The sequence below is a fragment of the Argiope bruennichi genome, chromosome 9 (assembly GCF_947563725.1).
Source record: "Argiope bruennichi chromosome 9, qqArgBrue1.1, whole genome shotgun sequence".
Classification (NCBI taxonomy): domain Eukaryota; kingdom Metazoa; phylum Arthropoda; class Arachnida; order Araneae; family Araneidae; genus Argiope; species Argiope bruennichi.
Genome location: NC_079159.1, coordinates 61,803,528 through 61,920,823, shown reverse-complemented (window position 1 = coordinate 61,920,823; position 117,296 = coordinate 61,803,528). Strand labels below are relative to the sequence as shown.

At 27.8% G+C, this 117,296-nt stretch overlaps 3 protein-coding genes across 8 annotated transcripts; 1 reads left to right on the top strand and 2 right to left on the bottom strand.

Annotated features, from left to right (window-relative positions):
- Positions 1 to 6,341: 6,341 nt before the first annotated feature.
- On the bottom strand, positions 6,342 to 20,102 carry LOC129984496 (beta-ureidopropionase-like). Its single transcript, XM_056094388.1, has 12 exons — positions 19,565 to 20,102; positions 18,077 to 18,336; positions 15,988 to 16,082; positions 14,791 to 14,952; positions 14,648 to 14,702; positions 13,384 to 13,498; positions 12,935 to 13,016; positions 12,312 to 12,354; positions 12,196 to 12,222; positions 10,583 to 10,623; positions 10,404 to 10,490; positions 6,342 to 7,029 (listed from the first exon to the last, which is right to left on the bottom strand). Exons 1-12 carry the CDS (start codon positions 19,663 to 19,665, stop codon positions 6,913 to 6,915), a joined length of 1,185 nt encoding a protein of 394 aa, XP_055950363.1. The 5' UTR covers positions 19,666 to 20,102; the 3' UTR covers positions 6,342 to 6,912.
- Positions 20,103 to 20,664: 562 nt separating this feature from the next.
- LOC129983849 (DENN domain-containing protein 5A-like) lies at positions 20,665 to 59,649 on the top strand. Of its 6 annotated transcripts, XM_056093509.1 has the most exons (30): positions 20,665 to 20,878; positions 22,665 to 22,774; positions 22,884 to 23,054; positions 24,211 to 24,482; positions 28,274 to 28,380; positions 29,924 to 30,049; positions 30,538 to 30,722; positions 31,659 to 31,998; positions 32,189 to 32,385; positions 32,919 to 33,104; positions 35,643 to 35,739; positions 37,009 to 37,168; positions 37,291 to 37,384; positions 38,903 to 38,938; positions 40,447 to 40,572; positions 41,482 to 41,634; positions 41,885 to 41,981; positions 43,130 to 43,165; positions 43,625 to 43,711; positions 44,568 to 44,703; positions 46,912 to 47,040; positions 47,132 to 47,253; positions 49,001 to 49,146; positions 49,378 to 49,496; positions 50,121 to 50,218; positions 51,234 to 51,305; positions 51,389 to 51,471; positions 52,134 to 52,257; positions 55,172 to 55,361; positions 56,392 to 59,649. In XM_056093509.1, the coding sequence occupies exons 1-30, from the start codon at positions 20,776 to 20,778 to the stop codon at positions 56,573 to 56,575; spliced, it is 4,086 nt and encodes a 1,361-aa protein (XP_055949484.1). In that variant the 5' UTR covers positions 20,665 to 20,775; the 3' UTR covers positions 56,576 to 59,649. The 6 variants fall into 6 exon arrangements, with proteins under 6 accessions (XP_055949484.1, XP_055949485.1, XP_055949486.1 ...); XM_056093510.1 differs by lacking the exon at positions 38,903 to 38,938; XM_056093511.1 differs by lacking the exon at positions 43,130 to 43,165.
- A 2,573-nt stretch (positions 59,650 to 62,222) lies between these two features.
- On the bottom strand, positions 62,223 to 87,215 carry LOC129984244 (meteorin-like protein). Its single transcript, XM_056094078.1, has 4 exons — positions 86,872 to 87,215; positions 71,750 to 72,126; positions 70,599 to 70,655; positions 62,223 to 65,038 (listed from the first exon to the last, which is right to left on the bottom strand). The coding sequence occupies exons 1-4, from the start codon at positions 87,012 to 87,014 to the stop codon at positions 64,713 to 64,715; spliced, it is 903 nt and encodes a 300-aa protein (XP_055950053.1). The 5' UTR covers positions 87,015 to 87,215; the 3' UTR covers positions 62,223 to 64,712.
- Positions 87,216 to 117,296: the final 30,081 nt, after the last annotated feature.

Below are 117,296 nucleotides of genomic sequence, written 5' to 3'. Positions count from 1 at the left end.
GGTCGCTTTTCCCCTCTCTAACGTCCTACACCGGATTTTTTAAAAATATAGAATTTAATTTTCTATATAAGCAGTTTTATGTAGTATATTCTGAAAAACTAACAAAATATTTAATTATGCATCCTTTTCGACAGAACGAATTTCTGTATTTCGGAAGGGGGGGAATTCAAATTAAAAAGTAATTTTAAATAAAATAGATAAAAAAAAACTTTTGATCATAATCTAAGTATTATTAAATCATAAAATCAAACACTTCATTAAATTGTAAAACATATTTTCGTTAAATTGTAAAACAATAAAAGGCTTGTAAAAGATAATTATTAGGAAAATTATTAATATCTAAACGGTACTTGATTTTAATTTGAATCAATTTGAGTGTATGGGTTTATAAGTTAACCTTTGCCCTCGAAAGGTGATTCTCACTTCCCACATGATTTAATGCAGCAACTCGAGAGACGGCTCTCGCTCACCACTTTGTTTGGTGAGGAAATTCGACGTGCGGCGATAACTACTGTTGTAGCAGTTGCACTACTCTTATCTTCTCTTTTGGATACTAGATGGCGATGCCTGTTTAGGCCATCCCATAGTGCATTGCGATTGTAATTAGAATGAGATGTGATGCTAAACTGTGAAGCCGCGCTCGTGAATGTCTTGTCTTTGTTTAGTGTGTGAATGTGATTATTAAAATAAATGTTCCTAAAAACATTCGTCCTGTTGCTTCCTGCACGGATCATAATAATCTACATTCCACCACATTGGCGCCCAACGTAGGACCCCAACGGAAAAGAATTTGTGAGGAAACGAAATTGACGTCGTCCCGACCATAACAAGAAAAGTTTCCCGCTACCACATTGGTGCCCAACGAAAAAGAATTTCTGAAAAAACGGAAATGAAGTCGTCCCGACGATGAATTTTTGATGAAAACGGTGAAACGTGTCGTCCTGACACAGAATAATTTTTCCCATGCTGGGAATGGTTCATCATTTTGTTCCAGTGAAATGATGAAATGAAAATGAAGTCGTCCCGACGATCACAAGAAAATTTTCCCGCCACCACACTGTTTATTTTTTAAAAAACTCAGTAACATTTGTAATATCACGTGTAGGTTTAAAGATTAAAAAAGTGCTTGAAATGTTTTAATACGCTAACTTGTGCAAGTAATCATTTTAAGTTAGAGGTAAGAAATTCAAAGTGCTACAAAACGTCTCGAGTTGCCGGTTCGTCCGCGCGAAAATGGCTTTGAGCGCAAAGGGTTAAACATAACCATAAAATTAATATAGTTAGAAATTAGTAGTAGAATTATAGTTATAAATTATAGTTAGAAATTAATATAGAAATTAGAAATATAGTTAGAATGTATCGAATTTCGGGGCCCTTTAATGCTGCGGAGCTCTTAAGCTTTTGCCCATTTGATTAGCCGTCCTGTATACAAGAAGATCAGCCCTTATATACAATCTATCCATTGTTGGTTAACCCTTTAAAGGGCCATTTTTTTTCTAGTCATATTATGTTAAAATACAGGGTATTCATTAATTATTGTCGGGGTTTCGTACCTCATAACTTTCGAATAAAAAATATTACGCAAAAACCGATTACGTATTCGTAAATTACAACTCAAAGAATTTTATTAATGATATTAAAGTGTAAAACAAATGCGCTAAGATCGCATTGTTGCCAAGTAGAATTCTTTGAGTTGTAATTTACGAATACATAATCGCCTTCAGCTGAATGCCTACAAAGTGCAAATTGTGCAAGCTTTACACTTTAATATCATTAATAAAAATCTTTGAGTTGTAATTTACGAATACGTAATCGGTTTTTGCGTAATATTTTTTATTCGAAAGTTATGAGGTACGGAAACCCCGACAATAATTAATGAACACCCTGTATTTTTAGGCTTGAAATTAGAATAAGAAAAGGGATTCATTTAGTTTATTAGATAAATTTAATTTGATGAATTAATTAATTTGGTTAATTTATAATTAAGTAACAAATCAAGACACATAATTTTGTCTGAGATAAAGAACTGAAGCATCTAAGTTTCTGACTTATTAAAATAATTTGTCAGAACTTATGCCAACCTACATAATTTCATACAAAGATTGATAAATTTGGTGAGAAGCATACTTCCCACGGCCCTAGAAAGGGTTAAACTAAATCTACCATTGATACCTAAGTTATGATATTATACTTCATATTAGACATTAGAATTAAGTTTTTATGACATTATATTTTAGATTTCAAAATCAGGATTCGTCAAAACTACTTATTTAAACTTGTGAAAGGCATAAATGTTTTTTTGTGCGTGTGTGCTTGAAGAATGAAAGGGATTGAAATTCCATAGATAAGCATTCAAGAAGATAACATTTTAACAAAATTATTCCATTATTGAAAAAATTATATATATTTCATTCCAGCTCTTTATATTTTGTTAAGTACCGCATTCGCTTGCTCCCAGACATATACTTTTGTGAATGGATTTCATTGTATGCTGATTCCTTATCCTCCTGATGCCTACTATACCCCCTCTGAAATTTTCGGTCGAATTCGGCAACACCCTGTATAAATGAGGATGTACATGGAAGCTTTTGTGAAAAAAAGAAAAATCGGCTTCAAAATTGAAGACCTTTTCTAAAACTTTTAATGTGTTGCAACATTTTTTCATAAATGTTCTTACACATCATAATAATTAATATTCATACGCATTTAAGGGATTACTACTTTAAATTTCTTTTTGATTTCTGAAATTTTAAGTTATGTTTAAGACCTTTTTAGTTTCAATAGTTTTATATATAAAATGAGTTAAAATTCTAGATACGTACTTAACCCTTTAAAGGGCCATTTTTTTTCTAGTCATATTATGTTAAAATACAGGGTATTCATTAATTATTGTCGGGGTTTCGTACCTCATAACTTTCGAATAAAAAATATTACGCAAAAACCGATTACGTATTCGTAAATTACAACTCAAAGAATTTTATTAATGATATTAAAGTGTAAAACAAATGCGCTAAGATCGCATTGTTGCCAAGTAGAATTCTTTGAGTTGTAATTTACGAATACATAATCGCCTTCAGCTGAATGCCTACAAAGTGCAAATTGTGCAAGCTTTACACTTTAATATCATTAATAAAATTTTTTGAGTTGTAATTTACGAATACGTAATCGGTTTTTGCGTAATATTTTTTATTCGAAAGTTATGAGGTACGAAACCCCGACAATAATTAATGAATACCCTGTATTTTTAGGCTTGAAATTAGAATAAAAAAAGGGATTCATTTAGTTTATTAGATAAATTTAATATGATAAATTAATTAATTTGGTTAATTAATAATTAAGTAACAAATCAAGATACATCATTTTGTCTGAGATAAAGAACTGAAGCACCTAAGTTTTAGACTTACTAAAAAAATTTGTCAGAACTTATGCCAACCTACATAATTTCATACAAAGATTGATAAATTTGGTGGGAAGCATACTTCCCACGGCCTAGAAAGGGTTAAACCAACTTCAGGAAACGGGTTGCACCCTACACCAAAAAGTACTTTTAACTTTCTGGCATACTTTAGACTCTCCGTATGAAAGCCATATTCTCTGAATTGCAATGCGAGAGTTAGGATGGAGAAGGGGATGGCCAATCCTGCAAGACTAAGTATGATTCAAAAATGTGTGACCCCCTCCCCTTCCATGTGTTGTGACACAATATATATCGTGTTTTGTATTCTGCAGTAAAACAAAGACGAAGAATTTTGAATGTCTTCGATTCCAATGATTCCAATGCAGAATTCTGGTCACAAAATGGCATACCAAATTTCATTTATCAAAATCACTGCATTTTTGAGTTTATAGACTCGAAAATATATAGCGAAAGAAGATCATATCTTTGTTTTATGTATGGGCGGACACAGTTGTAGTGATGATAATTACATATCTGTAACTATCCATCTGTATTTTATCCAGTTAGCTCAAAGTTTTCTGGAGATATGCTGTTCCATACACAGGACAGAACAAACATCCCTTTTATCGCAAATCCGAGAAGAATCGACAAATTTGGAATTAAGACGATATACCAAATTTCATCCTCCTAATTCAATGCTTTTTGAATTACTTTTTTTTCGACAGTGCGTTCACAGGCAAGTATTTTCCTAAAAATCTCTTTTTCAAGCTAAAGAAGCTCTCAAATGTGATAATTCATCAAAATGCTAATCTCAATTACAATATTTTTTTTTTTAAAAAAAAGCGAGCATCTTGAGGGAGGATTTCTGTCTAAGGATCTGCCTAAAGGCAATTGCGCTGAGGAAGGGATCATAATTGGGCATAAAAAAAAGCTATTAGACTATTTGACAAGGGAAAAAAACTTATTATATTAATTACAATATAGTAAGACTAAAATATATGTTCATATTGAATTATAATAATTATTAAATAGATTAAAGTATACTTACTTATTATTCATTTTTCTAATCAAGCTATATTCAACTTGGCAGGGCTTGCAAAATAATAGCTTTTGATGCTGTAATGTTAGAAATTTATTATTACCTTAAAATTAATCATAATAATCAAAAGCTCTCGTTTGGTAGTAAGGAAGTGATTAAATAATAATTATGGCTAATTTTTAAAGAATTTTATTAGTTATTCTTTTTCATACACATTTTTAAAAAATACATAAAAGTTTTTTTTAATCTTAAAAATTTCGTAAAATTATAATTTTTTGCAAAAATTTATATGTATTAACATATCAATAATTTATCAAAAAGTTAAAAAATCATTTAAAAGTTAACATTTTGCTGAAATGTAGAGTTAAAAGTGCCAGTTAAAAAAAAAAAATATTTTATATATGAGCTCTTTGAGTTCAGGAAAAACCTAAATCCATCATCGGATGAAATACTTAATTGCAGTCAACGAAAATCTAACAAACAAATAGGTTTACAGTTAGAAATACACACCTCAATTTTTGAAAAGATTCTGAACTGCTGAACGATAAACCATATCATTTTCAGTTCGTTCAAATTAATTGTTAATTAAAATCGAAGAGAATGAAAATTATCTTCGAAAATGGTCCTTCAATGATGAATTTGGTTTTCAGGTATTCGAGAAGGTGAAAAAAATACAAGTGTCACACGTGGGGCTTAGAGAATTCAGGTTTTCAATCTTAGAAAGTTAATGTTTGGCGTGTTCTGTCGTATGCAAAAGTTACGCGCCATTTTTTTTTTTTTTTTTTTGCTATTTTGAAAGTAGTAAATTTTGCAAATTACTTGGAAAGAATAAATTAAGAGATAAGTAAAAAACATTATATAATTTTACAGCAGATTTGTGCATCATAAAATGTAGAGAACTTATATACATTAGAGTAGATAAATTATATACATTAGAGTAAATAAAGTAGATAGTTCCGCACCGTAAGAAAGAGGATTGGATTATATGGAACATGCGCCATCAAACAAACTGTGCAAGTTCAAAAATGTTACTAATTTATAACCACGAATATTGAGGATGACAAGCTGTTCATTTTTAAAGTTCACAATAAATTGCCGAAAAAATGCAAAGCTTCGTAAATTTAAGTAATATGAAAACCTTCAAGTAAACGCGAGAATACAATCATCTTGGTATCTTATGGTTCAACTAGCTTGGTCATCTCGGAAATCGTCAAATAAATCCTTTTTTGGCGTAATCATCTGGAATTCGCCAAGTAATCTCGAGAACGCTACCATCTCTGTATCTAATCTATATTAAAGTTGGCATGATCTAAAAATCGCCAATAAAAATCTTTATTGTTGCATAATCTGAAAATTGACAGCCAGGAAGACTTAAAAATAAACCAGTACTTTTGTTTTCTTAATTCTCTCCTTATATATAAGCAAAGTAAAAGTATGTATTTACTTATAAAAACAAAAACCTTTGGTATATTTATCTTTTCTATAATATAGGACTGTTTATTGCACTGCATAAGAACTAGCCACAGTTTTTTCGTCACATCATACGAATTCATAGTAAATTTTCTTGTTATATTTTTGTGCTCAGCGATAAATAAATGATAAAATTATCTTTTTTAAAATTCATATAGAAATTTTAATAAAGCACATAAAAATATTATTTTCATTTTTCTAAAGATGATCAATACATTTATCCAATAATCATTAAGAATTCTTATATTATGGTGAACTTTGTGAAATGACAGATTTGTTGCTAAGCGCTTTGGTAAGATTTTTTTAATTGTTCTTTAATTCTTTTCATCTTTATCAAATATATTCACTTTCGTGATTGTGAAGTGTAATTGGTATGTTTTATCATTCATAAAACTTTGAAAATACAGAATAATTTACATCATATAAAGAAACAGATTCCACAGAATTTGCATTTATTTATGCAGTTACAAAGTCTCCATTTTACAACAGAAGAGATACAACTGTCATTGAAAACTTATTTGGCCCATATCAAATTTCTCAGTTAAAAACTAAGAATAGTTCAGTATTTTAACAACTTACATCATAACAATTATGGCTTACGATTATAAATAATTATTTTGACATATGTAACATAATGAATTTCATTCATGATAAATTTATATCAATAAAACATGCAGATTAAAATTGATATTCATATAAATGATAAATTTTTCAGTGAGCTCATGCATGATTATTAATACATGGATAATACCCATCATAAAAATTTGAGTATAAAATATATAATTCAACTTTTAAACTTTTGTAGAATCCAACATTACGCTGAAAATAGAATATTTTAGAAATATTAATATACAAAAAGAATTAATAAAAAAGATTTTCTACTATCAACATTATCTTGATAAAATCCAATACATATTCAATGTAAATATTTGCTTTAAGCAATAAAATTTTGCAAGATTAATTACATTAATCAAATGCTTTAAAACATCAGCTCATGTGATCAGATTTATTGAGATGCAGGTTTGGCAGTATTTTGAGAATACTCATAATATATTGGTGGTGCAAAATCTGGTTGAGCAGCCCAGTAAAAAGTATCAGCATACAAACTCAGTCTCTGAGTCATCTATAAGAAAGAATAGATTAAAAAATAATTAAGTCAACTTTAGTTAGGTGATTAAGTTAAATAAATACACAACAGATTAAATCAATACAAATGCAGTGGTATAACTAGATAATAAATGCAATGGTAAATGTTTGGGCTGAGTCCAGTTTTTCAGAAGAGTAGCTATGTATGCACCCATATAATTGTATTACTTTAACTGCCTTAAGCATAAACCGCAGGCATTATCAAGCCTGCCTCTCTTATAGTGCTCTACTAATAAGCTTTTCACAAGAACAATCACATGTTTTTTACTAAAAATGTACCGTTATCCAATATATTCATATGTATTTTTTTTTCTATAATTTTAAGCTTTAGTTAAAATCTCAAAAAGGGAAAGCAAGAAAGTATTAATATTCAATCCGTTTAAGGTTATTTGGAATTTCAGACATTGAACATTTAAAAGATTTATACATATTGATTTTAGAATCTTCAGGCATTCTAAAATTAATAATCAAAAGCTATTAAGCTACTAATATAAATCATCCGCAGTCAGGCAGTTTTAATCAGTAGTTCCCCAAGCTTTCTTCCTCTCACACTTGTTTAATATTTGTTATACTTTAAGTATTCCTTATAATAAAACACTGCGACTATTCCTTCAAGTAATAAAGTTTTACAAAATAATGTTAAAATGTTATATTAGCTTAAGAATAAAATGATGCAAGTTAACATTTGTGAGATTTATTTTTTCTTTTACTTTTTTCAATTATTAGCTTAATTCCCTAATAAATGACAATAACATAGAAATTTTAAATTCAATATGATGTAAAGTACTTAGCATGTTAGTCAATTATTTAAACATAAGATAATTTCAATGTAATTCTTATTTTCAAGGAATATAAAATTAAATTCAATGTATGGAGCAGCATCAAGCTTATTGCGATATATATTTGTTCTTAATCTATACTTATATAAAGTTCAATGTGTGTGTGTTGGCGCTCTACAGGCCTACTTTGACCTACAGCTACCAAATTTGGTACATGTATACCTTGGAGGTCGGGAATGCGCCCCTGGGGTCTTTTTTTAAATTTTTAATTAGAATCTTAATTATTAATTAAAAACTAACTTTCCCGCCAAAAAAATCTTCTCATTTTTACCACCGCCAAATCAGTAAGGCTTCAGTTTTTTCCCCACACTAATGAGGCTAGGCTTAACATTTTTCGGTCGATTATTTCAAACGATTCTGTTTATTTTCTTAATGTTTGACGCATTTAAAATTAAACACTGCTAAGTAATTCAGATTCCTTCTGAAGCACTTTTGAATTAAAATAAAACAGAATAAAGGAAATTAAAAATTTTTAATCTGCATAGCGTTACCCCAACTGACGTAGAAAAATTCACGCATTTGCATTACCGTAATTGGCGATGAAAATTCCCGCATGCGCATTGTGTTCTGATTGTTGACAAATATTATCAACGGATGCGGACAACTTAATTTAAATTATTTTTAGGTTAGTTGCATGCTTTTGTAATTAAATTGTATTTATGTTAGTTATATATTTTTTGTATATGCTCATAGTTTTAATTACATCGTTTTTTAAGTAGTTTTTTTAACTGTTTTCAACCGATTATTTTAAACAATTCGTTTTATTTTCTTAGTGTTTAATGCATTTAAAATGAAACATTGTTAATTAATCGATCTGCTCATGATGAATCTGAGAAAATTTTGTTGACACATTCTTGAGATATTACATAAATTAAGAAAGATATTCTTTAGTGCCATAAAGTTTAAATGCTCAGTGACTCTGTTTTCAGTAATCATATTATAAAAAAATGCTTTGTTTCAGTAAAAAATATTATTATATTAATTCATCCTTTCATTCATATTCAGATTCATCCTTTCCATTTTAATTTAAGGAATAAATTCTATGGGAACTAACAGAAATTTAGAGAGATACATGTTATGTTATGGCTGAAGGCCTTTATAATATTATGAGTGAATTATACGATTATCAAAATTTGAAGTTTTAAAATATTTTCATGAAGAAGCAATTAAAGTAGGAAGCTATTAAAGCATAAAATATTTAATTATTAAAATTTTAACGAATATTAAGATTGGCGAACCGGCTGGTCGCCAAAGGGGGCTAGTATATGCATAAAATAAGTATAAAATCTACATTTATGAGAGATATTAAATATCTTTTGGCTTGAATTGGACTCGCATAATTTTTCTTTTCATGCAAAACTGGAGAAGCAAAACTTTAAGTCCTTTTACTACTTTTAATTCTTTATATTTTTTTATTTTCCTCCATTCCATCATTACTTTCATATATCTGTAACTAATCTGTAGGGTGGACATCCAATCCATTGTCTAAGGAAAATGTGCACTAAAGGTAGGATATCTTTGTATTGCATGAATATAAAAGGAATTCAGTTAGATTTAAAAAAAAAAACATTAAAAATATTACAAAAGATCTTGCATATAATACAGTGGTGTAAGAAGGCAGGTGGGATGGGAAAGACCTGAACCATATACCTATTTCCAGAAGATGAACAAAAAAACTATCAGTTTTTTATTAATGTGTCCTTTCATTATATAAATTAACATGTTAAATAATTTAAAAAGGTCTTTACAATCTCTAAATGTAGTAAATTGTGAGTGAAGGATGTGATGTCATGAGGATTTAGTATTATTATATGGTGAGTGGAGAGAAGATGCTTGTTCCCTGTCTTGTTTAAGCATTAAGATTTTTCTTAACATTATGTGTTTCTATTGCATCATGTGAAAGGAGTTTTTTAAAACTCAAAATAAATAAGATCCACTATGAACAATGCATGACAGTCTAGTTCAGCAATCATTCTATTTATCAACTGAAAATAGTGTAGCTGAAACTAATGATTTTGATGGTACAATTTCAAAATCTGCAGTACAAAATGTTAAAAAGAAGAGATTGAGTATTATTTTAAAAATAAAATTTGTTAGATTAGAGACTAGTGAATAAAACTAGTAAACAAATAAGTTTTAAATAATTGTATTGTAATAATAAAGTATGCACTAAATACTATAACTATGGGAAAGATCTGTAACATTTTACATTAAACTGGCTTATTAATAAAAAGGCATTTTACTTACACAAAACAGTACTCATAAAGTACTATTATATCCTTGTAAAAAACTGAATAAAAATTGGTTTTTCAATAAATTTTATTTTATATTTGGTGGATTTAATATGAAGATAAAGAGTTAAAACTCTGCTCAGGGTGTCAACAGAGCATGCTATATCACTATAGAAACTTACTTACAAATTTCATGTTAATAAAAATATAAATACATAAATGTTGTTTTGTATAAAAAGATAAAGTAACACAATATTTCGGAGAAAAGTATGTAATCTTACTCTAAATCCCCATTTGTCCTTCATTTGTCTACATAAATTTAAATCCATTTCAGCTACCATCAGACCATCCTTCAATCGTGATAAGCCCTGAAATAAGTAAATGCACAAAATATAACATTTGGATACTTGAAACTACATAAAATCCAAATATAAAATTTGTAATTAGTATTTATGCTTACTGGTGTTCTGCTGCCATCTGGAGCTGCTACATAACTTGAGCCTTGGGAAATTATGAAAAATTGTTGAGCATAAAAATTAACCTTAGAAAAGATAAATATCTACAAATATTTTTAATAGAATAAGATCACTAGTATTAAACTATATTTTATGAAAATACTGATTACAGAAAAAAAAATTACAAAATATTGTATATCACTGCTAAATGTACTAAAAATTCCATAACTCCATGTTCATAATAATATAGATAAAAATATTCAAACAATAACTCTTTTTTTTTTAACAGTCAAATTATTTACAGTACTTAAAAATCTATAAAATGGAAGTTTCTTAAATTCCAACATATAATATAGATAATATAAATATAGGTGTAAATTATATAATAAATAAAACAATATAAATATAATTTAAATAGAAAATATAAAAATTGTGAGTAATTGCAATGTTAGGAGATGCAAATGAGGATATGAAATATTATCATTACATCTCAAACCAATCACAAAATTTGTTTTATACAAATGAATATTATAAGTGAACATATAAAATAAAAGGATTTTTTTCTTTTAAAAAGTTAGAAATGGGACGAGGCAACTAGTTTTTGACAAAATATGTATAAATGTGTTTTTCTTTTTAAACATGTAGGGAAAATAAAATAAATAAATAAAAAAAACACTTGCAGAACAATATTGCATTACATCTCTAAAAACTATATTACTGACACATTATGGTGATTTCAATGCCTTTCCTCAAAGGATGATATGTTTGAAAGAACAAGAGTTTGGCAGATGCAGAAGAACAGAAAATAAAATTCGGAAGCCCATTTTAATGGCATGTTGTACTGAATTTAATTCACTGATTCAACATTGTCTAGGAAACATAGTTGTGAAATAAAAATATATTTAAAAAATCAACCTTTCTGAATAAAAGATAAGGTATATTATATATATATACAAACAAATTAAGAAAAAAATGACTTTCAGGATTGTATTAGAAATGGTAATTTCTACATAAATGAATTTGAGCATTTAAAAAATGAAGTGTAAGAGCAGTAGTAATTTATAAGTTATGAAACAAAAAAGAAATTTTGAGATAAAAAATAATTTAGGTCAGTAAATTAGAAAATTGTGTACAACAATACATATGAAAAAATCAGAAAAAAAAGTTGAATTACAGTGTTTCAGATTATATTTATACATTGATAGATATCCTTTTCTCAATGAAATTAGAAATCGAAACTGATCATCCTTTAGAGTTAAATAAATCTGTAATATATCATAAAACACATGATAAATTTTTACTAAAACTGTGCTTTACAAAGGAAACAAATAACGCAAAAATAAAAATATAAAAGTGACTTAAAAAAATAGTTTTAAAACTAAAACAAAAATATGGCAACATTAAAACCAAATATATATATATATATATATATATATATATATAATTTATGTGAGCAATTTATTTAATAACTCTAAATATATAATATTTGATTATAATTCTTAAAATAAACTACGTAAAAAATTAGTAACCTAAAAAATTTATAATGTTAGTACAATGCAAAAGATAGTAGTTGCGAGAGTTGAACGAATTATTCTTCTCATAAAACATGAACACTTACCATAAAAATGTCCGAAATCTTTGTGTGCTACAATAAATAAATAAAATAAGAATTGAATAAATATAAATATAATATTTCTTGAAAAATTAATTTAGATATTATGAAAAAATAATTACCAGGCTTTTTATCAGCAGAAGTAAATTCATTAGGAAAAATTTCCTATTTGAAAACAAACAAGATCGATTTATAAAAGGAATATCCATACCAATCTTTATTTTATACAGACAGCTCATTAAAAATGATGAGCAAAAATAATATGCAAAAGGTAAATCTTATAACTAACTTTGAAAGTAAATAACATATTATACAAAAGTAAACAAATAAAACAAACTAAAATGGAGCAATTAAAATTACTGTAAATAATTTAGATATTTTCCTGAAATTATACTCAATCATTTCAAAAATTTCAGCACAAAGCATTTTATTAGCAAGTTTAAGAGTGAAGAGTGGTCAATTAAATAAATAAAATTTTATTTTAAAAAAATAGTTTATTCATTTAGATATATTGTACCGAGTATGAAAAATGAATTGAACTTTAAATAACACAGCATTAAAATATTCAAATTGAGAAACATATATTGCTTAAACTTCAAAATATAAACTTTCAATAACGGTTAGAAAATGAATGAATAAATAAATTATAATACAAAATTAAGAAATGTAACATTAATTCCTTTAGAATATAAGTATATACTGCTGTCAGTTAAATATTCTAACGTGTATCAAGATAAAAACTTACTGTTCCAACTCTATTTATGGCACAAGTAAAATAGTTGTTAGCTATAGCTGCAGATCTTGCTTCTATTGGCCACATTGGTTCACTAAAAAGTCATTATGGCCAAAATTAGAAATCCAGATTATGAAGTATATCAATGCATTTTTTTTCACACAATATGTATCTACAGCATATAATACATATAAAAACCTATTATTTTAAATAAAAGCTATGTCTACTCATTAAAACTGTTATAAAAAATGCATCAACATATTAGAATCTTCCAATTTCTTCAAAAGCCAACTGAAAATTTGCTATAATTTCTAGCATTTAGCAGTATTTAGAGATGTTATTTTTTTTTTTCAATTTACAATTATTGCTATTTAGAAATGTATTTTTCTTCTAAAATAAACAGTATTAATAAAAATGATTAATAGTATTAATGAAAAAAACTTTTGGTATATAATAATTACCTCAAATCTCCAACAGTAGCTGAAGGGTTAAAAACTATTTCAGCACCATTTAGTCCATATGCCATCCAGTTTTGAGGATGATGTCTTCCATAGCAAATATTCACAGCAATTTTACCTTAAAGGAGGATGGATATTTAATAATGATAATCTTAACAAAAAGAAATAGAACTTTCCATTTTTATATCCTGGAGGCATCAATTTCACTAAATATTTCACAGTAACAAGAATTCATTACATGCAATTCACTAAATAGATTACATGTAAAAAAAAAGTTATAGAATATTACATAATATGAAATATCACATGAAAATATTGGAAAATCAATTCAAAGCAATAATTAGTTAAACTGCACATTTTATTACAAAAAGCAGCTACTGAACCAAATAAGTTTCCTGGCAATTTTATTATTTATGATGGGGAATAACTACTGCCCAATCTACTTAAGTGTAAAATTTGATTTGTTCAAATAAGCTTCTGTTACAAGGTAGTAATAATAAATAATAAACTTTTTCTTAATTTTTAAAAAATCATAATAAACCAAAGTTGTTTCTTCATTATTTAAGCATCATGTTTGATGGAAGCACAGATTTATAAGTCTTTGTGAGAGACTCTCTGAAATATAACAATGAGATTTTGAATCCATGTTCGCTTATCAGAGATAAAATTGTCTCAAAAGCATTTTTATGAATGACAGTGGTCTTATCTGGTTAATGAATTTCAGAAAAATGAAGATATTAAACAGATAAATAAACTCTACAGAATCTTTTTGAGGAAATCCTTTGTAAAACAACATTTCTTTTCAAGAAGAATGCAATACTTGACAGTTGATTCTTTAGAAGGAATCAACAATTACAGGAAAACAAAATGCCTCATTTTTATATAAATTCATGTTGCAAGAAATATTTTATCTGATAGTAGGAACCATATATCTAATTAATTCATTTTTGAATGATTTTGTTATCTTTATTTTACACTTTTCTGATATTTACATGCAATCATATGTGTACACTAAACCTGTTTTGGTAAATTTTATTTTTATGCATTATATCAATATCAGGAGAAAACTAAATTTCATTTTTATAAGTCCAATAACATTGGTAAAATCAACCAAAAACGAAAATTTGTTAAATTTCGAAGAATAAAGTATGTGCGCAATGTTCAATGATGGTGCCTGGAGTGACAATGCATAATCATATGCACTCAGTGTGCCAATATATTCCATGATAAATAAAATATTGTAAGAAAACAGTTTACAAACACTCACCCCAGCGTGTTTGAAAAACAGGATGGCCCAGATCACTTTCCATATAGTAAGTAGACTAAAGAAAGAAAATTAAAATTTAGTACTTTACAATTATTTCAAATTTAAAATGACTGTTAAATTATTATTATTATTATTTTGATCACCTCATTAAAGTCTCCAACACGAGGAATGTGATTCTTGCGTGTTTTTCCCATTACTAAACCAGTATCAGATATTACAACAGCAGTGTTCCACAGTACATCTCCATGAGTCTCATCCCTTTCCAATATAGGGGAAATAATGGCCATGTTATATTTGGCAGCAAGCTAAATGAGATTTAAATCAGAGAATCATGAATGATAAGTTTATTAAAAGTAGCTATATAAAGTAAAAAAAAAAAACAATTTCATTTAAAATTATTTGTAGATTACTAAAAACATTATATATATATATATATATATATATATATAACATTTGTATAATAATGAATTGAATAAAACCTATATATGCAACAAATAAATGAAAAAATACAGATTTAAAATACAACTTGAAAATTAACAAGTCAATTGTGAATCACCTAAATGTAAGTATTTATATAATCCAATAATGTTGGTTATAAGCCTGTTTCTTTCATTATATCTAGCCAATAAAAAAAAGAAGTGTACCATCTTTTCTTAGCTAAAGTGGCCCTTCAAGGAGCACCTAATCATATTTGAGGTAGTAACCTGACTTTCAACACATGGAATTAGAAATCTTCACTAGAGAGCATTTAGGGAAATGTGGCACACATTTGTGTTTTGCTAAGGAGAGAGGAAACTTTCGGTAAGTCAACCCAACCACAAAGAGCAATTCATTACTCAAGTTATACCAATCTATTGGTGTGTGAATAAGTGGTTATGAACACAGTCTAAGGATAGAAACAAACTTTCTTTCTCCTATATTATATTTCATGTTAATAGATCACTGCAAGGGAGTATATTAGTGCAACAAACATTTAAAGTAATCATGTAAAGAATACAGTGGACACTATCTTTAGTTCATCTCCTTTCATATAATGGCAAAATAACCAAATAAAAACAACATATAGGAAGTGAAATGAGAATTGTTTTCATCAGTTTGCAAAATATTTGATTATTGCCTCAATAACAGAAAAATAACATTTCATGGACAATTTATGCTTGGTAATAGATGCTGTCAAGTTGAAGAAAGAGTGACATTTCTTTTTAAAAAACTAATAATGTATTTTCAGATTGAATACAAATCCAAAAACATGTCAAGTCTCAAATAATACATTATACTGTTTAAAAATGTAAGTGTTTTTTTTTAAATTTTTTTTTATGGATCTTGTAATAAGAACTTACCTCACTGCAAAGTAATGTTGTAGGACCTGTTTCAGCATTCTCAGCAAATTCACACCATGGGTGTTTTTCTCTTGTGCAGAATGCAAATGGCATAGCTAAAAAAATGTAAAAAATATAGCTTAGATTTATAAAATATAAGTTTCATACAATTCTTTAAAAAAATGTAAAGCATAGATTTACAATAAAATATTGAAAATAAAATAGAGGACATGAAATTTTTTTATCATTTTGGAGATATATAAATTCTTTTTTTAGTGAAAAGAATTATTATACAAAATGGATGTATTATTTTTCATCAATAAAAACTAATCTGAGTATCAAAGTTTTACTATCCATCCAATTCTATTTGGCCCCTTTTCAGCTAAAAATATGGTTTTCATTTATTTTCATTATTTTGTGCCAGAAAATGAACAAGGAATGCACAAATTTTGGAATCTCACTTAATTCCATGAACCTAATAGTTTTTTTCATCAAAGACATCTTTTACATTTACAGAGCTGTTCCAGTTTTTATTTTAACATTGTTGAAAAGCAATAACTCACATACAGAGTTTTCTTAAAATGTACCTGTAATGCACCAGCAACTGCATCAAATTAAGCCCTCTAGGGACATTCAGAAAATGATACTTTTGCTTCCCCTTTCTCCTTCCCAACTTCCAAAACAAGATATGTACTTTAAATTTTAATATAAAAATATTTTAACCACAAATATTTTGACAAACTGAATTAACAAAGCATTTATTAGTCAATTTCTTTCAAACTTTCATTATTTGGGACTTATGTATTAAAACCGCAAACCACTGCCAAACTTTTGGCACAATTGTATGCACGGTTGATTGTTTTCTTTATTAAAATAGATTTATTACAGTTTTAATGGATGAAAAGTTATTAGATAAATATCTTTTTCATGTGCATGTTATTATGCAGTTTTTTTAATACCTATTAATCCTCCAAACTAAAAAAAAAAGGAAAGTAAGAAAAAAAAGAATAAGAATGTTATCTGTAGCTATTTGGTTTTTATCCGAATGTACTATAAAACATTAACAAATTTAAGTAAAAATGTTTACCAGCAAATTATTTACTTTACTTTATTTTTTTTATTTAGATTACAAAAAACTGTTTTTCTAATAGTTAAGGAAGGAAACTAAATTTTTGAGAAAGGTTATTTTTTCCAAGGGGCTATTTATTACTAACAATTTTACTAATCCTTTGGAATTATTAAAATTTTCAAGATTTTCTTTACATGATACTTTAAGATAAATGAGATATTGATGATACCCCTGGAATTTTCTCACAAAATCCATTGTTTTGTCATGGATCTCTTTTTAATTTGCTTTCAAGATTTTTTTTTTTTTTTTTTTTTTTTTTTCTATTTGCTTTGATATTTAAGTTTATTTATTTCTCAGATGCTTGGGAAGCCATGAGGAAATTGAATATACAAAATATCCATCAGAGTAAAATATAGTTATCCCATAATAAGATTTTGAATTTGTTGTTTACTCATCTTTGCATAACATGTTTTAAGAAGTTGATAACCTCATTTTGGACTTGTATAGTTTCTTATCACATAGGTGCAGAAGCAATTTGCATATAATTGAATTGTACAAAAATATGATGATTAATAGGAAATTTTCCTTATTACTATGTTTAAATTGGTCACTGGTTCAACAAAAAGTGAGATTATATATTTCAAAAGTTAATTATTCTGATAAATCTAAATAAATAAGATGGTTTACTGACCATCTTATTTATAGCTTTAGGTCAGTTTAATTAATCTGTTTAATGAAGAATACATAAAAGAAAATGAAACTAGTCTACAAGAATACAAAAGTTCTTGAAATAGTCATTATAGACCATACAAAGAGGCAAGTTGCTATTTATAATAGCTGAAAACCTATCAAAGAGGAAATTGTTATATCAAATATATCTTTTTCTACTTATACAAAGAACTACCCGAAATAAAGTTCCTGCTCCAGTTGTAGTTACAATCCTATTTGAACTATACTAATCTCCAAATAAATTTAAAATTATGGAAAAAATTTAAAATTTTTATAAGGTTGCTAAAAAATGAAATATAAATTTTAACTCACTCCATGCTTCTTGAAAGCAGATGATATTAACCTTGCACTCAGCAGCAATAGATACAATCTCTCTAATTCTTTTATGAAGTTCTTCCCTTTGCTTTGAAATTGGAGCATCAGTCGGAGCAACAATGGCATTCTGCACCAAGCCAACCCGAACAATTCTTGGAGGTCTAAGGTCTTCTGGTTCTGCATCAAAAGCAAATCCCTTCAAATCCAGGTTAGTCTCAAGAGCTGTGGAATGTGCTAACTCACTCAATTCCAGTTTTCTGTAAACCAATATATCAAAATATTAGATCAAAATCAGAGTAAAGAACCATGTTTCTTTTGATTATGTGCTGTCTGTGAAAAAATAAATCTTTTTCAATTAGATAATTTAAACTTGTCTTTTGAAAATGAAACTGTTTCTTTACAAAAATATTCTGAAATGTGATTACATAATTATTAAAAATGAATCAAATTAGATTGAATCCAACAAACAGATTAAGAATTCACTTCTTAAATTTATTTTAAATGATCTAGATATAATTTTTTCAGTCTTGAAATCATTTAAAAGTTAATAAATTTTACATTTAAGAAAAACTTTATTCATTAATAATGTCTATTATATCACCACATTTTTAACAATTCATGATATATTACTAAAAAATTGATATTTGAAACCAATTTTTATCAATAACTGAATTCAAATTTTCAATGTAATAAGTTTTTATATAACACATACATAATTTCATTAATATTTTGAGTGCAAAAATGCTAAATTAGTCACTTTTTAAAAGTGTTTAAAGTTTGATTTTTTTAAATTTAAAATATACATTTTTAAAAAAAGTTTCCTGGAAAAGATAAAAAAAAAAAAAAAAAAAAAAAACCTTTAATTTATAATTTTATTAATGAACTTGCACACACACACATGCACACAAAATCTAAATTTAGATTCAAAAGAATCAAAATTAGGAAATCAAGTGTTAAAATATTATTAATTAAACAAACAAACCAAGGAATGAAAATAAAATTTTACAGATTGAATAAGTTAATAATTATAGTAATTAAAGACAACAATCAAGACTAAACAATTAATCCAAAAACAATGATAAAGAGAATAGATTCCATTGGAAAGAAAAAAAATAATAATATAGCAAGAAATGATCCTGAAAAATGAAACTTGATTCACGATAAAGTTTTTAGACAAGAAGTGACTAGAATTTTAGATTGTTTACCTGACTGAAACTTTAAAAAATTCAAGCAAAAATTAATAAAAACAAGGATATAACATATATTTTATGCTTGTTGAAAAGCATAGAAGAAAAAAAAAATGTAACATTTAATTTCTGGAACTGTGCTGAAAGAAATATGAGATTTCAAAAGTCGGGGATTTTACATTTCATCCTAAAACAATTTGATTGTCAAAAGTAAAATGATAACACATCTATTCAATATCTATACAAATTATTTAAACATATATTATATGATCTTATGATAAGAGAAAAAAATGTATACCTTAATTCTTTTCCATATAAAACTTTTTTCACAAAATGCAAGTCCTCTTCTGGAATATGCTTTTCTAAAATTGATTCTAAACTTTCGATTTTCTCAGCCATTATAACAATTTTAGGCAAAACTTTCTGTAGGTGAAAATGCCCTTAAATTACAACTTAATTTTTTTAAAAATCTGCAAAACTGAACTTGTAAAAGCACAAAAATGCTAAGCTTATTTCTTGCAAAGAAGAAACTTTTTAAGCCAAGAACTTCTACAAAGAATTTAGCGGAAGCTGGTTTTAAGTATGTTACATAAACCCTTCAGCGATGTCAAAAGATCACGGCATCTCAAACTTTGCACACGTGGTAAACAAAACAAAATTATTTTTCATTGACACTGTCAGTTCATAGGTCACTTCATCCGGTTTCAAACGAGCAGACACCTCAAATCGTAACTTAAGATCAGTGAATTCTTTCGTAAGAGACATTATCCCTCATTGCGCATGCCCATATTTTATGACAAAAATAATCGAATATTCGAAGAATTCAGGATGCTTCTGCTTATATCTTTTCTAGGATATAAGATGGGAGATGATCTCGTCAATGATAGCTTCCCATATAAAGGAAAAAAAAAAAAAAAAAAAAGAAAAGAAAAAAATTCGGAAACAATTTTAATAGGTGGTGATATATTATATTAGAAAGTGGGACATTTCATATTTTCTTATTAAAAAAAATCTCTGTTTCACTTTTGTACAAAAGTGTTGTATCAATATTACATTTTGAAACAGCTTTCTGAAGTAATAAAGTGCAAAAAAAAAAAAAATGTTATGCTGATATTCCGTTATGTTTGTGTTATCTAACTATACAAACTGAAATATTTTGACAGATAATCCATTTAATAATATATATAATTATTTCAAATATCGAAAATTGCATTTATTGTACCGAACTCGATAGCGTAATTTAAACTTATTAAAATGCGTAATTTTTTCATGACGTGTGCTATAATTGAAGTTGCAAGAATGCAAAATAATTGAAATTCCTTTAATATCTGTAATTTGTTGACGTTCGGATGCAGATCGCTAAACAGCTGGAAGCACCTAGGTTGATTGACATGCGCATTAGAGACCATCTGTGATTGTATTGTAAACAAGATGGCGACTGCCGTGTTGTGGTTTAAATTAACATCGTGTTAACAAAATGCGTGTTACACGCTTAATTTAATAAAAAATATGTCTAATTCACCATCATCAAATTCAGACAAAAGATTGGCTGATTATTTTGTAATATGTGGACTCGATCTGAGTTCTGGTCTAGAACCAGATCAACTTGCGGGTAATCTAATTTTTTTTTTATTATCAAAGGAACAATATCAAATATAGGGCAACAAATTTCAAGTAGATGCTTTGTATCAATTTTTCAACTATGAATATGTCTTTAAATGCAATTAAATTGTGACATCCGTTGTTCCATTCAACTTTAAATGTTTTAATTATGCATTTTAAATTCAGAGTAATATTTTTATATATTTATTCGTTAATTCATAAAATTATATTATTATATTTTGAACATTTTTTTCATCGATTTCAATTAATTAATCTTGATTCCCTAATTCTATTTTTATTCATTATTCCTAGCACTTTCATCAATTCTTTGTTATTGATCCACGTTGATTTAAATAAAATTTATAGTTTCTGAGCTTGAAGAATATTTTGTGATCATATGCATATTTTGTATACATCGGGAAGAGGGAATCATACATATAATTATTTTATATTTATTTTGTAATGAAGAAAACTAAAAAGAATATAATCTTGGAAAATTTTGTAACCTTGATAGTTAAGTCAAACTGAAATCCAAGCAGCAGATGATACTGTACAGTATCTCTTTGACATTTTATGATATGCTTATACATTATATAATATTTTTAACATTGTGTAATTATGAAATAACAGAAGTATTAAAATGTTCAGGTACTTAAATTTAATATCTGATACTTACAGTAAAAATAATTTTAAATTATCTTACAAATCAGATAATAATTTATTATTTTTTTAAAGTGAAAGCTGTTAGCAAGGGTTTTGTATTTTCTCTACTTTTAGAGTCATATATATAATTCTTTATTTTTGACATCAATTTTATTAACCAAAGATTTAAAAAAGAAAGAAACAGAAAATTGCTGCCCTAGCCATATTAAGTAAAAAGGTCTTATTTTAGAGAATTTGATTTTTTTTATTTATTTTTAAAAGCATATGCCTAGATTCTTTAATCTTTTGATATGCACATATGACTTTTTTATATTTTGACATTCTATAGAAATGTATTTAAAAAATTTGATTTAACAAAATGCCTAAATGGAACTAAAAATGTCACTACTTAATAGAACGTAATTAGAAGAATAAAATTTAATTATAGATTCCATGTTTCTTAAAAAAAAAAAAAAAAAAAAAAGCTTAACTTTTTTAGACATGTTATTTTATTGAGAATAATATATCAAAATTTGTTATTTATTAGCAACTAATAAAATAATTATCTACAAATAAAATTATGAAAATGAACAACAAATGGAACATTTTTCTTCATAGTTTATTTCTCTTTAATAATAATAAAAAAATTAAAAGATTAGTAAATTACGCCATGAAATGATGAATTTCAGATTCATTGTTTTTTGTTTCATGATTTTAATAATAACATTTCAGCAGCAGCTGCAATACTAGTAACTGTATTGAATTTCTTTCAGAAGATCCTGAAAAAATTCTTTAAAAAAGCTTGAATTATGCTCTCATGTGTTCAATATAATGGAATGAAATATAGTCTTATAATACTAAAAAAAAGATGAAAGTTTTTTTTTCCCCCTAGATATTTTAAGACAAGACATAAATGGAGTATATTTAGGCTTTTTTTATCAAACACGATGTGAGGGGGGGGAATGAAATCTTAGGCATTTATTATAAAATTTTGTGTAATTCTAACATTTATTAAATGATTTAGTTTTAGAGCATTCAAGAGGATTTTTTTATTATATTAAATTATTTTAGCAATATCGGTCAAATAACATTATTACTTATTTATATCCATCAATTCTTTAAAAATATTAATATTGTACTCATAATCCAAACAGGCGAAAGCTTGCATTGTACACCACTGGACAGACCATACCGATCAAAGGTGCTGGCCCACTATCCAGAAAATGTACCATGGAATCCCTTCGACAAAAGTGCTGTTGGAATGGTTTGTAAAATTCTTTTTGTTAGAGTTAAATTAATTAAATTTTGACACTTTTGTCCATTTTTTACATTGTTGTATTTACTTTTAAAAAAATTAAGCCATACTTTTTCAGCTGTGCTTGCCAAAAGGATTAACATTTCGTACCCAAAAGCATAAACGCTCTGCTTATTTTCACTCATTCATCATCACAAAAGAAGATGGTTCTCGTACATATGGACAGTGTTATACATTCTATGAAGAAGTAAATGATCGTAAGATTTGTGATGCTATGCACACCTTACAGGTTAGTTATTATGTCATAGTAGTATTATACCATATTCTACTGTTTATTAGTTATATCTTATAATATTATTATTATTACCATTTTGCATTATTATGAAAGAATCTTGGAACATAATTTAAGAAAGGAAACATAATTTAAAGTTATTTTTATGGACACCTATGATAAATCATCAAAACATAGTAGCTATAGCCGATCATATTGGTGAAATCTTGGAATATTACGTATAAAGAAACTTTGTGATTTGTGTCATAATCTAAAAATTGCCATTTAAACCTAGGAATTCAAATACATTGGAAAAATCTTGTATATAATGGAAAAATCTTTTATGTATCTTATATATAATTAAATTTGCTGATCTTTGTGCTGGATCTGAAAATAAACAAGTAAAAGAGAAGTCTGTAAAAAAAAATAAAAAAAAAATACAAGTATCCTTAATAAATTTTATTATTAAAAAATATTACATTAATTTATCTTAAAGTAAATATTTTAAGAGACAATTTAATTCTGTTCTGTTCTGTTTTACTGCTATTAGAATTAATATTATATCTATGTTCTGTAAATTATGTAATCCATTAATTGAAGACTGAAATTTAGATGATAAAAAAGAAATATTCATATATATATATATGTATTGGACTCAAAAGTTTCTTTCGTTAATAAAATAATTCTGTTTGGTATGCTTTCATATTCATAAAATTGTAATTAAATGTAAATGAAAATAGAATATCATATTTTGTTTATAAATTGTTAAACTTATTATTTTTTTGGAATTCAGAATAATGGCTTAACTAGAATAATTTAAACTCTGTTAAAAAAGAAAAAAACCTAAACTACAATAAAAGAAAATTCCATTAATGTCGTCAAAATAGTAGAGATTTTATAAAAATGAAACATTGAAATGTTATTAAAATTAAGCAGTATTTTTCAATATATTATTTATATGGGTGATGTTCCTTTAATTAATTTAATTCAGTAGAAAGAATTATTGCAATTTTCATTTTATTCATAATTTAATATTATTATAAATGAATGTTATTTTGAATATAATTGAAAAATCATATGAAATCTCTTTAATTAATTTATATTTGTAGAACTATATCTTTATATGTCATTACATGCAATTATATATTGTTTTTTCCTTGTTTTTTTTTTTCAGGCTATGCACTTGACTGAATTGAGCAGTAGCAAAGTACCTGGTGTTCATAGCATTTCAGATGTGGGAAGCACACGGTCTCTTCCTCGATCCTTTAAACTGAGTAATCGGCAATCTCATAATAATGCAGGAGCATTGTATGATCTCTCTAGAGATATCTTATATGTTACCAAATGTATTTGCCTTATTACACAGCTACCTGTGGTAGTAGCTTGTCGTAAATTTCTGGAGGGGCTACATTATCTTGTTATGTCTAGAGAGCCACCTGCCATGAGGTAAATGATTTATTAAGTTCCTCATTTTAATTCTTAATTTATTTTTTATTTTTTTGAGAGTATAAATGAGCAAAATAAAAAATTCTTTCTTTAAAATATTTCTAAAAGAATTGTGAGAGTGAGTGTCGAATAATGAATACAGAAGCAAAGAAGGACGTTCCAATTAAATCGAATTTCTTGCTACATTTTGCAGAAGTAACTGGATTCGTTTAAAATGGAGCAGATTTTCAAATTAAAACGTTCTTCAAGAATCAGTATCTCTGCTTATATTTTCACTCTTACATGTTGCACAATTTTAAAATTTTCAATAATTATTTTATCAGTTTATTAATACTTAATAAATTAATACAATTTAAATAATGTTTAAATACTTTTTAGAAATTCTGTAATAATTTCATCATAAGGTTAAATTTAGTCAAAATTAATTTTATAACTAAAATCCAATATTTTTATAGAATTTCTTTATTTAACCTTTAGCTTACGGGCGGTACAACTGCTGTACCAGCAACGAGTTGGAATTTCATTTCCCTACTTAAACTTTCCACTGAACCGTAATTGTCTCATAAAATCCCTTCCCTTTTGTGTTATGCCCCTTAGTGTCAGGACATTTCGTCCAGCAGTTGTTATAATCACTATTGGCAGAGTTTTGTGAACCCTGCTTTGGCAACAATTTTTTAAAATAGCATTCCTAAGAGGTATGGAATCAGTTTGCATAATTTCATTTATATTACTCGATTGCCCCCCCCCCCGTTCTTAATTTTTTAACTTTATAATTTTTTAAATTTTTTAACCTAATAAAATTTGTAATTTTATAATAATGTTTTTATAGTTCGACCCATCTTTTTGAATAATAAATATTTATACCAAGAATTAGTTGAAGTTTCATTTCTGATGGAATGATGTAATGAAGGTGATCGGCACCCTAGGAAATTTGTTTTTTCTCATTCCCATTTGTCACAAATGATGCTGACAATCTAAATGGAACCTCGGATTGTTTTTTTGCCCTGTTGTTATATTTTACATTGAAAAGTGATAAAACACTCTATTTTGTCTTCATGTTTACCCTCCTCCCCCCATGACTGGAGCCTCAAGTATATGTACTTTCCAGTCACTAATGTACTAGTCTAATACAGTACTAAAGAATTGATGACTTACAATTTTTTTCAGCTTTAAATTTTAATACTTTAACTGGATATAATCATGCTAAAAATAAATTTTGATTTTTAAGTAGGTTGTTGGTTTCATCATTATTTTTCATGATTTATAAAAATGATAGATTTAATAATTTGTGATTAATAATTCATTAAAAGTTCATAACTTCTATAAAAAGTATAAAAATAGAATTTAATGAGTATAAAATGAGTATAAAAATTCTTATTTTTATACTCATTAAAAGTATAAAAATAAGAATTTGTAGTATTAAAATCTTTATACCTTCATTTCAATTCACTGAAAAGTTAGTAGAATTATTAAAATTATTCCAGAAATGTTTGTATTGAAATAAAATAAAGTAGCTGCATAAAATTGAGGAATTCTAGATTTAGTTATAAATATTTCTGAAAGATAATATAAATCATCTGCTAGTAAAAATACTTGTATTTAATAGCAAATGCTGATCATTTAGAATGCCAGCTTTATTTTCTTAAAGTTTTTTGCTAATTACTTTTCCGCATAATGCTATCGCAATGAAATCTTATGCATCGAATTCTAAGTAAACCATATCTAATCTTACTTTGGTTAAATTAATTGTCTTAAATCTAGTAATTATCTATGTATTAGTAAAATTTTCTGCAGATTTTTTTTTTTTTTTGTTGTTGTTGTTATAATTCAGTTTTTGATTGTTTACAAAATTGAGCATATTTTTCAAAAATGCTCAGTACGATGAGTAATGGAAATTCTCAAAGAAAAAAAAATCACTATAAATTGTAATAATCGGTAATAGATTAGGAAAACGTTACTAGTAATTTATATTAAAAACCATTCGAACTATGTCAGGAATAAAAATTATATTCGATTTCTATGAGTGAAATATATTAATATTAAAAGATTCAAAGATATTTTAATCTACAAAATAGCAGAGGATTGTCATCTGTGTTATGCATAAAAAAATGAGAATATTTTTAAGTATAAACAATTTAGATCCTTATGCATGATATTTAAATCATTACATTTTAGCAAAAATTGATGAGTTAGAAAAATAACAAAATAAAATTCACAAGGATGCGTTCACAATTATGTGTAAGAATTAAAATTACAGCTTCAGTAATGCTTAAGAAATTTATTTAATTACAAATATGATTGAAAAAATTGGCAACATTTTGTTTAATGTGCTAAATAACTATACCACAGTTATCCTATTTCCAATTTATTTAATGTCATAAAATTTAATTAAATGCTTCTTCCTACGAAATTAGTAAACTAATGTTGCAGAAAAAAATAAAACTGTGATAAAAACGTTTTTCTAGAGTTCAAACATGGTGAAACCACTAAAAAGCAACCTGATTACGACTGTGAGAGGACAGATGACCCATTAATACTATGGGGTGGGGGTCGAAATCGTAGAAGTTATTTTCAATAATCACCTTTAAAAGAAGGGGAAAGCATTTTCTAACTTTCCTCATTGTATGCCCGCATTCAAAGTAACTTTTCGAAGTTAGGGTTTCCAGAGTTTAATGGTAAATTAGATTCCTTTTTTGATTAATTAATTTTTAAATTAAATTTAATAATAAGAATATAAATTGCTCTTTGTTCTGCTGTATTGTTTTAATCTGATTTTAAAATATCAATTGTTAAATTACTTGGAACTAAAAAATTTTTTGCATAAACATGAATGTGATCTTTTTATCATTAAAAAATGGAAGTGATAAATTCATTTAGGATTTCTTTTATCATCCTTTTCGTCTTTAAGTATTTCAGTTCTTTTTATATAAGGAAGCAAATTATTTTTATAATTTACTTGTATATGAAAATATATAGAAAAAAAAAGCAGAATTATAGAATGAAAAAAAAATATTAATGTGAATAACAATAATTTTTAATTGTTTCTCTTAAATTTTTGCCTGGTTTTTATGTGTGTGTGGTTGATGTGGATTTTATGAAAAAGTTGGTTCAGTTATTATTATTATTACTTTTCATATGTGTGTGTATGAAATGCATAGAACTGTCAAGGGGTTGCATACAAAGCAAAAATATCATAAGTAATTTCAGCGATTTTAATGCCTTGATTAAATGCAGAAAGCAAATGGTTTTGAAGCTTCTCAGAAATCAATAAATTTAAAAATCAAATACTGATATGTGGAGCATAAATTCTCTTTCAAATACATTTTATCAATGCATTTTATCTCTGCTTTTTTAAAGTTGGGGAAAAGAAAAGAAAAACATTAGTGAATTATCATTCTACCTAGTATTTGTATTCTTTTTTCAGTGTTAGTCTATGAGAATTATAATCTATAAATTATGCATATGTATATTTAAATATTTCATGAAGTACTGTATCAATATTGAATTCGTAGTAATATATTGTAAAATATCTTATATTAGCACTATAGAATGTATGTAAGAAAAAAATCTCAATATTCAACAGAATTTTCACTTTACTACAGAAATAATTATTAAGCTTGATAATTTAATTTTTTTCCCTTTTTCGCTATTTAAATTTCATGTGAATATTAAAGGGATTTATTGGATTGCTAAGTTATTATTTGAAGTATTATATTTTATTTATTTTATTTTTTTGTGAAAATAAATTTTTTATAAGATGATAACTATAAAAATATTTTTTTCCTTTATAGGCTTGAGTCATATGTTTACAACATATTATTTGAGGTGCCATTGCCACCCCCAAATCGAAGTTTAAAATTTACTTGTTTTGGTCAGCAAGTTTTGTGCCAAAGACCTGGTAAGATATTGGTCATTCTCTTATATATTCTATTAGGTTTTAAATGCTGTTATAATTTTTGTTTACTTGTAGTTCACAATATTCTAACTCATTATAAATTATCAACATTAAAACTCTAAAATGTTTAAAAATTAGTTACTATACTTCTTATATTTAAATTTTGAGAATTAATTTTTAAAAAAATTTCTGGCAGTTAATTTAATGCCATCATGTTAAAAATTTCTGATTGTTTCATTTTAAAGTAAATTAATTTTAAAATGGAAAGTATTGATAATAGATTTGAAATGTATGCAAGTTTTGAAAAGTCTATTTATGTTATACCTGTTATCTCAGTGCATATTTTCTCTAATGTTTTTTTCTAAAAGTACTAATTGGTTTTCCAATCATTTGTTATATGTTACCAAATAAAATCAACAATTAAAACTGTTTTTAAAATTAAACATAATGTTGCTGATCTTTATATTTATTTATTTACAAGTAAATGAATAGATTAAGAAATTAAAAGTATATACTTTTGCCTTTCTCAATTTTGAAATCTTGTTTTAAATTGCTCTAATTATACAAGTTTATGTAAATCTTACAAACTACAATTTATATTTTATGTGTATTAGGTCATTAGGTAAATAAAAAGATTCATTTATTATTTGAAAAAGGAGGAATTATATATTTATGTAACATGTTTTTGTAAATATCAGGTCAACAGGAAGACACATTATGAATTAAATTCAATTTGTTTTTTGTATGAGAGAGCATGACTTATACATGGGGATAAAGGAGAAATATATCAGTTCACAATAGGATACAAGAGAAAAAAAATGTGAGAATTTGTTCCCTCTGTTCTTTTTACTGATAGATTTTTTAAAAGTTTTATTTGGCATGTGTTGATTCAGGAAAGAGAGAGATATTTCGAAAGAATGCTATGGGTGTTGGGAATTTTTATCCCTTCACTTGCACCTTGAGAACTGCATTGCCATCACTTTTTTAAAACACACGTTAGAAAAAATTAAATAGAGAAAAATGAGGATTTGGATCGGGAAATAAGAGAAAATATTAGAATAAATTAGTATGGACTAATTTAATTTTTTAAAAAATGGGAAATATGATCATTAAGAGATATTATTGCATATATGTATCAAGGTTAGCTGTTAAATTAGCAGTTTAAGCCACATTTTTATTTCTTGCTTTGATCAATGCGTTTGTATTTATCTCTTTTAGGCTATTTTACAGTTCTTTTGTTAAATCATGATCAAGAACCTGAGCAGTGAAATTTGAATTGATTTGATAAATAATGTGATAAATAACAAAAAAGCTAAAAGCCTCCTCAACTCAGAAACTAAAGAAAGAGTGTTTTTTATGTTTGAATTATATAAATTACAATTAAATTTTATAAATGCTAGTAAATTTAATTTATCACACAGATAAATTTTATTATATTATATATAATCTTATATACACATATATAAATATGCGTGTATTTAATATTGTTTGATTTTTGTTTTGTTATAATTCCATTAATCAATTAATACTTTTTGTTTGTTTCTAGGTCCATGTGAACTCCCTTTCTTTGAATATTCTTATCAAATGTTGTTCTCAACGTTAGGTGTAGATAATGTTATTTTGTTATATACTAGTGTTCTTTTAGAAAATCAAGTATTACTTTTTTCTGCTGGTAAGTCAAACATTATCAATACAGTCTTATCTGCTTGATTATGTACATGTCTTTTCTTTAAGAAACTTTTAATATTAGAATTTATTGTTAGTTTAGTTTAAGTAATATATTAGTTTCAGATGTAAACTTTTGAAATCTCTTTTCCCATTTCCTTCCTTTATTTCCTATATTTTCTCATATTGTGTATTAAATTCAGTGGTACATTTTTTTTTGTTGTTGCTTATTTCATAATTCATTATTGCTTCATTAAAAACAAAACAATTAAGGTAGAAGGCAAATTTTATATAGTAATATTATAACTATTTTAGTTATAATATTAATTTGTTAATTTGTAATATTAATTTGTTGTAAATTGAATATAAATAGTTGCTGTGTATGTGTAATTCATTGTATATATAACTTTTCACTTATATTCATTGATAGTTATTTCATTAATTGCACTTTCTTTTTTTAATTATATAATTTTGTTTATTGAATTTATTTTTCAGATTATGACAAACTAATGGTTGTTGCGGAATGTATTGTTGCTCTGCTATTTCCATTCACATGGCAACATGTATATGTCCCCATCCTGCCTGCTTCTCTTCATCACTTCCTTGATGCTCCTGTCCCTTATATCATGGGGCTATGCAGTCCTCGGGAAGAACGTGCTCAATTGTCCATTCCAGGAGAAGTAAGAATCATCCTTATTTTTGAATTCTGGAATTTCAAAATTCATCTAACAGAAAAATGTTCTACTGTAGAGTAGTAAGTTACAATGAATTTTGTACATAGAAATTATGATTGAGAGTCTATAGATCAAGTATGTTTGTAGTATACTAATTTCCAAAGTATGTGAAAATGTTTATGAATAAAATTATATGATGTACATAATTTCTAAATTATTTGCAGGGTATCATTATTTAAAATAAATTAAAATTTATTGTAAATTTTTTCAAAAATTGTTATCAAATGGTCAGAATATTTTAATGAATTGTCTTCTCCTTATTATTATTACATATATTTTTATCCCAAAATTTTATAAAATAGTGTTATAGTGATAACTTCTGTTTTTGATATTTTTGTATTTATGCTTTTTATTGGAACATTTGTTTTGAAAATACATAGAATAGATTTGGTTTCTAATTTATAAATTTTAACTTTTCTCTGCTTTTTTTTCACTTTTATTTAACTTAGACATGTTTCACATTTGTAATGACTGAATTTTTTAATCAGTTTTTTTGCACTTGCATTCTGATATGCTAAAATTCAGAAATTTTATAGACTTGTATAGAAAATATTATTGTTTAAAAAACACATAAATTTAATATTTTCATAACTTAATTATTGAGTAATCAGTTATTTATTTTTTTGCTGTATCACACGCTATTAAAGTTGGAAAAAATTAATTTCAAGTATCCATAATATTTATTATGGTGAGCAGTAAATTAAAAACTAAAAAGTAGAAAATTAATACTACTTTTAATAATCTACTTTCAACTGTATTAGTAAAAGTATGTTTTTAAGAACTGTTTTTGCTTAATTTATTGCATTACATTCAGATTTAAAGAATAACAATTTCTTTCAGTAAATTACAAAATTAAAATTTGAATGCTTCCTATTTATTTAGGCAAATTTGTGTTTTGTTGATATCGACAACCAAATTGTTGAGGTTCCAGAAGACATTCCAAAGTTTCCGTGCCGTAATGAGCTAATCTCCGAACTAGTAGATACATTGAAGACATTTGGAGTGTGCTCAAATGAAAAAGAGCTAGATAGGAACTCTAATGAAAGGAGCTCCAGAAATCACTTGAGAAAACTCTCATGGACTTTTGACAGTGGAGATTCTGGTGTGAGTAGCACTGACAGTAGTGCAAGAAGTTCGTACAGTAGTTTAGCTAGTACTCACAGTCATATTCTCCAACAAAGTGAAGCACTGCAGAAAGTAACTGCCCTTGCAAAAAGAACAGGTAATTTGAAAATTAAATGTTTGTAATCTTGGAATAATGATTATGTTTTTGCTGAAATGTTAATTATTTTGTGTGTAGGAGATTTAATTCAATTTAACAAATTGGCTAAAGTTTGAAAAATCCATATTTTTACAATATGTTTTTTTTCTTCTTCTTTCTTATCTAATATATTTTATTTTGATGTTTTTAGGTGTAATTACTTCCATGGGTGATTTAGAAAAGCCAAAAAAAGTAGACAATGATGGAACTTCTAGAAATCGTGGAAAAGAGGAAATTCGGAATTATATTGACATGCTCAAATTAAACAATGCAGTGAGAGAAATATTTCTGTGCCGTTTTATTCATATGTTTAGGTCATATGAAAATTTTATTATCCAGCCAAATCAAGTATGTATTATATTAAGTTATAATTTCATCATTAAGATTCTTTAAATTCATACTATCATATCATATATTAATATTGTTGAAAATATTAACATTATTACTGCAGAAATCTGTTTATTCATTTATTATGAACTTACTAAATATAATTTAAATCTCAAAGTGGTAAATTCATACTAAATCATGTTAATTCATTATTCTTAATTACGGCTATTTGAACTGATTTAACTGTGCCTTATTATAAAAAACTTGTTTTATCTCTATGAAGCACACATTTCCATTTTAATATGTTGTTTCCACTTAAAGAAAATTGTTTGTTATTCATTTGTATTTATTGTTCTAATTTATATTATACTTTTTATTGTTGTTTAGTAAATGATGTAATTTATCTGATCAACATAATTTTTAATCACAATAACTGTTTTGTTATGAATTATATGTATTATAATATGTTCATATATTGTTGATTCTAATTACTGAATGAGACTTAACTGCTACTATATTTTCTCTGTTTGCTTAGTTGTACTTTATACTTTCAGCATGATATGGAACAGTGGTTGAGTAACAGGGAAACAATGCAGAACTTTGACAAAACTGCCTTTTTATCTGATCAACCCGAGCCACATCTTCCTTTCTTGTCTCGTTTTATAGAAACGCAAATGTTTGCCACTTTCATCGATAACAAGATTGTTTCACTGTGGGAAGAACCAGATCCTTATTTAAAAGTAACAGTAGATTCAGTGCTGAACCTTTTCATATTTTTTTTGTTATAATTTTATTGATTTTGTATTATATTTTATATAGATAATTCAAGTTAAATTAATTTAAAATACAAAAGAATTATTGTATAGTGTTTGTTTCAGTCTATAAGAGTAGATTATTTACCATCTTAATATTTGTGTGATCAATTTATTAGTTATTTAAATAGCATGTTTTTCAGCAGTTCAAAAAATTTTCTTAAATTACCTGAATAAATTTTAGCAAGCTTCCTTCTGTTTCATTTAAATCATCTATACTTTGTTACCAATATTGATATGTGTTCTATTATTAAATATATTACAGTATGCAATTCAGTATATATATATATATATATATATATATATATATATATATATATATATATATATATATATATATATATATATAAAGTGGTGGCCAAAAGTGTGGACATTTTTTGAAAGTTTCATGTTTTTCAACTTTGCGTGCTTGTAGAATATATTAATTTTCACTTAAATACAAATTTTTATATATGAAATTGAAGGTAATTTAATGTAGAATTTAATAACAAAAACAGTATTACAATATTTGTATTACAAAAAAAGTTACACTCATTTTAGTAAGATCTATCTTAGATTTGCATTTTTTTAAAAGTGATACTTACACAATCAATACTTAGTAGAATAACCCTTATTTTTTAAGACAGCTTCACAGTGTCTTTTCATCGAGTGAACGAGTGTTTGGAGTTCATCTTTCGTAATCACATGATGCCAAAAATCAATTATACATTCAATAAGTTGTCTTTTATTGGATGGACGTTTTTTTCGTACAAGAATTTTCAAACGTCGCCACAAATTTTCAACTGGATTGAGATCAGGTCTGTTCCCTGGCCATGGTAATACAGCTATGCCTTTATTTTGAAACCATGCTTTGCATACTTTTGCTGTGTGGCATGGAGCTCAATCCTGCTGAAAAATAAATGGTGCTTTGTTGGGGAAGAAATCCCTGATGGAAGGTATCAATTTTGGTTCCAGGACAGTTTTGATGTATTTTTTAGCATTCAGGATGCCATCAATCACTTGAATTCGGCCCACACCATCTGCAGACATACATGCCCAAATCATGGCATTTGTTGTTGTTTTTATAGTTGCTTCAATGCAATCAGGATGAAGCGCTTCACCTACTCTACATCTCGCGTATTTTCTACCATCACTACCAAAGAGCGATATTTTAGTCTCATCGCTCCAGATTACTTGCTTCCATTGATTTTCTGACCATTTAATGTGTTCTTTTGCCCACTTAACTCGTTTTTCGCGTTGCTTTTGATTTAAATATGGTTTTTTCCTTGGAATTCTAGCTTGTAGTCCAAATCCTGATAACCTTCTTCTTATTGTTCTTGAACTTTCAGCAATACCCGCTGCATTCATTTCACACCTAATGGCATCTGGTGAAATGTTTCTATATTGAAGGCATAGCCGTTTAATTTTTCTATCGGCAGTAGCACGTGCATTTTTTTCCGGCCTGATTTGACCTTATTTTCCACTGATTTCGTTTTTTCATAACGTAAACAGAACTTTCATACACCAGAACAAGTCACCGAACCACCAACTTGTCTTGCAATTTCAGCATAAGAGAGACCATTTTCTCTCAATATGACAATTCGGCTTCTTTTTGTAGATGTCCAATCAGTTCTTCTTGTTGGTGATATTGTTTAAAATTAGTTTAATTAAAAAAAGACTTAAAATATCCCAAAACTGCAATACTCTATTTAATTGTACTAGTATGCATCATTCCGCAAAATATTTCCACAACAATAACTCTTTTACCATCCAAATAACCTAAACTATAGTTACAGATATTTGATGGGTCCCCAGAACAGTGTTTGTGACTGGCTAGTACGCTTTTATTACAAAACACGTCATAATTCAAAACCATTTGTGTTTGTTTCTTCTACTAAAATGAGAGTAACTTTTTTTATAATACAGATATTGTAATACTGTTTTTGTTATTAAATTTTAAATTAAATTACCTTCAATTTGATATATAAATGCTTGTATTTAAGTGAAAATTAATATATTCTACAAGCACGCAAAGTTGAAAAACATGAAACTTTCAAAAAATGTCCACACTTTTGGCCACCACTGTATATATATATATATATATATATATATATATATATATATATATATATATATATATATATATATATATATATTTATAATATTAGTTCATAGTACAATCAGCATATCCAAAATTTTCATTTTAGATTAATGGATACACTGTCCTTTTTATTTTATATATTTGATGGGTTAGAATTCTTTGTCACATTTTTGTCTGGCATTTTTCTTTTTCTCCTTTGTTACTTTAATTTTCAGCCAGAACAATTAAGTGGATTTTTTTCTTGCTTTATTTTGAGTAGGATTTTTGAAGATAATAATCTAATGTAAAATTCTATTAAAATTACCTTTTTTTTAAAAAAAGTTAAATTAATAAATGCTCTAGATTTATTTTATGTTAGACAATTAAATTCCTCTCTTTGTTCCTAGTTGTTTGATGCTAGAATGCGGTTGTTAAATGGAGAACATTGTGGCGATGGTGTTAGAGTTACCACCTATGAAAGATGCACTACTTACCAAGAAACGGGTAATGCTATTTAATTATAGTAAAATTGCAATGAAATATTTTATTATCTATGCAATGAAATATTTTATTATCTATTATCATCTATCTATTTTTTTAATTCAACAACATATAGCGATAAAATCCATGGTTACTGGAGACATTCATTAAAAAAAAATATCATTGCTTTTGCCATAATAAAAATTTCATAATGTTGGCATATTGATTTCATATGTATGTGAATTAGACAATGTTAAAAACAGATATTGTGCTTTCAATTATCTTTATGATGATTTTAATATATGATGCTACAGGTGTTCCTTATACCATGATTTTTAAGCATTCCTTGAGGATGAACTCTTAGGTGATAAGTTCTGGAAAATGCTCTTGATACTTGCATTTTGTAATGTATCGGTTGCCATTCAAGTGATTTATCTTCACAACTTCTATATTAATGTTTTGAGATATCCTCCATCTGCATTGTTCTAATCTAATATGAAAATACTTCATGCTCTTCAACAAATCTGCAAGCAATGTTTTGCCATTATTTCCAGATATATTCTAAATACTATTTTCTGTGCAACACGTAAAATATTCATGACTTATAAATTGTTCATGCATAAATTTTTTATATGATGAATTACTTATTAATAAATATAAATCATTGGAATAATCTAATTTTTGTATAATTTTTTTCAGTATATAAAATTACCCTAAACAATTTCATGTACCTTCATTTTTTCCCCCCTTAATTCTTAATATTTTAAGCAGTGGATTTAGAGCCAATCTCTTTTTTGTTGGTGTTTTGCATCACAATTAATAGTAAAAGAGTAAGAAATCCAAATTTTAATAAACATAATTTGTTAAATATCTGACTCCTTGATAGATACATGTCAAATTGCAATATTTACCAAATTTTTCAAAAAGAGGAACTGGCTGTTTGCCTGTTTTAATGTAAATTAGTTGATTAAAAAACTGATGGATTTAAAATTTCTTCTATATTAATAAAAATTGCATTTTATTCTAACTGTAAAATTTGAACAGAAAAAAACTTTTTAGGTTAAATGATAATAATAAGGAAATGAAATAATAGGTAAAAAATTAGAAAGCAGTTATTTTATTATTTGTGAGTAAATTACTTGTCTTTAAAACTATTATATGATATTTCTTTTAAGGTTAATTCTGTGATTGAATAGAAAACTATTATTATTATAGAGTGAATACATATTTTACAATCAGATGATCATTTTTAAATTTTATATTTATATGTAACATTTCTATCTTTTTTAACAGAAACACATATAGAAAAAAGAGCAAATAACATTGATATTGTTGCACCTACACCTAAACCTCTTGATGGAGGTGTAGATTTTTCTGGAAGAAAAAGATTTGTTCCTGGGGTTTTCCCATTGCTAGATAGTGACCTGCTGAATGAAGATTCATCTGCAAATCGGTAACTTTCTTAATCTTTTATAAAGAATATGTCTTGACTTTAGAACACTTTTCTTTTATAAGTAAATAATTCCTTTCATTTTTTTTATATCCTTCAATAGCTTAAAATAAATTTTGTTTTAGTTCCAGGCGGCGCACACCAAGTGCACAGTGGAAAAGAAGGGATCGTCGTCATCAACAAGCAGAACATTTACAGATAAATGCTGATCAGCGTGAAGTAAGATGTCAAAATTATTTATTTATTTGTCTAAAGTTAATAGTACTTAAGCCTTAAATTCTTAAAAAGTTTTTTCAGTGTTTAATAGTGATAACCAGACAAAAAGAACCAAAAAAAAAAAAAAAGGAAATACTTATGAATAAAATATTCATTTTATAGTATATGCTATTATGAAAAAGTTTTTTTTTTTTTAATGAAGTCTTAATTTTTGTTTTTGACATTTTAGGAAATTATTTGAGATAATTTTGGCTTATCTTGTCTAGGCATTATATAGTATAGTATAAAAAATTTTACAGCAAGAAATTAAATGCCATTTATGGGTTTAATATCTGTTTCAAGTCTATTGTAGTATATTTCTACTACGTAATATCTTGTTATCCAACTTTGAAGAGTAAAATTAAAGTCCAGACAGAACAATCAGCATAGTAATTAATTGTTCTGTTTTATATGAAATGTGTCTTTCAGATTTTGCTTGATAATTGTTTAAAATTAAGTTTGATTAAAAGAGAAATGGTACAATGCTCATTAAAAGACTGGATTAGAATCATTCATTACTATATATTGAGTCATATCTTTTCAAAACTGACTTCAGAAGTTATCCTTTAACTAAATGCATTTTACTTGACCCACTTTAATGTATTAATATTACATTCACAAATATAACAAATTGTGGAACACAGATCACTTTTTAATTGAGCGAGATACTATTAGTTGTATGTAAGATTTAACAGTGTTATGAAAAGTAAATTCACATTTTCGAACAAATAGTATGTTTTTCATCCTCACCCCCATGTGAACTTTAAAAAAAAAAAAAAAAAACGAAAGGAAGAAAATCTTTTTTTAATAAACAAGATTTTGAATCTAAATGAAAATTGTGTTCAAAAATTTATCAAATGAAGGAAAAGGTTTGAGTAAATTTGATTTTACATGATAAATTTGAGGAAATATTGTTCCCAGTAATTATTTTACCATTTGATTTCCCTTTTTTATTTTTGCTATTTGAAAATATTTGTTGAAAGCCATTTCTGCTTTTTATTTAATTAGCAGTATTTCAAAATTCTATGTAAATATGTATATTTTTTTTTCTGTTATTAAACTTTTAATGAAACACTTTTTGGCTAACTTAAGATTTTACTAATTGAATATTTGAAGAAGTATAATTTTTGATGAAAAATTAAAGTATATATTTCAAAATGAAATACATTTTATTCTTTTTATTATGTGGTATATTGGTTTTAGCATGTCTTGCATAGTACTTAAAATTCTTCTATAATTTGCATTGAATGGGTAACTGTGCATTATAATTTATAAAACGATTTGATGTCTTTATTTAACAAAGCATGTTTTGTATGTATTTTTATCTGTTTGTTTTTAGTATTTACCATTCTTTTCCCTTGTATAGTTTTTAATGCTATGTATTTTTTCTTCTCTTTACTCAGATTTTTTATGTATGTGAAAGCATGTATTGTTTTTTACTTCTGCATGATTTGAATGTAACTAATTTATTTCATCTGTTAGTTCCAACTTGCTGAAAAACATGCTGGGTTATGGAAAGTGAGTACTTGCTGGTGCATGCTCTTTTTTGCTCTTTTCTATGGATATTAACAATGTTATTTCATTACTAACTTTTTGCTTTCTGCTTGCTTCGCTAAGTAAACTTTAGCTTTGTTTCATATCCTTTAAATACTCTTAATTTACTGTCAATTGTAGTTATTATTTGTACATTACTCTGCTTTTTGTCTCTTGTCTTAAATGTATCACAAATATCCATTGTATATGCTCTATTCATTATCGAAAATACCCTTTGTGTATGTGCAGTGCTTGTTATCAAAAATATCTGTTGTAAGTGTAATATTTTATTACTGATGGTTATATAGGAAAAAAGAAAAATATTATTATTATTATTTATTTATTTTATTGTTCAGTGAAGTTCCAGATGATATGCTATTCTTAATTCAAAATTAGAAAATCTATCCTAAAATAACTCTCATATAGTTTCAAGATTTCAAATAACTCCAACAAAGAAAAAAATGAGTGACTAATTTATATGATTTCTTTGGTTGTATGATTTATTTGTATGTACCTTAGTTTCCATATCTTGTGGTTGAAATACATATTGCTAATATATTTTAATGTTTTGAACTTGGAGAAAACAGAAATATTAATCGGTATTTGTATTAACTATGTTGTATTAGTTTTTTTTAGTGTTATTTATGATATATGATGCAGTTTTAGGACAAAATTTACTTCATAATTATTAGTAGAATAAATCCACGTACTAAAGTTATAAAAAGCGTGCAAAATATTCTGAGGTTTTTAGATGCATCAAATATTAAAGTTGTTTATCATTAATATGAAGGTAAAAAAATAATCCTAGATGTGTAAATCTCAATCATCCTTTAAGGATTTTTTAATACTAATGAATGGCTTTATAAGAATGAGCTGTGCAGAACAGCACTGTAATTTGGAGGAGGAGAGAATAGTTTGACAGTTTCATTATTTTTAAATTCATATAAACCATTCTTGTCCCCCCCCCCCCCCCAATTTTTTTTTTTCTTATTTTAGGCATCTGAAATAGATCCTGTTTCTTTAAATAATTATCACTGAAACCAAATAAATGCTAAAATAATTAAAAAAAAAAAAAGTAGAATACTTTTTAATAAAAAGTGCTACATAACTATGTTCTAACGATCTCATTGCTTGCAAACAAAGAAAAATTAGTATTTTTCAGACTAGCTACTTCTTCTTACTTATTTATTTCTTTTAAATTAATATATATGTATTCTTTAGTTTTTGTCTTGAACATTAAATTTATGATCAGAATAATTTAGATTTCAAAATATTTTTTTTTGAATGGCTAGACATTTTAATTTTATTTTAAAGGTATAAAGTGTTGCAAATATTAAAAAGGATTGAAATAAGTTAATTCGGTTTCTATATAAATGTAAGATTTTTTTTCATTTGTTATTTAATTTTTTAAAAGGTGATTATTTTTCTGTATATGTCAAATTATTGTTTTACTTGTAATTAATTTGCATTTTTGCTTTATTGGGATTTGGCAGAAGTATATTCAGGAAGCGAGAACAAAAACGATACGCAACCAGAAGCACTATGATGTGTCTCCAGCTTCTATATCTCAAACATATTGGAAATTTGTTATGGCTCTATTGAAAGAATGTAAAATGAGAGTAAGTTTTTAGATTTTAACCAGTATACATTTTTTGAAGAATGCTTTTGCTTAGAATAAATAGTAAGTGGCACTAGTAGTTAATTTAGTTATAAAAAAACTTGTTTAATGAAATTTTTAAATTATTGTTTATTAAATTTGTTGATTTCAGGATTTTGTGTCCTGGTTTTTTATTTAAACCAAAAATTAAGTTATTTTAATAGATCTTGTCAAAAGTTTCTAGAACTTATTTAAAGTCAATGGATGTAGTGAATAAGAAACAAATTTTTTTTTTTTTTTTTTTTTTTTTTTACACTGTTCCATTGATGGTAAAAGTAGAAAAGCAGTATTTAAGATTTCACTTACATATTATTGTCAGTAGTGTAACAAAATCTTCATTGCATTTTTATTGTTTCCTATTTGAAGTTACAGCTATTAAAATTCCGAGAAAACTTTTCACTACTTAATACTTGTTTCTTTGTGACGGTTGTTTATTCTTTAGTTTTCAGTTTTTAGAGCCTTATTTTTACCAGGTTTTTTTTTTTTTTTTTTTTTAAACTTAAATAAGCTAATTCTTTCAATTATTTATATTTATGGTTTTAATATGTTGTTTTGTTTATATTTTTATTTAAGATTAATAAATTAATATGAATAGCTTTATTCAAGGTGGATTAACTCCCTATCTTTTTTAAAAATATAAATGAATTTCATCTTTTTACAATTCTTTAAAAAGTTAAGGAAATTAGTTAAATGTTTTAACATAATAATAACTCCAATTTTAATAATTCATATGCTATTAAAGTATGTAGTAAATTCATTAATTTGGATGCAATATAAAATTAAAAAAATGTTTCATTGCATTTTTTTCCCCCTCTTATTATTTTAAGAAACGTAATTTTTTAAAGAAATGATATTTTCTTTTTTAATTTAGACTAAACGAATGCTTGTTGAAAAAATGGGTCAAGAGGCTGTAGATTTAGGACATAATGAAATCAGTATAACTGGTGTTGAAGAGAATACTCTTATTGCCAGCTTATGTGATCTTTTAGAAAGAGTATGGGCCCATGGGCTTCAGTCAAAACAGGTAATTTTACTAAAAAAAATAGCATAAAAATCTGTTTACTTATTCATTATTTGTAATGTGTTCTTTCTGAAAATATGTCTGGTGGTGAATATTTTGCTATTTTAAATGCAAAATTCTTCTGAAATTCATTTTGAATTTTTTTTTATTAATATCCTTAGTGTCTGAAAAGTGTAAACTTAATTAATATCCTTAGTGTCTGAAAAGTGTAAACTTAAAAAATGTATTAATTTTTGCTTTATTTATCTTATAGGGAAAATCAGCTTTGTGGTCTCATCTTGTTAGTTACTTTGAAGTGGAAGAGTGTAAATCTTCTGGTAAACCTATAGATCCAAATTTCTTAACACCAGGTAACATTGCTCTCTGAATTTTTATTTCATCATTCTAAAAAATTGGAGATTTTTTGTTTATTGCTATTATTTTAAATATGATTTTGTGTGTTTTTCCATTTTTGGCGGTGTTATTGTAGTAACTAATCAAAAGATTTTATTTTCTATTGTATAAAATGTTTAATATAAATTTTGAGAGTTTGGGCTATAAAAATAATAGAATAGTGCTTATAAAAAAATGTAACTTATTCAGTATTTGTTTGTAATTTTTATGAATGCAGTTTTATTAACAAAAATATATTAAAAATACATTCAGTTATCTGTGTTGCAATTTTATGAAATTTAAATTTAATTTACTTTTATAGCAGACTTCAATGTCATTTTTTTCCTTTAAAAATATTTTTATATTATAATTTAAGATTTAGAGAAAAGCTGGCTTACTTAACAGGATAACTATTTTCAGATATGATTTGCTTCATTTTATGTGTATGTATTCATTTTGTCATTTTATTTTTTTTAAATGTTTGTACTGCTTTTCCATTTTATTCTTTTCTCATTTTTAGCATCAACCTTTGTTTCTTTAAATAGGGTTTGATTTGTTTTTTCTTTTTTTTTCTTCTACGTATTAGAATTGAAAATTCTGTAGCCTGATGAAAAAGATGAATATTTGTTTCTAGTGTTAACAATAGTGAATAAAGATGTTCTAATCTGATAAAATGTGCATTTTTTTTTGGCAGAATTGCTTTAAGTCCAGATATGTTATTAAAAAGTCATTGCAGTATGATTGTACTGAGATAAATTTAATATTCCTGATTTTAGAAATTTTAGGAAGAAAGGAATTTTTAAATATTGTTTTTACTATTGTTATTAGTAGTAATATTTGTAAAAGGTATTTTTTATATGATTAAATTTTTAACTCCTTTCCTGGAGAAGACTAAAAATTGACTTATAGTTCTGATGAAATTATTATCTGAAATTTTTATTCTTATTTATTAAGTTGAATTTATAAATTATTACATTTCATATCTCATAAATCATTTCATGAGTATCATTCGAAAATAACTTTCTAACCTATTTTTCAATTAATACTTGTGCTTCTCTTTCAATATTTTAATGTGCTTTTCTGATTTTACTTAACTATCTGCCACATTTATTCTTGTTTCCTATAGCACTGGCATGGTGTGTTCTAAGGAAAAGGATTGATTGTAGGTGAAATAATACTTTGATTAATATTAAAATAGTATACTGCTTAAAAGTATTTTTTATATTCATGGTATTGCATCTTCAATAATGCATAAATCTATATTTATCTATTTAAAAACTACAAGCAAATTAAATGTAGATAAACTTTTGCTATGAATCCACTTATCAGTTTATCAAAACAAATATAAACTTTTGCAGCATTTAAATCTTAAAAATTAGTTTTTACTTTTTCTTGTTTTTAAATATGCACCTTAGGTATGCATTTTTTATGTTTCATATTGTTTTTATTAAGTAATCATATCCTTTTTCTTTTGGGGGCTTATTTCTTAATGTCTTATTTCATCAAAAAAAATTATTTCCTTTGCTTCCTTTTCTGTTCTTTTTTTTTTCCCCCTTTATTTGAGTTTATTTTATTTTTGTTTATGTTTATATTAGTTTTTGTTCCTTTTATGAATTATCAGCACGTTCTGAACCTTTCTGGAATATTGGCTTACTTCTAGTCAAAACAGGTGCTTTAAGCACCTTGGTTAGTCAACTTACAAATATTGGTAAGTCTAAATACCCCTGTAAAATGCAACCATTAAAATTATTGCATGCTTTTCCACTAACCCTTTTTTTTTTCCTTTTCTTTTTTTTTTTTTTTTTTTTTGTGTGTGTGTTTCTTTCTTATTCATCATCATCATTTTTATAATTTGGATTTATGTAACATTCAGTTTTTGTATTATTAAAATTATATACCCAATAACTTTAAATTTCAAAATTAAGTTGTTATGGGATTACTTAATAGCTGCATGTTATTTTTATTGAAATATTTTTATAAACATAATTAATCTAAAAATTATTTTTGAATTTTTTTTTTTTCTTCCAAAAAAAACTGCATTTAATTTTCTATTAAGTTGCTTTCCTGGTTTTGAAATGCAGTTCATATTCTACATAAATTATGCTTATAATTAAATGTATTTATTTAATGGGCTTTTTGCTATGCTTGCTTATTATACTTAAATTACAATTTATTTTAAAAATTTGAAATGATTTTTTTCAAAGGATTTCTGATTACAGTTTTAAAATTGCCAGTTATTAAACTGTTTCTTAATTTGAGCCTAAATTCATTATTTGCAATAATGAGAAAGTTTTGGTGCATTCATTAGTGTATAACATGGGGAAATGTATATTTACTAAATATATTTTAAATTATTAAAGACAATTGAAAGCAATATTTTTAGATATACTAATTTTGGAATTCAAAATAATAATTTATCGAGTTGTTTCTGTGGAATGATAATTATATAGATATGTCTCCCTCTATGATTTCCTTTGAAAATTTGACATTTCTTCTGATTGCATTCTACTGTATATTTAAAATACAGTTTCTCAAATTTAATTTAATTTATTCTTATTTGCTAGATATTTCTAATCTTACCCTTGAGGCAGATCCTGTTTCAAATTACAAAGAGAATAATGGCAAGGAAAGAAGAAAGGCAAAAACACCTGAAATGCCTACTCTTAAGCCACTGCCAATATCTTTAGTCAATGACATCAAGTATGTACATAATTATAAACTTTTTAACATAAATATTTGTTTGGATATGTATATGGTTTATTTATTTTTTTTTTTTTTTTAAGAATGTGTTATCTTTAATCATTTACAAACTATAAATTCTGGTCTACTGATCATGTTCAGTAATACATATCATGATACTAAATATAGTTTTTTAGAAATTTCAGTAACAAATGGTTAACACTAAATGAAAAATTAAAAGATTTGAGATTTTATGAAGGATTGCTGAAAATATCTAAGCTTTCAACGTAAAGGTTAAAAAGTGAATAAGGGGAAAGTATTGGTTCAGTCATGAACTGCAGATAGATTAGATATTATGAACAGAATCATCTTTATGTTAGAATTTATACATGAAATCTGTTTCGATATTGCAGCTATGTGTCTTTCTCAGGTGTTAGTATAATTAATTAGTGACTTTTGTGATTTTTTTTTTTTTTTTTTGTGAGCTATGAAATATTTGTCTTTTTTGTTAGTCAACCATTATTCCAATTTGAGATAACTATATATTGGCAAGAATTTTTAAGAAATTATAATATACACAATAGATATATATAATAACAAATTCAGTTTTATTCTTATTTCTTTGTGTTGTTTGTAATCATTGATCATTATAGAAATATACATTTCCAATAATTTTAAAAATTTTCTTTTATTATTTCGCTAAATTAAATATTTATTGTTTTCTTTTCTTTGAAATATTAAATTATATAAATCATCTTTTTTTAAAATTTTGTTGTTTTGAAATATTTTTTGAATTTAACTGGAGTATAGTCTTTTAGGAATTTAAAGTTTAAAAAAATATTCTAACTTAAAGTTAAAATTAGCATAAACATAAAAATTTACTCATCAAAGAAAATAAATGAACTTTGATATTCTTTTTCATGCTTTTGTTAGAGAAAGAGAAATATTGTGATGTCTCTTGTAGATAGACCCCCCCCCCCTTTGAAAGGATAGTGTTGCATATGTTGATTGCTTGTTGATTCCAAACCCGAGTATTATTAAGCTTGCAAAAATTCAGGATCATCTTGTTATGAGTAATAATTTTTGTCATGAAATAATCTTGAAATATGTAATAATGATCATTAATTTGAATATGTCCTTCATATTTTCTTATTTAAATTGAGTCATATGATTGATTATGCATGACAAAATCCATTTTGTTGAAATTAAATCCTTTTATTTCTTTGAAATAAACTAAACAAAAAAAGTTATTTGTGCATCATTCAAAATTCCTGAATATTATTATGAACAAATTATATTTTGTTATAAATATTTAAAGGTTTCAGAGCTAGTAGATATATAAAGAAGTGTATTTGTCACTAGTCATTTGGAAGTATGATAGAAAATAACATTATAACATATTCACAAGTTTCAAAATACTGAAGGCAGTTTAAATTTTCTAACCATTGAATAATAACAAATATTGAGTTAACAGAAGTAAATAAAATATAATAAGCCTGAAAGAAATCCTTATTTTGTCTATCCTTATGTTCGTAATTGTTATTTTGTTAGGAAATGTTACTATTCTGTTACTGGCACTTCAAACACTGCTTTATTAATAAATTGCTTTAAGATTTGCAAGATCAGTAAGTAGTTTATAATAGAAATAAAAGTTTGAAGTTGATCCGTTTTTAATGGTTATTTAAGCAAGCAAACAAATATTTAGATGTAAATTTAGGTAATTGTGTGCAAATATTAAAAAAAAAATTCTTTAATGGATGGATTACTTCTTAGTTTACATTACTGACAGAAGAAATTCCATTGATAAATGCTTAGTTCCAAATAAATAAACATATTAATGTTGTGTATTTTCATTATTTTATTAATCGATGTACTTGACACAAAATTAAAATTCTTTCATGTACAATATTTCTATTATTTTCACACATAATATTATGTTATATAAAATTCTTTATCAACTAAAATCTTTACCCCTTTTTTTAAAATGCATTTACCTAAAATTAGAATATAAATTGAACCAGATGATTTTTAAAAACCATTGATAACCAATTTTCTCAATAAGTTATTAATACTTGCTATATTTGTATTGAAATTTTGTTCACAAAATCTGAATGCCAATCTTACAGTCTAAATTTGAAGGTTAAATACAGTATTATTGAAATTTTAATATAATATATTTTGATATTCGTTCAAAGTTTTATTTGTCTTAATATGTTATTTCTTTTTCAGAAATGTCCAGGCAATGACAGAAATAAAAACAGACATTGGTTATGCCAGAGCATGGGTTCGATTAGCACTAGAAAAAAAACTTTTACATAAACACTTGCAAAAATTATTGTCAAATCAGGATTTACTTAGGTAAGTGTATACTACTTTCTAATAAAAATTTGGAAAAGATTACCAAATGTTCTTTTGCCTATTTCTGATTTTAATTATTTTAAATTTACAGAAGTTCATATAAAAGATATGCCTTTCTCCGATGTGAGGATGAAAAGGAACAATTTCTTTACCATTTGTTGACATTGAATGCTGTTGATTATTTTTGTTTTACCAATACATTTACTTCTACAAGTAAGTTTCATATATCATTCAAATTTTTGTGCAGATAGACAAATTGCATAAATCTCGTTTTATATCTAATATTTTACTAAGCAAATTTTTGTTATTAGTTGTGTTATATTTATAATTTTCTTAAAACTATGTTTTTATTCAATCTACATTTTAACAATAACAAAAAAAAAAGGCTCTTAATCAGTTTCTGAGTTTTTAATTGTTTTTCACTCTCCCCATCAATTTGTTTAATCTACAAGTAGCAGATATGGTTAAATGATCTGTCTCTGTATTTGTGTATACGTGTGAAACTGTATTCTGTTTGCCATCTCATTCAATTTCTCCAGGATGAATACTGGTAATGAATATTTATTTAATATATTTTTAGCATTATTAAATTCATACAATTTTAAAAGTGTTAACTATTAAAGTATTTTTTATTATTTCAGGATAATAAATATTTTTGTTTACTATCCTCTATCTAAGTGTATCCATTAAAGTTATTCTTGATAATAATCATCCATTGTTAACTTTTAAATTCTTAATGGTGATTTTATATATATATAATCTTGTTTCAAGTACATTTGGTATATTATAAAATTGTGGCAAGCTTGTCTCTGAGATCTGTTGATATTAATTGGAAAGGCCTTTTAAAGTGGAAAGTTTGTTGAATTTTATCCAAAATGTCTCTTGATATTTCGTTCGTTGATGTTGATTGCCTTTGATATAGTTGTCTCTGCCAAATAACTATAGACTTGCCCCTGAATTTTTCTCCTTGTAAAGCTTTTCAGAAGTGCTGAAGAAAGTTTCAGAAGTTTCAGCTTCGTTAAAGCTTCAGAAGTTTTTGAAGTGCTCCTATGGTTACTGTTAAGTTGATGTATGTTTCAAGTAGTAAAAACTTGATGCTGTTATCTTTTAAAATTAAGATTAAATTAGGAATATTTACAATAGGACCTAACGTTTCTAACAATTAAATATTTGTTGTTACAGTTTAATTCAACTTGAAATAGTAATGCTGGTAAATGCTGCCCCCCCCCCCCTTAAATATCTGAAACTATAGTCCAATTGGGGCCGAGTATTTTCTTCCAGTTATTGCCTTTATTAATTCAAGTTGAAAATTTTTTCTTCACAATTTAATTTTAAATATTTTGAAAGCATAGTAATCAAATTGATTAGGACTTTCAATCTGGAAAATTAATTTCAATTTATTTATATCAGTTTGATGTAAATGTCATTTAACAATATTTAGTTGCTTGATATGGCTATCATTTAGCAGTAACATTCATGGATTTAATTTAGAACTTTTATCCTTCTAAGAATTAATTCATTTTATCGGAAGCATAATTTTTTTTCAGTGATGGTAAGAACTTAATGGGATCGAAATCATTCACCAAAGGTTGCATAAAATGGTCTAAGTATGATGCAAGAAAAATCTAACAATCCTTCTTATCAGTTAGTTAATCTTCTAACCAATTAAGTTGATTGATGCATACATTTTGATCCAAATCTTCATTTTTGTGCAGTCAATGTATAATTTTTTACCTAAAAAATAAAATCTTATCTGCTTTATTATATATATATATATTGCAAAATTTACTGTTTAACTGTTTGTATTGTGTTCAATGTGTATATGCTTCACCGCTTGGTTTTAAAAAGGGTGGCTTAAGGGACTTATGCAGTTGATCTGTTAAAATGAATTTAAAATGCAACAAATTAAATTTGTTATTACATTTTATTTATTATATATAAATATTTTTAACTTTTTCAGTCATTCCATATCGTGTTGTTGTGTTTCCCAGTCGAAAGTTGAGTGCTTCTACCACATCAGCTAATGCATGGATTATAGTAGCAGGAACACTAGGAGAAACAAAACTTATTCCTTTGCCAAGGCAAATGCTAGAAATTGTTTTTCAGGTATTCATCTTTTGCTTCTAGTATAAATCAATTTTATTCTTAAAAGATATTAAATATTTTTATAAAGGTTTATGTCATTTTAAATATTATGATATTGCCATTGAAATATTTTAGTATCTGTTTTAATTTGGCTATTGTTTTATGTGGTTTATATCTGCCTATTATATTTAAAATCTTCACTAAAATATTTATTCCATGTAAGAAATTACATATTTGGTGTATATCCTATAGCACAAAAATTTAGGTATACTTACAACTCTAAGAATTGGACATGATAATACAGGGATTTCTCCTAAATGGATGGTTGAACATATACTTGTGAGGAATGAAATTTCTGGTCATACTTATAAGTAAGATTATTATTCTTTCTCATTCTTTTGAATGATGGTTATTTTGTATACAAATGTATTTTAAATTAAATTTTGAAAGTTTTAATGATTTAGTTATATATTGAATTTTTTTTTTTTTTTTTTTTTTTTTGTCTTTTTATTTACTTGATTAAAAATACTTAGAATGGTCAAATTTAATGCCTCATTACCTACATTTAATTATATATCTTTTTTTATCAGTATTTCGAGGAATTCCAATGTCCTTAAGTTTTGTCATACTGAGAATAAATTTTATTATGAATCAGTTGTAAGCTATAAAATGAGATTTTTCTCTTACCATTTTAATTCTTGTCAAATTTTATGATCTTACTAATACGAACTAGCTGAGTTTAATGACAGTTTTAATGAATTCTTAAGAATTTAATCTTCCATAAACAGGCAATATATAGAAACTAAGATCATATCTAATTTTGAATTTGCAACAAAAAGGTAAAGGGAATTTCATGCTCTTCTTTTCAATTAAATAATTCATTTATGAGGTTTATAAAATGTATTTTTTAAAGGAATTTATTTCCATACATACTAATATCTATTTGTCATTACCAAATAGTTAAGATCATTTAATAAGATTTTATAATTTCTCAGGTTTCCATGTGGTAGGTGGCTAGGAAGAGGTGTTGATGATGGAAGTACTGAGCGTTTATTAGTTGGAGAAATGATCCCACGTGATTATGATACAGAAGGTAATTCAATATTAATTTAAACAAACATGTAATCAGATTATCTTTTTGTCGATTATATTAGAATTTTAATCACCAGAATGATATTTTTATTAATATATATCTGTGCATATAATATTTTCCATGCTAATTTATTAACTTATCCATCCTTCATGTGTTTAGCTTCAATCTGAAACTGAGTTGATGACTATCTTTTTGTACTCAATTTTTGTTCATTGGTATATTTTAATGTTCTCAAGTAATATGGGAATTGTGGTCAATCATCTATTGAATATAAAGTAAATTTTTATTTACATAAAATATAAGGGTGTTATTTACAGCTCCCAAGTATAAATTCATCATATTCAGAGATTTTAATGTAAAGAAAGTTTAATGATTGTGTTCTTGCTGAGCATGTATCTGGTCAGAATTTATCCCACAATTGATTTGAAGTCTTACATCAAGTCACAGTTATTAATAGGAAATGTTGGGAACAATAATAAAATGCCTTCACTTACTTTCACAGTGCTTCACCAACCACATCTGGTCATGGTACATCTTCATATCAAGAGAACAGCTGCAAACGCAGTCAACATCCTTTTTCTCATTTTCAAGTGTCTACTGATTAAATACATTTCATTATTTTTATTTAAGTACATATGTTCTATTTTGTTCTTTTCCTGGTATTTAAATATAGCTTTCAAAACTTTCATTAGAATGAAAAAAGGGAGTGAGAATTTGAAGAATATTATTAAAAGGAATAGTGTTTGTTTGATTACTGTGTGAACAGTTAACTAACTGCATTTATTTTAAAGGGAATTCAAGATAATAAACAAAAGGTGTTGACTAATGTTACATTGATTGTAAAGCTACTTAAAAAGAAAAACAATTTAGAAAATATTATACATTTTATCTCAGTATAGTTAATATTTTGATTAAGATTGAAGTCATTTTATCTGATTAATATGTAAATATTAGATTTTATATATTAAGTAAAAATTTGAATTTCCAACAATAATGTTATGATGTTTTAATTCAGAGTTGATGGAAACATGCCGTACACCTCCAAGATGCCGATCTCCCAGTGTTCCTCGAAGGCCAAGTGAACCGAGTATGTTTTGAATTGCTTTAATTTTACATATTTAAAATATTATTTCATGACTTAAAATGGTTTGATTACATTTTTTTTTTTAGAATTAACAATCCCTGAAATTCAGCAGATGCTTGGGGATGCAGTTAATAATATTGTAAAATATTATTACAAGCCAGAGAAAGAAGTAGGATATTTTTACTTTTTTAAAACTTTCATGCCATTCCTTATAATGTTAATTTCTTTCTGACTTAGAAAAAAAAAACTTGATTGATTGCTCATTTTGAAAATAAAATTTTAATATAGCTATTGTTTAAAAGAATCAAAGTGATGTATTTTTGATGTAAAGGAGGTAGGTGTCTTAGTTTAAAAAAATGGTTGGTCAAAGTGATATATAATATATCATGACTGCTAGGTTTAGAAGCGTTTTATGAAAACAAATATGTATAAATGTTGTTTCTTCTTTACTTTATAGTGAAAATACTTTCTTTATGTAAAAATCAAAATTTTGAAAGCTACAACTTTATACTAAAAATATGCCAAACTGAAATTAATTTTATGATCTGAATAAAACCAAATGTTTTATATTTTATCAATGATAATTTTGTTTAAAATTTAAATGAACAATTATTATATTAAATAGATAGTCTTTTAATGGTATTTTTGTTGCAAAATTTTATTTGAAATTTTCCTTTTATTTCTAAAATGTAATGTAATTAATGAAATAACTAAAAACTTAGAAAGGATTTTTTTTTATAAGCAAGTATTTTTAGAATTAAATTATTTAATAAATAAATAAAATTTCCTTCAGTTGTTTTGCATATATATATATTTCACATTTACTTTCAGAGGGGTAGTTTGACTATATTGCTTTGTGGAGAACTTGGTTTAGTCTACTGCTTAGAACAAGTCTTCCTGTATGGTTTCAAAGCGAAACGTTTTTTTAGGCATGTGTATTTATGGGATTTTTTTGGTAAGTTAAGCATTTTTTTTCCATATTAAAGTTGCTAAGTTTTTGCTTGTGAGGGAAAAAAAAATGTTATTGCAAAATTGCAACAGCAGATATTTATTTATTTTTAATTTTCCTGTAGTTCAAAATTTAAGAATTTTTTTTATATCACTCATATTATTTTGTTTAATTAATATATTAAGTATATCATATAATTTTTTTATAATTTCTCCATGCTCTTTCATGAATTTAAGAAATTAAAAATAGAGAAAGCTGAATATTTTATAAAACTAGAATTAATGAATTAATCCTGTTGACGTTAATGAAACTCTTAAGATTAATGAAATACATTTTGAAATGTTACTAAATGAAACTCATTTAATTATCTATTATTAATTAGAATTCAGATAAGTGCATAGATGGCTTTATTGGATTTTTTGATAATTGCTCTAGTTGCTTTTAAAAGAAAGATGCCAAATATTAACTAATCTCTCATGTTAAAAAAATTGTAAAGTAGCATTTAAAGGAATAAGGACATATTTTGTTTATTACATAAATGGATTATTAATGAAATAAAATGAATTTAAAATAGACTGAGTGATTTTATTCTGTAAAAATTAAAACATCATTCAAACATTTTATTGGTAAAGATTACCTTTGGAAAAATGTTAAAAAAAATCAGCTAAAAATGTTAAATTTTTTTTTTTTGCTTGTAATTTATACTCTACTATTTAATAAAAGATAAAACATATTTTATATAAATAGATGATGCATTAAACATTATAAGAATGAATTGCTTTCTGTATATTATAAGATATTAAATTAATAAAATTAAAGTAATAGAAAATATCAGAAATGGCTTTCTAGGGAATAACAAAGAAATGAAATTCTGTCAAAAATTACAATCTTCTCTTCCCTCCATTTCATAAGAATTTCTATAGTATGATGGCTTGAAAAAGTTTTTTTTGTTTGCTGAACTGAAACTTTAGTACATTTCTGATTTGTAAATTCATGTAATATTTCAATGTAGTTTAGAAATTGGTTCATGTCCATTGTACAATATTTAATAATATATTGTTACATTTTGAACATTTTAATTTTTTATTAATAATTTTCTTTGAATACCAAAATAATCATATCTCAAATTCTAGAACAGGTGAAGAATAAATGCCACAAAAACTTTTATGAGCTCATAACAATCTCTTTATTTCTCCTATTATTTTCTAAAATTGTATATGGTTGAATCTTGAACCTGCATGATGAATATTTAAAAAAAATTATAATAATTTAATTTTATAAATATAAATAAAAATACCTCTGATGAATATTTCATGTGAAACAAATTGAAAATAATTTATTTACCTAGTTAACGAGTTAATGCAATTTGATTGTTCTGCTTAAAATCTTCGATGAAAAAATTCATTATATAGAAATTTGTAAAAGGTTATAAAATTGAAGTTTTTATAATTTTACTCAATTAAATTTTAAAAATTGAACTGAGAATAAATAACAATCTTTGTTGTATATTATTATATAATTCAAAATCAAACTTCTGTAGAAAATTTCATTAAATAGAAAACTTTGCAATTGCTAATTAAGAGGAATATAGGTTCTGTTGTATATATGTTAACTTCTTTGATATGTTGTTAACAGAAATTTATAATATTTTCTACTTCAGTTTGAAAATATCTAAGAAACAAGAAGTTCTAATGCAATTAAATTTAAATTCAGTTTGTGAAGCTTGTGTAGGTAGTCTCTAATGATTTGAAGCTGTAAGATTGTTTTTTAAAAATAGAAATTATTTATATTTTTATTCTAAATTAGTAGTTCTTGCTTTTTCATTAGAATTTCACTCATATTTGGTAATTAATTTAAACTATCTCCTGATACTAACCATAAGTTTTCTAAAATCTAATTAAAAAAAAAAAGTGGAAATTAAATACAGTGAGTCATAAAAGTTTGCTGTTTTAAAAATAGACATTATGGAATAGGTAAAATTAGGATTTAGATTTCCTTTGTAGCATTGTATAAAAAATTGAAAAATTAACTTTTTTTGGTCAGCTTTAAGATGATGTGCATAAATATATTTTTGTGATATTGTAATTGCATTAAATACACTCACAAAAAGATTTTTTCCCCCCTTGCTCAGATTGGATAATTTTGCAGTATATGACAAAAATTTGCTGGTTTGTGAGGGGGTTAATGGTCATTATTATATTTACATTTAAAGAAGTTTGTCACTGCTTCTTAGGCAAAATTGCAGATAATTCATTGTTTTATTAGTAGTGTTATTATTTACTGCTGCACAAACGGCTTGTTTTTTTTTTCACTGATTTCAAAATCAGTGAAATATACTTAAGTGCACATATTTCAAAACATGCACTGAGTAAGCATTAAGTTTTTCCCTGATTGCAAAAACTTATTGCACAAACTTCTGCATATACGTAAGTTTATTTTTGTTAATGATAAATACCATTATGGACCAATTATTGTAATAAATTTTCGTATGTTCTCCCATTTTGTTGCTTGGAGAATATCATGACATATTTCAATTCTCATCATATCTTATCTCGTATTTGTTAAGGAACTCTAGATACAGCATTTAGTATCATACCTTTTTATGTTTTGATATCTCAAACTGGTGTGCACTCTTTTTTTTCTATGTAACTTTCCTAAAGAATAAATCAAAAAGAGGAATATCAGAAAAGTATCCATCCTCATCATATATTAGCTATACTAGTTTATATTGTTTACATCATCTTATTTACATATTTACAATGGTTATTTTATTCTTAATCTTTTATAATCCGAATGAAATGTTGTGCTTATCTTATATATGTGATTTATCTCTATATATTTTTTTCAAATATCAGTTATGCATATGTCTTCTTTAGTAACAATTACTTTTAAATATCTAATAAGTAAGATATTTCTGCAGTTAAAGTTGGGGCCCACTTTGAAGCCCTCCTGCAAGAGGATGAGGGTGCCAGCAGTCCAGTGCCAAGGCAATCCCTGGAACATGTGTTAGTAATGCGCTCTTACTGTAGTCTTGTAGAAAAGATTGACAATGCTTCCTGCTCAGTGGGGAAGGATGGCAAATTCCAACTATTTATTTGTTTTGCCGCCAGGTACTACCTTTGTCTTAATATTTTTAGTTACTAATTGTTTATATGTTAAGCTCATTAGTCTATAGCAAATATTTATTTGCTCTTCTTAAATGACCATACTCTCCATTTTTGTAATACAGATGATCTGAATAAATCTGCTTATGTTAAATGGAAAATTTCTTTTTTTAAGCGTATTTTTTTACATCGAAATTAATATGCCTTAATCCCTTCAGGACCAAACATTTTTCGCAGTTAAAGCTAATTTTCCGAAAACATTCGTATAGAATCAACATTTTAATATCTTGATTTCAATTTCACAAGCAATGTTTATAATATATTACTACTTAATATGTTTTAATATAAAGTATATAACATTAATAGAAATAAATTAAACAAGCAAAATGCACAAATTTTAACTATACCCACGGAAACAAATGCTGTATGCATGGAAATTAAGTAACAAATACTATCCATATGAAATTTGAAAAAAGGTGACTAAGCAATTATAATTTAGCAAATGAAATTCCAATTTAAACAATCCCAGTCTCACGAGCTCTCTCTCTGAAAATTTTAACTTTGTTTGTGTTTTATTTCTGAAGACCAACTCAATGCAAGTATGTAATGGCATATTATAATTACATTCCACTGTGCCTGAAGAAAATGCACCTTATTATTTGCTGTTATTACTGAAATCCCAATCATTTCACTAATCTCGGGAGGTAACATGGTCTCCTATCCATAGCTAAAAATAATAATAATAATAATAATTCCTGCATTTGTATCAAAACATACCCAGAAATATTTCACTTTCAACTTTGCAATAGTAAACTGAATGCATTTTCCTAATGAAAAAACCAAAGCAATCAATAAGAACACACAAGAGTCCCTTTAAATCTACTTTTGTATGTACTTTTCAAGAGCCTTTTGTTTATATGCATGGGACGCTGGTATTAAAGCTGTTAATGTCTGGTAAAATGTTGTTCTATTCATAATGTTTTCATCATATTTTCAGAATGCCACTTTTTAATTAATATATTTTTCAATATTTCAGAGACCATCTCCTACACCGGATGCTCCTGCACATTGCTTCCACATCTGTTACGTCCAGCATGTATGAGGAGCAATCCTTCTTGCGTGATCCCAACCTTGTCACCTTCCTTGTACAAATCCTGGAGTCACTCTCTGACTTTAATATTGTTCTGGAAACCTCGCTCACCAAAGGAATTGAGAGCTGAATTTCACCTCATTTAAAAATTTTTCTTTTATTATCTGCCTAGTAGGACTGAACCTGGAGTGGTCTTGGGTTGCTGCATTTATTGATCTTCCAAGGTCACTAATATCACTTGTTGATATACCATAAGGAATGAAAATTAAAAATTGTTTCAAAAATTATGGATGGAATCTAAAGAGCATGACTTATAAAATTTTCAGTTTAGACATGAAAGTTTCTTAAAAGTGAATTCTTTTATAACGGATATGTATATGTTTCTCAAAATATAGTGTTGAAATGAACTGCAAGTTATAAATTAAATTTGATTATTAATTTTATATTATAAAAAGAATTTAATGAAATCCTGTAATTGGCAAGCTAAATTGCTGCATCTTTATTTTGAAATGAAATGTGTGTTTTTCTCCCTTCTCAAACTTATATATTGATTAAATTATTCAGTGTGCAATACAAATTTATTATAGTATTATTAAAATTATTTCTGAGGTTATTTTTAAATTTGATGACAGATAATGGAAAATTATCATTTAAATTAATTGAGTTAGTGTATATAATGATATGGAAAGTTTTGTTAATTTGTATATTATATGCATATGGTAGTGTTTATTGTTTAAAACTGCATTTAAACTAGAGATAAAAAAAATGATTTTTCTTGTATGGTGAGATACTGGTGAAAACATGGAGGAATCTCATTTATATATTCCGAGAAATAGCAGTTAAATAATGTAGTAACCTTACTTGTCATGTTGTAACTGCCACTGTATAAAAATCATTATCATCCATCCTCATTTCTGTCCATTGAGAGTGATTTGTTACTTTACATATTATCATGTGCAGAACATGTTGCAATCTTTGACCTTCCAACTAATAAATGATTTATTTTTCTGTTAAATCAGGAGGGGAAAAAAAATTAACCATTGAATTCATCTTGGGAAGCAGTTAATTCATACTGAGAATTAAGCTTCCATTAATTAAATATATATATCATTTTTATTTATTGGTTGTTTTTAATGGTGGTTGTGATGTTTATCACTGTTTATAAGAAAAAGTAATTTTGAGTACAATGAAAAAAGTTATAAGATATTTGAACAATAAAAAAAAATTTTAACAGGATTTCTAATTTTAAAAAAGCAATAAAAACCTGAATGGAAAATTAAGGAAAGAGTATATTCTAATCATGACTTCAATTCATAATTCAGCTTTTACTCCTCCTTAATTTTTTAAGATATAAATAAATAATTTAGACATAATTTAATCTTAGAAAAGATTAAATTACAAACTATTGAAAACTATTAAATTATTATTAAACTATTAAATTACAAATTGCTGATCTACAAATCAAGATTCTAAATTATGAGTTTTTCTTTTTAATTTTAGATTGAATTTTATTATTATAATTTTGCATTTATTATAAATTATTGCATTTATTTATAATATTGCATTTTTATTGCTAATTTTGCTTTGTTCAAATATCTTAACTTTTGCAAAAGAGTTTGTTTCTACTTAAATGATAATTTTTAATCTGGTTTATTGGTTATACCTATTCTTGTAATCATTTTTGCATAACAATGAAAATGAATAGTAAAATTTGAGTATCTCTTCAGTTTACACACTGCCCTATTGGAAATTTGTTCCAAAAAAAGAAACTCAACTATATGTAAGTAAATGGATAGGTGAATTGTTAGTTTCATATCATTTTTATATGGAGATCTGTACGTAAAAAAGGATTTTCATGTGCTCATCCAATTATTCTAGCTGATCTTATTTTTGGTTTATAAGTTCAATATAGTCGTATCTAATATTAATGCGCAAAAGGTAAATACAGATTTTCTAGTCATTGTAGAAGATAGTTATATGCGCTAGAGTTTGGACTTATGATGTGAAATGTTTTATAATTTTATTCATTGAAATTCTGAAATATCCATCCATTCATACTTTTTTTTGTGTGTGTGAACTGTTAAAAAAGAATTTTATGTTTAGCATAGTACAATAATTTTTGCTTATTTTGTCCAGTTAAGGCCTGCATATCAGTTCAGAATTTTTTTTTCAGCCAACTGTGATACTCTTCATGCCTTCTTTTTTATACTTTGGCTTGTTATTTGATTATATATACTTTAGTTAATAATTTTATAAAATGCATGTCAATTTTTTTTGTCATAAGTTTATCTTTTTAAAAAAAATATCCATGCTTACTTTAAACTGTATGTAGCAATTTGATATACCTTTTAAAAAATTCTGTCCATCTTTTATGACATTTATAGGAAATTGTACATATGGAAATACAAATATTGTTTCTTGCATGGTTTTAATTCATGTTTTTTTGCATTTATTATGTCTATAGTAGTTGAAGAATAAGGCATTATTTCAAATGTTTTGAAGATATCAGTCATCTTGCCATGTACAAATCTTGTTATGTTACATATTTCTGTTATATAGTTAAGTTAATCATAGTATACAGATTTTCAAATAACTTGGCATTCGTTTTGATGCTTTTCTACAGTTTCATAACATCTTTGGAATATTCTATGTCACATCCTAATAATTTATTTATACATGTTATGAAATTTGCACTTAATAACTGATCAGCCATTTAAAAGATTTATATACATTTCAAGTTATTAAGGTCATTTTGTTAAAGACGATATATTAAAAATGTAATCGGAAGAGAAAAAAATTACTTTTAACATAAAAGAACGTTATAAAACATGGTGTTTCTAAAAATATTAATAAATCTACTTATTAGATGCAAGCCATTTTTTGATAAAAGTTAAATTTGTATGTCTTGCATGAGATTTTTTTTAAAGAAGCAATTCATAGAATAATCAATCTATACTTAGTTGCTTCAGTGAAAATACTTCATAGTATGCTGAATAATTCTGTTTTTAGAAGGCCTTAGAAGGAACGATTGTGATATTGTAACAATTCCTGTGTATATTTGTATTTCAGATGTAATATATTGCATTGGAAATGTCTCCTGTATAAAGTTAATACTACTTAAGTTCAGTTCTGTTATTTGTGTATTAAAGAAATGTGTAAATAAGAATTGTTTTATTTAATGATTGTAGTTTCTTTTGTAAACTGAACAAAATAAATATGATTTTATTGTAATCGGCTTATTTTCGTCACTTTCGGTAACATATGTATTAATTCTACAGCCATACGCAGCTTAATTTCTGCAACAGAATTTTTATGAAAAAATTTATAACTGAATTATTTGTTTAAATTCTTTGTTTCACGTTATTTTAACTAACTACAACTTCTGATGGTGGCATATTATTCTTTTTATCAGGACAGGCTTATATTTTTATAATAGATAAAATACATTAATGACCTTATTTTTAATAACCAAATGTTTTTCAGTCATATAAATTAGATAAAATTACAAAACGGGATATTGCAATGAATTCTTTGGTGATATTTAAAAAAAAATGTCCTCTGTTAAGAATACTGTAGGAATACCTCTTGGAATTATTCTCAAATGAAGGATATGATAACTGATTATCTCTTAATTTGCACATCCCATAATAGGACAAAGTTTGTCCCATGACGGATGGGATGTGCTGCAGGTTACTTTATATATCGGATGAATCGGATCTGGAATCCTGTACTTTCCAGTCCTAAATTCTATCCCCATACCACCACGGCTGAAGAAACATTTTGGGTTCACTTTTTATATAGAATTAGTTTAGTGATGTGAGGACTTATTTTTTAAATGTAATGATTTGATACCCATTCTCCCCTTTCTTCTGTGATTAACATACTTAGACATTGAGGAAAATCTAATGGTGATATTATTCCATTGATTTTAAAGGCAGATGTTGGGAAATGAAAAAAATATTTTTTTTATGCCACTGATTTCCCCCCCCCCCTTACTTTGACACTGACATTAGAATTTGCCATTAAAAGCATTAGTTTTATAACATTATAGTCATTTTTCCATGTAATCAATATTACATTCTTTAATCCTATTTATTTATTTTGAATAGGACGAAAAATAAACAATGCAATTTTAATCAGTGATAGCAAATATTTTATTTGCTCAGAAAAAATCCATTTAAGTAGAATTCAAGTATTCAATAGATTTTGCTCACAAATATTTTGAATATATGAGGCATTATGAAAATGAATTACAGTTATTTTTTTATTGATTAACATTAAAGATAATTTTTATCATTCCTTTTGAATGAAAATACCAAAGATACTTGTTTTCATAAAATAAGGATGACAACAATCATCACAGAAAGTATTACAAATATTGAATCATATTTCTTAGTCTTTTAATTTATCTCTCAGTGTTTAATCAAAATTTGTATCATTTTTTAAAAAAATATTAGAAGCTTTCGAGAAAAAAAATTGACTTGAATGCTACAGGTTATAATTTTTTTGAAAAGTTACAAGATTTAAATATTTTCTTGTATTTTTAAATCTAAAAAATTAATTAATATCTGGTATGCAACTAAAGCTTGTATTAAAAACTAGTCGCTTTTGATGACTAACTGGTTTGCTGGGAATAGTAATTATATTTAATTTCAGTTAAATCGTTTAGATACAACTTCATCACCATGATTCCATCAAATGGACAGATATTAAGGTTATTTTATTTTAAATATCCTACACATGTTCTATTCATTGTGTACATGAACTTTCTAATGAAGACCAGTCCAAGACATTATAGCATTATTAAAAACGTAAGTATAAGTTTCATCGATCTTCTACAGTATTATTACTTCGCTTTTTTACTTGTCTTGTAAAGTATAGCGATAATAAAAAGAATCCTTTAGTTTCCACTAATGAAAGAAAATCATGTGATTAACTTTTTGTTGAAATAATGAAAACGGTTTGAATTTCAAAGGTATTGTTGGAAATTAAGCAAAAAATAAGTAATAAAAATTCAAGAAAAATTTACAAGGCTTTAATAAACTTGTATCATTAAAAAGACAACTTTTTAAATTTTGACAAATTTAAAAAAAGAAATCAGGGCATTATTTTCGAAATCATTGCGGGAAAAATGCTAAAATTCAACTTGATTTTTAAATAAAATTTTAATTAAAATTTAAAAAACAAAAACATCCTGCCTTTTTCACCCTGTAAAATAATACCTGTAATAAGTTTTTGACATAATCTGTATTTTTATCAATGATCCCCAGATTACAAAAAATTTAAGTTAGCAAACGCAAGAAAAAATTTTGACAGTTAAATTCATAAATCATAGCAATATTTTCAAATGTTTAACAATATGTGTTTATGAAAATCAGCTATTTGAAATTATTAATATTAATTGCATAAGTGTATTATAAGGAAAACAAATCCATAAGAACATATTTTATGATCAAATGTATATTTGCAGTGACTAGTTTCAGTTGTCCAAATAAAAGCATTATTTTGGAAAATAAATAGAAAAAAAGCCATTTATTAATATCATAATAATTTAAAATATTAGAAATACACCCTATCTTTGTTAAGAGAAAATATGGTATCTGAATAAGAACTGGTACAATCATGAAATAAAAATATTTATTTACAGTATGCTTATGTACAAATTTACAGGGAGAAACATTTTACATCAACTCGAATCTGGATACAGAACATTGAAAACTTTTCAAGTATAAACACATGGTAGTGCAACAGGAATAAGATATTTAAAAAAAAAAAAAAAAGATACACGTAAAAATTAAGATCAAATATGATCAGTACAATTTGAAAATTGAAATAAAAATACAATTCCAAATATAATGGATTATTATTTATTAAATAACTTTTGTAATATCAGAGCTTATAAAATTTAAGAAAACAGCCAGGATTCGAACTTTTTGAAGTTTGAATAGATACTAAATTCTTATATGCAACCCTTGCTAAACAGTGTACTAGGATAATAAAGAGTTGAAAATAATACACTTTTTACAACGTATTCAATTCGGAGCCGTATTCAGACATTTTGCGACCTTGGGTAATGCACATCAATAAGCTTTCATTTAATAAACTGATCAATTTAATATATTTTAATAGGTTTTTAATTTAACATGCATGCTTTTTAAACTAATTATTTTAATATTTTTTGTTTAATATTAAAATAAATGTGAAAAAAGTCATTTTTTTAAAGATATATAATAATAGTAATAAATAAAATATATTTTATTTATTAGAAGCCTCACGCCGCTCTGTTTTACTATGCACTTTCCTTATTATTATTATTTTTTTTTGTCAGCTTTATTCTTCAAAATTCATTAAAAATAAATGGATATATTATAACAATGTAATTTAAAACAATATATAAAATTTGGCATTTTTACTTCATATTAATAAGAATCTTTTACAGATTCTTCAAGAGATTTAAGCAAGTATACCGCTTGATTTCATAAAACCCGCTTTTCCAATAATAGATTTCTGTTAAGAATAGGAAAGATAATCGGGTAAAAAACGAGAAAATATCTACAACAGTGACTTTTTTCAACAATTTTGATTGTTTTCCACAATTCTTAGGTTTTTTTTTTTTTTTTTTTGTATTATTGTTTGTGATTTGTTTAATATTTGTTCAGAATTCTTACAATTCTGTTGGAAGATATGCTTAGAATATTTTTTTAAAATTGATATCGTAAAATATTTTTTTTTACGGTAAGAAAATATAAAATATCATTGAAAAGATTATTTTTTGAATTTTAAGAAAGAAATTTTTTTTATGTAATATCATCTGAAGTATCGTACAAAAACGTCAAAATTTCAATTTTTTATTAATTCCAAGGGAGAAAAAAAGCTCTGATGTACACATTTCCACACCCTAAAGTATACACTACCAAGTTTGGCAACTTTAGGTTAAAAGAGTTAGGATATATAACAACAAAAGCTATTATCCGAACACATAACGTTGATTAATGGTTCTGTGATGTGTTTAACACTCTTTATATATACAAATCATTTATCATTTTTAAATATATAAACAGATAAATAATATAAAATACTTTTCCTCTTGCTATTGCATTTCATGAATTGTGCGTTATTTTCTAGTTTAATGCTTCCGATTGAATAAAACTATACATTCAAATACCTCGTGACGAACAGTCACAACTTTGGCACAAATCTGAGCAATTGTTTTTATCATAGTCGTTTAACTTATTTCCTGAGTTTAAAATGTACACATTAAATAAGTATAGTTGCTGCTTTGAAATTTCATATACTTTGCAGTTTTTAACCTCCTTTGTCTAGCTTGAATGAATTACATTAGAATTAAATCAATTTGCATCGAATTCAATTTTTTCCCGTTGTCTATGTAGTGACAATTCCCAACAGCTAATATTTTAAAACTAAAAATATAATCTTCCTTCCATCAGACGAGCTGAAGGTCTAATAATAATAAACTTAGACCTGTAGTATATGGGATTCAAAAAACTAAGCGTGTGTATATTAATGATGAAAGGGATGAGAAAAGACTGAGTAATAAAACTTGCAGTTTTCGAGAATTCGTTTGGCATGCCATCATATGTCTCCTTTTCCGATAAATTTACTTCCCAATATTTGTAACAATTATTCTGTGATTGGCTTTTAAACATTATCACACAATCAAATTGCACTAAAACATATAAAACAAAATTTAATATCTAGGATATATGTTTTTGGGGATACATTATAAGAAATTGCATGTTGCTTGATATAAAAGTATTTGTAACATATTTCAAGTCCCGTTCCGACGGCTTGTTGTCTTTAAGGTTATGGTCGTAAATCTGCAAACTGATCCATTGTAGGACCACCCCCGCCTATGGACGTCGATCCGGAGCTTCCCGCAAATGGTCGGTAAAATGAAAAGACATCAAAGAACACCGGAAAACCCCAAGAGGGCAAAATGTGCCTGTCTCAAAACATACACGGGCCGTTGGAAAGGGACTTTTACATATTTTATTCTATTTTAAAAAAATAAAAAGTAAATGTCATTTATTTATGCATTTACCACAACTCTCGTTTAAAAGTACAAAATTAAAAATATATACATTCTTTTAACAAACATTCTTTTTTTATATATATATAATAAAAATTTATAAAGATAAAATCAACGATTACTACATTTCGTGGACTGAATGGCGACTAGTTGAATACTGAGAATCATAGATCTATATCAAAGACAACTGAAACTTTTGACTATAGAATCTATGAAATCATTCCAGCACGCAGTCCACATTTTCAGAGAAAGTGGCTTTCCTCCGTACTTTCTTCCACTCAGTCCATCGTGGAGCGCACCTCAAAATAGGATCTCCTAATCTCCACCTGCCGAAAAAGATGAACTCGCCCGACCCCGTTTTGGTACCGCAATGTTGGGGCCGATGCACAACGCCTTTCCACGCAATCTTTTTATTGAGGGGTGACAAACCCTCACTAAAAACTCTGGGTACGGAATCCCTGATGATTTCGCTGGCTGTTATTGTCAGTTCAGTTCTTTGGAAATGTTCATTTTGGTGTAAACTGAAGATAGAACCCCGAGCAACTGAAAAAGAATGAGTTTAATATTAAATTTTATAATATATATTCAGTAGTGATATAGCGAGGAGTGAGTAAGAGATATAAATGACTTCGAGGCCAATTTTTTTGCGGGTAGGAGTGGTGCCACGGAGACAATATATTGAGTTTTTATAGATAGTCGACGATAAATGAAGCCGAAAGGGAAAAAGTTAAAAGCTACGTCATGGCCGCCTTTTAACTTCAGTACACCACTGATGTCCAGAACAGAATAAAAATGCGGCTTTACCCTAAGAGCAAAGTAATATCGAGGTTACAAAATCTCACAATGCCTCTTTTCAATTCATACATATAACTGCTGAAACAATTCTGAATGAATCATTATGAAATTAAAACAATGGAGCGAAATTTTCAGCAGAACTATTTGTAATGAAATTAATAAATTAAAACTTTATTATCAGTTACTGGGATAGCGAAAAATTTATCAATGAAAACGAAGTCGTGAAATAATTGTTAGGCTATTGCTGATGCCATTTCCCTCCTATTATTTTATGCCACTGACTACACTAAACAATATTTTTTATACAATAGCACTAAAGGCCATCTTGAAAGGTATGGATCCATGAAAGCTTATTGCCGCGAAAGAATCCGTTAAAAACCAATTCAGCGATATCTGAAGACTATGTCTTAATAAATATAAAATCTTAAAACACGTTTTTATCGATTTATTAAAAAGGAAAAATAATGTTTTTTTATTAAGAATTTGGAGATTAAAACAAAGATTGTAAAATCGGAAAGCGTAGAAAACTCTAAAAAAAACACAATCTGTACTTATAATAAAGCTCAATGTGTGTGTGTGTGTGTGTGTGTGTGTGTGTGTGTGTGTGTGTGTGTGTGTGTGTGTGTTGGCGCTCTACAGGCCAGGTCATTTGACATACAGCTACCAAATTTGGTACATGTATACATTAGAGGTCGGGAATGTGCACCTGGGGTCCCTTTTTTTGAATTTTTAATTATAATTTTAATTATTAACTAAAAACTAAATTTCCCGCCGAAAAAAATCTTCCATTTTCCCCACCGCCAAATGAGTAAGACTTCAGCTTTTTTTTCTCCCAACAGAAATGAGGCTAGGGCGGATTATTTCAAACGATTCTGTTTATTTTCTTAATGTTTTATGCATTTAAAATTAAATATTGTTAATTAATCCATGTTTCAGATTCATTCTGAAGTACTTTTGAATTAAAATAACACAGAATAAAGGAAATTTAAAATGTATAATCTGCATAGCGTTACCTCAATTGGCGTAGAAAAATTCACGCATTTGCGTTACCGTAAGTGGCGAAAAAAATTCACGCATGCGCATTCTGATTGTTGCCATGACAACCGTTATCAACGGATGATTTAAATTATTTTTAGGTTAGTTGCATGCTTTTGTAAGTAAATCGTATTTATGTTAGTTATATATATTTTTTGTATATGCTTATAGTTTTAAGTACATCGTTTTTTAAGTAGTTTTTTTTAACCTGTTTTCAATGATTTAAATTATTTTTAGGTTAGTTGCATGCTTTAGTAATTAAATTGTATTTATGTTAGTTATATATCTTTTTGTATATGCTTATAGTTTTAACTACATCGTTTTTAAGAAGTTTTTTTAAACCTGTTTTCGACTGATTATTTTAAACGATTCATTTTATTTTCTTAGTATTTGATGCATTTAAAATGAAACATTGTTAATTAATCGATGTGTTCATGATGAATTTGAGAAAATTTTGTTGACAAATTCTTGAGATATTACATAAATTAAGAAAGATATTCTTTAGTGCCCATAAAGTTTAAACGCTTAGTGACTGTTATCAGTAATCATATTATTAAAAAAAATGCTTTGTTTCAGTAAAAAATATTATTATATTAATTGCAGATTAATCATTTACACTTTAATTTAAAACATAAATTCTACGAGAGGTAACAGAAAATTAGAGAGATACACATTACGTTATGACTGAAGGCCTTTATAATATTATGAGTGAATTATATGACTATCAAAATATGAAGTTTTAAAATATTTTGATGAAGAATCTATTAAAGTTGGAATTGCGTAAAATATTTAATGGTACGACCGGAGTTTAACCCCCTAAATGGCGAAATTTTTAAAAATCGCCAACAACGGTCTTGCGAAATGTTTAAAAGGAAAGGAGCAGATATTTAATTATAGTGCATAATAAAGATTGTCAGCTTTGACGCGTTATCGCAATTGGGCGAAGAAGGGGGGTAAAATCCGGTTCAACCTATTTAATTATTAAAATTTAAATGAACATTAAGATTGGCGAATCGGCTGGTCGCCAAAGGCGGTAGTACTTATAATAAAGCTCAATGTGTGTGTGTGTGTGTTGGCGCTCTACAAGCCAGACCGTTCGACCAACAGCTACGAAATTTGGCACGTGTATACCTTGGAGGCCGGGAATGTGCACCTGGTGGTTATTTTTTTGAATTTTTAATTAGAATTTTATTTATTTAAAAAAAAGCGAAATTTTGGCGGTTTTCTGCTATAACTTCCGAAAATATTACCGCACAAAAAAGATTTTTACATCAAGTTAAAGATCAAAAATTATCTTTTAAATGATACCAATGTTTTAACCTTAAAATTAAATTTCTGTTTTTAATTAATTTTTTAACTATATTTTTCAACAATTTTTTTCGTACAAAATAAAAATAAAATTTAAGCTGCACGAGCACGTTTCGCATTCATGGGAAAAAATTAGCTTTTTTCAAAGTGTTGATTGATTAAAGCTCCATTGATTAAACATTGATTAAAGCTCCAATTGAAAATAAATTAAATCTTTTTGGAAATGAAATCTGCAAAAATATAATTTTCAGCACGGTCTGTAGGAAATGAAACAAATATGAAATATTATTTTTTCTAAAAAATCAATTCAAGAAAATTTATTTTATGATCTTTTACACTATCTATATTATTAATCCAATAAATCAGTTTTATTTTAAGGCAAGTTTTGTTTAATGTGAACAGGATATCCATTCAAATCAGGGCCACACAGCTAATTTGTAAACCTGTAGTAATAGACACAGATCTTCTAAAATGGTCTAAATGGAAAATAATTATATTTTATGTAACTTGATCCAATAAATGCTCTAATAAATAACGAATTTTTGATTTTACATAAAGATTCTGCTGTGGAAATCACGTTAAACAAAATGTTCTTGAAACACTAATATTTTAAATAAAAAGAGTTAATTTCCAATTTACTAAATCAATCACTTAAACTGACTGATTTATGAAAATTTAAATATCACTATGCAATAAAAAAGGATAATTTTAGATTTTCCATCGATCGTTTCAAAGAAAATACGCCAATCAGCGCGTAGGTTTCTCAAGATTAATTGGCCTAAAATTATGAAAATGTTGAGTTTTTCTAAATTTTTAAAATTCAAAACTTCATAAATCAGTCTTAGTTGATCGTTGAAAATTGAAACATTCATTCATTTATTTAAAATTTGGTGTGTTCAGAATATTTCTCAGAATATGATACCTTACTGCATTAAATTTAAACTTCATAATTTTTGAAATATATTTATAGGCCGGAACAAAATATTATTATTGATTCCATTTCAATCCTTTTGAAAGCAAAACTAAAAACTGAATTTTATGCTGAATCTGAGAAATTTTTGTTGAATTATTCTTTGAGATATTACATAAATTATGAAAAATATTTTGTAATTCACATAAGACTTAAATACCGAGCGATTCTGTTTGCAGTACTTATATTCAATAATAATAATAATAATAAATAAATAACAATAAAAATGATAAATAAAATAAAACGCTTGGTTTCATTAAAAAATATCTTTATATTAATTGCAATCTCAGCATTTCCACTTTAAATTAAAGTTGAAGTTTTACCGGAAATTACAACAAATTAGGAAAATATATATAGTAAACGATCTAAACAACAGTATAAGTTTGGTATGACTATCAAAATTTGAAAATTAAAAATGTTTCGTTTGAGAATCTATTAAGAGACCAGTTACTTAAAATACTTAATTGAAAATTGTAGCGAGCGGTAATACTGGCGAACCGGCTGGTCGCCAAAGGCGGCTAGTAAAGAATAAATTGAAGAAACGTAAAATTCCTAACATTCATAATATTACAATTAAAATACACTGTGTGATTATGATTAATGTATTTAAAAGTGCTCCAACCAAAGCTTCACAGTTTTACGATTTTTGTTTTGACCTCCAGATTTTTTATTTAAAAAATATTTTTCTTTTTTAATGCATTGATGAAAACGTTTAATTTTTCTTAAAGATTTTATATTTATGATGATCTTCTATTTAGACTTTAGTATGTTTCATAATACATTGTTGCAAATACAATATAATCTAAAAATGAATATTTCTCAAATTTATAGATGACGTTTCCTCAGTGAAATCATATTTCATTTAAATTAATGTTTATAACCAAGAATTTTAAAATTATTAAGATATTCCACTGCCATCGGGAACCAATAACTATACAAAATTTCAGTCCTCCAGAACATTACGAAGTGAGAGAAAAATCAATTGCAGAATTCCATTCTTTACAAGCATGAGAAATTAATTAAAAAAAGGACAGATTGAAATGAGGTTTTCAAGACTCTATAATCAAAGACCTAAGTAAAGTTATATGGCCTCCGGATAGGATTTCTCCTGTCTCATCTTTCTCACCTATCATGAATAACTTCAAAAAACTAAAGGAATACAATATTTTGTCTTTCCGGCAGTGGGGGGAAAAAAATGGCCTACGGAGCTTTTACGTCACATTTAACCTTTCCGATTTTGAGAGATGTGTCATGGAGTTCTTTAACTCAAGGCTCTTAACCTCCGGACTGAACAGGTAATATAGGTACTAACATAGCATTTATATTACTTAGCAGTGGTTGTTTCATGGAGCAGTAAATTGATTATAACTACATTTCGAAAGGAGAGAGGGGAAAAAAAAAAAAAAATGACAGAATTCCACATAATCGTTTTTTCTGCAAAATCGGTCAGGCTAAATCGGTGTAGTAATAATACTTTAAGCTTGAATGAGATGGCGAAGTACTTAATCTTTCTGTTATGTTATGTAATATAATGATATTTTAATTTATTTATTTTATATGAATATTATATTTTCCAAGCCTTCTGCGTGATCGAACACTTTAAAATAAAACTATCTTTCTAGTAATTTACTGTTTGAAAAATATTAATATTTATAAAATATACCATGAAAACTTATCTTCAATGCATGTGCCAGTTTTATTTAATTCCATTAAATCTGAGGACAAAATTTTAAAAACAGAGAATAAGATAAGGAAAAATCAGAACAAGTGAAATTGCAAGTTTTTTTTTTTTTTTTCAAACCTTCATATAAACTAATAAACATTAAAAAAATAGTGGACGAAAAAGCGAGCAATGCTGTTTCGTTACCTTGCGCTAATGATTTCTAAACCAAAAGAATTTGTTGACTATAATATAATTACTTTTAAGGAAAAGTTTTAATAATTCATTATTAAATTTCGATATTTAATGTAAATGAAAATTTAGAAAATACTTACCAAAATCGCTGGTGCAGAAGGCGTATATCAGCTCTCTATCTGTGCAGGGACGGCATTCTAAAAATAAAATATGATACAGTGAAAAAGCAGAACATGTTTATAATGATGTACGAATCAATATTTTAAGCAAGTAAAATGTTTTTTGTAAATTCTTTTAAATTCAGAATCGAAAGGCTCATCCATCTAAATAGTTTGCAAAATGATAATTTTTCAATCGATATTATAAGTTATTTTATGCAATCAATTTAAGCGATAAGCGGGAAAAAACACTTTTTTTTTTAATGTTTTTCCGTTGAGTTAAATATATGAAAGAAAAGTAGACAATATTTGATTGTAAACTACGAATTATTACTACAAATGGATGTGATTAGTTTTAGATGTTTATATTGCTTGTGCGTGTTTATATTAATTCTAATTAATAATTTCTGAAAACTTGATCGTAAATTAATTAGATTTATACACGAGATTCTTTGAGGATTCACGATTTTTGAAACACGAAGATTCTTCGGGGGGATCTTCCAATTTTGAACTTAGGTCAAATGACAAGGTAGCCCATCTGAGCTGGCACATCGCTCTCCTATATGATGTCAGCGCGACGTCATCTAAATTACAATGACTCAAGTCAAGTTTGTATATATTTCTTCGGCGGAATCGATTCTCCAGTCTATGAACCTCTAATCCTGATTGTGAGGTTCCAATAGTAGAGCATAGCGATACAATGTAATTTGTAAAAAAGCGCAATATAGAATCTAAAAAATTGGGTCAGCGTAAATGTCTTAATAAGAAAGCAAGACGCACAATGCAAATATTATTAACATCTATGAAACTGTACTAAATCAAATTATTTTTAGCATTTGTTTTGATTATTTAATTTTCTTAAGAACGTATGTTTAGTCACAAAATGTCTGCTCGAAACGTAGCCTCGAGAAAATATAGTTAAGATCAGATTTAAAATAATCATTTCTAGGAATTAATATTATGGCACATGCACAATCCAGAAATCAATGTTCGTTTTAAAGAAAAGTACATTATAATTTTCGACCAAAACGCGAATTGTGGTTCAATTTTATTATTTTTTCAGAAATAAAATATTCCCTTTGTTCTGAGGAAAGAGTTAAATATTTTACCTAAAAATGCAACTTTCATCTCACCTGAAAATGACTTCGGTTGTATGGGTTCCAAATCGTACATTAGTTCAAACAAATCTTTCTTGAGCAATTCGCTAGGTGCATGCGCTTCGAGAAACAGAGCCACATGCCCACCGATAGATCTGAAGCATTGTTGGCTGTTCACAGAATTGTTGTTCCTGTACAGGAGATGCAATTTCTTGTGCCCCTCTAGGTAGAGGCTGGCGCCAGAAGAATTGGCAGACACCTTCAGGCATCCTTGGAAATCCTTGTGGAAGTGTCCGATGCGCAGGACAACCCTCAGAGCACCACGTGGATATTCCCAGCGAATTTTTCCTTCTCTGCATCGCAAGTACACAGACTGTACTCCAATAGTGGGTGAAGACGTATCCTCTAGGCCGCTATTGAAATGAAAATGATAATATGTCAATAAAAAAAGTTAATGCAATCTCAAATCAATAAATTCAGCATCGTGAGTGAAGTGTCCTTCCAAGAATATTCGCTAAAAGCCAATGATAAGTTATAGTTATATAGTTCATAAATTCTAAAATAGGAATGATAACAGTTTTTGATATAAAGTGCTGCGGACAACATACTTTGCCTGATCAAAAATATCAGTATTAAAGGTGGTAATTTATAAATTTCCACTGCAATCTGTGTAATCAAAAACTAAATGTTTCTCAAGCGAAACTTAGCATTTTGTCACTAGATGACGGTCGTTTGGTACCATTTTAAAAGTTTGACAAAGAACGGATCGAATGGCAGATGCAATAGTTAAAAATTAAATGTTTTGAGGCAAGTATTACAAACTTAAAACTAAAGAGAGAAAGAATCAAGATATAAGCTAAAAAGTATAAAAGAAAAACGGTTAATTTTTTCCTTGATATATCATGCCGTATCTGTGTAGTTCTTTCCTCTATTTTCGGTCAAATCTTGTTCGAAATAATCACCTTCACACTAATCAAATTGAATATCAATAATTCTGCATTCTACGTGAATCCACCATTAATACAAATTGAGTATCGGAAAAATTTTGACATCGAAATTGAAAAAGGAACGAAAACTGAATAGCAAATGATTAAAAACAGCTGGTGGAATTTTATTACAATATAAAAACTGCACTATAATTTTATTTACATGATTTGACACTGAAGATTTAAAATTTTTAAATAGTGATTCAAATTTAATTTCATGGTTTAATATGCTATTCACATGCTATCATAGCGATATTGTGAAACTTTATTAATGATTAAAAACGTCCAAAGTAAACTTCAGTTTAAAATTTATATTGAATTTCAATAATGTAGGATTTCATTTATATTTTATAAATATTTGTAGGACTCATGGGTTTCGAAATTTCAAGATTTTACGGTTGCAATCTTCGCGTATATCTAAATTAATCATTTTATTCGATATGTGAGCAATTATTCAAAACGAATAATTTAATTTAGTTATAAAAATGTCTCGTTTTGAAGAAACACGAATACTATTTGAGCCAGATGGTGAAATTTTGAACTATGTTTAGAAATGGCCCGTTTCATACGGTATTTCTTTTCAAAGTTGCACGTCACATTAATGTGTTCACCTCTACATCAACAGAGGACCCTCAACGTGACATTTAAAATACACATTCTTCATATATATCGAGTCTTAAATGGAATTTGGAATCTAGCCTGAATTCTTTCGGTCGAAACCTAAAGCTTACAACCCGTCACCGACAACTTATATTGTAAAGGTTAAAAAACAATGAATGTATATAATTTTTGGAGTTGATTAAAGGATAACGATACACACAATTGTTTCAACTCCTATTTTCAGTGAATAGACTTCAGCTAAGAAGAATTAGCTTTTAACTCGCATACTGCGGATTTAGATGCAACATTTGTAGGCATGTTGAAGTATTATTAAAATGAAACGAACTGCTATTCATATGCTACTTTAAAACAGCATAATATATTTCAAACCAATGGAAGTAAAATGTCAATGTATTAACCCACGAAAATTGCAGTATGTAGCAGAATATAAGACTGAATACAAGCGGGTGTAAATCGTGGGATAAGCAATGGGAGGGTTAAAGTGTATGAAACATTTTTTTTTTTTTTTTTGCATTTAATCATGTCTCTGAAATTTTAAGAATACTTCATCCATGGATGCTTTAGAAAAATAATAATTTCAATATGAATTATTGCTTTTGAAATGAAACATTACATAAAAAAAGGAAAGAAAAAAATGTTGGCTCCACTGTTTAGGGGTTACGGTTTTTTTCATAAACGCGACCCCTTTGAAACCAAAAAAAAAGAAAAACTTTTCACTATTCATATAAGGTCACTACTTAATATTTAAGAAGCCTTGACTAGATAATAAAAATTCCATTTCATTATAAACACCCGCATGTGCACATTTTTTTTATATACATACATATACACATAGAATTGCCTATTATTTACAGTTAAATTTTCAGAAGAAAAATTATCCTTTTACTCCAAACTATTCGGAAGGTCAAAGGTATATATATATAAAAAAACGCCATTTTAGTTAAGACTATTGTTGAAAAACACCTGGTACTCCTTCTTCTATTCGACCCTAGTGGAGGACGAACAAAGAGTGACAGTGGAATCCACCTGGTACACTACCTGTTCATTTCAACTAACCGGGGACAAAGCAAACTCTTTACCAACCTCCAAATGTTGAGAAAAGAATTGAAAAAGAAATATATATTTAAAAAAAACCACCAATGAAATTAATGTTAACACGACTATTTTATTATCTCATTTTACTTTTTTTCACGAAGTACAAAGCACCCTTCTATATCTGCCACAACTGCCCTTAGCCCCCCCCCCCCCCGTCTGTTACAGCTGAAGGATTCACTTTTTGATAAAAAGATGCACCTTTTCAAATGTTTTTTTTTTTTTATTTAATATGACTGATAACCATACAGCTCAATAGAACGTCATGTATATGTTTCATCCAAATGGAAGTGCAATTATGGTCCTAGCCAGGGCCAAACTATCATATAGGTTACGTAGACAACTATTTAGAAGTTTTGGGTGGGAGGAATCAATAGATTATTTATCTTATAATCAAACATTCTTACAAATAAGATTTTTCTAAAATTTATAAATTAGTACCGAGTTTTGCTTTTAGAAAAAGCTTTGTGCCCGGCCAAAATAAGATTTTTTTTTCTTTTTCCCTATTTTGCTATATGATACCATGTATTCATATTTGCTCATATTTACCTCTTTAAACTTGGATTTATAATCAGAGTTGGTTTATCAAACAGGTAATTATTTGCCAGGGGACTCCACAAATTTCGAATTCTTCCTTCTTTAATTGCGGTATTTTCAAGATATGCGAATTTTACGCTTCCATCTGATCCACAACTTTCTAATTTAACATATTCTAATTTAAATCAAATATCGTAAATTTCGGGAAAATTATTCTAAGGGTCCCCCCCCATGCTTCCAAATATGCTTGTAGATGAACAATTTTTTATAGCCTCCCCACCCCCTTCAATAGGCTGACCGATGTTAACAAAATAGGCAAACTTAACATCTGCTATTAACATTTGTACATTAACATCTTAACATCTGTACTGGAATGAGCTATAATTGTTTTGTTGCCATTTTTAAGTTATTTTTAAAAAAATTATACGCCTGACACAAAAGTCAATTCTCTTGAAAGTAACTTTGTAATTAAATGTTTCGTTATTTTCCTTTGTAGAAATATTTATTATTTAAAAATTGTCTAAACAGATTGTGTAAACAAAAAGTTGATACAAAACTCTGTTTTGGGAAATTTGAAAGGGGGAAAGAATTATGCGGAAGTTGCAGACTTAATAACTTTACAGATCTAATCTTTTCTTTGTTCTGACAGTTTATATGCTTTTTACAATAACAGAAAATAGGTAAAACACTTTGTGATAAAAATTCAAAGGCTAACGAAAGCCACACAAGGAAAATTCTAGTTTGATCGGACCGAAAAAACATATTTTTCGAATAACACAGTTCTATTTCATAGCAGTAAACATAAAATAATGAACAATAGCATTAAAACAAATTGCTCTCATAACTCTCTCTCTTATATTTCTATTTTGTTTTATCATTAATTAACGTTTTAACAACTTTTGTAAAAATTTTTATTTGCGCTGTTTTCTTAATTTCACACCTTTCTTGCGTTTAATTTTTAGATAAAATTATTTCTCACATTTTGACTTTTGTTTGGTGCAGAATGGCCAATTAAAACCCATCAATCAACCAAATCACCAAAAATATATTAAAAATAAAAATCTCGTCATAGATTTCAAAATCAAAACTCAGACAATTCTATATCAACAAATCAACAGGAAGCAAACACTGAAACACACAAGTACGTTGTCAGATTTTTCCAGCTTGAATCATCGATTAGCAACCGTTGCAGATGCATTACCTCTCAACAAACAAGCACTGCTCAAGAACGATATCTCCCTTAGAAAAAGCTACCAAAAAAGGGAAGCGAAGATGTTTCGCACCCCCACTTTTCATATTTTCCTTGGAATGAATCACAAGAAATTCGATTCGCTGTAAGCAGTAAACACATTCTTACCAAAAGGAGAACCCAGTGGAACGTGCGAAGGGGAGGAAGATGAAAGACCAGAGGTTGCAAAAGATCAAGAGAACCTCCTGAAGATACCGGATCTCCCCACCGATCCCCAATTCCTTCTGCAATTCACCCCCTCCTTGCTTATGAATAAGCTGTCCCAAATGCCTTTGTATGGGAAAGTGACCACAGGGCGAAAAGATAGTGAAATCTTTTTATGTGGTCAGATTTCTCAATAAGATCGTTGACCTGGGCGTGGACAAAGCTTGGCCGGTCTGTCGCAGTGGGAGGCATTAAGTATCAAAACACGCCCAACATGAAACAGCCGTTGCAAATTCAAAATGAAGGCAAGTGGTTTTGTTTGAAAAATGATACTAGAAAGGTTGTACCTCACCATCTAAAACAACAGGTTGTAAGATACCGCAATTATAGACAGAAATTATTTTTCAATCTTTTTTTGATTGAGAAATATAGTGTGGGTAGCTGCATGAATTATTTTTTGTTTTAATTATTTTTCTACTTCACATATCTGGGCATTTAATCTTGAAAAATGTTTTAGTTGAAATTTTTATAAGTAGAGTCAACACTATAATTTTTCATTAACAATTTTTTCAGTTGGCAGAGAAACAGTTAAAAGGAACGCATTTCTTCGCCTAATATCACAGCATGATAATCATTCAGGCTTATTTTTATTTTCTCGCATACTAAATATAGGAAAAGTATTGTAATGGTAAAAAAAATCGGACTCGAGATTTTGATGAATCGCCATGTTTTAGACTTCCCACAGTTCGAAAAACATATTGTTGGAAAATATACATCTGTCCGTAACAAAGATAAGCTAGACGGTTGAAATTTGGTGTGCTATCCTATCACTAAATTTGTAGATATCTACCAAATTTTGTATAATATCCACTTGAAGGCAGCCTGTCTGCCCGATTATTCAAATATAAGTTAACACGAATAGTACGAAATGAAGACAGATAGAAAAAATTTGGTATACATATTTGATATCTATTGCGTAGACACCTATCAAATTTTGAATCAAATCCAGCGGTAGGATTGACCGTTTGATGGTCTGTACTTTCGTTTAGTTTAGTTAAGTTATATTAACGTCCCGTTGTAAAGCAACACTAGGGCTATTTTGGGACGGACCTCGTAATTTTGAACCACGGTCAGATGACGAGGACGACACCTGTGCTGGCACCCCCCTCTCCACACCACACCACTACTTTCAGAAACATGTAAACGCGATCATTCAAAAAGGCAATGGCTTAAATATATGAAATTTGGCATATGATTTTGTGGCCACAAGTGAAATTCTGTGTAAAATGTTTGTTTCAATCAGTTGGTGAAGACGAGTCTAAAACACAAATTCTATTTTCTAATATTATGAGCCGCATGGATCACAAGATAGATTCAGTAAAAGTGTTAAATTCATTTCAAAGATCAATACTTCTTAAATATTATACGCGAATAGAATTATTACAGAGTACACGAGAACGTATTGGAAACTCCACAGCCGCTGGTTAAAAATCTTTTATATTTTTAGCAGCAATTACAAGAACACCTACGGCACAATGCGCGAGTCTAAATTCAGTAAACTAAAGAATTTTTGTGCACTATTAGGCTGTGGTTATTGAGTTAAACTTTTTAATGAAAAATCTATTAAAAATTTGAAAAAACTTTCTCAGTGCACCAACTATCTAAGAAATAACTATGAACAAAAGCTGATAACTAAGTACAATGATCTGCTTTGAAAAGCCATTTGAACAATTTGTTCCATCATGTATGTTATAATTACAGATATTACGCCAATTAATAAACATTATCATGCTAAAATAATAAACATTTTTTTACTTTCTCCTACACGAAGCATAGAGAAAGTATTGTAAAAAATATTCGAACTTGATACTTCGACGCTAGGGATTGCAATACCGGACCAAAATTTCAATACCGGTATTCGGTATTTTTTAGATCTTAATACCGGGATACCGGTTTTAATACCGGAATTAAAAATTTTATAAAAAGAAAGAAAACACAGGTGTTTCTTGGTTTTATTTGCCCAGTTTTATAAGAGAATGTAAATATCACAAAAAATAATATGTAACTTATAAATTACAACAGTATATACATAATCACAAAAAAGTAAAGGAACAACTTATTTATTTAAATCACAAAAAAAGTGTAAATACCACTATTCAATCTGTGGGACTATTACAAATTTTTGGAATGTGATCTTAAAAAACATAATGCATCCATTGTACTGTCATTAAACCTGAAAAGTAATTTTGTGTAAAAATTACCAGCTGTCGAAAACGCTCGTTCGGCATCTACGCTAGTTGGTGATACTGTTAGCAATGCGCGATATACTTTTTCCAAGTATTTACCTCTAAATCCTTCTTCTTCAAATAAATCAATTTCTCGTCGGATGGTTTTGGATATAGCTGATTTCTGTATTGTATTTTGGTTCGTTGATTTTTTTTTTTTTATCGCTAATTCTAATTTTTCTTCAAGAGACAATTCCTTTTCACTATCGACATTAGTGTCAATTTTCGATAACTGAACCGAATTCTTCTGAATGGGGATAGGTTTATGGGTAAAAAATTTTAAGAAAATTTACTATAAACTTAATCAGATTTGAATTAATTATTTTCTTTTCTTCTTTTTAATTTTCATTTTTAAAATCATTATAATTATGTAAATACCATAAGACATTTTCTATTTCGGTATGCCTTTCTTCTGTGGGATTTTTAAATGTAATATATAATTCTTCAGATAGTGAGGTGCGCTGTTCTTTCATGACTGCAACATGAAATTTATTGTTGCATTAGCCTTTGATAAATTAAAATCTCTCCGGCATAGTCAGTTTTATTGGAAGTAGAGCTGATATAGTTCTGGATATTAAGTCGAATTTACTATCTGAAAAAATTAATTTACAGGTTTAAATCGATTATTGCTTTTTGGATTGGATTTCTAAATTTCAAAAATCGCTCCATCATTAGGAATAAACTGTTCCAACGTGTCTTAGAATCTATTATTAATATATATTCTGTTTTATTTTCAGTTAGCATATATTTTTGTAATATGGAATTTTTTTCAGGGGAACGATTAAATATCTTAACAATTTTTCGAACTTTATAAATTTTAGGAAGCAATTCTTGATGGGTTAATATTTCATCCTCATTAGCAATATCTCCTTCAACAATTACATTGTCATTATCTTCATTGTCAATATCACTCTCATTCTTACTCTCTTCAATGTCGGAATCCGAAGTTTCTATATCCACACTATTTGTATTCTTCAGGGATAATCCATGTTTCGCTAATTTAGATATAAGCAATTAATTAAGCCATTAATTAGCTAATTAATTTCGCCCGTTAGGGAGACATAAAAACAAAAACTTATACTATTTTGTTATGTTGGCGATCCCTGAACATATAGTGGAGACAATTTTAAACATTTCTAGTAAATACCGAAAAACCGGTATTTAAACTTTTGAATACCGGTATTACAAAATTGTACAAATGGCTCAAAATACCGGTATTCGGTATCTCGGTATACCGGTATTGCAATCCCTATTCGACGCCTCTTTACTTTTTAGACTTCCGTGAGTTCGAAAAATATATTTTAGGTGTTATATCTGTGACAAAGATAACTCAAACTTTTTGAGCTGAGCTAGAAGTTTGGTACGCGGCCTTTAAACCAATTTCTAGATTTGTATCAAATTTTGAATAAAATCCATTCAGAGGAAGTCTTGTCTATCCGGCTGTCCGAATATAAGTTAGCAAGATAATTATATAACGAAGAGAGCCACAAGGACAAAATTTGTTACATAGATTTAATATCCAAGTCTAGATATCTATAAAATGTGGAACCAAATCTATCAAGGAATTGTCTTTTTGTCGGTCTGTACTTTTACACAGGGATGTAAATATAATAACTTAAATAAGTACATCAAATTTTGTACAATTGGAGTTCAATCAACATTTGAGTACAATTGGAGTTCTATGTCAAATTTTGGTTTTTATTGCTTGAAGAAAGTGCATCTGAAACAAAACTAGGATTTTCGGGTACCTATGTCAAGGTTTTATCGCCAAAAATATGATAAATTTGGTAAAAATTCTAATTTCTAAATAGTTCAATAGTTCGCCAATGTTATTCGCCAAGACATTCGCGGCTGTACCGAAGTCCAAAATTTTATACAGGATAAGTGGGATAACATATTTATTAGTAAATATGAGATAAAGTTTGGGAGAGGCCACTCTCATAGGTTTTTATTTGTCTATATGAAAACATCTGCACTTGAAAACTAAAACTAGTGATAAATTTAATTCATAAAAGTTAACCGAATCACTAACATGCAAATAATTTGGGAAAACTTGTAAATACTTTAAAAAATTAATTTGTAATTCTGTGGCTTTTAGATACCAAATTATCAAAGAACCAAAACCACACATTAATGATGATAAACGAATACAAAGGACAATTTTCTTAATAAAAAACTGCTTTAAAAAAGGGAAATTTAAAAAAAAATAAAACGCATTTTTCTCAGTATATTATCTTGTATCACCAAGCCTTTCGGCATAAAATAAATTAAAAACATTTTTAAAAATATTTCAACTATTGTACTAAACAGCAAATTTGTATTTTAACTGTTTACCAGTTTTCTTTTCTTTTCTTTTTTTTAAAACTCTTTTACTTTCTTTTTACTTGATTTTTTTGAAATTTAGTACATAAAAAAATAGGAAAAAAAATCAAAGCAATGAATTAATATTTAACTTAATCAATGATAAACAGTTTTAATTATAAATAAGTTCTGAAAATATTGTCACGTAGATACTTTAGTTTAGTTTAGAACTGAATGACACACCCAAGAAGTAGAGCTAAACCAATTTATTAACTGAACTCAGAAAGCAGTAACTGACAGATCTTCTGCTTTTATACTAGCAGAGAAAGTTCCAGAATACTTTTCTGGAGACAGTAAGTAAATTCCAGAACACTTTTCTGGTAAACTAAAGAAATGTCTAGAATCTTCTGGAACATGAAATAAAGAGAAACATAAAATCAATTAATTAAATATTTACACAAACAGTGAATCGCAGGATTCGAACTCACAATCCCTTGATTATCAGATCAGCGCTATGACCATTCGGCCATAGAGATTCAACTGTCTCTTTTTCAATGCGGCAATATGAAATAGTACATTGTCAGCGAGAACGAAGTGTTCAAAATTTTGAAATTGTAACAGATCAGGAAGTGAGCGAGAAATAATCTATTACAAGGTTCATAATTGTAATCAATTACACAAAATCGATTGCCATTACGATTTTTACAAGTAATGTATATAAAAGCGTTTAAAAGAAAAGTAAGAGCATTCATTTTTAAAAATCCCATTTACTTTCACCAAAGATATTAATCAATCGAATTGCGGGTATGCACCTTTGAGATAGAAACTAACGCTATTAAATTGTACCTGATTATACATTAACCCTTTAAAGTGTCATTTTTTTTTCTAGTCATATTATGTTAAAATATTTTTAGGCTTGAAATTAGAATAAGAAAAGGGATTCAATTAACTTATTAGATAAATTTAATTGGATTAATTAATTAAATTGGTTAATTAATAATTATGTAACAAATCAAGACATATCATTTTGTGTGAGATAAAGAACTAAAGCATCTAAGTTTCTGTCTTCCTAAAAAAATTTGTCAGAACTTATGCCAACCTACATAAATTCATACAAAGATTGATAAATTTGGAGGGAAGCATACTTCCCACGGCCCTAGAAAATGTTAATTTCAAAATCATTTTATTTATGATTTGGTTATATTTACGAAAAACATTCATTTTAAAAATGCTTCAAATTACAAACTTTTGAGTTCTTATTTTAAATCCTGAATTTCGATGAAACCGTCCATTTCGGCGAAATTGAAATTGCACATAGTTAATATTTTAATTCATCATCATTTGAAAAGTATTACCCCTATTACATATTAGAAAACTAATTATTAAAATTCTTTCCTAAAATATAAGGAAACCCCAGAACTACAAAATGTGGGAAAACGGTAATTGCACACACATTTAGAAAAGGTTACACCGAGAAAGCGGTCATTATATAAACATGTTCAGGGGTCAGGCAGTTACAAAGCAATTCTAAACCGCTGTAAACAGCCATTAAATCTTCGCGTTTTTACGGTACCTTCGAAAAAGCAATTGCAGCCCACCTACATAGAAAGAGATTAGGAACCAGACACGAGATATGTCCATCTCCTTGACAAAGAAGAGCTCTAATTTCGGGTAATAAGTCAAAAGCTGACAATCCCGATCCACTATGCCCTAGAGGCTCAAGGGAGGAGGTTTTTCTTGAAATTTGCTTAGCAGTAAAACTTTCTTTAGGACCATAAAAAGAGGGAACAAGAATGGGGGGGGTAATTGTTAAAAATTAGTGTCCTTACTTTGGACAAGAAAAGTTATATGGTTCCTTCAGTAAAAAGAAAATATAGGAATGCTTTTAGGTAGACAGAAAGTACAACTGCTTTTATTGCGAGTGCAATAAAATGATTCTTGGTTAAAACGAGAAATTCCTTCTTTTTTTCCCCCTTCAACTTAGCTTACAAATTTTCAACATGTTTACTTCGTAACGGTATTATTTTAAGATTTGGTAAAAGTAAGTGGTCAATTCTTGGAAGTATTTAAAAGGCATACTTTATGGTTTTTAAGACGACCCGGAAACAGAAGTTCAAAATCTTCAAAAGTATAAAGGAAAGTTAGCAATAAATATGGCATGAAAATAATCAGTTTTTCGAGATGAAGTTCTTTTGATGCTACAAAATAAAAATATTCCATTCCTAAATACTTCACAAGGACGCACTTTTTGGAAGGGAGAGGGGCGGAGGATTAGGAAAATAAAGGAAAGCAAAGGGAGAAGAAAGAAATAAAAGAAACGATACAATATGTGAGCTTCTTGTGCGTAAATAAATTCAAATACCTTTGAGAAGGAATAAAATTATTACTTATTATATGCACTCATATAATAGTATAATGCAAACTAACAATATGACAGATAAATGTAATTCAATGCTGTCATATTATATAGAATGTAATATTATATAATGCTGTAATATATTAGAACAGCCTGAGAAATTGGGACATGCAGTAGAAAATAATTCGCAAATAAGTAGATTCAGTAAATCACGGATAAGTAGCTGGGGAGGATGAAATAAAATTTCCATTTAAGAAAAGATGTAATGTATAAAAACGGCAGTACGTTGTATTTACATCAATGACTCAGATGGCATGGAAACAGATTATTTTTTATTAAAGCTAGAGGCTATTTTGGGATGGATTAAGCATGTACCAGGTCTTACCACCAGCCCAACGCAGCTCTCATAAAAAAAAAAAAAGAGGATGGGTGGAAAACTAGCGGGAGTTGTCTCCCAAGAAACTTTCTCGCATGTTTTCAATAAACGTTTTATTCCTCTTACTCAAGGTCTCCAGTTTTATGAGAGGGAAAACTACGAATATCTTGCATGGTATTGATGAACGATAGTTATAAAATATAGATCTTTGGCGTGAATCTAGCATTTTTAATGAATCTATGATTTATTGCGTATATATGCTTATGAAACTACAGACCAACAGGCATTCAATCTCTTGACGGGATCTGGTCTTCATTTGATAACAATTTATATTTTAGATACTAATCCTGTGTACTAAATTTTATCGAAGTAGTTTTTTATAGTTATCGAGTTCCTTGTATTCGAACAGCCAACCATATAGACGTCCTGTGAACAGATTTCGTTCAATATTTGAAGAATATCCACAAATATGAACGTAAGTTTACATACCAAATTTCGTCTGTCTAGCTCAAAATGTTTTTGAATTATCATGTTTACCGACAGGCAGGCCGACAGACATAATGCCAAAAAAGATTTTTTTCGGAATCAGGGAGATTTGACACGTGGAATTTGGTCAAAATCTCGGGTTCAAATTTTTTTGACTATTTTTTCTTTATACCTCATATACGGGAAAGTAAAACGGAACGGATTATTTATATTTAGAGGCTAATAATCTCCATTATATATATAATTTCACTTAATATGTAATCCCAGCATTTAACATATACTTTCAACAAAATACGATTTGCTTATGAGTGCTTTACAAATAACTTCTGTGACGAATTTAGATATTTTGCTGTCCTGGTAGTGACATTATGAGACCCTTCTAGAAATAGTTAATTTAGTTTCACGTATCAGTACACTTTTAACATGTTAATATTTTGAGTATTCTGAGTAAATTATTTTTATTTTATTAACTTGTGAAAATGCATTAATATTTATTTTGCTATCACTCTGGACTGTCCGATATTTTCGTTTCTACATACAATTTTTTAAATATTCTCTGTGTTTATTAATATTTTAATAATTAAGAGAACGTAATGAATTATATATTTACCTCAGACTTATATTTGATAGAGAGTTAATATTACTATTTCTTTATCTTCGCTTATAAAAAGCTGAATGTATGTGTGTCTATATCTGTGTGTTAGCGCTCTTCATGCTAGACCATTTGACAAAATGCGCATTTGGAAGCGATTTTTTTTTTTTTTTCAAATTTTAATTAAAAATGAAGCAAACTTTTAGCGTTTTTTTTTTTTTCGTGATAACTTCCGAAAATATTACGATACAAAAAAAATGATTTTTACATCATAAAATTCGAAAAATGATCTTTTCAATGATGCCAATTGTTTCGCTATTATGTTTTTCTATTTTTGATGAATTTAAAAAATACTTTAAGCATAATTTTCAACAGTATAAAAACATTAAAAATTCTGAACGAATATTAAATATTTCAAGATAATACAAAAGCATAAGAATTCTGCCAGGAAAAAATGCCAAATTTAATATAATTTTAATTTAGAAATTCTCGCATAATTAAAGGCCTGGAACTACCAAATGTGTTCATATTTTATGAATTTAAGGGAGAAGACGGACAGAAAATAAGAAAAATGCATAGTAAAATGAACAGAACGGCTTAAGGCATATATTGATTTGATGATATGACTAGCGAAATTTGAATTTTAAAATATTTTCCTGAAAAAGCTAAAAAAACCAAGTTCATAAAATATTTAATTGAAAATTTTAGCGATCATCGATTCCGGCGAATCAAATGGTCGCCAAAGGCGGCTAGGCTAATATTTTATAATTCATAGAATTTGTATGTTTTATGATCTTACTTATTTGGCAACTAGGAAATGCAATATCGATAATAAATAGAATTGCTTAAGGCCGTCTCTCAGTTTTGATGTCCTTGGCAATTGCCTAGTCTACTTACTCAGGAATCCGTCAAAGAATGATAAAAAAAAAAAAAAAAAAAAGAAGAAGTTTGATTTATAGTGGTAATTTGCACCAATATCACTATTCGACAATAATATATCTAGTAGAGTTGAACCATTAAAAAACGATTGATTATTTAATCTTTTTCTTTAAAGCGATATATAAATAATAGCATCTTAGAATTGCACATTACATTCGATTCAAGCGACCCTTTTATAGATTTTTAATAAATTTATCACATACAAATTTAAACTAAGATGCACTGAAACATTTCAAACAAGATATTGGAATAAAGGATGCGAGGGATATATTCTCAGAAGAGCAACAAGTAATATTTACAATTCATAAAATGCATACACATAATTTCTAAACGCTGATCTGATTACTATAGTTTGACTGATTTTTAAATTTAATGTTTTAAATAACACGAAGATTACATAAAATTAAATTACATTTAATGGTTTTTAATTAAAATTAAAAGTTACACAATAGAAACTTCGCCCCATATTGGGAAAACAATCGTTCCAATTATTAAGTAGATACTATAGAAATTTAAATATTAGGCAAGAATTATTTAGTTTAAAATATTTGGATTTTTTCGGTGATGGTTTCAACAATGATTTAAAAAAAATCATTTTAAAACGAAAGATCTTGAACTGAAATCCGATCGGATGAAGATTTTTGATAGTTCTGCCATTATATCGTAATTTTTCAATGAGACCGTACCAGAATAAAAGAAAGGAATAGAAACACTAAATACTATTTAAATTTTTGATTCTATTGCAAATCAAAATCATGGTAAGATAACTGGGGTGTGCGAACATGCTTTTACATATATTTTTAAGTAAGCTGACTATGTAAAAAGATAAATATAAGGATCTATAAGTGAAAAGGTAAATACAAGTATAAATAACCATTTAAAATTGGGCTTCTAAATCTAAGGTAAAACATTAATACACAATGTCATTAAGTATAAGAAAGTTGAGATTTGTAAAGTCGTGAAAATATACGACATTTAAATGATATTATTATATTAACAAAACTTTTACAGCCTTTTTACTTTGACTGTTAAAATGCATACTTGGATTTAGAGAAATTTTTATCAACAGAAAAGAGGCCGTTAAACTTAAGCTTCCCAAGAATTTTTTTTAATGATTAATTTCTCTTAAGTTTTAAAAATATAAATACCGAGCATCCATCAACATTAAACGCAACAAAAAGCAAAAGATCTTACCTGCCAAACCAATCACATTCGTCGCTTATCCGCCGAGTCAAGTCCGAAATAGGCGCCGTTGACACCAAGCATACTACAAAGAAGAAAAACACGAGAATCACGAACGGTCGATGCCTTCTTCCTTGCACACAGTAAAGTTCCATTGGGTCAGAAACAAAATGTCGTAGAACTCTTGCCGTAATTTCAACATTGGATCTTCATATCCTAAACACACATTTTCAACTACTTATACAAGTTGAAAATAATACACGGAAAAGCTATGTATTCAACAACCTTTCAACGACACTGTCGTACTCATAATGCTCAGTTGGTCAACTCAACTTGCAGAAAAGTTTGAGCGCACATTCCAGAGCAGTGCCGGGGTGTTTGTTGTTGACGTGCTGGTTTGCTTCGGATTCTCTGATTGGTCGAAGGGCTGGGAGTGCGGTTTGCCCCCGAGGGGGAGGTGTTCCGGCTCTTTCAGCGGAGGGGAGAGAGCGGCTTTCTGTGAAAAAAATTTTTACGTGCATTCTGAAAGTAAAGATAAGATTGGGGAAATGTTTTATTGCATTTCTGCTTTTACCGCTATTTATGTTTTCTTGTTTCTTTTCAACACTCGGGTTATATAGGATCAGATATAACTCTGTGAAATGTGTTTATTTATTTTTTCACTTTTTATTAGCTGTAGTCAAATGATGAAATGATTACAGCAAGCTGTAGTTTCCAGCTTTTTTTAATAAAAACTTCGCTTTCGTTTAAATGTTGTCTTTCACACAGATGTGAATAAATTTTTTTTATATAAAAACAAAAGAAGAAGAAGAAAAAAAAAAAAAAACACGAATAGGAGTGGTTTTCCTGAAATTTTCTCACATATTCTCTAATATATTTGCCATGCCAGAGAACACCTTACATGGCATTGGCATACAATAGTTACGAAATATTAACTTTTTGCGTCAATTTAGCATTTTTACTGAATCTATGGTGCCATCCTTGGCGAATTATTTGGCGTTTAATCCCTGGCATGGGTTAATAGTATCCAAAAATCGAATTTGTTTTAGATACCTTTTTCTCAGCTGATTGAAATAAAAATTTGACACAAAATGCATTTGTAGTCATAAAATCCCATACTAAATTTGATCTATTTAAGTCATTCCGTTTTTGAATGATCGCGTTTACATGTTTCTGAAAGTACATACAATCAATTCGTTGTTGGATTTGGCTCAAAACTTGACAGGTGTCTATACTATAGATGTTATATTTGTGCAACGAATCTTATATATCTAGCTCTCTTCATTTTGTAGTTACCGTTTTAACTTGCATTCGGTTAACAGTTGGTTTTTAACAGACCTTCCGAATGGATTTTACTCAGAACTTGATAGAAATATACAAATTTGCTGTAAAGACCGTATACCAAATTTCAACCGTCTTGCTCAAAGCATCTTTGAGTATCTTTGTCAGACAGACAGACATATGCTTTTCAAAATGTGTTTTTCGAACTCAGGAAAGTCTAAAACATGGAGATTCATCAAAATCTCGAGTTCGAATTTTTTTGACGACTATTATACTTCCTCGAAATACGAAATACTTCTAGATGGTACTTATAATAATGTTGATATTTTTTCCCTTCCAATATTAATCTATAATATCCCGGAGATAAGTTTAATAAAATTAAATTAACGTACCATTTTGAAACTTCATCAATTATTTAAAATTATACTTCGTAATGTTGAATACTGGTTCCAGGGTCAGTCTGGAATTCAGTCTAAATTTCTACATTTTGCCCACAGGAGAATATGTGTAATCCAGAAGGATTTAAGTTACAACAGATTTTTATACCCTATGAATCTTAAGTGATTTAATCCCCGAACTTGTAGGCTTCTGTTTTACAAGCCTAGATTCTTTCACTTTTCAGTAATCAGTGAGAATTACCAGCTAACAATATTAACTATCAAAGCTTTTACATTCACGGATTGATTGAAAACTGTGTAGTTGGCGTGCAAAGCTTCATTATGTAATGGAGAAATATTATTGCATTAATAATTGTACAGTCTAAATGATTGAAAAATTTGCGTTCGAATATGTCTGACTGTAAATTGTGTTTTGACTTGTAGCACTTCACAAGACCGCTGGCAGTTATCTGTCAGCGATTTAAGCCTAGTGAGCGTCTCTTGTTTTTTCAGTAGCGCCAGATAGGACCAAGAGTACGACTTAGCTTCTTCATGCGTCATATTCGCTTGCACATACCCTTTTTAGAGGGGGGGGGGCACATTCACACACCTCAGAGATAGAACATAGAAGAAGAACAACCATGCCTGAACCGGGGCTCAAACTCAGGTCACGGGAAAGACGCACTATCCCTATGCCAGGACGCCATCTTTGATGTAAATTAAAGTTATTATAAAATAATTATTTCATTAATTAATAGAATGAAGAATAAACAGCATTTATAATAGTCATCTTCATGACGTCACACCCTCTTACCGGGATGGGGGGGGGGACATTAACCACTAACATAAGCACTTTTTTTTTTGACAAATAATCATACTAATTATTACATTTTGCAAATGGCTTTAAATGATTACTCAATACAAAGCCTTCAATTAGTAAAAATTAAAAAATGAATTTAGAATTAAATTTTACAATTTATAATCCTATATTTTTAAAAAGCTTTCAATGTATTACTTACTCATGGATAAACTTCGAAAACTATAAACGTATTGAATATTTAAGCAACATGTATAGCGAATGTTTACTTTAAATGCGGATAATTTAAAACTTTTGATTTTATTTCTTTCTAAACATTAGTTTAAAGTGAATATATTGTCTGCGATCAGTCAAAATAATTATTAATGGAAATTTGAGATGGCTGATTGCTCTTTTATCTGTGGCGTTTATTTAGAGCTAAGTGAATTTTTATTAAAATTCTCAATTTTTTTTTTCTTTCTGATTTTTGGAGAACCTATGACTTTGATCTTTAATCTGCTATAGTGATATTGATGCATACTAAAAGGTTGTGAAATCTATTACGTAACTTGTGAAATTTCTAAGCAAATTGTGACGAACATTCACTCTATCTAAAATTTAGCATTTCTATATCCATTAACATATTTATAAAGTAAAAGGAAGTCGACACTTACTTTAGTTATAAGGTAATTATTTATACAGTTTTAGTCTATATTTATATGAACTTCCCGTTTTAAAGCAACACTAGGGCCATTTTAGGATGGATTTCGTAATTTTGAACCTCGGTCAGATGAAGAGGACGACACTGGTAAATACCACGTTTTTTCCTGAAGCAAATCTGTTTTCTTCATAGTTAAGAGAAATTTGCGTCCCTTCTTATCTTTATTAATAACAACAGCTATAACATCAAGCTTCCCACAGTCTACTTTTTTTTTTTTTTTTTTGTAGATTCAATGAGATAAAAAAAATGCACCATATCTTGCAGACTTAGAATTCAATTCAGATTTTAGCCAAATTAGAATAATTATTAGAAAAAATATTAAGTTTACAGCCAAAGAATCAAAAAGAAAAGCATAATGAATCCGGTCTGAAGACTTTCTCAAGGGTCACTCTCAGGCAAGGATTCAAACCAGGAATTTTTTCTGTGAGGGATCTGACTTTCGTCCAACAAACTGACCCCTCATGACCCGAAAATCCCAGGAAATTGACGATACCTCTTCATCTGACCGATGAGCTGGCATCCTCTCTTCGAACTTCCGCACCACACCAGCGGGAAGGGGTTTGACCCCGACGGAGTTGACATGCACGATTTTTCGGAAAAAACGGGACTCGAACCTGAAACTAACTAGTTCCGAAGCAGAGACTTTACCACCATGCCACCGCGACGCTCATCTTAAGGACTTTTATTCTTAAATATTAGCTCTTTTCTTGGTAAGTATTAAAGGAAATCTGCATACTACTCGTTGATGAGTTCTGTAGTAACAAAGCTCTGGTTTCTTTGCATTTCAGATCTCTGAACTTATACATTAACCAAAAAAATGAGCCTCTCTTCACTTAGAGTTCAGTTTCCACGAACCACCAGTCTCAGTACATCACATTTTTAAATAGATGAAAAGATAGCTCTGCGGCAGAAGAAAAAAATTGTTTACCATAGTGACCTTATATTTATAGTGAAAAGTTGGAATTTAAGCTTTAGAGTATTCTGTAGAGAATAAAAAGAATCCATTCTGATCGAGGAAAGAGATTTGGAAACTAACTAAAGGGGGTGATCAGCTTATTTTCCAATGATGGAAAAATGTCTCTCTTGCTTGGAAATCTGGAATCACCCTTATTTCCCAGTGAGAAATAAAATTCGGCTCAATTTTAAATTTTGAACTATAAATGGAATATGCAAGGTCTGTCCACCCAAAACTAAAATTTTCGATTTTCCTTGAATGGAAAAACTTTTTTGGCATCTTAAAAGATTTCTTTTTCAGGAAAATTTCTTTTTGTATGAAGAAACTGTTGATTCTCAGGAAAAATAACAAAATGGGTTCCTTCAAAATATGGGTCTACTTCACTGCTAAGGAAGATTTTATTGAATGTATTATAGATACTTTCATTTTAAATGAAAATGGCACATAAAATTCTATCTTTTTACACTAGAGTATACACTCCTACCTGTACCCACTAGATTGGTGAGAATCAATCTCGATACCAGAAGTTTCTCATCCTCATTTTTGAGGTGCACCCCCAGAGGGAGGCAGTGAAATTGACAGTTATGCTGCTCTAGAAATAGTTAATCTTATGAGAAAAAAAAACTTGTCTCAGCAACTTTTCTTGGAGCGATGGAATATTAGCGATACGAAATTTGCACATGTTGTTCTGGGTGATATTTCTTGGTCAAATATGCTTTTTTTACCCTTTGCACTAATTATTTTTAATTAAAATTTATTTAATTTGAATAGTTATTTTTAATTCAATTTTATAATTAAATGAACATAAAGGTTAAACAAACTGGCTTTTTTATTCTGCTTTTGTCCAATAATTTGTGAAATAATCATAAGTACCACAATAAAGAAAAAAAAAAATAATCTTTTTAATACTGATACTAATTTCTTTGACACATGCTTCTTCTATAATCTGTATAAAATTTTAAAATTAATTTGGAATGAAATTTATAAGAATAGTTGCTATTGTTGTAATTAAATTCATATCAATTTTTTTTGTTTAATTAATTTTTTGCTTAAGTGTTTTTGGCACTGTTAAAATTATTATAAAAGGGGTTTTTCTTAGAATATTTACAAGGCGGAATTGGCAGGATCATTTATGGGGGGTTCAAAGTATGGACATGAAAACATGAGACGACTTTAACTCTGAGAAGTTAAACTATAAAAGAAGGCGAACGAGGATCAACGAAAAAATTGTAGAAACACTTCGATTAGAAAATTCTTTTTGATAAAATTTGGAATAGTGCTGTTTTAGTCCTTGCTTCTTTAATTGGAAATAAAATTTTTATGAACTTCTGTTCAAAAAGGTTTAACCTTGATTTTAAAATTTAATATAAAATTCAATTAAAAATATACCATATGCTTTCATATTTATGAATATGCCTTATTTTAGTATCTTAATGTATATTAAGAATTATTTTCAAAGATTCATATATTTTGAAATATACTGAAAAAAAGAAAGACAAGAACTCTCATTTAAAATTAGGCATTCAAATTTTCAACTGCTTATAACTCATCAGCCGCCGTTTACTCAAAATTATAAAATATTATATGCATTCTATCTATTTTAATCTATTGAATTCAGACATTTTTTTGATATTGGATGTCGTTATTTGAAAAAAAAAAAAGTTTGAATATATCTAATAGTGGAGATGACCATTTGCACAAAGAAATGATTCATTAATTTATTAAGAACATATTTCTGCAGTGATAGACATTTTCAGTTTTACTGTGCGGTCATTAGTTTCGAAATAAAGAGTAGGGTTCGGATATTATTTTGACGGACTGTACATCAAAGAAAAGGAGGCGCTCAGTTACGAAAACGATGAAAACAAACATAAAAATGAAGAAAAGAAGTTACTTGTTTGGTAAATTTGTAAAGAAAAATATGAAGATAGTACGCCTCAGTGGATGAACTGCAAAACAGGGTTAAATGATATAGATGCTGGAGTGAGAAAACTGTCAAAAGGATATGATTACAATGTGTGCAAGTGCTGATTATTATTATTAATAATGTAACTTATTCAAACATTAGTAATTAAAATAGTTTCTGTTTCTTTTGATCTGAGGTACGGCTTAGAATACAGATGGCACGACTTAAGAGACGGCTTTTTTCGTAGCCGTGGCGATGTCATTACTTTAAGATTTGTTGATTTTCTGAAAAGAGTACATATGTTTTGAATTCTGTTTCAATAAATTACTCTAGTGTTCAAAAAATCCTGAACAAATCAAAATTTTGATCTTCATTTTGTAAGATTTATAATTTAGAGATCTTTTCCCTTAATGTATCATGACATAAGCAACTTTACACTAAAAGGTTTCAGTCTTTTTGTACCTTTTTAAAAATCACATTTCCTCTATATCGAACACATTAAATGCAACCCCCCCCCCTTTTTTTTTTCAAATGCGTTTTTCTTAAATTTATATTTTGAAAGTTGTGATTGTTCTTCACCATTTGAAGAATTCTTATCGAGTCACAAATAAAATACTTTACATATGGATAGAAAATATTTTTTTAATGATGGCTATTAGACATATACGTGACCCTGTGATGAAATATTAATGCCTAAGTGATTTAAGAATGTGACATTTTATGTGTATCATCGTAGTAGGAAAAATCTGAATATTTAAGTGGTTAAATATGTAGGGAGATTCTGAAGATCGGAGAAATTAAAATATAATAATAACGGAGATTCGGGCTTTTAGTCAGAAAAATCTTAGTATTATAGTGTTTTTAAAGTTAATTCGTCTATCTTTATATTACTTTTAAAAATCCTCTCTTAACTATTGCAACGGCAAAATGCATATAGTTAAGAACTAGTTATAATAGTCTTATAACTTATTTATGATATTATATTATACTACTGTAAAGGCGCATGGATTAAAAATGTGTAATCTGAAACAACTGAAAGAAGTATTGTCAAAATATATTTAAAAGTATTAAAAAAATCATTAAGATTGATTAAAATTACAAAATTTATATCTCTGAAAAGCTTACTTTTTGAATTTGAAAATGGTATAGATTATTTTTATGCGATAAATATATCGAAGTTATTGAGAAAAAAAGAAGGAAATTTTTAATCAATAACCTAATTAAAATTTTGGGAAAACTCTGTCTCTCTTCTTTTCTTTTTCCTTTTTTTCGATGAACATCCACAATCTAAGAAGTTACTGTTGCCCCATTTAGTAACTCTAGCTCCAACGATCTGTCCTATAGAGAAGTTTGCATGAAATACCAAATCCTGCAATCAAGTAAAATTCTATTTCCTCTGGATATGATTACATTGCCATTTTTTTTTATTTAATGTTTTCTGGGGTATTTTCTTAAATATAGTGAATCTTGGTATATGCGCTTTATAACAATATAATATTAAATCAATTTAAATCATTTGTCAACGTTTTTGTAATCACATATTTACTTATTGTCTAGATAATATTCTTAAGCATATAATAATTTTACTGCAAATGTAATGAAGTCAATTATGTTCGCCTGATATTATCGATTTATGATTTTGGTTCAGTTAGGAGTACAAAAAATATTTGATATGCTTACAGGCAATTTTTGTTTCGAATTATGATATCTACGGATTACTTAATTTGAACTTTCTAAAGTTAAAAAGTACGATAATTCAATGCATGCACAAATACAACAAGTAAATCGATCACGTAGTAATTTCTTTTTCCAGTTTGAGAGCTGGTTAACGGCTTTTTGAATTTGCTGACTGACTACCTTATTATTGCTTTTTTAGAGGAGAGGAGATGATTTGATTTTTTTCCCTATCCCGCATTATTTTGAACTTTAGATTAGATACATTGTTGCGGTTTTTTTTCTGCTATTCCGCATGCTTTAATGCATTCCTAAATTTTTCTTTTCGTCTTTTTACTGCTCCCCTTTCGATTTCTGACGACCCCACCCTAGTGATTTGAGGAAATTCATCCTTTCCAAAAACATCTCTATAATTGCAGGTTTTCTTTCCTTCTCTGTCATTACTGAAGTTGCAAGGGCGAAAGGCACTCAGGAGTTAGGATGAGTAGTTGAAGAGGGATAAGGCGAGAGAAAAAGATTCCTTGTTTTTGCCAAGCAACAGGTAATAAAAAAAGAAAAATATGAAGAAAAAAAACACGTTTTAATAGCTAACATTTACAGTTTCACTCAAAAAAAATTCGTTTCATTGTCTGTTTTATTTGGTGAAATCCTTATACTTCCTTCTCCAAATCCTTCCACTCACTAAAATGATCTTCATAATGTTCATGCAGCAGTTTCAAAGTCTATTTTACTTTTCGTCAACGATGTATGCAAAGAGAAAGTAATGTAATCGTTATAATTTTTTTTTTTTTGATTTTAATAAAATTTTATTTTATAATTTTTATTTTTATATTATTTCAGACCGTTCTGAATGTATACTTATCTATGAAAACATTTTCTGAATCAGCGGGAGTAGCCTTTCCAAATTTTTTTTCCGCATATTTTCTAATAAACTTGTCAAGAAAGTCTTACATGGCATTGGTGTACAATAGTATTAACTTTTGGAGCGAATTTGGCATCCTGTCATCCATCCTTGGCGTGTTTTTTGGTGATTAATTCCTGGCATGGCGTTAATAGTATCCGAAAATCGAATTTGTGCTTTAGTTTTTCTCAATCGATTGAAACAAAAGTTAGACATAAAACTGCACTTCTAATCACAAAATTACATACGGATTTAATTAAGTTATCGCGTTTTTGAAATATCGCTTTTACAGGTTTCTGAAAGTAAAGACAGATCGACAGTCAACTCCCTCTTCGAATTGGTTCAAAACTTGATAGGTGTCTGCACTACGTCTCAGTAAACCTACAATTTGCAAATGACACTATTTAATGAATGAGCGCATATGCGACTGAGCCCCAGTTCCACAATCCCTCTTTTATACCTCCATAAGAGCCGGAACTGTGATGAAAGAGAATGGTAGATAATATAAGTAGTGAGAGTTTTTTAACAAGGTGTGACAGTTGTAAGTTAAAAAAGTAATTTAGTTTTGAAGGAGACATGGAAATTCGCCCAAATTTTGAAGTTGAATGTTTTGATGATACTTGCTATTTGTATATACTTGATGCACGAAAAACAGACAAGCAGTTTTCAATTAAAATCATGATCCCCGCAGACAAATAAATGTATGCATTATTTTTATTAGGTGGAGTCACAACATGTCTGGAAATAAGAAGAAAAATTAAAAATATTTAAAGATTTTTCTCTGGTTTTGAAAGGGAAAAGTATTAATGTAAATGAATTAACAATAAAATTGAATTTATATTCGTGTGATACGCCATTTCATATCACTGTACAGTATGAAACCTCTCCTATTTATACTTGGTATGTCACTACGACGCCACGTCGAGTGCAGTAAAAATACATGCATTATTTTCATTCCATATGAGCTGCAATATGCACATGAATAAAATTAAAGAAAATTGTAAGCTTTAATCTGATTGTGGAGCAGCGGCGATGACCGAGGTATAATAGAATATTTTTCACCTCCAATCGCCACCAATGCCTTTGCAAATGTAAACTTCGCCTGTGGCATGGTATTATTATTTTTTTCATCCTTTCATTATATTTTTTTTAACAAAAGTGACATTTACACACTAATCTTTTGTCTCTGTGGTACTCCCTAACATTGGCGCCTGGGGCATCTATATCCTCCTGATCACTCCAACTTTGAGATCAAGCTTTATTGCAGCACGATAATGCTTTAGGCTTGATTCATATAACTTTATTTTATTTTTAAGAATTACTCTTAATTATAAAACATGCAGATAAAAAGAAACAGGGAACGCTGACACTCTGTTAAAAGCGAATCTTCTTGAGGGAATTTGTTTTTAACACATGCTGTTTTATAAAATTGTTAATTGAAGAACCATATCTAGGATTTTTATATTTTATTTATATAATGAAAGAATTTTGAATTGTTATGAATTGAATTTGAATCATCAGTTATCGTTTTCTAACTGAAAAAGACTAAATAAATCGTTATATTATATAATGTCTTTATTTTTTTTTGTAAGTAAAAGACTAAATAAATAAGTATATTATATAATGTCTTTATTTTTTTATAAGTATTATATAAGTTTTTATATTTTGTAAGAGAAGCATTATGAATTTCTTTCTGTTGTAGTTTTGTAACAATGAAATATCTCGCAGAATCCTTTGTGACATTCTTGAAGCAGCAAATATTTAACAAAATTTTTAAATCAGTTTGATCATCTTTTAGTGAAAAATTAAATTCACTTTTAATATTGACATATTTTGTGGTATTTTTCAGATATGCACGCGGCAATTTTTTTCTAAAGTTTCTAGTTGATTTTGATATAACTTTTAATAACAAACTAATAATGTTCATTTTAAAACATCTGATGTTAAAATGAAGTCATTGAATTTTGTTGCCGTTATATATCATTAAAACTAATGAGTCTTGAGTGGATTAATGAATCTTGAAATAAATGCTGATTTCATCTCAAAAATTGATAAAAAATATGATTAATAAATTCAATATTTCAAAATGTTCCACGGAACCTTGCATATAAAAACATTTTAAGTACATGAAGTGTAATTGGCTAATTCATTTTAATACATTCGTTGATATACCACGTAATATTAGAATTATGAACGTGTGCTTTCGCAGGAAAAAAAGAACTATCACTGAAATAATTTTATGTGATATAGATGTTCTTGGAACGTTTTATAGAGATAAATTTTCCAAAATTTATTAACATATTTTAGAGATACGATTTACATATATTTAAAGATTAGATTTATTAACATATTTAATGCTTAATATAATTTATTAACATATTTTAGAGATACGATTTACATATATTTAAAGATTAGATTTATTAACATATTTAATGTTTAATATAATTTATTAACATATTTTAGAGATACGATTTACATATATTTAAAGATTAGATTTATTAACATATTTTAATATAGTTAGCGCAATGACTGCAGTTTGTTCAGTTTTGGATAATGCATTACATTCACTTTTAAAACGATAAAATATTAATCTTGCGGTTTTTTTATAAAATAGATTGAAAAAAAAAAAAAAAAAACGTTTGCAACAAAAAATAATATCACTTAAAAGTCGAAAATGTTTTGAAATTCGGAAGAATTTTTTTAATTACTAATAGAGACGTATAAAACTAAAACCTTCTGGCTTAAGTAGAAGTTTATTAAATAATTTGAACGAAACCTTACAGATAATTCATATATTATCCAGTACCTGAACTAAGAACGAGGGCAATAATTATTCAGTTTGTAAATATTCTTTAACTAATAAATAACATGACATTTCCAATTTTTTTCACATTATAAAGCATTAAAACTTTTTAAAGAAACAGATAACCCTCTTTTTAATTCAAGAACTATAGAACATATTGTGAGACATGCAGACCTAAATTCTAAAAAAGAAGAATCATTTCGAATTCTCCCTACGTCTTTCTGACCACCGTGATAATCTGCTGCGAACAGAACTGACATCAAAGCTAAACCAGTAATGATAACGTACCATTTCCTTTAGGTGATGGGGTCAAAACGATTACGAAAAGATACTCGCTTTTATAAAGGAGATCGTGACAGCAGAATGGACAGGTGCCTTCACAGAAATTGGTGGTGTCGTCACCAGTTGACCTGTCGAAGTTGCCGATTCAGGCGTCATTCTGGCCACCGGTGGCGTTCCATTCATCAAATCACTTCACTCAGAACCTTGGTACCCGCCCATCGAATTTCGACAAGTAGGCCTAATTAGTGTTCACTAAGTGGCTTCTAAAAGGAAAGCAATTGCCAACCATCAGGACGCGAGTGCTCTGAATTTATTTCGGCTATTAGCCCCCTCCCTTAGTGGAAATCTCCCTCTGCATAAGTTATGGACTGCTTCTGCTGTAGGCAAAATGGTTTCATCAGAGGGAAGGACACTTTCCACTTATCGGTATCGGTATGAAATGTATGATTCGTTTCGGCCATCGATACATTCTTAAAGAATTTAATGTGATTCTTAACTAATGATGGGGTACGGTGTATCCGTTGATTCTCTTGCCAGTGGCGAATAGTTTGGCGAGAATTTGATGATTGGTTTGATGATTAGGGTGAGAATGCTGACACCAAAACACAGAAGAATTTTCAATATTCAGTTTATTGCTCTTTTTCTAATTAGATGTAATGTATTTTAAAAAGAAAAAATAACATCTTAAGAAATGAGAGCTAATTGATTCACAAATTAAGACTCATTAGATAGAAAATTGAGCTTGTGAGAGCAATTCTACCCCATCTACCAACCTCAAAAGTTACCATTAATGGAGAGGGAAGGATAATCTTATAAGTTAGAGATGGCATAAAATGCAGTCCTTGCATATTTGAATTTCATATGCAGTTAAACCCTGATGATGAATTATTCAGGTATAAACAGAAAGAAAGAAAACATATCAATTTGCAACATGAATATCTCAATGCATTTGTATTTATTTGGGGCATGGGCAAGTGTACATTTCATAGAACATATTTTTCAAAGATTCGGCATTATCAGCTCAGGAATTTTTTTTTCTCTATTCATTTAGGCCACAAAACACTTTTTTCAAAAGTTTGAAATTTTCAGCACTAGAAGTATTTTAACCCATTAATATAAATGAAATTACTTTAAGCTTTTTTTTTTCTTTGATTTTAGTTTATTCAAACGTCCATATTTACCACTCAGTTTTAGAAGAACTATGATAAAGATGAAGTTGCATCATGGAAAGATCAAAGAATGAAAGCATTGTAAAGTTATTCTATGAAACTTATATATTGATACATATTGTATGCTTAAAATATCTCCTAGAAGTTTTACTGGAGGTGCTAAGAATGTTCTAGGAATTTCAAAAAGTAATTTAAACAAATACAGAAATAAAACAAAATAAATGGTATATAGCTAAAAGTGACCAAATTAAAAGAAGAAGAAGAAGAAGAAAAGAGAGAGAGAGAGAGAGAGAATTAATTAATTTTTTTTTAATTTTAAAGTGAGCCCTGTAGTCGAAAAAATAGTGCATATACATGTATATATGCACTATTAGATTTAAATCTAATTAAAATTTTAATTAATTTCCTGCTTTTTATTTTAATTTATCCGATATTAATTACATTCTAAAACGTTCTCTTATTTCCTGCTTCAGTTCCCTTTTTTTTTATTTGATTATTTCTAACACTCGTCCTAGAAAACTTATGGCTTTAGCATTTTCTCATTAGCCGAGGGAAGAATAAAAATCCCTAACACCCACTCATATTTTTAAAGATACCTAAGATTCCCTTAACTAAGTGCGACAAGAAGCAAAGAAATTCCTATCAGAATCTCATAATAAAATCACTGACGGGACTAATATCCCTCCCTTTCTCTCTCTCTCTCTCTCTTTTTTTTTTTTTTTTTTTGTCACTATGTAGACTGACGCAATATATTTTCGTTTCTCCCTTGTACGTAATATACCTCATGCGAAAAATAAATCGAAGTTAAATTTCAAAACTTTCTTCGTTTCGGTCATATATTTAGAAAATTATATATATATATATAAACATAATTTATATACATAATCACTTTAGTAAACTCATTATAAAAATGAGCAATAAATCTGAAATTGCATTCATATGTAAAAAAAAGTTGATATTTGTCCTGAGCAAACATATGGGTCAATAAATTCAATCAAAGCTAAGTTAATAGAATAAAACAGCAACAACAACAACAAAAATAGGCAAATGGCATAAAAATTTGCACATGAAAATATGTTTCATTTTTTCTCTACATATTTGAAAAAAAGTTATAAATTGTTTTGTATCATAAAAGAAGATTTCTTCCCTATAATCAGATTTTCCACTGTTCTTATATAATTCTTTTTTAGAAAGAATTAAATTTTAAGTTGCATCCAATAAGATAATATAAGGTTATGGACCTGGAAAAAGTATGAATAACTTCAAATAGAAATAAAAGAATAAAATAAAGCATTTCTTAGTGAATAAATAAATAATAATCATAGAATGAATATAAAAAATGAATGACAATAGAATGCTCTAATGCTTGTTTTCATTATGCACTCGGGAAAAAAATTCTGACGCTTGAAAAAAAAAATATATATTTGAATATTAATTATTATAAAAAAATTATCTTTCCTATTAATCAGGTATATAATACTCTTAATAAATTCTCACAAACTGAGAAATAAATGGAATGTGGTGTAATATTTAGGCCTGAAAAATTTATAAATAAATGAATACAAATAAAAGTAAGTTAATAAAATAAAGCAAAATCAAATAATAAAGCAATATACAAATAAAAAAATGAAATCAAACTTCATAAATAAAAAAAACATTATTTTAAATGCTTTTTCATTTATGTATTCGAAAAAGGTTCTAGTTCTAAGGAACCCTCAAGTGTTATGTCATAAAAAAAAAGTGTATCTTCCTTGATAATCAGGCATGTAACAGGATTTTCCGAACATAATATTCAATGGTTATTAAGTAAATTGCCATCGCGAGGCACCTAATTTCATGGGAAGGCAAAAATCTTAATGCTATTATATGATTTATCATCTCCTTTTGTACCAAAGGTAGGCCATGCTCTCTTGTTATCCATTACAATCGATGTAAGTGATTTCATCACGCTAACCGCTAGAAAGACCCCCAGGCTCAATCAAAATTAGAATGGCAGTTTCTTTTGCTTTCGTTCCCTCCTTCTAATGATACACACACAAAAAAAAATCCAGCTGCTTCTGCTTTTAAGAAACTTCGAGGTACCAAAGATACCTTAGGGGAAATTTTAAAGCTTCCTAAGATTTACCAAGTCAGAAATTAATAACCGAGTTGAATTTAAATATTGTGTGATTATTATTGTTATTACAGAGTTTAAAAATTCTCCAAAATTAAATGTGTTAAATTTTTAAATATTTTAAGCCTATATTGGTTTATTTTATGTTGAAATGAACGTTGGAAGCTATTTATTGTAAGTACAAAAACCAACATAATATTCAAACTCTTGACAGAATTTTATTTATACAGTGAAATGTGAAATCTCTTAGTATGCTATAAACATCGTAATTATCAGACGACAATCTCTTTTGCAATTCTTCACATTTCAGTCAATAACAAAATTTTATCATAGAACTGCTAAATTGCTTGTTTAAATTTTTTTATGTTGTTTTTGGAAATCGAGTAATTTTTTTCGTTTAATTTTCAATTAACAGTATTGAATCCTCGTGTTGGCTTATGAAAAATAGGCCAAACAATTTAATTTTGGAATTCTTGAAGCGTTTTACAAGATGGGAAAGGGAATGGTATTACAGTAAAACGTATGATAATATGCAAATAGTTATACGAATATTACGTGACTGAGGTGTCACGCGAATTGACTTTGTTGAATACATTCGATTGCAGCGGACTTCCTTAAAAACCCTTTTTTAATTTTATGTTTTTAATTCCACCACGCTGTATTAAAATGCTTTTAAAAATAAAGAAGTTACTAGCCTACTTTAATGATTATTTGTTCACCTACAAAGTAAATAGTATTAATTTAATCATATCAACCAACGTTAATGAACAATGAAACAAAGTACTATTTTAAATTATACTTGCATAATAAACACTTAAAATTCTTTTTGGTTAGCTGTTCTTGAAAAATCTATGAATTGATTGGAGAATAAAATTGGGGAAATCGTTCTGGTTGTTGAGATTGGCAGATTTCTCATAATCTTATATTTCTATATCTCTCAAATGATGGTAGTGATGGTAGAGAGGACTGTTAATCCTTGATGGATTGAATTGAATTGGATAGTGATATTTAGTGGCACAAGATCCATATTTGACTATACTGAGTCGACATATGGTTAAAATATAAAAAGCATTTTTATGTAAAATTTGAAACTGATTAACAATATTGCAAAGCCATGTCTCCTAACATGGTAAACAAGGTGTTAAAAATGACAAAAAATTGAAATGTTAAATAAAATATTAAAACACAATTGCTTTTTAAAATTTAAAGAGATTTTTGTGGGAACATTTCCCCACGAGTATTTGCATGTTCAGTAATGAATCATTAAAATATCTTAAACGATGATGATTAAAATCAGGACATTCAATTAAAAGATGAAGAACCCTTAAAATCACTTGGTATCTCGAGCAGAAAGGAGCTTTATTGCCAAATAAAAGGTGCTTATGATTAAAACAATTGTCATCAAGGGTTAATAATTGTCTAGACTCGATCAATGCAGAGTCTAGACAATTGTTAACCCATGATGATGTATTTGTTTTGATGGAATTTCAATGAAACGAAATTCATGAAAGTGATTCAGCGGTTATGGCTGGAGTATTTTGTAAAAACTTACTCTCATGTAAATAGCGCAATAACGAGGGGTTTTTGATTGAAACTTATCTCTATATTGGAGGTTATTGGGAGGCAGAAATGAAATATTAAAAGATTATGAGTTTTCATTTAAAATAAACACTGAAAAAATCGGATAGCTGATTGTAGCTAGAGGGGGTGGCTTTTTAATTCTTTTGATCATTTTAAATATACAAACAAAAATAATCTAATTTTATATAAATTATTTATAACAATGTAAAAGAAAGCTATAAAAGATGATATATTCAAAAATGCATTTTTTTTTTTACTTTTTTAAGAAAATAAATAAATGATATTAATAAAAAATAAGCTTTATTTAAAAAAACTTTTAATAATTAAAAACAATTAAAATATCTAAAGCTTTCAATTTATGTGTGTTTTTGAGAAGATAGCAAAAAGAGAAAGAATGGATAATAGGCAAAATTATCCATCCGGCAATCAGAAATGTTCACAATCTATCAAATGTATGCCTTTTTTTTCATAGAATTTTCCAGAAAGTAGGTTTTAAATCTAGCTATTTTCGTAAAAAAAAAAAAAAAATGATATTGAAATGGTGACATATAAAACATGTCATTTTCTATGATACATGTTTTTTTTCTTCTTGTGAATCATAAAGAAATGTGATGCCATTGCCATCTGCTAAAAGCAAAAAAAAAAAAAAAAGGATTGAAAAAAGCTGAAAAATAAGAGAATAATTCATATTTCGTGAAATTTTCCTTACAAAACGAAAGTGCATACACGTAAGTAGCTTTTTGTTTTGTAATTATAGCTACTCCAAATAAAAGCTTAGAGAAATTGTTGTTTAGTATGGTAATGTTTCACTTTATTTTCACTCTCTGAGTTATGAAATGTTTTTTCACATCTCTTAAAATCAGAAACAAAAATTTAAAAATAACTTTACTTTAGAAATTTCTATGGTGTCATTTTGTTGAACCACAAGTGTACTGAATCTTCAATTTCAATTTTGTCAAAGTAAATCGATTTCAAATATTTGATTGAATGAAAATGTCAACCGATATTTCAAAAAAGATTTTAGAGAAATCTGAAGAGCATGAATATCTGCATGTTTTCTCTAAATTACTCACACTAAAAAGGCTTGAGTTCAAATGTCTTTAAAAATATCCGTAGGAAAAGTAAAAAATAAAACGCAGTCTTTATTTTATATGCGATTTTTTTTAAAAAAAGAATATATGTGTATCATCATCACTTTACAAGAAAAGAACTGAGAAACATGAAATCTCCAGAAATAGTATCCCTATAAAGATGAGTAGGAAAAATAAAACGGAGCAAATTAAGAACTATAAAATTGCTGTTAAGTTAAAAATATTTTTTATTGTGTTTGTCTAGGACATTATTGAAGTAAATTTCTCCTTTTTACAATCATTTAGAATTTTTAAAAAGTATTTCATTAAAAAAATGAGACCTTTCGTACTTTGATATATGGATAAAAAAATTTTAATGAATAATTTCATAATTTTAAATTTCAGACTTAAATTTTCACACTGAATTATTTTATAGCATCTTTATAGAATTTTATTTATATTTAGTATAACATGACTAGATCATAATTTTTCACTCCAGAGATATCAGATAAGAGTTTCATTGGTATAAAATTATATAAGAAGATTTCTTACAAATAATAATTATCTGTAAATAATAATTTTATGACTACCATTATTCTGGTAGACAGAGAATAAACCACAGATGTGGAACATCAGTTATATTTAATCTATCCACAAATCAAGTTTCTCGAAGGTCGCAAAGAGACACAAAATAAACTTACCTGGAAACATTTTTGGAAACAAATGCAGTACTCTTTCAGCTAGTTTTCAACCTAGAAACCACTGAAATTGAAACAAGTATCATGCTATGAGATTTATATCTGTATACAGGTATCGAAAAAATCTAAGACCTAAGAACGGCCAGCAGGTGACATCATTGTTATTTGGGTAATATTGCTCGCCCAGGAACCGCCTTTTTGGAACGGATGGTAATTAAAGAAATGGAGATTATTAATTAATTAATTAAATGGAAATTATTGGCGGACCTTACAATGGAATCACTGCAGTGTCGCATCACGGCAAGCGTCGCCAAGAAACAGCGCATTGCTAATACGTAGCGTCTTTATATTTGTACTAACATCTGAAAAGGTTCTTGGTAAGTAATATTTATCCAGTGTCGATGATATGCATACGGCTATCGCACATTGGTTCTGCTCTTAGGTAGCAGATTCCTCTACAATGGTTTATAGAAATTGGTCACACGTGCTTCATCTCCGTTAAAGGGAAGCCCTGAAGAACTTTCAGGGCTGAGAGAATCCTATATTTGTTTCAATCCTATATTTGTTCAGATAATTTTTGTTTTTTGTCTCTTTATAGTCTTGGAGAAAATTACTTTCTAGGCGATCAAAATAGCAATTTTGGTTTTGCTTTTTATCAGAGAAATTAGATGTAAACAAGGAAGCATATAATAGATGTTAAATCTTTCATTTATTTTTAAAATTATGCATTAAAATTTTGCTTTGCAGCTAACAACTTTATTATTAGAAATGATAACAAGTGCTTATGTAATATTCACTTTCCTCCTGATGCTACTGTTACTATCTGCGAATGAATCCGCAAAACTTCGTAAGTTGCCAAATTTTATATCAGTCCTTATTTTTTATGAAGTTTTTAAATTAATTATAGAATCAAATTTCCATACGATTTTCTTACCTTAAAATGAACTCTATAAATCTAGCTGATTAAACCGTCATCAACGAGACATAAATGTTCGTCGATCTCTTTAATAGTAATGTCAATAAGAGTTTTTTTTAAATCATAGATTTAAGGTGCTTAAGCTTGACTAAATGCACCAATCTTAGAGCAGTGACAACATCATTTTTCATCTGTGCTATGCACAATTAAGGGGTATAAAAGTCTGTATAATATGACGCCATTTGTCAACAATTAAGATTCAATGTTTTTAAAATTAATTTTGATTTTAATTTTTTGTTATGTATATAAAAGGTTAATTTGCTGTATATATGCGCTGATTCCTTCGAGACCAGTACAGTCCCGCGGACTTTAGAGCGATTACCAATATATATACACGGGACTCACAATTCCATGCCTATTGAATTGGCTGCACTGTAAGGATGTTTAATATATATATATATATATATATATATATATATATATATATAACGCTTACGTGGACTCAACATCAGGCCGAATTTGTTAATCGCCGTTTGGCAATACTTCGACCTCGAACGGGAATATTAACACGCGGTTTGATAAGATTTCAAGCAAACGCTATTCTTGCATCAGTTTGAAAATTTTTTAACAAAAAAAATTAACGGTCAAAAAAAGGTATTTCTTTGAATGGTAATGAATATATCTGTTGCTAAACTAAAGCGGTTTAATAGAAGGCGAGCGAGCGAAGCGATACCAGAGGAATTGCAGTTCCTGGGGGTTGGCGAGCATAAGTGATCAGGGGGCAGAGCCCTCCTAGTATATTGAAATGTTGCAAAGCCAATTTGTTTTGTTTATCTACTATGGGAAATATGAATGCAATCACATAAACACTGAAAAAGCGTGATTCTATGTGTTTTAATGGGATTATTCTTTAAATTAGCGATGTCTTCTGTTAAACTCGAAGTCTAGAACCGGCCATCTAATCCAGGTCTAAATTCATTTATTTATAATAGAAACTTCTATTTATTTCGAGAAACGTTTCATAGAAAATCAAAAGTAGTTTTTTTTTTTTTTTTTTTTTGAGGTTTGGTATACTTTTTGTGCAAAAATCTTACAAATTTTGATCAAATTCTTGTTTATTTCAAAAATTCTTGTTTCTTTGAATATTTCGAAAAATGTTTCATAAAAGAAGGAAAATATAAAGGAAATTTTTTTTCTGAGATTTGATATATTAGTTATGCAAAAAATCTTTCATATTTTGAAAAAAAAAATTCTAGTTTACAATAATCGCTTTCAAATACTAGAGTTACAACTATTGATTGACAATTTGAGTGCAGTAAATGTAACAGGTTTTTTTTTTCCGTCTCGAAATACTCATTAAGACTGATTTTCTTTCATTGATTTAGTATATGGAAATGATTTTACTTCCCGATTTTACTCGGAAGTAAATATTTCCATTATACAGAGATATAATTCGCCCGAAATTTGCCTTCAAACCGATACTGACGTGGATCTGAAGTTGTAAATGATTAGGAACTGATTTTACATTTATAAAAAAAGTTGAGCACAGCAGTTTTGTTTAAAAAAAAAAATCTGTAAACTTAGTTATGATTAGGGTTTGAAACCCTAATATTCTACCAAGTTTTGATAAATGCAGTTTCTGTAATCTATTAAAGCTTTAGTTTTCAATATCTTTCGAAATAAAGAAATGGTTAACGACTATTGACTACACGTCTATAAGTTATGGGTATTCGTATGAAACAAAAATTTTCGAAATAGGCATTACACTTATGGTTGAAGAGCTTTACAACGGTTTTTTTCCTCATAAAAAATGTGCATAATTTTTTAAAAACTTTTTCTGGAATTTTGTAGATAGGGAATAAAGGCATACCTCGATGACGTATTTAGAAGTCGACAACTTTTATATGATATAAAAATTATCAAAATCAGACCTCTAGTTGGGGTTTAAGGGGCTGATTCACTGGTATACTTTATTATTTTAAATACATAGATGCACTGAAAGAAGATGTAAAATAATTTTCTTCATCAAGAATATGGAAGGCAAAATATAATTATAAAAAGCGTAATATTGTGAATATTGTTACGTAAGCATGTTGCCCCGTCTCTCACTTGTAACGCCCTCTAGCGGTATATGTAAAAAACCACAAAGCTCAAAGGAACTCCCGAAAGCGGAGAAACAATAAATCTTTAAAAAACTAAAAAAAGGTCCGTCATTATTGTTGAACCTCTCCAAATATAAATAAGAGTTTGAATCATATTTAAGATATTTTTAATTTTTATTAAACGCATAGGAATTTTTTTGTGATATTGATTGTTTCTTAATTTTCAAATAGTATTGTTCCTACTGTTTCTAACTTTAAAAATTCAGATTTGACCTCTAAATTTCAGTAAAGAAATTGTTTCTCATTGTTATTTTAATAATTCAACTCTGCTATTAAAAATATTTTTCTTTAATTATTTTTCATATTTTTAGTCTTTAGTTTACAATATTTCAATCTATATAAATAAAAAAAGTAAATGTTCATTTGTTCAAAACCTTAAATTATCGAAAGTTCTTCACTGTTTGCTTTAAAATTTTGATACATTGTTTCATTGGAATTCACGCGTGTTTTTATATACTTATTATAAAATGTCACATGACGGCACCCTGTGACAGACAAAAAAGTACAACGCCATCTATTAGATGTAAAAGTAAAACAATCAATACTGCATATTTTACGATTTCAATGTTTCCAATTGCATTTACCTAAATCGCTGTTGTGCTCTTTTTCCCAGGTCTTTCTTATCAGGTTTTAAGAAATTTTATTATGATGAGTAGAAGTGCACTTGAACTGGCACTTCTACTCATCATAATAAAATGACTGAATGAATATAAAACTATCTATATTCAGTCAGTCCGATTGCATTGTTAATGCTGCTAATGGCATCCCCTGCCAGCCAATCAGAGCCAACTTGAACTGGAGTCAGCTGTTCTGTTCTTCACTTTTCATTATATGTACTAAGAATCGTTTTGATGTAACGTTGTAACTTTTGATGTAACGTTAAATGTTTTATATGTCACATAATTGTTTATTCAGTAATTCACTCAGCACAAACAGACATCGTGTAGACATTAACCCAGCATAATTAATTGAAATAGTGTGTAGCATAGAGTTATGCTGCAGTTAAATTGCCCTTTCATAGATTTCGGTTTATTTTCGTTTTGATTTAATTATTTTGTGTGACTTTGCTTTGGAATTGTGCCATATAAATTATCATAACTTTCATTTCGAGAGTGTAATTTATTTTGTATTTTTTCCATTTCTCTTTTTAATTGGTTTTTTTTAATTTTTAATTTTTTTTATTTTGCAATGTGACTGATGCTGGAATTAAGCTATGTCTACTGATTTTCATTTGAATTCAAATTATATTGTGAAATTGACCTTTTCGGAATGCCAGCTGATTGAAATATTTTATTTCTCATTGCATTAGAATTGAGCTGTGTAGATTGGACTGCGTTTAAATTGAAATATTTCGTTATTTTTTATTGTCTATTTTTCTTTTTTTTTTAAATTGAATAGTTAGTGTTTAAATATCAAATCAATGTGTAATCGAATAAAAAAACATAATTCGAAATTAAAACTTACAAAATTTGAAAATGGTGATATCTCAGAATGTGAATAAGAAATCCATTTCAAAATTCCATTCTTACAATCATGAAATTAAATTATGTTGAAATATGTAATGAAAGCAAGTAAGATCAACTTCATTACTTTATTCCAGTTGGAAATTATGCACAGAATTCAAATACTGACATTGAAAGAGTGGAAATCAATAATGCATATGGATATATAACAGCTAGAAACGAGTAAGATATATTTATTTTAATTAGTTAATATTGATAAAGCAAGAATATAAAAGTAATTTTAAATTGTTATATTAGATATCTGTTCATCAATATTTAAAAAAAGTTTTTATCTGAACTTGATCAAAGAATCTTCGCTGTCTCATTCTGGAAATGGTCTGTATTTTATTACCTCTTCTTTGTTCCTTTAAAAATATATTAAAGATCAAAGAAAAAAAGTTGATTTTTGTGTTGATTATGTTTTGCTAAATCAATAGAAATGCTGTTTAATGCCCTGAAAAAGAGCTTTTTCATTTTGCATATTTCACAATGAAATGACTCATAAGCTGTTTTTAGAAATTTTGTTTTTTATTGCAGGATATCTTTATTCCTTTTATTTTCTTTGCTGTTATTTTTTAGATTATCTTCTTCATTGCTTTTATTTGCAGGAAACAAATTTCCTGCTTTTAAAACAACTAAGGTTATTCAGTGAATTTACTTGACTTATATACTAATAAAAATAGATATATCAGATTCGAAAATGCGCAATTAAATGATTTACTTATATTTCATTGTGTAATTAAAAACATAACAAGGCATACTTTTTAAGCTTTCTCTCTCTTTTTTTCCTATCTATAATATAGCAATAAAATGTTCAATGAGTAAAAATGACTCATTCCGCAAATCTAATGTTAATAAAGCGTGTTATAGAAGATTATTTTACTATTAATCATGTAGCTGTTTCATTTTCATCCCATTACTGACAAAGTTCCAGATTTAATACACAATCTCAAATTGAAATAAATTTCAGGGGAAAAAAAAATTATGGATCACTGCAGCCTATATTAACTTACGAGGTAAAATATAGTTATAATCGAATTTTTATTTCCTCGTATATAAAGTGTAGGAAAAAATATAGTAATCATAAAAAAATTCGTACTCCAGATTTTGACAAATTTCCTCGTTTTGAACCTTTCTGGGGTCGAAAAACACATTTTTGGAAAATGTCTGTCAGTCAGTCTGTGACAAAGATGATTCAAAAACGCTTGTAGCTAGAGAGATGAAATTTGGTATACAGTCTTAAAAACAAATTTATAGATTTCTATAAAATTTTGAGTAAAATCAGTTTAGAAGAAGTTTGTCTGTTTAGCTGTTCGAATATAAGTTATTACGATAACTGCAAAACAAAGAGAGCTTGGTAGATAAAATTCAATTACAGGTTTAACATCCTTAATGTAGACACTCATCAATGTTGGAGGTGAGGATTAAATAAATAAACGGAATTACCTACAATTGCAAGCATTTCTTTTAGGAATATGCTACTATTTTCATTTAACTAAGAGCTCATACAGCATTTAAGATATTTATGAATTTTTTGTAATTATTATCACGCAATATAATATCTATGAATAAAATTCTTTTTTGTTTGAAAACACAATAATTATTTGTATATTTGATGCACTGGGAAAGCATTTAACTCTTTGTTATTATTTTCACCAGGAAAGAGAATGACAATTGCACTCCGGAAGGTGGCGAATGTTGCTTCTTTTGCAAGAAGTGTTGCGGTGTCAGGCTGAAGTGCAACTATATGGAACAGCAGGAAAACCTGTGAAATACATTTCTCGTAGCAGAGATTACAACCTAGGCAACGCTCTACATTGGTTAGGGGAGAAATTGGGAGTTTGAGATATTTTCTGCAGTTTCTCTCTGCCCCTAGTAATGTTTTGAAGATCTAATGAACCATACATGACAGTTTGTTTAGCTTGATATAATATACATTATAGTTAGATTTAATAAAGATTGATAACTAATGTGATGCGAATTTTTATATATATCTATACTTATAATAAAGCTCAATGTGTGTGTGTGTGTGTGTGTGTTGGCGCTCTACAGGCCAGGCATTTGACATACAGCTACCAAATTTGGTACATGTTCACCTTAGAGGTCGGGAATGTGCACCTGGGGTCCCTTTTTTGAAATTTTAATTAGAATTTTAATTATTAATTAAAAACTAACTTTCCCACCGAAAAATCTTCCATTTTCCCCACCGCCAAATGAGTATGGCTTCAGTTTTTTTTTCTCCCAACAGTAATGAGGCTAGGGTTAACATTTTTCGGCGGATTATTTCAAACGATTCTGTTCATTTTCTTAATGTTTGATGCATTTAAAATAAAACATTGTTAATTAATCCATGTTTCAGATTCATTCTGAAGTACTTTTGAATTAAAATAACACAGAATAAAGGAAATTAAAAATGTATAATCTGCATAGCGTTACCCCAACTGGCGTAGAAAAATTCACGCATTTGCGTTGCCCCAACTGGCGTAGAAAAATTCACGCATTTGCGTTACCTTAACTGGCGAAGAAAATTCACGCATGCGCATTATGTTCTGATTGTTGACATGACAACCAACGGATGATTTAAATTATTTTTAGGTTAGTTGCATGCTTTTGTAAGTAAATTGTATTTATGTTAGTTATATATTTTTTGTATATGCTTATAGTTTTAAGTACATCGTTTTTTAAGTAGTTTTTTTAAACCTGTTTTCAATGATTTAAATTATTTTTAGGTTAATTATTTAAATTATTTTTAAATTGTATTTATGTTAGTTATATATTTTTTTGTATATGCTTATAGTTTTAAGTACATCGTTTTTTAAGTAGTTTTTTTAAACCTGTTTTCGACCGATTATTTTAAACGATTCATTTTTTTTCTTGGTGTTTGATGCATTTAAAATTAAACATTGTTAATGAATCGATCTGTTCATGATGAATCTGAGAAAATTTTGTTGACAAATTCTTGAGATATTACATGAATTAAGAAAGATATTCTTTAGTGCCCATAAAGTTTAAACGCTCAGTGACTCTGTTATCAGTAATCATATTATTAAAAAAGTGCTTTGTTTCAGTAAAAAATATTATTATATTAATTGCAGATTAATCATTTACACTTTAATTTAAGGCATAAATATTTTACGGGAGGAAACAGAAAATTAGAGAGATACATATTACGTTATTACTGAAGGTCTTTATAATATTATGAGTGAATTATATGACTCTCAAAATTTGAAGTTTTAAAATATTTTGATGAAGAATCTATTAAAGTTGGAATTGCGTAAAATATTTAATGGTACGACCGGAGTTTAAATCCTTGCTTGGCGCAATTTTTAAAAATCGCCAACAACGGTCTTGCGAAATGTTCAAAAGCAAAGGAGCAGATGTTTAATTATAGTGCATAATAAAGATTGCCAGCTTTGGCACGTTATCGCAACTTGGCGAAGAAAGGGGTTAAACTTCGGTTCAACCTATTTAATTATTAAAATTTAAACGAACATTAAGATTGGCGAACCGGCTGGTCGCCAAAGGCGGCTAGTATATATATATATTTCAATATATCATTTAGCTTAATTTTGATTGTTTTTCTTAGGACTGACTAGGATATGACTTACTAAAATAGCATGCAACGCATGCACTCTTAATTTTATATTAGCTACCTTAGACCACCGGTATTAATGGTTCCGAAAATTTTCAGTTGTTTCCTCAGCAAATTATTTTCAAACTTTAAATTTTGACATACACACACGCACACATACACACACACATTTATTCAAGACTGGGTGTAAAACTGACTGTATTTCGTAGAAATTCAGAAAAAAATTATATTTTTAGAAAGACTTTACCTTTTTTCCCTCTTTTCTGAAATACAGTTCAAAATGTATAATTTAGTGTCACAAATTATGAGGCAAATCAGATGCTATCCGAATTTATCTAAGTGCAGGAATCATAAATATGGAACAGTTCTACTCTACTACTGAATAAAATCCTTATTTTTCATTAGGGTACTAAGGTAATTTGCATTTATTAAGGTAGATTTTGTTTTTAAATGTAAAATAAACTGGATTAAACCAAGTTTATATAATTTTAATGATTATTAAACAAGGTTAGTTTAAAAGTAAAAAAACATTACAGTTGATATTGTAAAAGAAAAAAAAAATAGTTTACTACTTTTGCTGAATTCAACAACAAAAAGATGGCCAATATGGCCCGCTAATTTTTCTTCACTCGTAGAAAACTATTTAGTACCTGTTCTAGTTACCAGAATGAACGACGTCAGAGTCTAGGTGCCCAATCATACTTCGCTCACCCGTATTGTTGTATTATAACAAATAGCAATATGAATCACATCTAATAGCGTATTACAGACAAATAAAAATTAGCATAAAAATTCTTTTAATAATTTTAAAACAATGGATTTGTTTTTTTGAGAAAATTTCCGCATTACCACTTTCTAATAAATCGATTTGAATTTCCTTTACAAAACTAATAATTTAGTTTTGTAATTTGGATTTAATCAAATGAATTAAGTTAAGAAAGTAATGATTAGGTTTAATGATTAGAAAAAAAAATCGTATAAAAATGCGTACTTGGATTTATTAAGAACACATACTAAACACATGTATTTCCCTTTAAAAAGAGAATCAATTTGCTTGAGCCGGAACTGTTTCTAGAGGGGCGGGGAGCCTTTGAAGTAAAAAATAAAATATACTTTTATTCTTGTATTCAAAGCAAAAATAAAATATTCTAAAAGAAAAGTTAAAGCCCGAGGCCTTGAAAGAATTAACGCTTAGCATAAAATGAAATTTTAAGCTCATTTTTAAATACGAGAGTTGTACTAAAAGTTTTGCAAACCAACAGAAACGAACTCTTTGAAACATTCTAGAGTATTCCTTAATACTCCCCCTCCCCCTCCGTTAAAAATGTGGATCTTAACCAAGGTTGAGAACAGATTTTTTGTTAAAATTTTTCACATGTGTTCTTATTTTTGCTCTCACACATTAGCATTTCGTACACAAAAGTATAGCTTAAAAAAAATGCATTTTTGGCGCCTTTTTACTAACCGATTCATACTAAAAAATGACACAGACCTACAATTTTATTAAAAAGACCATAAAGAATTGTATTTATCTAAATTGAGGCTTTTTTGAGTTATCGTGTTTACATGCATTAAACAGACAGAATATATAAACAGACAGACGTTGAAGCTGTTGAAAGATTTGGGACAGAATTTGACCTGGATCGGCCCTGTATATTTTCAAGCTATGTAGTTAAGTTTATTAATATAGTTCTTTAAATTTTATCATGTTTAGTTGTCGTGCTTTCCAACAGAAAGATAGACAAAATTCCTGTTAATTTTGGTAAAATTTGATATAAATCTGTAAATTAGTGTGAAGACCTTATATTAAATTTTATTAGTTCTGCTCAAAAAGTTTTTGAGTTATCATGCTCAAAAATAAAATTTTTTTTGGAGGGGGGGATTACGGCAGGTCTGAAACATGGAGATTCTTAAAAATCTCGAGTTCGAAGTTCTTGAAGGTTAAAATACTTTGATTTTTTTTTAATGTTTCATAAACAAGCAAACCAGTGGGAATAATCTCCTGAAAACTTCCTCGCATACTCTCTAATAAAAGTGTTATCCTAGAGAAAGCCTTGCATGAAAATGGCGTACAATAGTTACGAAATATTAACCTTTGGCGGGAGTTTACAATTTGTAATGAATCTGTTACGCTATCCTTGGCGAGTTTTTTGGCGATGGATCACTGCCATGCAGATAACAGTATCAAAAAATCGATATTGCAGTTTAGACGCGTTTTTAGCACCGATTGAAACAAAAATAAACAAAAAATACACTTGCAGTGACAAAATGTCATACCAAATTTGATATATTTAAGTCATTGCGTTTATGTGTTATCACGTTTATATGTTTCTGAAGACCGACAGACGGTCTGACTCTTGTTAGATTTGTCTCAAAACCTGATAGATGTCTACGCTATCGATGTTAAATCTGTGTGCCGAATTTTATTCATCTTGCATTTTTCGTTTTGTAGTTATTGTGTGAACTTGCATTTGAATAGCTGGACGGACAGAACTTTTCTGAACGGATTTTGCTAAAAATTTGATAGAAATCTGCAAATTTGGTGTAAAGATTGTACACCAAATTTCTTTCGTCTGGCTCAAAGCGCTTTTGAGTTATCTTTATCACAATCAGGTAGACGAACATTTTCCAAATATATGTTTTTCGTACTCAGGAGATCTAAAACGCGGAGATTGATAAAAATCTCGACTTTTTGATGATTGCAATACATTCTCTGTTCTACGTATACAAGGTGGTAATTTTTTTTACTTGCTTACGAGATATAAATATTTTATTAATTGTGTCCCTATGTTTGTATAGTAATTCTCCCTCTGTTAGCTCTCGCAATGAAATCTTGGATTCCAAGCTGAAAGAATGGACCGGCATTGAGATTTTGATGCTTATAACGGGAAGAAAGAAAGGTTACAACTACAAAATAGGTCGCTGCCTTTGCATGGATTCCATTAGTTACTTGCGAATTTTTATAAACAGCCTTTCCAAAAACATATGGAATTCGGAAGTTTTATGTAAATTAATCAAAAGAAATTTATACTATTTATTGAAGCAATCTGTTCAAATTTAGTTTTTTTAAATTTTTTTTTTATTTTGTGTTTAAGAACAGAGGTGGCGGCAGAGATTTGCCGACGTCGAGGCAGGACAAATTCGACTGGGGGGCAAGCACAATATCTCTAATTTGGCTTCAAAATAACTCGTAATAATTAGTTTTACATTTGATTAGAGAAAATAATGAATTATTTAGCTTCTTTTTATCCAGATACTGACCCATTCTTTCATTGTTAAAAATTGTAAAAAAAAATTTGTAAATTTGTAATTTTGTAAATTTGTAAATTTGTATTTGTAAAAAAAAATGTTGTTCTTATTTTCTTTTACTGACTGTTAAAATATCGCTAATATTTGAGCCTATTTTTTATGAGACTCATGAGATTTAATTGCATTGAGATCTAATTTTAGAAAAAAATATGATTATATTTTATTCTAGGTTGTAGTATATAGATAGAAACATAAATTGCGCCAGAGTAGCATTCTATGTTCCTGCAAACAAATGCATAAGAACATTCTAACAAATGCATAAGAACGAACAAATGTATGTTCTTATCTTGGAATCTATAAGAAATGAATGTTGAAAGAAAAAAGTTTTGTAAAAGAAACTTTTTCAGAAATCCAAAATAATAATTTATAAATATTCGATGTTTTCACCAAAACATTGATTTTTCAGCGCAGTTCCCTACTTAAAATATTTGTTAAATAAGGATTGCGACAACGAGCAGAGGTGTTTCGAATCTGATGAGAATAAGTGTGCGTACTCAACAAAAATTGACTATAGTTCGGACACGAACAATATAGAATACGGAAAAGATACAGTGATGTCGTTTCTTAAGAAGGCTGAAGAAAATAGTTTCTAAATTTATGTATAAACTTACTATTTTATATAAGATATG

Bases quoted from the DNA above. Each gene is read 5' to 3' on its own strand.
- LOC129984496 (XM_056094388.1), bottom strand. From the start codon at position 19,665: ATGGCTGAGAAAATCGAAAGTTTAGAATCAATTTTAGAAAAGCATATT. The intron at 18,337-19,564 runs GTATACATTTTT...ATTGGTTTACAG, and splicing joins TTATATGGAAAAGAATTAAG to AAAACTGGAATTGAGTGAGT. The intron at 7,030-10,403 runs GTAAGATTACAT...TCTTTCTTATAG, and splicing joins AGGACAAATGGGGATTTAGA to ATGACTCAGAGACTGAGTTT.
- LOC129983849 (XM_056093509.1), top strand. From the start codon at position 20,776: ATGTCTAATTCACCATCATCAAATTCAGACAAAAGATTGGCTGATTAT. The intron at 31,999-32,188 runs GTAATTTGAAAA...TGATGTTTTTAG, and splicing joins TGCCCTTGCAAAAAGAACAG to GTGTAATTACTTCCATGGGT. The intron at 52,258-55,171 runs GTAAGTTAAGCA...ATATTTCTGCAG, and splicing joins GTATTTATGGGATTTTTTTG to TTAAAGTTGGGGCCCACTTT.
- LOC129984244 (XM_056094078.1), bottom strand. From the start codon at position 87,014: ATGGAACTTTACTGTGTGCAAGGAAGAAGGCATCGACCGTTCGTGATT. The intron at 70,656-71,749 runs GTGAGATGAAAG...TTTTATTTTTAG, and splicing joins ACAACCGAAGTCATTTTCAG to AATGCCGTCCCTGCACAGAT. The intron at 65,039-70,598 runs GTAAGTATTTTC...ATTCTTTTTCAG, and splicing joins CTTCTGCACCAGCGATTTTG to TTGCTCGGGGTTCTATCTTC.